We start from the raw sequence: 144,179 nt of genomic DNA on the forward strand, positions 1-144,179 counted from the left end.
ATAAATTGGTGCCAATCCGTGAAGTAACGTGCAATGTGTGCAGGTCCACTCCCGATAAATGATGCACTTACCAGACTCAGTGGACCCCTTAGCAATATTGCATGTGGGTCGATCAGGTTTGGACCTGGTAAGATTATGCACTGAATCTCCTGGTGGGTGCTCTGTCTCCACAAATTGTTCCCCCAGTGGCAGATGGACTTATTGGATGGAATGTAGGTGTCCCCAAGTCCCCAAGAGAAAATTATTGCAACTAATTATCTCTCCAGTTTTTCATCAGTTCACAGTGTTGCCATAGTTCAGCCTTGATGGGCACCTCAGAAGCATTTGTCGCTGCAGGGCCACAGAAGAGATTCCACGTTGCTTTGAGCCTGATTACTGCAGGAACAAGCACGTGCTTCCATGTGCTGGTCAAATAGAGCAAGTCCCAAATTCTCCCATTGAAGGTTTCATCTACGACCCTGAGGGCCCCGGCTGACTGCCCACTCCAGTGGGTAAATGAGGTAAAAAATTTGGGCTTAATCATATTACAGTCTGTACTAGATTTTATCCCATTAAATGTTACTCCAATATTACTTACCCTCACTGTACGCAAGCTTGGCGAAACCTGCCCCTCTCCCTGATCAGGAAAATTAATTTGGTAAAAATGAAATTTCTCCCCCTCTTATACATTTTTAGGAACTCATCTGTTTGGATCCCTAAGACTATTTTTCAGGCCATAGATAGAGTAGTATCAGATTTTCTTTACAGAGGTGGCACCTTAAATTAAATTACAAGTACTACAGCAGACCTGGAATTAAGGGGGGGTTAGCAGTACCAAATTTTGCTAGAGATTTTTTTTAGCAGGGCAGTTTTTGCACATAGATGGTTAACGAGGCCTGCCGTAACACTTGAGTCTGCAGTAACACTTGAGTCTGCAGTAGTAGGATCCTATGAGGAATTGTCACTTTTAGTGCTCCATGGAATCAGGGCCCCCTATCCCCTCACGGGGTCTATGTGTTCAGTTATTAAAGCATGGGATGGGACCAGTAGAGCTGAAATCCAAGATAATGTGGTGTTTCTGCATATGCCATTGAGGTATAATCCTCAGCTGACTCTTTTCCTATCCTGACCCTCTGGACGAGATATGGGATCAAGTTGGTGGGCTCAGTAGTCGGAAATGGGGTACTATTAACTTTTTAGATGCTTAAACGCAAGTACCAGCTCCCTAACTCGCACCTTTTTCGCTACCTGCAGTTCAGGCGTGCTTTTTTTCTCAATTTGGGTCCTCCAGCCTGGAGTTGCAGGTTGGTGATCTGGAATCATTGCCTAGGGATACAGACCTTCCTAAAGCCTTGTCCGCTATTTATAGACAAGTATTAATTGACACCACTAAGGTTTTGACCTCAAATCGTATGGTGGTCAGACTTCCTGCAGCTCGATGATGATGACTGGGACAATACATGGAACTCAAATTTTTCTAGACTGATGTCAGCACGGGACCACCAGATACAATTTAAATTCCTCCACAGAATTCATTATACCCCAGCTAAACTGGCAAGAATTTCTCCAACACACCCCTCGAACCGCTGCAGATGTGCTGCCCCTGGGGCGGATTTTATGCACATTTTTTGGCACTGCGCACCCATTCAACAGTTTTGGATTGTGTTAAGTTGCTCACGACAATAACCATTAGACCCTCTACAGCAGCTTGTTTGCTGGAAGTGGTATATCCGTTGGCATCCAAAAAGGTGACCCTTGCTTGCTACTTACCTTGTTACTGCATAGATCCCAACTGTCCCTGGTTTTGAAGGACTGTAACTGATTTGGAACAAGGTCCCTCTGTACCTCTTTCCTCATCATTCGTCCCTCATTTTGGTCTGATCTATATAGTTGTATATAAAATGCACTATTTATCTTTATGTTTCAATGATTTTTATTGAAAGTTTTCAGAGTACAAATATGTAAAAAAAGGCAACAATAGAAAACGTTACGTAACACAATCTCAGTGGCCGGCTAGTACAGCCTTAAGTAGACAAGCATAAGAAATACATCAGAAAACTTGTTACTTCCAACAAGAGAAACTGTGCGGTGTAAGGGCCCGAGGGCTCCCACACAAGTAGGTATATAGAGACATCTATCCGCAGTGCGCCAGAACTCTAATAACTAACAATGACATCAACTGCAAATTGGTAAGCATACAGGCTACTACTACAAAACTGGGCTGAAACCAAATCAAAAGATTGAGCCGCAACGGGTGACCACTGAGAAAACCTGAGAAAGATAGTCTGCTGAGAGACTAATATAACGAATAGAGAGAAAGGAGAAGATAGGGAGAGATGGAAAGAAAGGCAAGAGAAAGAAGAAGAACTGGACCCAACCCCGCTCACCGGACCCCACCCCCAGACTCAAGCGGACTCCTCACTCGTTCCCAGCAAGATAGTTGAGCCAAGGTTCCCACACTTTGTCAAATATGTGCATCTTATCATCCAGTTGACTCGACAGTCTCTCATTCATCATTATCCAGGATATCTTATGTCTAAGCTGCTCAAACCGCAGGACAGGAGACCTCCAAGATCTAGCAATCGTAATTTTGGCCGCGGTAAAAATAAATGTTATGAGCCTCCTCTGTGCCCTTGTCGCTGTGTCCACCTTTCTGCCCAGTAGGGCCTGCTGCGGTCACTATTTATCTTTAAAAAAAAAAAGTGCTTCCCAGTGCTAAACCTTTCCTCCAATTTCTAAATTGCTGCATTTGTAAGTTTCAGAAGCCAGTAAAAAGGAATAGTAGAGGTTTTTTGGTATTTTTTGGTATAATTTGCCCTTCAAGGGGCATGACGGGGGGAGGGTGTCCTATGCCTACATACTTTTGCTTATAGGTGTCCCCTTGTTCCCATCTCAAAAAGTTGGGGGGTATGTTACTGTACTATGCACATGAAATCATTATTTTGTCATAGAATAAACTGGTAGCTCCTACCATTATGGACTGGAAAGCATTAATAAATAATGCCTTGGTGAGCATTTCGCTCAGTTGCTAGGTTTATTCCTGAGGGGATGTGACTTGACTTGGTGCTCTATATATACTCTTCATTTATTGCTCTCTATGTATACAGTTTTGGTTTGGGAGCTGCATTGTTCACTGGTGCTGTTGTATTGTAGTGCTTAAAGTTGAATGTTCATGTTTGTAACTTTACTATGAAAATTTCAATAAAAAGATTTTTTTTTTTAAAAAAAAAGAGAAGTACAGCCAATGCTCATTTGGCTGTACTTCTCCTGTGGCCCGTTTTCAGCAGACAGCCCCCCTGTCAGCTGCCGTCACAGAGCCAGGCTGTGGAAAGATCGCAACCGTGTGGTCGGGATCCACCCACATGCCTGGACCGGTGCCCAGCTCAGCCTCTCAGTGATCTACAGAGAGCCTAAGTCAGCCGCTCCCTCCATAGCTCAGTGCTCCAGTGAGCTGACAGTCACCAGCTCTCTGCTCAGGGAGCACTGAGAACTTAGTGATTAGCCGTTCTTGATCACTCGGTTCTCAGTCTAAAACCAGCAGGGGTCAGATTCTGCATCGGACCAATGCTGCACCTACCTAGGTAAGTGTAATTCTTAAAAAAACACATTTTCCCATACTTCTCTTTTAATATTTAATGATGGACTGAGCAACTTTGTTTATTCATGGTTACATGATACTTCCAGCATCCTTTGCTGTACCCCAATTGTGGACCAGATGTCACTGCACCCCTCTTACCACTTACAAAGAGTTTGGAAAAATGAGCAGTTCCTATGGCATTTCAATAGGTCACTATTGAAAGGGAGCAACTCTCAGAGTTTGGGTCTGATGTATATATTCATTAAAGGAGAATTATAGCCAAAATGTTTAATGCATATACTTCTCCTATGTATCAAAGGAGTGCAGTTCATTCTGCACTCCTGTGATCTGTTTTCAGCCGACAACAGGCTGAAGCCTGCTGTCAGCTGACATCACAGATGGCAGTTCAGGCTCAGAAAAGGCCCCAACCATATGGTCAGGATCCACCTAGAACCCTGGAACAGCACCTGGCTCAGCCTCTCGATACAATGCGATACGCTGAGCAGCTGAGTCAGCCACTCCTGCCCCCTCCATAGCCCAGCGCTACAGTGAGCGCTGGAGGAGCAGAGAGCCAGAGATTGACAGTCCTGGTTCTCTGTTCACAGCGGAGGAGGAGAACTAAGTGATCAGCGGTGTTTGAATGCTCAGTTCTCCCTACAGAGCCAGTGGGGAACAGATGCAGCATCAAATCAATGCTGCGTCCACCTAAATGAGTATAAGGTTTTTTGGTTAGAACCTCTGTTTGTTTTTTGGCCATTTGTGCCACTGATGAGGAAAATTCCTGTGTGTTTACCAGGACAGGGAGTGGGATGAAATCTATCAAATAGGGACAATAAATCTACAGATAAGGACTTTACTCTACTCTACAAAAATACCTAGATCAAGGTTTAATCTAGGTCAGTGCCAGGGTTAGTGTTTGGGTCAGGGTCAAGTTCAGGGTCAGTATTTTTGGGACAGAATTTTTTTTTTTAATTAGTATAAGTGTCAGTTGGGGGTTTATTTACTAAAGCTAGGGAGGGCAAAATCAGTCACAATTCTGCAGAGAAACCAATCATCTTCCAGGTTTTATTGCTAAAGCTCAATTGAACGAGCTGAGGTTAGAAGCTGATTGGTTTCTCTGCAGATCTGTGACTAAAGGCCCGTACACACGTAGCAATTGTTGGCCGTATATATTCGAACGATCGGCCGATTATCGGCTTGTTAGTATGATGCTTCCGACAACCGACTGCGACTTTTCGGCCGAACAGAATCGGGTGTGCATGCTATAAAATTTTTGTTGGCCGTCACCAGAACGGCCGATTGTTCGCCAGTCAGTACAGAATTTGGCCGACTAACAGCAGATGAGCAAGACTGGGCATGCTCAGAGAAGAAAAAACACACGGAAAGTTAACCATCACATGACATCACTTCTGCAGTCGGCTGTTGTTGGCCGACAAAATTCGTGTGCAGTCTTTAGCACTTTTCAACCGACAGGACAGCACCGGACAAAAGACGGCCGATCGTTCGGCCGACATTCGGTACGTGTGTACGAGGCTTAACTTTGCCCTCTCTAGCTTTAGTAAATAAACCCCCAAGTGTCAGTGTGTTTTAGGTAGGATAAAAAGGCAAAGTGTGCACTGTTTTTGGCCTGTACTACTGGTACATACAACTAACTTACACGTATGTGGTATCACTGCGATCGTCAGGAGCAGGAGAATTTAATTTGGGTTGTTCTTTGGTGGAAGATTATGGTAGTACCAAGAAATATACAGCTAAATTTAAAAGAGAAATTGATTTTTCTTTACTATTTTGGGCCAGTTTACCTTTAATAAAAAAATAAAAAAAAATAAAAAATCAGGAGATATCACTTACCATATGAATACCAAATGAAACCCCAATTTGTCTTGAAAAAAAAAAATATGGTATAATCCACCTAGATGCACAAATTAGTTGTGATGATATGTACGGTTTTACTAACACATGTCAAAGTTGCAAAATTGTGCTTAGGCTTTTAGATTTGTCTTACCCTTAGGGGCAAAGGGGTTAAAGGATAAGTTCACCTTTTAGAACATGTTATAGGTTCCACCCTTATTTAGGGTGGAACATGTAACATGTTCCGGCTGCTGCAACTCCCTTCGATCCCCCCCCCTCCCCCCTCCGTATGACAGCAGGCGGGGGATCTTTTTCTTGCCCTCACTGTCACAATTCAAAAACACCACAATCCTACAGGGTTCTACCCACTTGGCCACATCATTCATTCAGTTTCCTGTGTTACAAGTACAGTCATCCACCACGGTAAATGGCTTCTAGTTCTAAATGAACAACAAGGGAGCTACTGAGCGGCCTTGTCGTTCATTCACAAGCCCTGCAGCTTTCTAAACTGAAAGCCCGTATGAAGATATGGGCTGAAAGATGTAGGACTTGTCTGCAGAAGCCTCCAATTGCACCCTTGATCCATTGATCATGGGTGCAATGCTTTCCAGGCTCATGCAGGAAAAAATAATAAATGCACATTACTTATTTATATATTTTGCCCAAGACTGAATTTTATATTCTAGGTGAGGTATTACTAATGATTTGTACAGGGGCAAAGTGAGGTATATAAAAACTGTGTTTTTATCTGCATTTCTTATTAACTCAGAATAATAACATTTTAAATAGGACTCATGGGGCTGCCATATGTTTTCTATTGAAGCGGCACTGGTGACAAGCCTCTCTCCTTTGGGAGTCAGCATACACCTTTGTCTAAAGTGGGTAAACATTTGTAATTATCATTAAGTACTGTAGATGATATTGTGGATGTTTGGAAGCCCTCGGGTTTATTTCCATAAATTACAGGTATAAATTTTGTATGCAGACAAAGGAGCAAGTAAAATGGCAGTACCAAAGATAATGTCAAATTATCCCACTCACTCGGCGCTTAGGAGCTAAAATTGTGTTACAACAAATAAGACCATAAATTGATATAAAATTAATAAAATAATACTAATAAACAGCAGCTGTTATAAAAATAAATAATGGGACAAGGTGCGCACATCTAATTCAACGTATCAAATCATATGTATACACTAACAGAGCTATCACATGTATAACAATACTTGTCATGTGTGTTAAAAATTATATATATATTAATCGTGTGAGTGAAAGTCCAACAGACACTTAGGCAATATAGTCCAAGTCAGTGTTCATCCACAGAGTCCTTGAGTTTGGCATGCACCACCACCTCACCGGCGTGCCCCCCAAGAAGTGCCCACGTACCTCAAAATGGGGAGAATTACGCCAAAAAAATACTTCTTGGGGGGCACGCCGGTGAGGTGGTGGTGCATGCCAAACTCAAGGACTCTGTGGATGAACACTGACTTGGACTATATTGCCTAATGTCTGTTGGACTTTCACTCACACGATTAATATATATATATATATATCATTTTTAACACACATGACAAGTATTGTTATACATGTGATAGCGCTGTTAGTGTATACATATGATTTGATACGTTGAATTAGATGTACGCACCTTGTCCCATTATAAATTTTGAATGACAGCTACATTAGGGCAGTGTTGCCAACCCCCCAGAGGGAAATTTACTGGCAGAACGTCCAAAATTTACGGACGGCACCAATTTTTTACTGGCATTGCAAAAATGTACATAAACAGGCTGTTTTCAGTGCTAAACCGTGCAAATGTTAATACTTAAACTATAAACATGTAGATAGTGCTATTAGCAATGTGTTTAGGTTAAACAAAAGTCAAAAAACATATTTCTCCATTAACATGAAGATCAGATTAATATAACCCAGCCAGCACAGAGTTCCCCTATATATCAGAGTGTGCAGGATTTCCATTACAGTGTAACTCTGACATAAAGAGGAATGCTGCAGATCTTGATTTAAGGGGGAACTCTGATTTAAGTGGGTGCTCTGGTGACCAGAAACCGCCTTATATCAGAGTCCACTAAATTGCCCTTTACATCAGAGTTCGCTTTTACATCAGGGTCCGCAGAGTTCCCCCTTCGCACTGTAAGGGGAGAATCCTGCAGACTCTGATGTAAAGGGGAACGCCAGGAACTCTGATGTGGGGGGCAATCTGGTGACCAGAGACCACCTTCCACAGAGTGAATACATTAAGATATGGGGGGGGTTACTAATATAGAGGGATCTTTATATCAGTGCCCCCTTACATCAGTGACTGCCCCATCAGACTGGTCTGGCGGCGCTGTCAATGACCTCCTCTCAGGTGCTCTGTGCAGGGCTCAGTCAGACGGCTCTGGTCTCGACTCCGCAGGCCCCACACATCTGACTTCTCCCGTGACCCCCATCCCGGCGGCGCTCTCACTCTTGACTCCTCTCCAGAGTCCCCTGCAGACATGATAAAAGACAAGAGATGGTTAGAGACTGCGGACATGGTATAGGAGGTGGTCAGAGACTGCGGACATGGTACAGGAGGTGGTCAGAGACTGCAGACATGGTACAGGAGGTGGTCAGAGACTGCAGACATGGTACAGGAGGTGGTCAGAGACTGCGGACATGGTACAGGAGGTGGTCAGAGACTGCGGACATGGTACAGGAGATGGTCAGAGACTGCGGACATGGTACAGGAGGTGGTCAGAGACTGCGGACATGGTACAGGGGGGTGGTCAGAGACTGCGGACATGGTAAAGGGGGTGGTCAGAGACTGCGGACATGGTAAAGGGGTTAGTCAGAGACTGCAGACATGGTATAGGGGGTGGTCAGAGACTGTGTACATAATACAGGAGATGGTCAGAGCCTGCAAGGACATGGAAGTGCCCTCCTCACCCCCTCACAGTAGTTTCTTCCTCTGTCCCCCTTCATATTAGCTCTCCACATCAGTGTCCTGCTCCTATGCCCCCTTCACCTCTCCATAGCCATATCAGTGACATTACTGCAGAGTGAAGCTGTGACACTGATGTGCCTGTGGAGAGGTGAAGGGGGCACAGGAGCAGGACACACACACACAACATGGCAAGTCCCCTACCTCACAGAAACACTGGGCTCCCCTCACACACAGAATGAAATGGGAAGTCTCCTACCTCACAGAGACTGCACTCTCCGAGTCCTCACACAGAATGAAATAGGAAGTCTCCTATCTCACAATGGCACTGGACTCTTCTGTCTTCTCACACAGAACAACTGGCAAGTCTCATGTGACAGATACTGTAACCATACTCAGGGTGGGTCACTCACAACTTGCCACAGCACAGCCAGCACAAGAAAGACAGTGTCACTATGTTTTAAAAATGGCGCCAACCGTCGCCAGTTCGTCACTGCGCATGCGTCCGCCCAGCCGGAACTAGGCAAGCTTTTCCGAGCCCGACAGGCTTCGGAACGGCGCATGCGCAGTTGCGTGGCGGCCGTTCCTCCATCTTTTTTACGGGCGCCGCTGCCCGTAACGGGCATTTACGGGCAGCCCGAAAATGGGCTAAAATTTACGGGCTGCCCGTAAATCTACGGGCGGTTGGCAACACTGCATTAGGGTCTACTTGGGGAGACTACTAACCTATTATTTAGACACATCATTCAATATATACTGTATATAATATATGATAAATATGAAGTGATATTTACAATATAATAAGTCTTTACAGTGGTCTGGAAACAAGGTTTGCGAGCTGCTTGTATAAGATTATACAGTATATTTAATTGTTTCCAGGTCAAGTAATCTCCTGTGCTATAAATGGGTGTTGTTGAGGTACAATTCAGTGGTAATGGAGGTAAAGAAAAGGATGAATATGTTGGCAGATTATACCTTCGGGTTAGATTTTGATTTTTTTTAATTGATTGATGCCTAGATTGCTAGCTTATTTATCTCTATTATACATATACATTTTAAAAATAGGATACAGTATCTAACAAAAGTGAGTACACCCCTCACATTTTTTTAAATATTTTAGGTGCTCAAACCATACTCTACACACTGCATCAAATTGGTCTGCATGGCTCTCATCCCAGAGAGTAAGCCCGCAAACCTTTGAAATTACACTGACATGCGAAAGCTTAACCACTTAAGCCCTGGAGGATTTGGCTGCTCAAAGACCAGGGCCTATTTTGCGATTCGGCACTACGTGACTTTAACGGACAATTGCGCGGTCGTGCGACGCTGTACCTAAACGAAATTGACGTCCTTTTTTTCCCACAGAGTTTTCTTTTGGTGGTATTTGATCACCTGTGCAATTTTTATTTTTTGCGCTATAAACAAAAAAATAGCGACAATTTTGAAAAAATAACAATATTTTTCACATTTTTTTATATGAAATTCTCAAAAAAAAAAAAGGTAAAAATCTAAAATTTTTTACATTTTAGGCCAATTTGTTTTCTGCTACGTATTTTTGGTAAAAGAAAAATCGCAATAAGCGTATTTTGATTGGTTTGCGCAAAAGTTATTGCGTTTAATAACTACGGGAAAGATTTATGTAATTTTTATTGTTTTTTTTTTTTAATGAGTAATGGCGGCAATCTGCGATTTTTTTTTTTTTGCGGGACTGCGACATTGCGGCGGACAGATCGGACCCCTGACTGACATTTTTGACACTTTTGGGAGTACCAGTGACATTACTACAGTAATCAGTGCTATACATATGCACTGTTACTGTAAAAATGACACTTGCAGGGAAGGGGTTAACTTTATTGGTGATCAGTGGCTTAAATGTATCCCTAGGGGCGTGATTCTAACTGTGGGGGGCGTGGCTAATGATGTAACAACAGAGACATACGATCCTACATAGCATAGCAGGATCGTATAGTCTCTGCCTTTACATCAGGGAGAATGACAGGCGGCTGTGTTTACATTAGCCGCCTGCCTTTCTCCCTCTCCAGCGGGAGATCGCGAGTGGCCGGCGGACATCGGAGCCGCCGGTCACTCGCGCGGGGATGCCAGGGAACAAGGGGGGGGCGGGAGTGCACCTCCGGCGGCATGCGCTTGCCCCCTACATGCTCCTGGGCGAGTGACGTAGTACTACATCACTTTGCCCAGGAGGGGCTGACCACCACAGTAAATGTACTTGCAGCGATCTGCAAGAGGTTAAATTAAATTTTATTCAGGGCCAAGGTTTGTGTGGGGGGGGGGGGGCATCTGCCTGGCGCCGCCTCTGGCAGAAGTAGTGAAAGCAGAATCACCACTGTCAGCTCAGCCCTGGGAGCGAGGAGGAAAGAGAGGGGAGGAAGTGCAGACTGTGCATAGCTCTCAACAGTCCTCCTTGTTTGCTGTTTGTCCCTGGATGTTTTCAGCTAGGGCTCCATTCAGGGAACAGAGTGCGCCCCCTAGGCCATTACAGCCGACAGCTTCTTTCCACTTTTTCTCTCTTTACAATGCTGTAAATGTGCATCTATATTGATTCATTGGTATTATGAACATGTAGATATTTATTTGGGTTTATTATTATAGTTTATAATAGCTATAATAATCTAATATATGCACATTCACATATGGTCACTATAGCAACTTTCCACATCTTCATACACATTTTTATTATATCTCCAACAGAAACCTAATGTCCTAATGACAATAAAATTAGATATGTGTAGTAGCATATCCTGAATTCCTGGTGGTTACCCCAGGTCCCTGGTGCTACAATCATGGACACCACACCAGCGTCTCAACCCGCCAATTACCACCTGTCTTGACAGTCCCCATCCACATGGGGTGTAATCTGCTTTGCTCAGCAGGGGATCTGTCCACTGATCTCCTGCTGATGGAAGCAGAGCAGGCAGATGACAGGTTCGTGTCAGTTCAATTTATGCAGAGTGGACACGGACACAGCCTGCTCTGCTCTATTAAACAATAATATTATGGCGTTCTGCTAGTGTGGACAGAACTGCAATATATATGCAATGTATAATTAGACAACTGTTGAGGATAAAGTGGGTAGTGGAGGAATCCTAGATAGTTTCCAAATCTCAATGATGGGAGTAGTCCAATGGCACTTTTCCACTGCAAGTACCGGCTCGGCTCTATTCGGCCCGTTTGCTTTTCCACTGCTGGTACCGCATGGTACGGTGTTGGAACGGTTCGGTACGGTTTGCTTTTCCATTAAAGTAGTACTAAAGTTAAGTGGGTGGAATAACAACGATTCTCTGACCAATCAGTGGCTAGTAGTGACTGCATGCAAAGGATTGTGGGATATGGTACCGGGTATGGTACCTCTTGGAACCACAATCGAGGTGGTACTGTTTTAGAGAGCCGTACCGTTCGGTTCCATGTAGTGGAAAAGCGCCGCCATACTGAACTGTTCCTTCCTACACTGTACCATGCGGTACCAGCAGTGGAAAAGCACAAAAGCGAGCCGAACCGTTCGGTTCCATGCAGTGGAAAAGCGCCATAAGTGAACAAGGCTGTACTCAGTCGCTGCCGGCTGGAGCAAGGAGATGCTCTACCTGGTAAGAAGAAACAAGAAAGCAGCACCTACTGAGTGTAGCATATAAAGTTTAATAGAAATTATGCACTCACAAAGGTAAATGGTATGCCAGCATGGTGAATGTAATGGGTCATCTGCAGAGTCTATGGTAACGGATGGATGCTGCTGAGACGTCTCATATCGTAAAGCTGCTTTTGCTCACAGTGCTGCACATAAACTCATTTGGTTGTTAATGACCTGACTGCTGTTCCTGATATACAGAATTCTATTGGCACATTGAAAGCCATCATCAAGTTTTTCCGTGAGAGTCCGAAAAGAAGCTCTCTTATTCTTAATGTGCCATTGCCGAGTGAAACACGGTGTACAGCCAAATACAAAAGCATTAGAATTTTTAGCTCAAACTTTGAAGAGGTTTTTAATCAATTAAGCTCACTGGTCACTACAGCATCAGGGGAAAACACGTCAGGATGCATATCAATTGCAATGTTCTTCAAGCACAGTGAGCTTCCTCTTTTGCTTGACTATCATTTCAAAATACTCATCAAGATTGGAATCAGTAAGCCAGGCTCTCCAAGCTGTTCAGTTTGATATCCTCAACGTGTGTAATCACGTGCAAGACCTTGTGACTGTGTTCCGCGATCAAAGAGAAAAAGCAGAACAATTTAAGGAAATATTTTATATGTTCAAACAATGGAGGAAAAATTGAACATTGAACTTTGTGTTCCCAGACAGTGTAGCAGGCAAGTATTTCATTCTAATTTTGGTTCCTCTTCTGTTGAAGAATACTATTGCCAGTCTATGTGCCATACATGGACTCAATCATTGCATCATTAGAAAGCCGGTTTGGCAAAGAAAACAAGAAATATTTCAGTTTATTCTCACTTTATCCAAAACAAAAATGGCAAAAATTACACTTGAGCAATACAAATGCCATATTGCAGACATCAAAGACATTTACGGCATTGAAAAGCTAGAAGCCATGTGGTTTGAGATCTGGTCAACGAAGGATAAGCAGTTTGACAATGGATTTCTGGATTTGCTAAACCAAACAGATTTATTTCCATCAGTCCAGCAAGCAATTCTCATTGTTCTGACCTTACCAGTGACCACTTGTACAGTAGAAAGGTCTTTCAGCACAATGAGAAGGGTGAAAACCTGGCTGAGGTCGACAATGATGATCCCTTATCAGATTTGTGCATGATGAGCAAACATAGAGAAAAATCTGCTGAATACAAAAAGCTGATTGACAAAGTAATTGATAAATTTGCACAGGACCACAGACATTTACAGTTTTTTTTTTCAAGATCACTAACCAATGAACAAAAATTGTATGAGACTACTCTTTGTAAAATGTGATTGTTGAAGTTGAGAAACAGTGTAAATGTTTTCAGTTCCAAGCCTGCAACAGTTATCCAGTTATTAAAGTTTATGTTTTTTTTTATTCCAAATTGGATAAAAAGAGTTATTTACTTTAAAAAAAAAAAAAAATATATATATATATATATATATATATATTATATATATAAAAAATACACGTAATTGTTTAAAATAGGTTAACCCGTACCCTGATAACAGATCCTCATCCCCGGTTCATGTATTAAAGAAAAAAAAATTCTGGTGACAGTGGTAGATTAGGCGATAGCTCATTCAAGAATTCAGAATATTTGTATGCTGTTATTATGTTATATGTCTTTTGTATTGATGATTTTACCAAAGAATAAAACTATGTCTGGTATTTTACCATGTTGTTGCTTGCCTCTATACTACAGATAACAGATCCATTATAGTCCCATATACTTTCTCCCTTCCCCTCTTTCACTGGGTTCTAGGACCAGTGGAACCTCCTTTTTTCCTTAATAGTTAATATACTTAATATTATTTATTTTAATACATTTCAAAATACAGTATCTCACAAAAGTGTGTACGCTCCTAACATTTTTGTAAATATTTTAATATATCTTTTCATGTGATAACACTGAAGAAACAGGCTGTCAGTGCTCAGACCATACGCCGCACACTGCATCAAATTGGTCTGCATGGCTGTCATCCCAGAAGGAAGCCTCTTATAAAGATGATGCACAAGAAGGCCCGAAAACAGTTTGCTGAAGATAAGCAGACTAAGGACATGGATTAAAGGAACCATGTCCTGTGGTTTGATGAGACCAAGATAAACTTATTTGGTTCAGATGGTGTCAAGCATGTGTGGCGACAACCAGATGAGGAGTACAAAGACAAGTGTGTCTTGCCTACAGTCAAGCATGGTGGTGGGAGTGTCATGGTCTGGGGCTGTATGAGTGCTGCCGGCACTGGGGAGCTACAGTTCATTGAGGGAACTATGAATGCCAACATGTACTGTGACATACTGAAGCAGAGCATGATCCCCTCCCTTCGGAGACTGGGCTGCAGGGCAATATTCCAACATGATAACGACCCCAAACACACCTCAAAGATGACCACTGCCTTATTAAAGAAGCTGAGGGTAAAGGTGATGGACTGGCCAAGCATGTTTTCAGACCTAAACCTTATAAAGCATCTGTGGGGCATCCTCAAATGAAAGGTGGAGGAGCGCAAGGTCTATAACCTCCTCCAGCTCCTTGATGTCATCATGGAGGTGTGGAAGAGGATTCCAGTGGCAACCTGTGAAGCTCTGGTGAACTCCATGCCCAAGAGGGTTAAGGTAGTGCTGGACAATAAGTGTGGTCACACAAAATATTGACGCTTTGGTCCCAATTTGTACATTTTGTGAGGGGTGTACTCATTTTTGTGAGATACTGAACATTTATCATATATTTTATTTGTCATTTGTTAACACCAAATACAGATTTTACATGTGTCTTTTTATAATTCAGTTGTAGTTCCTTGATTATGTGTGTATGTATAATGTGGTGCATTCAATAGTGTAAACATAAAAACAGATTAGAATTTGCTAATCAGACAATGGCAGCTTGATTCTTCTATTAAGCTTTTGCATCAGGTTTCTCAAACCTTTGGATGCCTCCGCTTTATGTGATAATGACTAAGCCCCTCCACTTCACAAAACTGTCACATGGGTGACCTTAAAATTTGGGGCGACAACTGTCTCCCAATCGTGCGCTTGCATTTTCACCCTGTCGCTGGCAGAGACTACAATCAGCAATGCCGACACACATCATTGCTCAGTCATAGTCAGGATGCAGGCAGTGAAGGATGCAGGGAGTGAAGGATGCAGTGTATCAGAAGTACCGAGACTAAAAAAAGGGCAGGATAAAAAAAGTCAAATCAAGCATTTTATGATAAAATGGCAGTATTTTATGATACACAATATTTAACAAATTAAATGTCATCCAGGTAGGGTTTATATCTCCATTAACCACTTAAGCCCCGGAAGATTTTACCCCCTTCCTGACCAGGCCCTATTTTGCGATTCGGCACTGCGTCACTTTAACGGACAATTGCGCGGTCGTGCGACGCTGTACCTAAACTAATTTGACGTCCTTTTTTTCCCACAAACAGAGCTTTCTTTTGGTGGTATTTGATCACCTGTGCGATTTTTTGATCATGCGCTATAAACAAAAAAAGAGCGACAATTTTGCAAAAATAACAATATTTTTCAAATTTTTTTTATATGAAATTCCCCCCCAAAAAAAAAAAAAAAACTTAAAAATCTAAATTTTTTAACATTTTAGGCCAATTTGTTTTCTGCTACATATGTTTGGTAGACAAAAATTGCAATAAGTGTATTGTGATTGGTTTGCGCAAAAGTTATTGCGTTTACTAAGGGAAAGATTTTTGTCATTTTTGGTGTTTTTTTTTTTTAACGAGTAATGGCGGCGATCTGCAATTTTTTTTGCGGGACTGCGACATTGCCGCAGACAGATCGGACCCTTGACTGACATTTTTGGGGTTACCCGTGACATTACTACAGTAATCAGTGCTATACATATGCACTGTTACTGTAAAAATGACATGCAGGGAAGGGGTTAACTTTATTAGAGAGCAAGGGGTTAAGTGTGTCCCTAGGGGCGTGCTTCTAACTGTAAAGGGGTGTGGCTAGTGGTGTAACAACAGAGACATACGATCCTACATAGCAGGACCGTATGATCTCTGTTCTTACAAAGGGGAGAATGGCAGACGGCTTTGTTTACATTAGCCGCCTGCCTTTCTCCCTCTCCACGGGGAGATCGCGAGTGACTGGCGGAAATCAGGTTCCCCCCCGGTCACTCGCGCGGACTGCTAATGGAACGGACGGGAGCGCGCCTCCGGCGGCGCGCGCTCGCCCCCTAGAGCCTCACAGGCGACCGACGTAGTACTACGTCACTTTGTCTGTGAGGGGCTGACCACCGCAGTAAAAAGTCGTGCGGCGGTCGGCAAGCGGTTAAAGAGACAGGTAAGGAAGAGAGTCGGTGTCCCTCAAGGAAAAATCAAACATTACGGATTTAAAAAGTGTAGAAAGCCTGAGATGGATACTTCTGACAAATATTATTGTCAGCCTGTTGGATGTACTAATCCCAGGTCACACCTGGAGAAAATCGCTATAAATCTTCTATGTACAATCCTTTTCCTTTATTCTCCAAAGGTTATCTGTTCTGCTTCCTTTTGTTGTCTGTGTAGTTCTTTAGCGTGGTTTTTCAAGGATTCTGCTTTGACGCCATCTTTACTGACCCCATCCCCCAGTTTATACATTCGGCTGGCATTTGCGCATGCCCATATGTGTCCCAGCTCGCAGGCTCTCTCAGAGTAGTGCAGGGCTTTGCTCATGTCCTTGGGTAGCTCAGGAGTTCCTTGCAAGTACATTGCACTCAGGTTAAAGCAGCTTGCAGAAAATTTGCTATCGCAGGCCTTGGTGTAATAGTCTCTGGCAGCAATGGGGTCAGGTTTCTTATCGTTCACATGACCGTCCTGTAATAGCAAGCCGACGTTATGGCAGGAGTCTAAGGATTTTCTCCCTCCCTTGTTGCAAGATTTTAGGAAGCAGCTATAAGCAGCTTGCAGATCCAATGGTACTCCCCCTGCAGGGTACAAATGCAATAGATTACACAAGATTCAATTTAACCACTTGAAGACCAGGCATTTTCTGGCACTGTTTACATGTGAAAATCTGTTTTTTTTTTTTTGCTTATAAACTAGTTGGAACCCCCAAACATTATATTTTTTTTTTTTAAAGCAAAGGCCCTAGAGAATGAATTGGTAGGTTTTGCATTTTTATGTCATAGTATTTGCACAGCGGTTTTTCAAACAGTTTTTGGGAGGAAAAAAAATAAAATAAAAATGTAAAAAAATACATTTTTAATTTTAATGCAAAAAAACACAATAGCTAACACAATCTTTTTGTAAAATATAAAAGAGGAAGTAACGCCGAGTAAATAGAAAACAAACATGTCACGCTTTAAAATTGTGCACGCTCGCACAAGCGTGAGAAACAACATAAATTTTACTAACCATAGGGGACGCTTTAAAAGCCTTTTACAGCAGGGGTCTCAAACCGGTGGCCCTCCAGCTGTTGCAGAACTAAAATTCCCATGAGGCATTGCAAGGCTGACCGTTACAAGCATGACTACTATAGGCAGAGGCATGATAGCACAGGGGCACTTTACCTTTATTTATTTATTTTTTTTAATTATTAATATTTATATTATTTTTTTTTTATTTGTGCACTGTTGCTTTAACCACTTCAGACCCAGAAGATTTTACCCCCTTAATGACCAGGCCATTGTTTGCGATATGCACTGGGTTAATATAACCGACAACTGCGCTGGCGAGCAACCCTGTGCCCAGATAATATTTATGTCCCCTTTTTCCCACAAATAGAGCTTTCTTTTGGTTTTGATCAGGTCTGCAGTTGTTATTTTCTGCGCTTTAGACAAAAAAAAAAAAAAAAAAAAAAAAAAAGACTGACAATTTTGGAAAAATATATATTTATTTTTACTTTATGCTATAAAACATACCTATTAGAAAAAAAAAGTAAAATCAAATGTATTCATTAAATTTAGGTCAATATGTATTCTGCTATATTTTTGTTAAATAATTCCAATAAGTATATATTGATTGGTTTGCACAAAAGTTATTATTTACAAACTATGGGATAGATTTAGGGAATTTTTTTTTTTTCTAATAATGGCGGCGATGAGCGATTTTTAATGGGACTGTGACATTGTGGCAGACAAATCTAACACTAAGTGACACTTTTCAGGGACCAGTGACACCAATACAGTGATCAGTGCTAAAAAAACAAAAAAAATGCACTGTCGCTGAAGGGGTTAACATCAGGGCAATCAAATGGTTAAGTGTGCTCCTAGGGAGTGCTTTCTAACTGTGTGTGGTTGGGGGGGGGCCTAACTGGAGGAAGCTGCTGATTGGCTCCGCTGTGTCCAATCACAGTGGGAGCAGATCACCGGTGGCAGGCACGTGTGCCCCAGACCTAGAGCATGAGCCCACATACATGTACATCAGTTCGCGCAGGAGGGCCGCCCTGCTGCATTATATCTGCGTGCAGCAGTCCTCAAGTGGTTACATTTTTTTTTTTTTTATTGCTGTTGCAAGGAATTTACGTATTCCTGTGACAGCAATAGGCACGTGACAGGTACCCTCTTTTGCACTTGAAAGCATTTAAAACGCCAAGATCTGCATTTATGAATACTTTCGATTTTTTCAAACTGACACCTTTAGGATGCCAGTAAACTGGAAGTGAGATCATGATGTCGCTTCCAGGTTACTACATCCGAGATCAGATCAAAGCCAATCTCGGCTTTCTTTGGGTCTCCAGCCTAGCGGCGGATGTGCCGGCCGGCCTCTTGGGTCTCCCATTGGACAGGAAAGCCCAGGCAAGCGGCGGAAGGTGGTGAGAGGGGACGCAGTGTTAAGACCACTCATATATACGAATACCCCATGGAAACTTCGCTGCCGGAGCCACTATTTCTCCTTTTTTTTGCCCACATTAAAATGCACATTTTAGGTCTGATGATTATTTAAAGCCCCCCCCCCAAAAAACATTATAAATTTCCTGCGGAATAAAATTTTTTAGGTCACATGATTTTTGGTATAAACTAAAAGAGGTGGTCAAATAAATACAGTATATACCAAATATGTTACTGGGTATGTGTAAGGCCCCTTTCACATGGGGTGGATCAGTTTTGAGTGGTCTTGAGCAGGCGCATGACAGATCCGTCTTCGCTCATTATGCAGACACGAACCTGTTAGAGTCCTGCTCTCCTCTATGGGGAGATCGGTTGAAAACAGACAGCCTGTCCGTTTTCATCCGACCTGCTAGACGGATGGCGAATATTTGGCCATAAGGGCTCTTTCACACTGTAGGCGGATCCGAGCTGCTCAGCAGGGGATCGTAAACACAGATCCCCACTGAGCAGGAAGGTGACAGCTCCCTCTCCGCTCTGTGTGCACTTTTTTCGATCCAACACTTGAAAAAAGAGCGCGCATGCCCATTGTGAGCTTGGCGTCGTGTCACCTTTTGCTCCAGTGACGTCACGTGGCGTACGCTATGTTCCAACCTGGTCCCCGGACATCAGCTGTACACGGAAGACGCCCGACCGGTCATTTCCGTCTACCGGTTCCATCTCATCGGCTGCCTACATCCATCTTTCCGGGACACCTGGACCTTACAGCCTTCCTCCACGGACCACCGGAGCCATTACAAGCCGTTGATACCTAACTTTCTATGTGAGTTACTACATTCTGTGCTTCCATTGTCATCAATAAATACTGCACTTAGAGGCGCTCTGTGTGTTCTTCTATTTGTTCCTATCCGCAGAATTGACTTCCCTGTGTCTCAGAGCCAGCCCTTTTTGCAGTTCACATGCATCACTCCTCATAGCACTGTAACTCTTTGGGACCCCATATCCCATATTATGGACTTGAATATCTTTTTACTGTTTATGGGCATTAATTGTATCTGCGTTCCATGATCCTTCGGTACTTCTTTAGACCCCTGTAAGTTTAATTGCTCAGAGCGCTTCTTTTCTCCTCTCAGCTCTGTGTGCAGAGAGGGAGGTGTCAGAGCCCCATGCATCTCTATGGGGGAATCGGATGAGAGTGGACCGCTTGTCCGCTCTCATCCGATCCCCTGGACGGATGGAAAATGGTTTCCATCTGTCCGGATTTCACAGACAGGATCGGATGCGGATGGCAGCGGGTGTCAGCGGACATGTCTCCACTGACATCCACTGCCCCATAGGGATGCATGGAGGATCAGATCAGATCCACCTGAAAAACTGACAGGGGGATCTGATCGGAATGCTCGTGGCAAAGGACCCTTATGGCTCGGTTCGGTGCGGTACGCAATTTTTGCCGTTTCCATTGTGAATGGTACCCTAATTCCGAACCGTACCGTACCACTTTTTTGGGACCCTTTCGTTGGGGTACCAAGCACATTAGTACCGTACCAACAAGGTGGAGCTACACTCTGCAGAACTTTGATTGGTTGACAGAGAATCGTTAATCACTGCTTTCAGGCTACACCACGCCTATCATGAAAGGGTACTATTGGCGGTGGAAACGCAAGGTGTACCGCTTCGAACCGTACCGTACCACTCAGTGGAAACGAGGCATTAGTCAGTTTTCAGAGGATCTTGTTGGATCAGATGCCAGGCGGATGTCAGCAGATTCATGTCTACTGACATCTGCCTCCCCATAGAGCAGAATGTGTGGCCCAATCGGGTTCGCCTGAAAAACCGGCAGGCAGACCCAATTGGTCCGTTTGTGTGAAAGGGTCCTAAGGGTTTACACTTTAAGCAGTGCTAACAGCAAGCATCATGAAGTGTTTTAGGAGAATAAAATGGAGTACATTGTTCATTATAGGGACATGTAATAAATATTCTGACCGTTGCAAAGACAAAAGAATGATGAAGAATTCCATCAAGTGTTTTTCCCGCTTTCCATAAGTGCTGCCCTGTGTTGAGGCAGGACAGACTCTTGGAATGAGTATCTTCAGGCACCTACCTTTTCCAGTTATGTGATAAGCCCCCAACTTGAAGCAGCTCTCGCTCTGCCCGTTCTCCTCACAGTTGTGTTTCAGCACTTTTGCCGTTGCTACAAAATCTTTCTTAATGTTTTCCAAGTATTCAGCTAAACGATGACAGCCTGGAAAAGAATGGTGACATGTGATTAACATTACATTCCTCAATATGCAGCACTAAAATCCCAGCTAATGACTTATTAAAGAGGTTGTAAACTCTTTTTTTTTTTTTTTTCCACCCTGCAAGAGAAAGACATAATGAACTAGTACTAGCTCATTATGCAATACTTACCTTAGAACGAGCCCCCACCGTGCCGCTCACTCACCTCTATGACGGGCGACATGTTCAGTCGCCCGTCTTCCGGGATCGCGGCATCAGGCCATCTGTTTGGCCGGAGCCGCGGTGACGTCACTCCCGCGCACGCACGTGGGAGCCGACAGTCACGCACGGGACTCTGAAGGAACGGCACCAGCGGCCGTTCCTTCAGAGCACATGCGCCAGTGATGTCACTGGCTGCATGTAAGGTAAATATCTCCTAAACGGTGCATGTTTAGGAGATATTTACAGTATCTATATGTAAGTCTTATCATAGGCTTACCTATAGGTACAAGTTGTAGAGGAGGGTTTACTTCCTCTTTAATGTACATCTATGCTGACTATGACTATATGATGAAATGTTATCTGTAAGAAAAATAGCAGGTTTGTTTGGCCACGCCTCCTCCTAGCCATCAGTAGTGTCACCACTTTCTACCAATAAACATTGCAGGTTTCTGTGGCCACGCCTCCTCCTAGCCATCAGTAGTGTCACCACTTTCTACCAATAAACACCTATGTATGTGACAGCACTGGACCCCCGACAGGCCAATCACCAAGCCCAGCGCTGTCACATGGAAGCAGGGAGAATGTCCTTAAAGTGACACTAAACTCTGGTTTGAAAAGAGAAAAAAAAAAAAACCTATTTAAGTATGCATTCTTAGCCACTTGCCGACCAGCTGCTGTAGTTTTACTGCGGCAGGTCGGCTCTGTTACGCAAAACGACGTACCTAGCCGATTGGCTAGAAGGGAGCCAATCAGAGGGACCGGCAGACGCAATGTCCGCCAGGCACTCGTGATTGCTCCCCCCCCCCCCCCTGGAGACAAGACAGCGGTCTGCCAAAGTAAACACGGCACACCGCTGTTCTGTCAGTGATGAACACAGGGATCCTGGGTTTCTCCTATTCCAGAAAACAAAGGTCTCTGTGTTCATCCAGTGAATACAACCCCCACACAGTTAGAAAGCACACCATATGCACACATTTAACCCATTGATCACCCCTGGAGTTAATCCCAGAGGTGAAATAGAGGGAAAATCTTCCAATGGAGACACTAGATCTGGTGATCTGGGGGGCCAAGAAATTCCCTTGGATTTACAGGAATTTCCTTTCACTTCCTGTTTGGCAATGGGACTGGAAGTGAAGGAAAATCTCCACAGTGGGACACAAATGGCAAAAGGGGTTATAACCCTCCCTTGCTCGATCCACAATGAAAACATGTTTGCCTATAGTTCTACTTTAAGTCTTCAGCATCAATAAAAATCGGAATCTAATTGCAGGTGGATCCATTCTTTCAGAAGAGGAGAAATAAAATAGTAAGGATCCCATAACACAGGCTTCTACCGCAGCACATGGCACGCCGTGATCCCCTCTCACCATCGGGCTGCTTCTCCTTGTAGCACGCATAGTGGTATTCCACCCCCAGATTATCCAGGTACTCCTTCACCTCCTCCTCATTCTTGAAGTCCACCAGTCCAGCCATGACAGCCACATGTACCGGTGTAACGTTAAAAAACCATACCCCGTGGAGAAACCATACCCTCGTCACTTCCGGGCTGAAACAGCTGAGCAGCGCAGCAGTGCGCATGCTCAGAGCCCCGGATACGTGATTGAACATTAAAGAATTAGACAAGTGCGCATGCTCGGTGGGCATGAAATTCTCACGGCACTGTGTCTAATGTAAAACTTGCGGCGCTTACATTAAAACAGCTCATCTGAAACGTAAATCATCTCCGCTCTTCGCCCTGTAACTGCCCTCATCTCCGGTAATAAATATAAAAGCGGCGGCGGGTGTATGAGATGTAAATGTGACGGCGATCGCGGCTCCGTGATCCGCTTTTATATTTATTACCGGAGATGAGGGCAGTTACAGGGCGAAGAGCGGAGATGATTTACGTTTCAGAGGAGCTGTTTTAATGTAAGCGCCGCATGTTTAACTACCGTGAGAAATCCATACCCTCCGTAGCGGAACCGGAAGTGACGAGGGTATGGTTTTCTCACGGGTATGGATTTTTCACGGAACACCGGTGTCACACTGACCTCTAAGCCCCGCCTCCCCTCCGTAAAGCGGACGTGACCAGTGCTATGGAAACAGCGAAAGCTTGGGGGCGGGTCTCCACGAGAGTTGCCCAATAAGGCTCTGATAGGACGAAACAAGCACATGGCGCGTGCGCAGTACCGTCACATGATGTCAAACTGCGAATCAGAACGAGTTAGGGAGGAGCGGAGACAGGAAGTGGGCGTGGTGCAGGTGGTTAGGGGCGTTCAAGAGTAGCACGTGATGATCGCTGTTTCTGGGTGATGGAGAGATCCCTTACTAGTTCCCTGTGTTATCATTACGTCACTGTATCGTTATAAGAAGAATGTGAAAATAAAGGAGATGGGAGTAGAGGATTCTCATTCTGTAAAGCTGAAAAGAAATGTGTCCCAATAGGTGATCGGTCTCCTAACCCTTTCACTGCCAGGGCCGTTTTTGCATTAAAAAATCATTTTGGGCCTGAAGATTGTATGATATATGATATATTAACTGAAAGCAGACACTCTAGAGCAGGGATTCCAAAACTACGGTCCTGCAGTTGTTCAGGAACTACAATTCCCATCATGCCTAGTCATGTATGTGAATGTCAGAGTTTTACAATGCCTCATGGGATGTGTAGTTCCGCAACAGATGCAGGGCCGTAGTTTGGGAATCCCTGCTCTAGAGCACATGTGTCCAACACAAAGCCCTCCAGACTATTTCATGTGGCCCTCACACCTCTCCTGCAGCTGCAGCACCCAGTCGTCTCGTCCTCCACCTTGTCTTAGCAGCTGGCAGAACAGAGGAGGACAGAACTCCTCCTCCAGATTCAGCGCTTCTCTATGAAGCAATGGAGAGGCTTGTTTCTGCCTACCCCCACCCCCCATCAGCAGTCAGCAGCAAAGAGGAAGACAGAACTCCTCCACCAGAAGCAGGGCTTCTCTATGCAGCAATAGACAGACTTGTCTCTGCCTGCCCCAGCCCCCCCCCCCCCCCCATCAGCAGTCGGCAGCAAAGAGGAAGACAGAACTCCTCCACTAGATTCAGCGCTTCTCTATGCAGCAATGGAGGGGCTTGTCTCTGCCTCCTGCCCCCCCCCCCCCCGCTCCCCCATCAGCAGTCGGCAGCAAAGAGGAAGACAGAACTCCTCCACCAGATCCAGCGCTTCTCTATGCAGCAGTGGAGAGATTTGTCTCTGCCTGCCCTCCTCCCCTCGGCAGTCAACAGCAAAGAGGAACTCCTGCTACAGATCCTCCGCTCTCTGTGCAGCCAAAGCAACCGCTTGTCTCCGCCTTCCCTGGTCTCAGCATTCATATGACTCCAACCCTCCTCTTGTCCTCCTCCAGACCCTGCTTTCCAGCTTTGCCCCCACTCCTTCCTGGGAGCAGCACAAGGAGTATAGTTATATAGTCTTGCAGATACAACTGGCCCTTTTAGGCCAACCATATCATACTTGCCAACTGTCCCTTTTTTCCTGGGACAGTCCCTGCAAATAGGAGCCTGTCCCAGGTAATTTATATTGTCCCTGGAAGCGCCTGTTAATCAGGCTGCCCATAAATGTTACACAGAAGTAGTGCAGCTGAATGGGAGAATTATTCCAACTCTGCTACTGTGACCTTAAGTTTGAAATTCCCTTTTTAATTTCCTGTAATGCTCTCTATATTGAGTAGACCCTATAATCTGATAAGTAGGCGGAGATTAATTAGGTAGAGTAGGTGGAGCTCCAGGGAAGTGGGTGTGGTAATTGATAGCTGTGCTGCAAAGTGTCCCTGGAATTTTTTTTTAAATGTTGGCAACTATGCCATATTGCTGATGTGGCCCTTGATGAAATTGAGTTTGACATTCCTGTCTTAGAGAATAAAATGGCGGTAGTCCCACCAGATTTCCCGCACCAATACTTTGGCAAGAGCAGGCAGCTGGCTGTCTGCTCAACCAATACCTATTACTCCGCCTTAGTTGTCAGGGGGACAAACCTTATTTGACTCACCTCTCTTCTAATATCTTGTTTATGTGTCCCCAATTACTTTCCATGGGATTTACCATCACCAAGTCTTTGTTATCTCTGATGGTTCCACTTCATTATCAGGCGCGATCAAACCTGAATTCTGTTTACCGCCTGTTATTGGCTAGACCTTACCCCCCCCGACATTGCAATCAAACCTTAGTGTACTCCTTCATCAGGCTTCACACCTCCCTCATAGGAACGTTCACACCTAGAATATCACCTCACATACTCCAAACACCATTTCGCACATGCGATTATCTTCAAGGGACCGATATTCGTCTTTATATGACACACCAGGCCTCCGAGCCGGCTAACTTAAGTTTTGAAATGGAAGGATTGGGAAACAAGGATTTCGGGCACATTGATTATGTAAAATCGCTTTTTATTAAAGAAAACAATTAAAATCATAGAAGATTACAGGAAGATAAATTAGTGTTGAACGTGAGACCCATAGCATGGTCTACATTGTAGGATACATGAGTTCGTAACACAATAAATCTTAGTTTATATACAATTGGGTGTACAGAGAAGTTGCAATTGAACAATAATCAGAAACAGTATACTTCGCTTCAGGAGGTTCCTGCCGACAGATACCCGGAAAATCAAGGTGCCGGTCAACAGGGTCAACTGAAATCGTAACTGGTATTCACCATACAGTACTTTGCGTTTTGCTCAACATGTTTCGCTTTGTTATGAAAAGCTTCATCCGGAGCATATCATTTACTTTATCTGTACATTGTATAATGAGACATGCATCTCAAACTCTTTGATACTTTAACGAGGAGGACTACTGTGCGTTTACAGACAGCTCATATATTGGTAGGTAGACATTCACATAAGTGTGAGGGTAATCACCTTATGTTTAATATCGATCATTCTATAGCAAGGAGCCTATTCTGATAATCGCAACTCCTAAAGACAGGTGTATTAAATACCCGCGATGAGCTTCTGTCTGCAAGCCTCGTGTTCTCCCCGGATGGCGAACCGCCGCCAACTTAACTTAAGGCTTCTTTCACACGGTCCGCCTCCGCAGGCGGATCCGTGTTGCTCAGCGGGGATCGATCCGCGATCCCCGCTGAGCCGGGCGGATGACAGCTCCGTCTCCGCTTGCAGTGTGGAGGGAGGTGTCTCAGCACCCGCTGCCCTCTATGGGGGATCGGAGGAGAGCGGACCGCTTGTCTGCTCTCATCAGATCCGCTCCGCTCCGATTACTGAACGGATGGAAAAATAGGGTTTCCATCCGTCCAGATTTCAGCACAGGATCGGATGCGGATGGCAGCTGGTGTCAGCGGAGGTGACCTCCGCTGACACCCGCTGCCCCATAGAGCTGCATGGGGGATCCGATCAGATCCGCCTAAAAAACTGACAGGCGGATCTGATCGGACCGCCCGTGTGAAAGAGTCCTAAGTTTTGGTTTGTTTCCGTTTGTATCATTTTGATACTCTCTGATCACAGTTTTGTTATATACTTGTTCATTATATAAACCATGCTGGAATAAAACCCAATAAAGTATTTTGGAACAATAAAAAAAAAAAAATGGCGGTAGTCCCAATTTTTTATATCACGCGATATTAGCACGACAGTTTAGGAAATGCAAAATTTCAGTATAAAAAGAAAAAAAACTCTTGTGAATTATATAGCACACAATATATTACCCAGCTGTGTTGTAAAATATATAAGATGAGGTTGCGCCAAGTAAATTGATACCCAATATGTGAAACCTTAAAATTGTGTACTTCGATTTCCAATATTTTATATAGGGGATGCTTTAAAAGTTCTTACAGATCATCAGTTAAGAGATGACCATGTTGCTCTCACTCCGGAATGCATAGCGATATGTTACAATGTGTAATGCAATCAACATTTTAGCGCATTGGCGCCCCCGACGGGTGCATTTACATTTGTACATTTGTGTATGTAGGGGTGGGGGGATTTTAAATGCTTGGTGTAACTTTAAAGCTGAATTCCAGGAATTCAGCTACTTTGTAAAAAGTAAAAGCACACTATGAGGTACATCCAAAGAGCTGCATGACATCTCTTGGGCTAATCTCTATCATTAACATCTGACAGGTTTATTGCTCTTCCAGAAAGACCTTCCAGGGATCTGAGAGGAGTGTAATGCACAGAGCAGCTATGCCCACTCCTCCTCTCTGCTGCCCAATCTCAGAAGCCTTTGTATTTTATGAATGTGTTCACAGAATATCAAGGCTTCTGTAGTTGGGCAGAAGGATGGGCGGGGCAGGCATAGCAGCTTCAGCTAGCTGTCTGTCAACAGATAGCTGTCTTCCAGAAGTACTATAAGGGCTCTTTCACACAGGCGATCCGATCAGATCCGCCTGTCAGTTTTTTAGGCGGATCTGATCGGATCCTCCATGCAGCTCTATGGGGCAGCGGATGTCAGCGGAGACATGTCCGCTGACACCCGCTGCCATCCGTATCCGATCCTGTCCATGAAATCTGGACGGATGGAAACCCTATTTTTCCATCCGTTCAGTAATCGGATCGGATGAGAGCGGACAGGCAGTCCGCTCTCATCCGATCCCCCATAGAGGGCAGCGGGGGCTGAGACACCTCCCTCTGCGCTCTGCAAGCGGAGACGGAGCTGTCATCCGCCGGCTCAGCAGGGATCGCGGATCGATCCCCGCTGAGCAACACGGATCCGCCTACGGAGGTGGACCGTGTGAAAGAGCCCTAAAGCTGTCAGATATAAATAACAAAGCTAAGCCCAGAAGAAGTCATGCACCTTACTGGACTTAACGCATAGTGTGCCTTTATTTTTTACAAAGGAGCTGAATTCCTTGAACTAAACTAAACTTTTTTTTTATTAAAAAAAAGTCCTCCATGTGATGCATTTTTTTTAAGACAGGTTCTCTTTATTTCTCACCTGTTGTCCAGTAAGGCTAAGGGAGTGAAGATCGCAGTCCATTCGTTTCCTTCCCAGCCAATACTAGGGTTAAGCCCCGTACACACGATAAGAAAATCTGTAGGGAAAATTAGTCCGGCGACCGATCTGCCGATTTTCGGATTGTTAGTATGGAGCTTTCGACAGCCAACTCCGACTTTTCGGCTGACAAAATCCTGATGTGCAGGCTATAAATTTTTTGTCATCCGTAATACAACGTCCGATTTTCGTCTCATTAGTACAGATTTCGATGGAAAAAAATCTTAAGAGCAAGACTAGGCATGCTCAGAGAGAAAGAACACATACAAAGCAATCCAATACATGACATCACTTCTGAAGTAGAATTCTGTCGTACGGGAAAATTCATATGAAAATAACCTCTTCACTTTCCACATCAGACTAGCATGCCACAAAAAACGGACGACAGATCGTTCGATAATCTGATCGTGTGTACGGGGCTTTAGGCTTAGGACACCAGGACACTGAGGGAAGGACCCGCAGATACCAGGGTGCGTGGAAGCGATCTGGTCATAGCTGTCTGACAGCCAACAGTCAGCTTGTCAGATTTACATGCACAGTAAGGAGTGTGAAACCTACTGAAGACACCGCTGTAGAAGCTAGCAGTAAAAGGGTTAAAGAAGAAGTAAGGGATAACTAGAAAACACTAAATTCTCACCCTGTCGCTGTCACATGGCTGTTCTAAGACCATGATCTGAGCGATCACATGGCCACTGATCACTGAGCTCTCCATCTGCTCAGAGTGAAGAACAGTGGCGGCTTGTGCATTGGGGGCGCAGGGGCGCCGCCCCCCTATCCATGCGTCCGGCCCCCTAATCTACATGCAGAGCATCGGACGCATGGATTCCAATGGATTTTTTTTTTTTTTTGAAGCACGTGATTAGAGCCAGAGACTCTAATAGGCTTCAAAAAAGGGTGGGCTCAGGGCGTAGAGCACTGCACCCCAAGCCCACCCAGTTGTGTGACAATGGCAAATGAATATTCGCTATTATCACACGGATCCTCCTCCCAGCCAATCAGGAAGCGGGTCTTGAGACCCGTTTCCCAATTGGCGTAAAGGAGAGGCCATGCTATTGGCCAAGGAGGAAAAGGAGGGAGGAGACGCAGGTGAAGCCGCCACCGCTGGGGAAAGCTGCCGCTGCCTGCTCTCCACTTCAGTCCAGGGTGAGTGAGCCGGCGAGGGGGGGGGGATGGTATGGTGTGCGAGCAAATTGGTGTGGTCCAGGGGGGGTGTATGCTGTGACCCATCTGCCGCCCCATTCCCCCCCCCCGCCCATGGAGCACCAGCCACCACTGGTGAAGAACAGTGACTGTCAGTAAGGGCACACTGGCTCTGCTCCTTCAGGACTCACTGGAGCACTGAAGGAGTAGTGGGTGCAGCTGGCTTCCATGCATTTTAATCGATTGTAAACCGCTGCACTTTTCTTTGCCTTACCTGCAAGGCGAAGGCATAATGTGCTAGTATACACTGCATACTAGCACATTATGTAAAACTTACCTGAAAATGAAGCCTTTCAACAATGCAATGTCATCACTGGAGACGGTGTCCATTAATACCCGGTCTTCCTTCCGGGTTCGAGGCTCAGATTCGGTGACTGGCCAGAGCCGCGATGACGCCACTCCTGCACATGTGCAGGGGAGCCGCCGGTCATGGCACACTGCCCTGAAGAAATGGCATGGGGGGCCATTCCTTCAGAGCCCAAAATGGCTTGTCCAAACTTCTCTTTTAAAGCAACCTGTTAGAGAAATGCCAGAAGCGGGATAGCAGGAGCACTGGGAAGAAAACAACTTCATTTCCATCAACAGGTTTGCAGACACTTCACTCCTGATGCCGATCTTAGTGAATACCCTAGGCTGCTCGAATAGTACTCCCCACCCCCACTGGCCACAGTGGTACCTGCTAATCCCTAGTCATTACAACAGGACACAATAGTGATATAGGGGTCAATGGGAGACATTACAGTAGCCAGGGAGGACACGTTTTCCCACATTGTAGAATAGGAACAGAGGTGGGATCTCTGCTACAGAAGGCCTTCGAGTTATTTAGAAAAAAATTCTCTGAATGGTGGAGGAGCAGAGTAAGTGACCCCCTATATACTCTTTTTGGGCTATTATTGAGGAAACACTATGGATTTTTTCAATCCTAAAACTATTTTAGGCATATGAGGTTCATTGATTCAATGCTGGCTAGGGGCTGTAGCAGAGCTTCTAAGGGCAAGATATCTACACTGCTCAGACCTCTGAACAGATCTACATCCTACATGGAAAGCAAAGAAGATTTGTGACCAGCGAAGATCCTGATGACTCCTCCCATCAGGTCAGCAACCTCCCTATTAGGATCCACCCCCAGCCCCATAGTAGCCACATGGCCTGCCATGGCTATTGTTTTGCCACCAATAGTCAGTGCTGTATCTTGGCCTACGCCAACAAGGCCCAGGCCTAGGGCAGCACTTTGCAGGGGGGCAGCAAAAAAGCTGCACCACGCACAAAAAAAAAAAACAGCCTCCTCCCGCCTCCCCCACTAAAAAGAGTCCCTAACGGCTTGCGCTACACACTTTTAGTATAGTGCCAGTCTTATAGGGCGAATTGGGCTGGAGGGCAGGGTCCAGGAGGAAAATCAGTCTGGCACCCCCATAAAGCGGTCACACTGCTACCTCCTGGTATGATAGGGTATGATATGATGGTATGATGATGGGCACTGCTGAGGCTGACCTTCTGAGAACTGATGAGGCTACACTGATGGGCACTGATAGACTGTGGTTGTGGTCTGTGGTGTACAGATGATAGGGCGGGTTATAAACAGGAAGAGGTGTGGCCTTTACAGGAAGGGGTGCGTCATATTTAAATTAGGGGATGCACAAGTTTAGTCAGGCCTAGGGCAGCACAAAACCTGAATACACCACTGCCAATAGTACTGTCACTATGATGCACAAGGATACCATTCTTCTTTACATGTGTTGTAGTTGTGGATGGAGTAGGGAAGGATTAGTACCTCTGTCTAGTTTGTACTGCTATCCAAGGCTGTGTTACATCTTATTTCCCCTGACTTACAGTTTTAAAAAAAGGGAAGTGAGGTGAAATCTCCAACAAGGACAGACAGAGATAAAATAGTTGTTTCTTTTTTTTTTTTTTTAAATAGAAGCCAATCAGCGTATTATTTCTGTCTGTATCCCTGTTGATTTTGTACCTGTCTGGTGAAACAGTTGTGGCAGACTGGCAGTTAGTGAGGGAAATCTCTAAACAGAGTCCTGGATAACAGCAAAAACCAGACTGGGGTTCTATTCCTCCCCCACTCCATCCAAAACTTTAAAGGGGAACTAAATCCTCCTATCCTTTACAAGCCAAGGAAGCTGCCATCTTAGCATCTGTTTGATCTACAACTGCCATGGTGCTGCACATGTGATCCGTTATAACACCGGGTTTGACAGTTTGGTTGGTAGCACAAGCAATGTGACAGTTAGCAATCCTGGCATTCCAGGAATGTAACTGCATTTTTTAAAACGTCAAATAGATGGGTTTAGTTCTGCTTTAAAGCCCAACAGAACTTTCAGTTAAAGCAATTAAACTCATTCTGTGTGCATCAAAAAAAGGTTTGCAAAGTCTTGCAGTTGATTTCCTTAAAGCAGCCACATCCTGAATAGAAAAGCTGCTCCCTGCCAGCACGCTGTAGAAAAGGACACTTGTTCTCTGTGTGAAAGCAGTGGTCAAAATGCCTTTGACAGATTCCTCCTATGGGGAATGCAGCCATATCTCCTTATCTTCCCATGCAGGGGTATACCTTCCACCTTTCCATCTTCACTCCTCAGTCATCAGCATGTAACATCATAAAACAAAGTACAAAACACCATAGTGCTCTCCGTTTTCCATCATTTATTGAAGAAAAACTGGATTAAAAACACTCACAAGAAATTTCAGGATAACGGCCATGTAAAAACCTTCAGCTCACCACGCTGACACTGGTGATTGTTGTGTGACGTCACTGGCTTTGACTCCTCCCACCTTTACGCGTTACGCCTTCTGATTGGGTTTCCTCACTAGGTCCCTCTGATTGGGCTTCCTCAGTAGGTCCCTTCGATTGGGCTTCCTCACTAGGTCCCTGTGATTGGGCTTCCTAAGTAGGTCCCTATGATTGGGCTTCCTCAATAGGTCCCTCTGATTGGGCTTCCTCAATAGGTCCCTCTTATTGGGCTTCCTCAGTAGGTCCCTTCGATTGGGCTTCCTCAGTAGGTCCCTTCGTTTGGGCTTCCTCAGTAGGTCCTCCTGATTGGGCTTCTTCAGTAGGTCCCTCTGATTGGGCATCTTCAGTAGGTCCCTCTGATTGGGCTTCCTCAGTAGGTCTCTCTGATTGAGCTTCCTCAGTAGGTCCCTCTGATTGGGCTTCCTCAGTAGGTCCCTCTGATTGGGCTTCCTCAGTAGGTCCCTCTGATTGGGCTTCCTCAGTAGGTCCCTCTGATTGGGCTTCCTCAGTAGGTCCCTTCGATTGGGCTTCCTCAGTAGGTCCCTTCGATTGGGCTTCCTCAGTAGGTCCTCCTGATTGGGCTTCCTCAGTAGGTCCTCCTGATTGGGCTTCCTCAGTAGGTCCTCCTGATTGGGCTTCCTCAGTAGGTCCCTCTGATTGGGCTTCCTCAGTAGGTCTCTCTGATTGAGCTTCCTCAGTAGGTCCCTCTGATTGGGCTTCCTCAGTAGGTCCCTTCGATTGGGCTTCCTCAGTAGATCTTCCTGATTGGGCTTCCTCAGTAGGTCCCTCTGATTGGGCTTCCTCAGTAGGTCTTCCTGATTGGGCTTCCTCAGTAGCGCTGCACTTATTTTTAATCTTTTAGTACCAATACATGGTGGTTGGAAGTGAACACACCTTCAAAAGTGTTAGCGGCAATTGAGTGATAAGGCACATGTGCCGATTGGCCAGAGGGGGAGCCAATCAGAGGGTCCAGGCGGACGCAATGTCTGCCGGCCACCTGCGATTGCTCCCCATGGAGACAGAACGGCGGTCTGTAAACAAGGCAGCTCGCTGTTCTGTCACAGATGAACACAGGAACCCTCACGTCTTGTTATGATGACACCTTCAGCGTTCCCTTCACTGGAACTAAGGGGCCAAGCCCAACCCCGTGAAAGACAACCCCACACCATAATCCCTCCTCCACCAAATGATTTGGACCGGTGCACAAAGCAAGGTCCATAAAGACATAGATGAGCGAGTTTGGGGTGGAGGGACTTGATTGGCCTGCACAGAATCCTGACCTCAACTCCATAGAACATCTTTGGGATGAATTAGAGCGGAGACTGAGAGCCAGGCCTTCTCAATCAACATCAGTTCCTGACCTCACAAATGCGCCTCTGGAAGAATGGTGAAACATTCCCATAGACACTCCTAAACCTTGTGGACAGCCTTCCCAGAGGAGTTGAAGCTGTTATAGCTGCAAAGGGTGGGCCAACTCAATATTGAACCCTACGGACTAAGACTGGGATGCCATTAAAGTTCATGTGTGTAAAGGCAGGCGTCCCAATACTTTCGGTAATATAATGTATACACAGTCTCTGCGGTGTGGAGTATATACAATAGATATATATAGAGATGGTGCAGAGCTCTATCAGGGGGGGAGGACAGTCCTCTCATGCCCTGTGTGTGTGTGTGCTGTGAAGGACAGACCTCAGAGAATTATGTAAGCAGGGATCTGTCCTGGCTCACCCCAGCCCTCTCTCATAACTTGCGGCCCCTTTAAGAGAGGTTGCATAGCAACGCGTTCATTTCCCGGCCTGCCGTGCCCGGGCCTCCCACTCCGGGCTGGAGGCTGCACCTTCACAGCGGGCCGAGCTCAGCTCCCCGGGCCCGAACCCCACTGCACACCTGACAGCTCAGCCCCGCTCCGGTCCAAGGACCGACACACCGGAAGCGCAACAGGGACACGGCTTGGGCACAACATGGTACGTAATGTGTGTATTACTGTACTGCCTAACCCCCCCAACAACAACATGGTACGTGCTGTGTGTATTACTGTACTGCCTGACCCCCCCCCCCCAACAACAACATGGTACGTGCTGTGTGTATTACTGTACTGCCTGACCCCCCCCCCCCAACAACAACATGGTACGTGCTGTGTGTATTACTGTACTGCCTGACCCCCCCCCCCCCAACAACAACAACAACATGGTACGTGCTGTGTGTATTACTGTACTGCCTGACCCCCCCCCCCCCCAACAACAACAACATGGTACGTGCTGTGTGTATTACTGTACTGCCTGACCCCCCCCCCCCAAAAAACAACATGGTACGTGCTGTATTACTGTACTGCCTGACCCCCCCCCCCCCAACCCCCTTCAACAACATGGCACGTGCTTTGTGTATTACTGTACTGCCTGACCCCCCCCCCGACCCCCTTCCTTCATGGTATGTTCTGTGTATATTGGTGGGGTAGGCTGTACAGCCTGACCTGACCTGACCCCCTCCTTACCGCTAACATGGTATGTGCTGTGTATATTACTTTACTGCCTGACTAGACCCCCAACATGGTATGTGCTTTGTATGTTACTGTACTGCCTGACTAGACCCCTCCTTACCGCAACATGGTATGTGCTGTGTATATTACTGTACTGCCTGACTAGACCCCTCCTTACCGCAACATGGTATGTGCTTTGTATGTTACTGTACTGCCTGACCTGACCCCCTCCTTACCGCAACAATGTATGTGCTGTGTATGTTACTGTACTGCCTCACCGGACTCCCTCCTTACCGCTAACATGGTATGTGCTGTGTACATTAATGTACTGCCTGACCAGACCCCTCCTTACCACAACATGGTATGAGCTGTGTATATTACTGTACTGCCTGACCTGATCTGACCACCACCCCCCTACTGAATGGTACATGCTGTGTATATTAGAGGTGGGATCTGTACTGCCTGACCTGACCCCCTCCTTATCACAGCATGGTATGTGCTGTGTATATTACTGTACTGCCTGACCGGACCCCTTCTTACCACAACATGGTATGTGCTGTGTATATTACTGTACTGCTTGACCTGACCCCCTCCTTATCACAACATGGTATGAGCTGTGTAAATTACTGTAATGCCTGACCTGATCTGACCACCACCCCCCTACTAAATGGTACATGCTGTGTATATTAGAGGTGGGATCTGTACTTCCTGACCGGACCCCCTCCTTATCACAGCATGGTATGAGCCGTGTATATTACTGTATTGCCTGACCGGACCCTCTCCTTACCACAACATGGTATGTGCTGTGTATATTACTGTACTGCCTGACCAGACCCCTCCTTACCACAACATGGTATGTGCTGTGTATATTGCTATGCTCCCTGAACCCCCCCCCCCCCTCCAACAGCATGCCTGTTCATGTTGTCCAGTTTCCCCATAGACTGGGAGTCATGCAGGGTCTTCTCTCTGCTGAATCAGCTCAGATTGCACATTTTGGGGTTTATTTATAGGAAAAAAAAATTGCAAAGCTGTTTGTCCAGTGACACTGCCGGAAACATCTCTTGTGTGTGAATGGGGCAAAAAGAAATGTTCTATTTTTCTACAGATTGAATGTTATTAATTAAAAAAAAAAATACAAATAAAATATAAAAAAGGGGTTTGTGAAAATACTGAATTATAGTCACTAGATGGCGCAGAGGATTATAGAAAATAAGTAGTTATTATTTATGATCCTCAGCGCCATCTAGTGGCCATAGTGGGGCATTTTGCCAAACCACCCTGTTTTTAACGAATAACATTCACCTGAAGAGGAAATTGGAAAAAGTTTGAATCTGCCTCTTTCGCACAGAACGAATGTATCGGCCGTTTCACTGGTCAAATAACTGCAATTTTCTTTTTCTATAAATACACCCCGAGCGTGCAGCGTAAGGAATCGGAGCTGATAACTGCAATTTTCTATTTAATTTTATTTATTTCACAAATCCATTGTTTGAACTCCTGGCACTCTGAGGACAGATGTTGGGATTATTTCTCCTATAGTTGTGCTGGAATAGTTTGTACAGCGGGCAGCACGGTGGCTCAGTGGTTGGCACTTGTAGTCCTAAATAGTGTTTAGCATTGGAGTCCTCCATTTACATTCTTGGCCAGGACACAAGCTGCATGGAGTTTACATGTTTTCCGTGTTCTTATTCCACATGACATGCTTCTAGGTTTAAATCAGCCCTAATATGTGTATGCATGTATAGGAGATGGGGAGATTAGATTGTAAGCTCCTAGGGGGCAAGGACTAATGTGAATGTACAATATACCCTCACCGGCTACTTTATTAGGTACGCTTTTTCAATTGCTTGAAACACAAATTGCTAATTAGCCAATCACATGGCAGCAATTCAATGCATTTAGACGTGGTGAAGACGACTTGCTGAAGTTCAAACTGAGCATCAGAATGGGGAAGAAAGGGGATTGAAGTGACTTTGAAAGTGTCATGGTTGTTGGTGCCAGATGGGCTGGTCTGAGTATTTCAAAGACTGCTGATCTACTGCGATTTTCACACACAACCATCTCTAGGGTTTACCGAGAATGGACTGAAAAAGAGAAAATATCCAGTGAGTGGCAGTTGTGTGGAGGAAAATGCCTTGTTGATATCCGAGGAGAATGGGCAGACTGGTTCGAGATAATAGAAAGGCAACAGAAACTCAAATAACCACTCGTTACAACCAAGGCATGCAGAATACCATCTCTGAATGCACAACACATCGAACCTTGAAGAAGATGGACTACAGCAGCAGAAAACCACCCTGGGTGCCACTCCTGTCAGCTGAGAACAGGAAACTGAGGCTACAATTTGCACAGGCTCACCAAAATTGGACAATAGAATATTGGAAAAACATTGCCTGGTCTGATGTGTCTCGATTTCAGCTGCGACATTCAGATGGTGGGGTCAGAATTTGGCATAAACAACATGAAAGCATGGATCCATCCTGCCTTGTATCACCGGCTGGTAGTGTAATGGTGTGGGGGATATTTTCTTGGCACACTTTGGTCCCCTTAGTGCCATCTAAGTATTGTTTAAACGTCACGGCCTACCTGAGTATTGTTGCTGACCATCCATTTATGACTACAGTGTAGGGCTGCACGATATTGGGGAAAAAAAATCACATTGCGATATTTTTTCCCCAACGATATACAGTAAAACCTTGGTTTGAGAGTAACTTGGTTTAAGAGCGCTTTGCAAGACAAGCAAAATTTTCAAATAAATTTTGACTTGGTTTACAAGCGATGTCTTGATATACAAGCGATGTCTTGATATACAAGTAGCTTCAAGTCACAGCTGAGTATAAAAGAGAAGAGAGGCGCCTCTAAGTGTAGCAATATGGTTACATTTAATGAAGGTACAACATTTAGCAACTCACATGGTTGATGATTGGAATAGGCACATCTAAGTATGCAGGCATCCGGGGTAAATCTGTCCACATAGACCATCTTCTGCACCGCCATCTACGTCATCCCTTCTATGCTGCCCCTCGCTTTTAGATCCCTTTACTGCAGGGTGGTCTTCCCGGTCAGGATTACAGACTGGCAGCCGGCGGTGCAGAAGATAGTCCATGTGGACAGCTTTACCCCGGATGCCTGCATACTTAGATGTGCCTGTTTTATTCATCAACCATGTGAGTTGCTAAATGTTGTACCTTCATTAAATGGAACCATATTACTACACTTAGAGGCGCCTTTCTTCTCTTTGATACTCTGTAGCTCCTACTGGATTTTGCTTCTTATCCCCTTGTGGAAGCGGCTATTTGTGGATGGACATTTTATGGTTATATAACCTATCGCAATGCTATAATCTTTTTATATGGACTATAAACTGAAGGACTTATGAATAAATGGTTGTGGAACGAATCATCTGAGTTTCCATTATTTCTTATGGGGAAATTCGCTTTGATATAAGAGTGCTTTGGATTACAAGCATGTTTCCAGAACGAATTATGCTCGCAATCCAAGGTTTTACTGTATATTGCGATATTACCCACCTCTTCCTGGTGTACATGGTACAGTCGCCTCCTCTCCGTATTTGGTACCTTCTTGGCAGCCTTGGCCCACGTGCGCTCCCTCCACCTCTTCTGTTTGTCCCTCATGATCAGGCTGTGAAGTCGGTTCTCCCGGAGGGAGGGGGAATCTCTCTGGCTGGGGGCAGGAGGAATCGCAGGAAGTGGGGGGTAACACTGGGAGTTGTAGTCCTCTCCACCAGGCAGCTCCTTCACACCGGAAGCACACTCCCAGTCCCCACAATACACCTCCGCCCCTTAGCACAGTGAACCAATCACGTCGTGAGTAGCGGCACAGCGAACCAATCAGGGGTGCAGGCATGCGTGATTGGTTCCCGGTGCCGCTGCTCACCACTCAGTCAGAAGAGCTGCAGGACGGACATAACATGCGGGACGGTCGGGCTGTATTCTTCTACCTTCCTTCACTGTGTGTCCCCAATATCGGCTGATCCGGCGATGTGAACATCGCCCACGCCCGCAGCACGATATTCGATGTTACATCGAATATCGTTCAGCCCTACTACAGTGTACCCATCTTCTGATGGCTCCTTCCAGCAGGATAATGCACCATGTCACAAAGATGACATCATCTCACCACTGGTTTCTTCACCATGACAATGAGGTCACTGCACTCCAATGGCCTCCACACTCACCAGATCTCATCCAATAGAGAACCTTTGGGATGTGGTGGAACGAGAGCTTCACATCATGGATGTACAACTGATAAATCTGCTGATGCCATCATGTCACTATGGAGCAAAATCTCTGAGGAATGTTTCCAACACCTTGTAGAATCTATGCCACGAAGAATGAAGGCACAAAGGGGGTCCAACCTGGTACTAACAAGGTGTACCTAATAAAGTGGCCAGTGAGTGGATATAAAGAGCTGTGTAAATTGTTGGCGCTATACAAATGCCTGTAATGCAATCATTTATTTCTGCATATAAAAGCTTTGAAGCTGAAGTCCAGCCTTGCACAGTTGTATTGGCTCCTCCCCTCTACTGACTTTGCTGACTTTCCCTGCACACTGTGAGCTTCTCTCAAAGTTCACCAGCTGCATCCTGTTAGATAGAGCCCCCCCCCCCTCATTTCCCTGCTGGAGGAACCCCAGCATCATACAGCTTGCTGTTCCTGGCCCACCCCCCTCTTTCCTTGGCTTACAGTTCTTTCAATCAAGGAGGCTCTCCATCGCATGTGGATGTTACCAAAGCATACCTTTTCAGGAAGCTATGTACAGCTCCGTTCTGGCCCCTCCCACTAGCTATGATCTGCCTTCACATTGCATAGAGAATCACAGCGGCCTAGTGATGATGTAACTGTGTGTAAAATAAATACGCAGGTATATTTTATTGATGTGAGCTCCAGAAGATTTTATCCCCTTCGTGACCAGGGCATTTTTAGCTTTTCAGCACTGCACTACTTGTAACTGTGCGGTCATACAACACTATACGCAAATTACATTTTATATAATTTTTTTTTTTTAACACAAATAGAGCCTTCTTTTGGTGGTATTTGATCACTACTGGGTTATTTATTTTTTGCGTTCTAAACTATAAAAAGATTAAGGCCCCTTTCACACGGGCGTTCCGTATGTCAGTATATCACCCCATCCGTTTGCGGGTGATCTATGGACATAATGTAAGTCAATGGGATTGCGGATGTCAGCGGATGACCATCCGCTGACATCCGATTTGCGTCCTTTCAGTTCTGTTCCATTTTTTGGAACGGAACAGAACCCTATTTTTTCTTCTGTTTAAAAAACGGAACGGATGCAAAATCGGATGTCAGCGGTGTCATCTGCTGACATCCCCAATCCCATAGACTTACATTATGTCCGCATATCATCCGCAAACGGATGGGATGATATGCGGACATACGGAGCGGATGACACAAGTGTCATCCGTGTCCGTAAAAAAAAAAAAAAGTAACTGAATGGAGGAAATAAACTGAGCGGCCATGTGAAAATAAGCCTGTAGAGCCGGTTCACACTACCACGACCAGAAAGTCGCCCCGTGACTTGAAGAGACTTGGAAGAGACTTGTTTAGAGACTTGGAAGAGACTTGTGCTCTACTTTGAAGAGACAGGCGACTTTGTCTGTGGGGAATGCCTGGCTAATCTCTTTCTTCTTCCTGGAAAGTCTGATAACAAGTCGCTTCAATTAAGATAAGGAGGCGACTCCCATTGAAGTCTATGGGACAGTCGGATCACAGGTCGCCTCAAAGTAGTACAGGACCCTTTTCTGAAGTCGGAGCGACTTCAGTAGTGCCAATTAAGACGGCACTGATTGATTAACATTGCTTTTGTTATGTCAAGCGACCTGGGGCTACAAAAGTCGCCTCACAAGTCGTGCTAGTGTGAATGGGCTCTAAAAGTATTGGGGGGGGGGGGGGGGAATATTTTGTTTTACTTTTTTTTACAAAAATATCCCCCAAAAAATTAAAAAGATCAAATTTCTTCATAAATTTTTGGTCTAAATGTATTCTGCTACATGTTTTAAGTGTATATTAAAGAGGTTGTAAACCCTCTTGTATAACTTTTACCTATAGGTAAGCCTATATTAAGGCTTACCTATAGGTGCTATAAATATCTCCCAAACTTGCACCGTTTAGGAGATATTTACAGCGCAAACTGCCGATGACGTCATCGGCGCAGGCGCTCTGAGGGAACGGCCACCCATGCCGTTCCTTCAGAGCTCAGTGCCGTGAACGGCGGCTCCCGCGCGCATGCGCGGGAGTGATGTAATCGCGCCTCCGGCCAATCAGATGGCCGGAGGACGCGAACCCGGAAGCGGGACGGCAGGACATGTCGCCGTCCTGTCGCTGAGGTGGCGGCACGGCGGGGGCTTCGTTTTAAGGTAAGTACTACATAATGAGCTAGTATGCGATGCATACTAGCTCATTATGCCTTTCTCTTTACAGGGCTTTTTTTTTTCTCGTTTTTTTTTTTTTTTTACTTTACTTCCTCTTTAATTGGTTTGTGTGAAAGTTATAGCATCTACAAACTATGGTATATACAGTGCCTTGAAAAAAATATTTATACCCCTTTTGAAATTTTACATGTTACAACCAAAAATATAAATGTTTTTTTTTTTTTGGTATTTTATGTGATAGACCAACACGAAACGGCAAATAATTGTGAAATGGAAAGAAAATGATAAATGGTCTCCAAAAGTTTTTACAAATATGTGAAAAGTGTGGCGTGCATTTGTATTCAGCCCCCCTGAGTCAATACTTTGTAGAACCACCTTTCCCTGCAATTACAGCTGCAAGTCTTTTTGGGGATGTCTCTACCAGCTTTGCACATCTAGAGAGTGACATTTTTGCCCATTCTACTTTGCAAAATAACTCAAGTTCTGTCAGATTGGATGGAGAGCGTCTGAACAGCAATTTTCAAGTCTTGCCAAAGATTCTCAATTGGATTTAGGTCTGGACTTTGGCTGGGCCATTCTAACACATAATTGTATGCTTTGATCTAAACCATTGCATTGTAGATCTGGCTGTATGTTTAGGGTCGTTGTTCTGCTGGAAGGTGAACCTCCGCCCCAGTCTCAAGTCCTTTGCAGACTCTTAACAGGTTTTCTTCTGAGATTGCCCTGTGTTTGTCTCCATACATTGTCTCATCAACTCTAATCAGCTTCCCTGTCCCTGCTGAAGAAAGGCATCTCTACAACATGAAGCTGCCACCACCATGTTTCACAGTGGGGATGGTGTGTTCAGGGTGATGTGCAGTGAGTTTTCCGCCTCACATGGCATTTTGCTTTTAGGCGAAAATGTTCAATTTTGGTCTCATCTGACAAAAGGGCCTTCTTTCACGTGTTTGCTGTGTCCCCCCACATGGCTTCTCCCAAACAGTACTTCTTATGGCTTTCTTTCAGCAATGGCTTTCTTCTTGCCACTCTTCCATAAAGGCCAGATTTATGGAGTCCAAAACTAATAGTTGCTCTGTGGACAGATTCTCCCACCTGAGCTGTGGATCTCTGCAGCTCCTCCACAGTTACCATGAGCCTCTTGGCTGCTTCTCTGATTAATGCTCTCCTTGCACGGCCTGTCAGTTTAGGTGGACTGCCATGTCTTGGTAGGTTTGCAGTTGTGCCATACTCTTTCCATTTTCGGATGATGGATTGAACAGCGCTCTGTGAAATGTTCAAAGCTTGGGATATTTTTTTTTTTTTTTTTTTTAATAACCAAACCCTGCTTTAAATTACTCCACAACTTTATCTCTGACCTGTCTGGAGTGTTCTTTTGCCTTCATTAGGCTGTTTGTTTACTAAGGTTCTCTAACAAACCTCTGAGGGCTTCACAGAACAGCTGTATTTATACAGAGATTAAATTACACACATGTGGACTATTTACTAATTGGGTGACTTCTGAAGGCAATTTATTCCACTAGATTTTAGTTAAGCTGGATACACACTATCCAACTTTTGTGATTAGATTTCCTTCAGATTTACCTTTTCTATGTAGTGCAAGGGCCTGCCAGATTGCATACGAATTGAAAGTGTTTAGGTTTGACCTCATATTATATGGTTTTGGTAAGTCTAAAGGAAAAAGTCTTCAGAAAATCTTATAGTCTGTATGGCCCATTAGGGGTATCAGAGTAAAGGGGGCTGAATACAAATGCATGCCACACTTTTCACATATTTATTTGTAAAAAAATTTGAAAACCATTCATCATTTTCCATCCACTTCACAATTATGTGCCACTTTGTGTTGGTCTATCACATTAAATTCAGGGTTTGAAACCATTTTCAGGGCTTTTATTCAAACCTGTTCACGGTCCCCAGGAAGGAAGGTAAGGTGCGTCCAATCCTGGGCCTGAAAGCACTGAATTGCTTTGTGCGAGTTCAAAAATTCAAGATGGAATCTGTTTGCACGGTGGTGGCTTCCCTACATCAGGGGGATTTCCTGGCCTCCATAGACATCAAAGATGCCTACCTTCACATCCCAATCTGTGCAGGACACCAACGGTTTCTCAGTTTTGCAGTGGGAGAGGATCACTATCAGTTTGTGGCGTTACCCTTTGGTCTCTCCTCTGCTCCTTGGGCCTTCACAAAGGTGTTGGCTCCGGTGCTGGCGCTGTTACAGCAGCGGGGGACATCGGTCCTGGGTTACCTGGATGATCTGCTTCTCTGTGCGGAGTCTCCTACATTGCTGGTGACAAATTTGGAGATCACCATGAGAACTCTGGAGGAGTATGGGTGGATTCTGAACCTTCAGAAATCGTCCCTGGTTCCTTCCATGAGACTGGACTATCTGGGCCTGACTTTGGACTCGTCCTCAGGCAGGGTGTTTCTTCCTCTGGAAAAACTCCAAAAAATCCAGGATGCTGTTCAGCTGTTGCTGTCCAGCAAATCACCGTCCCTTCGGACCTGTATGAGAGTTCTGGGACTGATGGTGTCGTCCTGCGAGGGGGTCCCCTTCGCTCAATTCCACACGAGGATCCTCCAGAAGGAAATCATTCTCATATGGAACAAGAATCCAAATTCCCTGGACAATCAGATCCAGCTGAGCTAGGTGACCAGGGAGTCCCTGATATGGTGGCTTCTGTCCCCGATGCTCAAGCAAGGAAAATCCTTCCTCCCTATAAATTGGAAGATTGTCACCACGGATGCGAGTCTGTCCGGGTGTGGAGGGGTTCTTGGTAGGTTGTCTGCTCAAGGAGTATGGTCCCTGGAAGACTCCAGGTTACCCATCAATGTTCTGGAGCTGAGAGCGATCAGTCTTTGCCTAGTCCACTGGACTGAGCACCTGCAGGGTTGTCCAGTGCACATTCAATTAGACAATGCCACGGCAGTAGCTTATGTCAATCTCCAAGGGGGCACCAAAAGTGTCCTTGCAGCCTTGGAAGGGGCTCTCTCCAGGAGTAGAAAATTGACAGGCGGATTACCCCAGTCGACAGGCCTTGGATGCAGGGGAATGGTCCCTTTATCCAGAGGTGTTCCAGCAGTTGTGCCTTCATTGGGGCACTCCAGATGTAGATCTGTTGGCGTCTCGGATCAACAGAAAAGTGCAGAGGTTTGTGGCCCGCTCCCGGGACCCTCTGGCAGAAGCCACAGATGCACTGGTGGCCCCATGGGGTCAGTATCAGCTGATGTATGCCTTTCCTCCTCTCAAGTTGCTGCCAAGACTGCTTCGCAGGATCAAGGTGGAAGGGATTCTGGTCATTCTTGGGGCTGCCTCAGGGGCCACTCTTCCATCCTGCTTTACAGTCGCTGGCTTTGACGGCTTGGCTGTTGAAAACCAGGTGCTGAAGGACAGTGGATTGTCTGCTTCAGTGATTCCCACTCTGCTTAAAGCGAGAAAAGCGACTTCTAGTAGGAAGATCTATCATCGTACATGGAAGTCTTATATTGCGTGGTGTGAGTCCCTTGGGGTTCCCCCTCGCTCTAACTCAGTGGCTAGGCTCTTGGCTTTCCTGCACGGGGAGTTGATCAGAAATTTGACCTTGAGTACTATGAAGGGTCAGGTCTTGGCCTTGGCAATTTTCTTCCAAATGCCATTAGCCTCCCATTCCCTGGTACATAATTTTATCCAGGGGGTGCGACACTTTTCACGTCCGGTGCGACCTCCGTTGCCACCTTGGGACCTTTTTAATTTTGGTGCTGTCGGTTCTCCAGAAACCTCCTTTTGAAAGTATTCGGGGGAGATTCCCCTGCTTTCCTTGTCCCAGAATGTGGCCTTTTTGGTACTAGTACTTCTGCGCTCAGAGTGTCGGAACTGGCGGCGTTGTCCTGTCGTTCTCCCTACCTGTGGTTCACAGGGATAAAGTAGTACTTCGTCGAGATCCGTCCTTCCTTCTGAAGGTGGTTTCCAGCTTTCACTTGAATGAGGACATCGTGTCAACTCTTTGTGTCCCAGGCCAAAACATCCGTGGGAAATTGCATTACATACTTTGGATGTGGTTCGGGCAATCAGGGTGTACTTGGCGACTACTGAGTTTTTTCGCAAGTCAGATTCGCTATTTGTGCTCAGGAATGGCCCAAAGAAAGGGCTGCCTGCGTCTGCTGCAACTATTTCTAGATGGATCAGACAGATAGTGGTGCAGGCTTATTCAATTAGGGGTCAGGTACAAATTGTGCATCCTTGCAACAGTGAATGGATTGACAAAAGCCCAGGCGCCAGGACGCAATTTCTAGTCACCATGGCGACCTGGTGCCTGGGTTTTGTCAAGCCCTGCTCTATAATTTGAGGGGAAATTTCAATGTTTGTTCATTTCTACTATATTTTCAATACTTATCGCCATCTAGTGGCCAAATGAAGTGTGGTGTGTTTGTTTTTTGTTGTTTTTTTGTTGTTGTGTTTTTTTTTTTTTCTAGTTTTAAATCAATGAAAAAGATTCAACCAGCACAGGAAATAGCCTAACATTGATTGATTGTTTGTTTTTGCTACAATTGCACACAGTGAATGTACATGCACTTTCACTGGGTGAATTTTATATGTACATTTTTTATGGAGACACCCCATAGTAGGGATGCACCGAAATGAAAATTTTGGGCCGAAACCGAAAATGCAGGATGCCCTTGGCCGAAAACCGAAACCGAAACCGAAAATGACTTTTTCCCCCAAAAAAATTTGAAATGGATAGAACAGGGACATAAACCAAAAACAGGCAGCGACGTACACCTAAACCTGTCGCTGCCACCCTGTCACAGTATATGTACTGTGATGGGTTGGCAAGAGGTTAATTTAATTACCAATGGTATTTGTATTATGAGGCATGAGGGGTTAATGTATTGTCACTGCTGGTCACTCATCTATTAGTGACTGACCAGTGGCAGGTAATTAACCCCTTTGTGCTGCATTAGTGCAACCAGTGTTAATTAACACTGACACTGGTTGCACTAATGCAGCACAAAAGGGGTTAATTAACTGCCACTGGTCAGTCACTAATAGATGAGTGACCAGCAGTGACAATACATTAACCCCTCATGCCTCATAATACTAATAGCATTGGTAAGCTGCCTCAGCTCCCCTCCCCCCTCCCCCACTGCCTCAGCGTCCTCCTCCTCGGGTGTCCTCTCCTGCATTCAAAAGTCCCGCCTCTGGCCGGCGGCACCGCCTCTCAATGATGTCCCTACTACTCTGTGCATTATGAATGGACATACTAGGCGGGGGGCGGGGCGAGCGGCCGCTATAGAGAGAACTATTGTGATCCTTCACTGTCAGCTCCTCACGTCTATGTATGAATGAGAACTGAACTGAGCTGACACCGGGCGGGGGGGCGGGCGGAGCGGCCGCTATTAGCTGTGACTATGTGAGAGCTTCTCTTCCTTGTCAGCGGAGATACGTGCCTGTCAGGGAAGTGAAGCTCTCACATAGTCACAGCTAATAGCGGCCGCTCCGCCCGCCCCCCCGCCCGGTGTCAGCTCAGTTCAGTTCTCATTCATACATAGACGTGAGGAGCTGACAGTGAAGGATCACAATAGTTCTCTCTATAGCGGCCGCTCGCCCCGCCCCCCGCCTAGTATGTCCATTCATAATGCACAGAGTAGTAGGGACATTATTAAGAGGCGGACGGCCGGCCAGAGGCGGGACTTTTGAAACCTGCCCTGCGCTGCGCTGCGCCCTCCTCCTTCCCCACGGCGGCCATTTTTATTTTCGGCACTGTTAACCCATTATCGGCCGAAATGAGAGAGGCTCATTTTCGGCCGATAATTTCGGTGGCCGAAATTTCGGTGCATCCCTACCCCATAGTGTCTCTTTTGCAATGAACAAAAACTGAATTCTGAACTGAATTAATCAACCGCTAACACAATGCAAAAAAAAAAAAATCACTACCCACTTGTCATCCGCCTAACTGTAACTATGTCGTTAATATTTTGTTACAAGGAATGTTTGCAGTCTTTGTAAGAGTCCATTCACACTGCTGCGACTTGTGAGGCGACTTGTGTGCCCTCAAGTCGCCCCAAGTCGCTTGACATAACAAAAGCAATGTTATTTAATGAGTGCCGTCTTAATTGGCACTACTGAAGTTGCTCCGACTTCTAAAAAGGGTCCTGTACTACTTTGAGGCAACTTGTATCCGACTTGTCCCGTAGACTTCAATGGGAGTCGCCTCCTTATCTTATTTGAAGCGACTTGTGATCAGACTTTCCATTAAAATGGTCCTGAACAAGAAAAAAATATCATTTTTCTTATAATATTTAGTAGCACAGACATATGGCTTCTCTCCACCTGGGCGTTTTTCTTGCAGGCATTTATCGGCATTTTTGGAGGCAGGCATGACTTTTTTTGTATTTAGTGTCTGGGGGGTCTAAAAAGTGTACCTGTGAAGTTTCATCTCTGTAGCATGTCCAGAACCAGAAAAAAAAAGATAATTTTTCTTATAATTATTAATAGAGCAGGGTAATGGCTCCTCTCCACATGGGCGTTTTTTTTTTTTTTTTCTGGCATTTATCGGGCATTTTTTGGGCGTCTTTGGAGGCAGCTCTTTTGTTCAATAGGAGGGCACAGCTCTGCATTAGATCACCAGTACCAGGTATATTGCCACCTACAGGAGTTGGACACTAGGCGCAATAAAAAAAAAAAGACAGCCCAGGGATAGCCTCTGCTAGTGGACAATACCCCCTCCACCTGTCCTCTAGTGGACAATACCCCCTCCACCTGTCCTCTAGTGGACAATACCCCCTCCACCTGTCCTCTCAGAGGTTGGGGAACTTACAGTATCTCACAAAAGTTAGTACACCCCCCACATTTTTGTAAATATTTTATTATATCTTTTCATGTGACAACACTGAAGAAATGACACTTTGCTACAATGTAAAGTAGTGAGTGTACAGCTTGTATAACAGTGTAAATTTGCTGTCCCCTCAAAATAACTCAACGCACAGCCATTAATGTCTAAATCACTGGCAACAAAAGTGAGTACACCCTTAAGTGACAATGTCCAAATTGGTACATGTTGGGTATCTATTTACTCAGCATAACATCATCTTTCACATTATACAAAAAAAAATTGGGCTAACTTTACTGTTTTTTCTCAATCATGTTTGGGGTTTCTAAGTAATTTTCTAGCAAAAAATACTGATTTAATTTGTTGGCAACAAATGTCAGAAAAAGGCTTAGGCATGAAAGGGTTAAACTAAAACTTTTATTTAAATGTGATCCCTGCCATACACTCTTCAGGGCAACCAGTTCATCTGATTGCCCAATGGATTGCTGGGTACCTAAGTAGCCGATCACATGGCTCTGTTACCTCTTGGCAGGGTTACAGTCTTTAGTCTTGTGTGATTCAAATCCGAGTGACTTGGAGCTTACCCAGAGCTTCTACTGTTTACTCCTGCAGGCAAACAGAGGCAGAGCAAAGAAAAGTTAAAGTAACACAAGAGGGAAGGCCAGCTTTTAACCACTTAGTGTCAGTTCACACTGATCCGACTCGAAGTCATCCCGACTTCATTAGTCGCCCGTGCAGCGCGACTTCAGCGCGGCTTGCAACAACTTCTCATAATAGAAGTCAATGCAAGTCGCTCCGACTTAGAAAAAGGTTCCTGCACTATTTTTTTGCAAAGTCGGAGCGACTTCAGTCGCTCGGATTAGAACGGTTCCATTGCACAGCACAGACAAGTCGGATCAGTGTGAACCAGCACTTAAGGACCAGGCCTATTTCAGGCACATGTTGTTTACAAGTTAAAATCAGTATTTTTTGCTAGAAAATTACTTACTGGAAAATTACTGGAGAATAAAATAGCGGTCGTTGCAATATTTTTTGTCACACGGTATTTTGCGCAGCGGTCTTTCAAACGCAACTTTAAAAAAAAAAAATAAAAATACAAAAAAACGAAAAGTTAGCCCAATTTTTTTTGTATATTGTGAAAGATGATGTCACACTGAGTAAATAGATTATCTAACATGTTACAGTTTAAAATTGCGCGCACACCTGGAATGGTGACAAACTACGGTACTTAAAAATCTTCATAGGAGACTCTTTAAAAATTATAACGGTTACCAGTTTAGAGTTAGAGGAGGTCTTTTGCTAGAATTATTGCTCTCGCTTTGACGATCCCGGTGGCGAGAGTGGGGGTGATGCCCCATCCCCCCTCCTTATTAAAATGGCCGAGTGGCTGCTTAAAAAAAAAAAAAAGAAATAAAGGATATATAGCGTATATAATTGGTACGCAAGTCAGTTTGTAATTGAATGTTATTAAAAATTACCTTTCCTCTACACTAAGATACAAGTCAGATTTTGGGCATCCCCTGCTTCAAAAATGTCATTTTTGGTGATAGGAACACGTCTAAAGGGATGCAGGCCCAGCAGCTTTCGTCATTTTAGCTCTGCAGCTACCACAGCTGAATGATAATTATGAAACCACTCCCATTTGACCCACTGAGCACAGAGGAACAAACAATGATTTCTTCAGAATAACAAAAGGTAGGAATTTGCAACAAAGTTTGTTAAAATCCCTGCAATGTACAAAGATCACACAAAGGGGAAATATATATATATATATATATATATATATATATTTTTTTTTTTTTACAAAAGTGGAGTTACGCTTTAATAAAAATACATCTAAGAATGTATTTATGAATACAGAGCTGCAATAAAGAGGTAGTATAAAAAAGAAATTTCCAAACTCAACTTATCGACCAGCCTGGGACCAACCGAATTGACCTGTCTTAACAGTATGCATTTTAAAAACCAGCATTTTAGTTGCACACATTTGAAAATGCATGCGTAATGCCCCGTACACACATACCGATCGTCGGCCGAACGATCGGCCGTCTTTTGTTCGAGGGCTGTCTTGTCTGTTGAAAAGTGCAAAAGACTGCACACGAATTTTGTCGGCCAACAACAGCCGACTGCAGAAGTGATGACATGTGATGGTTAACTTTCCTTGTCTTTTTTTCTTTTCTGAGCATGCCCAGTCTTGCAAATCTGCTGTCTGTCGGCCGAAATCTGTACTGACTGGCGAACAATCGGCCGTTCTAGTGTTGGCCAACAAAAATTTTAATGCTTGCACGACATATTCTGTTCGGCCGAAAATGCGCTGTCGGCTGTCGGAAGCATCATACTAACAAGCCTACAATCGGCCGATCGGACGTCGGCCGAATCTTTACGGCCGACAATCGGTACGGGCCTTAAAGCGGAGTTCCACCCAAAAGTGGAACTTCCGCTTTAGGGAGTCCTGACCCCCCGACATGCCACATTTGGCATGTCATTTTTTGGGGGGGGGGAGCGGGTACCTAGTTTTGACAGGTACCCGCTCCCACTTCCGCTCGGAGCGCCGCGGCGCCCTGAGCGGAAGTTCTCCTCTCCCCCTCCCTCCCTGCAATCTTCTGGGACACGTCGGAGGTCCCAGAAGATTGCCGGCCAATCACGGCGCGCAGCGCGACTCGCGCATGCGCAGTGGGTACCCGGCTGTGAAGCCGCAAACTGTAACAGCCGGGTGCCCACAGCAGTGATGCCGGCGCCGAGGGAGAGGATCGAGGCTTCCGGCGGCCGCATCGCTGGACCGTTGGACAGGTGAGTAAATGGCTGGAACTCCGCTTTAAGTCACGTTTTCTGTGGACCTAACTCTAAATTCTGTGAGTCTCCAACAATGGAAGCACATGCACCTAAATGGACATGTGTAGGGCAGATAAACCTGAAGGGAGCCCACCCCTTCTTAACCACTTAAGCCCCGGAGGATTTGGCTGCTCAAAGACCAGCGCCTATTTTGCGATTCGGCACTGCGTGACTTTAACAGACAATTGCACGGTCGTGCGACGCTGTACCCAAATGAAATTGACATCCTTTTTTTCCCACAAACAGGGCTTTCTTTTCGTAGTATTTGATCACCTGTGCGATTTTTTAACTTTTTGAGCTATAAACAAAAAAGAGCAACAATTTTGAAAAAAAAAAAAATTTTCACATTTTTTTTATATGAAATTCCCCCCCAAAAAAATGTAAAAATCAAAATTTTTTTAAAATTTTAGGCCAATTTGTTTTCTGCTACATATGTTTGGTAAAAAAATCGCAATAAGCGTACTTTGATTGATTGGTTTGCGCAAAAGTTATTGCGTTTACTAACTACGGGAAAGATTCATGTAATTTTTTTTTTTTTTTTTTTTTGCGGAACTGCGACATTGCGGCGGACAGATCGGACCCTTGACTGACACTTTTGGGGGTACCAGTGACATTACTACAGTAATCAGTGCTATAAATATGCACTGTTACTGTAAAAATGACACTGGCAGGAAAGGGGTTAACTTTATTGGTGATCAGTGGGTTAAATGTATCCCTAGGGGCGTGATTCTAACTGTGGGGGGGGGGCGTGGCTTGTGATGTAACCACAGAGACATACGATCCTACTAGGGATGCACCGAAATGAAATTCTTGGCCGAAGCCGAATAATAATGAAATGCTTGGCCGAATACCGAACGCGGTGTTTCGCATTTTTTCCATTTATTTTGCCAATTTTTTGTCCTCTCGTCTCTCTCTCTCTCTCTCTCTCTCTCTCTCTCTCTCTCTCTCTCTCTCTCTCTCTCTCTCTCTCTCTCGTCTCTCTCTCGTTCTCTCTCTCGTTCTCTCTCTCTCTCGTTCTCTCTCTCTCTCGTTCTCTCTCTCTCTCTCGTTCTCTCTCTCTCTCTCGTTCTCTCTCTCTCTCTCGTTCTCTCTCTCTCTCGTTCTCTCTCTCTCTCGTTCTCTCTCTCTCTCGTTCTCTCTCTCTCTCGTTCTCTCTCTCTCTCGTTCTCTCTCTCTCTCGTTCTCTCTCTCTCTCGTTCTCTCTCTCTCTCGTTCTCTCTCTCTCTCTCGTTCTCTCTCTCTCTCTCGTTCTCTCTCTCTCTCTCGTTCTCTCTCTCTCTCGTTCTCTCTCTCTCGTTCTCTCTCTCTCTCGTTCTCTCTCTCTCTCGTTCTCTCTCTCTCTCGTTCTCTCTCTCTCTCGTTCTCTCTCTCTCTCGTTCTCTCTCTCTCTCGTTCTCTCTCTCTCTCGTTCTCTCTCTCTCTCGTTCTCTCTCGTTCTCTCTCGTTCTCTTTCTCTCTCGTTCTCTCTCTCGTCCCCTCTCTCGTTCTCTCTCTCTCGTCCCCTCTCTCGTTCTCTCTCTCTCGTCCCCTCTCTCGTTCTCTCTCTCTCGTCCCCTCTCTCTCTCTCTCTCTCGTCCCTCTCTCTCTCTCTCTCTCGTCCCCTCTCTCTCTCTCTCTCTCTCGTCCCCTCTCTCTCTCTCTCTCTCTCGTCCCCTCTCTCTCTCTCTCTCTCTCGTCCCCTCTCTCTCTCTCTCTCTCGTCCCCTCTCTCTCTCTCTCTCTCGTCCCCTCTCTCTCTCTCTCTCTCGTCCCCTCTCTCTCTCTCTCTCTCGTCTCTCTCTCTCTCTCTCTCTCGTCTCTCTCTCTCTCTCGTCCTCTCTCTCTCTCTCTCTCTCTCTCTCTCGTCCTCTCTCTCTCTCTCTCTCTCTCTCTCGTCTCTCTCTCTCTCTCTCTCTCTCTCTCTCTCTCTCGTTCTCTCTCTCTCTCTCTCTCTCGTCTCTCTCTCTCTCTCTCTCTCTCTCTCGTCCTCTCTCTCTCTCTCTCTCGTCCTCTCTCTCTCTCTCTCGTTCTCTCTCTCTCTCTCTCTCGTCCTCTCTCTCTCTCTCTCGTCCTCTCTCTCTCTCTCTCTCTCTCTCTCTCTCTCTCGTCCTCTCTCTCTCTCTCTCTCCCTCTCTCTCTCGTCCTCTCCCTCTCTCTCTCGTCCTCTCTCTCTCTCTCTCGTCCTCTCATGTCTCTCTCTCGTCCTCTCATGTCTCTCTCTCTCTCCCTAAATGTTACTGTAGGGAATGGGATTCAGTGCACACTCCAGCCTTGTACCATAGGGTTAATGTTAGTGACACTGTAGGGATTGGGAAGGATGCTGGGAATGGAAATCAGGAAGCATGCAGGCAGCCTTGTAAATTTTAATTGCAGATACAGGGCACTGGGCAGGTCAGGGTTAATATGGTAACATCAATTACTCAGTGACAGTCAGTCAGTGTCAGTGTGGACTCGATCAGATTATACAGTGACAGACAGTCTCTCATAGTGGTGGTAGTAGGAGGCTGGAGGTGGACTAGTAGGAGCCTGGAAAGGAGCACAGCCGCATACATACATTACTCACTCGTGCACTGCAGCCCGCCCCACACATTCAGTGAGTCTTACTCTCCTCCCTAGTTTTTTCAATGGCACATTCAGGAAGCCAATCACGCCGTGAGTAGCGGCACAGCGGAACCAATCAGGTGTGCAGGCACGCGTGATTGGTTCGCTGTGCAGCTAATCACGGCGTGATTGGCTCCCTGAATGTGCCATTGAAAAAACTAGGGAGGAGAGTAAGACTCACTGAATGTGTGGGGCGGGCTGCAGTGCACGAGTGAGTAATGTATGTATGCTCACCGCTCAAGTGTCCCGGCTTCCCCTGCCTAACACGGAAGTCTGTGAGTCCTCCTGTCCTCCTCCAAGTCCCTTCCCCCTGCCTATGTAAATATCGTGACCTCGGCGATATGAATATCGCCTACGGCCACAGAACTATAGTCGATATCATATCGACTATCATTCAGCCCTATTGTTCGGCACAAATTTATTCCGCCTCTTTACTTATTCGGCCGAACACCGAAAGTGCTTTTTTTGCTATTTTCGGCCGAATAATGTTTGGTTGCCGAACATTCGGTGCATCCCTAGATCCTACATAGCAGGATCGTGTGATCTCTGCAGTTACACCAGGGAGAATGACAGGCGGCTTTGTTTACATCAGCCGCCTGCCTTTCTCCCTCTCCAGCGGGAGATCGCGAGTGACCGGCCCTAGAGGCTCATGGGCGAGCGACGTAGCCCTACGTCGTTTTGCCAGTAGGGGGCTGACTGCCGCAGTAAATAGTCGTGCGGCGGTCAGCAAGTGGTTAAAGGCACAGGGACACACTGAACCCCCAGCCAATAGCACTCAAGGCCAGTCCCTTCACTGGGTATATGTAAGGGTTTACAACTACTTTCATTTGAAACCATGTGGAGCTCAGCCTAAAGGGCTCATTCACTTGCTTTAGTCCCTGAAGAGTAATCCACATTCACACATTCTGTAACCCACATTCTGAGAACATTAGACAGGTCATGAGGAGGTGGTTTTGCCCCTCACTGCATGCATTAAACCCTTGAACCCTGCACTAGTGCGCTGCAACCCTTGGCATTTGTACATAGTTGTGGGGCGCTTGCAGCGTGTTCCCTTTCACTTGAATGGGTCACATTACAGGGGGTATAATTCCTGCCACGAAGCAAAGCAATGGTGGCTCACCTTTTTTCCAAAAGGTAACACACTTCAACTGCAAAACAGTCAATGGGCTTGCACATATAATAGGAAGAATACTCCTCATGGTGTAGTATAAAAAGCTAATTTTATTTTTAAAAAAAGTAGACTTACAGTTGAAATAACTGCTATGTGTACCAGCAGCACACAAGAAGAACACTATGGAATCCAAACTTCCGTTTTTTTTGCCGTGGCCGGAAGTGGCGTCACCCGGCTCCTCCCGACGTGGTGCGTCACTGACACATGACTTTCTCAAGGGTTCACCCATCTTCATTTCAATTACAAATATCATGGCATGTGTACACCCTAGGCCACTGCCTCTGCAGCTAAAGGGGGAGTGGTTGAAGGGTGGTAAAAAAACACAGCACAACTGCAGGGTTTTATCTCCCCTCAACCACTAGTGTGAACAAGGTCTAAGATAATCTATTGCTTTGCCCTGTGTATAAGATTATGTACATTAAAATGACCAGCAGGGTCTGGGGATCTGCAACACAGCAGAGTTTTAACACTCGGAAAGGTAAGTAAAGTACTGTATACAGAGGGGGGGCTTTGTTTTAGTTTCGGACTTATAGTGGGGGTCACTATAAGCTGGGTTTTAATACATTTATTGAGGAACAAAAACCTAAAGCTGAACTCCAGTAGTGGATGTGTCACCTCCAATCAGAGAATGCCTTTATGGAAAAAATAAAAGCCGTTCTCTGAATAGTGGAGGTGCTGAGCGAGTGACAGTATAATGGGGTTGATTTACTAAAACTGGAGAGTGCAAAATCTGGTGCAGCTGTGCATGGTAGCCAAACAGCTTCTAACTTCAGCTTGTTCAATTGTTCAAATAGCAGCCTATTGCCAGCAATCAGAGCGTCCCAATCGGTGCCACACCCATTTCCAAAAGTAGTTCCTTCAGTGCTGGTTCAGACTAATGCGGTCACAGGTATCGCATATGATTCGAAACGCACTGCTCCTAAAATCACATGCGATGTCTGTGCGGTACAAATTCAGCCATACAGTTTGTATGGCTGAATTTGCATCGCAATCGCAGTGAACTCACACAGGACCTTTTTTTTTTTTGGTCCGCAGCAGAATCGGATCGCATGGTGGTCACACCAGTGCGATCCAATTCATGTGCGAACTGTCAGATCGCACTGTGATATGCGATCTGATCTGGAGGTGTCGTTAACTTTGAATCGACACCCCCAGCGTATCGCATATGGCAGTGTTAACTGCCTGTTCTGCGGATGTGATGCAGGAACACGCAGTATATTCCCAGTGTTCCGGCATCGCAATAGTGTGAACCGGGACAAAGGGGCGATTTTCAATAGACCTCTGTGCATGAACCTGCACAGATGTCTTTCAAGTCGCCCCCAAAGTCGGACTGAAATGTGTCTTTGAAATCGTGCAAATTCAAACCCGTGTTCATTGTGAACTAAGGCTTAAACCTGGAAGCTGATTGGTTTCTTTGCAGAGCTGCACCAGATTTTCTACAACTTTAGTAAATGCATGAACAAGAGACAAAAGACAAACAAAAACAATACAATTTTAGTAAATTGACCCCGCTGAATGCAGGTCACTTAGGCTCCATTCACACCTGGGCGTTTTTGAGTGTTTTTCAGCTCCAAAAACGCTAAAAAAAAAGTTCCAAAACGCCCAACAAGTAAAACCCCATTCATTTAAATGACCCCTGTTCACATCTGAGCATTTTGCAAAACGCCTGTAGCTGAAAAAAGTACATGAGCTTCTTTTTGGGCTGATTACCAGCGTTTTTGATAGATGTCAATGCCTGCCTCCAAAAACGGCTGAAAAAAACGCCTGAAAATCGTGGTAAAAAAACGCAGTAAAACGCTACGCTTAAGTGTGAATGCAGCCTAAAGAAGCACCTGGAAATGACCAACACCAGCTGTATGTAGCACAGGCTGCTACGGTGAGCTTTAGGCCCCTTTCACACTATACGTCCGTCGGACGGATTCCGTTTTTCTCAGCGGGGGATCGAGCCGCCGATCCCCCGCTGAGCAGCAGGAGGACAGCTGTGTCTCTGCACTGTGTGCGAAGACACAGCTGTCAGTTCCCCATGCATCTCTATGGGGGAAATCAGATGGGAACGGACCGTCGGTCCGTTCCCATCCGATCCGATCCGCTGGACGGATGGAAAATAGGGTTTCCATCCGTCCAAATTTGACGGGTCGGATGTCAGCAGACATGTCTCCGCTGCCATCCGATGCCCCATAGGAAAGCATGAGGGGACCGTTCAGATCCATCAAAAAAACGAACAGGCGGATCTGAACGGTCCGCCTGTGTGAAAGGGGCCTTAGATGTGAAAGATAATTCCTGGAGTTCAGATGTAAAAACCCTGTAAGCCTAGTTTATTTGTTTAGAGGCTAGCTTCAGTTGTATTCGTTCCCCCATGCTCGACATTTTTAATGTGTTTTTTTTTTTTCTTTTCAAAGGTCGCGTTAGATTTCTATGGGAAAGCATTGTAATGTTTCTCTCCATTTATCCTTCTCCTAGGAGGAAGCCTCTCCTAATTCATTAGTTGATATAACTTTGCACTACTTGAGCTCCAACTTAGAGAAGTTTTGCAGGGAGAGACCCGATGGAACGTTTTGTTTACAAGATGCCGCAGTGTTTCCACAGGAAGTTGCGGATCGGCTTTTGCAAACGATGGCAATTCAAAGTAAGACATTTTTTTTTCTTATATATTATAAGTGATGCTGATATAATATTTAAAGAGAATCCCAGCTTTCTAACCATGTTTTTATATGTATTTAGGGTGTAACATATAACATGGTCAGTCTGCAGGACTCCCCTCCTCATTGGCTGACACAAGAAATTAGAATTGCTTGTGAATTATCAGCTAAAACACATTGGGGTTGATTTACTAAAGGCAAATATACTGTGCACTCAGAGGCGGGCTGGCCCGGGGGGCAAGGTGGCAATTTCCCCCCGGGCCGGTCTAATCCCCCTCAGAAAAGGCCGCTCAGTTTGGGGTCAGTCCCGCCGTCCGTCGGTATGGTATGTCGCTAGTCAGTGAGTCACAGTCACAGACACGCTGTCACTTCCTGCCATGGCCCTGCCCTGGAGACCTGGTTGCTAGATCACCGGCCGCTTAGCGTCTAGCAACCAGTGACGTAGCGGTCTCCAGAGCAGAGAGGAGAGGAGACCCATCATGCAAAGCCGTCGGCCGTCCTCCGCGCCGATCACTGGCCCCAGCCGCCCGGCCCCTCCCACCTTCGGCTCCTCCCTCCATCCCATCAACGTGGGGCCGATGCAGAAGAGGTGGCTGGCCTGGCCTAGGAAAATGCAAGTCTGCAACGGGCAACAGCGGGTCAGCGGCAATCCAGATTGAGATTCTAAGTGAAGTTACCTGCTGCGGTGCGGTGGACAGTGTCTGTGAGGTGGTCGGGACTCGGAGAAGAGCAGCGGCAGCCAGTGAGTGACAAAAAAAAAAAGTGACATGTGGACATTTTTTCCCTGTACTTTCCCCTGGCACTGTCACTCGGAGAAGAGCAGCCAGTGAGTGACCAAAAAAAAAAGTGACATGATGTGGACATTTTTTCCCTGTACTTTCCCCCTGGCACTGTATACAGCCTGTATATTGATGTAAAGCTGTTCCTGGTACTATATACCTGTCTCATACCTGTATTATACAGGTATGAGACAAGTATTTAGAGCCAGGAGCAGCTATACATCAATATACATGCTGTATACAGTCCAGTTAAAGAGGTTGTAAACCCTTTTTTTTTTTTTTTCTTTTTGACCCTGCAAGAGAGACATAATGAGCTAGTATGCATCGCATACTAGCTCATTATGAAATACTTACCTTAGAATGAGCCCCCGCCGTGCCGCCCGCTTAGCTGGATGACGGGCGACATGTCCAGTCGCCTGTCTTCCAGGATCGCGGCATCCGGCCATCTGATTGGCCGGAGCCGTGGTGACGTCACCGGACTCTGAAGAAATGGCACCAGCGGCCGGTCCTTCAGAGCGCATGCGCCAGTAACGTCACTGGCTGCATGTAAGGTAAATATCTCCTAAACAGTGCATTTTTAGGAGATATTTACACTACCTATAGGTAAGCCTTAATAAAGGCTTACCTATAGGAAAAAGTGTCAGAGGAGGGTTTACTTCCTCTTTAAAGAGATAATTACCTGACATGCAGCCAGTGACGTCACTGGCACATGCGCTCTGAAGGAACGGCCGCTGGTGCCATCTTTTCAGAGTCCGGTGCCGTTCCTTCAGAGTCCGGTGCCGTGACCGTCGGCTCCCGCGGCTCTGGCCAATCAGATGGCCGGATGCCGCAATCCCGGAAGACGGGTGACTGGACATGTCGCCCGTCATACAGGTAAGCGGGGGTTCGTTCTAAGGTAAGTATTTCATAATGAGGTAGTATGCGATGCATACTAGCTCATTATGGGTTTCTCTTTCAGGTTGCAGCAAAAAAAAAAAAAAAATAGTTTCATGGGTTTACAACCTCTTTAAAGGTATTGGGTCCCTGAGGTCCCCTAGGGCTCCCCCTTGTGTCATGGGAGCGTAAGCTGGCCGCAAAGGAGGAGGTCACATGTGTAGATCTCAGCCAGGGTTCATGCTGGGACTTGCAGTCCTTTGCTTTTGGGGATGTAATCCCCCCAAAAGTGAAGGACTACAGGTCCCAGCATAAGCCCCTTTAGAGCTCAGCATGTGTCACCCACCCCCGATCCCCCAACTAGTGCAGGACTACAGGACCCATTCATCCAGCTTAACCACTTCCAGACCGCCCACCGCATATATAGTGTGGCAGGGCGGCCTGGCTGTGCAAAATCACATACCGATGCGTGATTTTGTGCACGGGTTCTAGGGGACGCGACACAGCGGGAGCCAATCAGCAGGTCACCTGCGATCATGCAGGAGAATGACAGAACGGCGGTCTGCCTTTGTAAACAAGGCAGACGGCTGTTCTGTCACAGGAAGATGGAGATCTGTGTTTCAGCTGAGCTGAAACACAGATCTTTTTATTTTCTCTAGTACATCCATCCCCCACACAGTAAGAAAGCATTCCCTAGGAGCAAACTTAACCCCTTGATCACCCCTAGTGTTAACCCCTTTCCTGCCATTGTCATTTATACAGTAGCAGTGCATTTTTTAGCACTGATCACTGTATTAGTGTCACTGGTCCCCAAAAAGTGTCACTTTGTGTCAGATTTGTCTGTCGCAATGTCACAGTCCCACTAAAAAGCTGGGCATGGATGGTGAGTTGATTCGGTAGTTCAACGGGCCACTTGACCTGACTTGCCCCCCAGGCTTAAGGCTGCCAGCCCTCCCCTGTGTGCACTGCAAGTGCACTTTTACCAGAAGTTAGTAAATGAGGTAAAAATAATAATTTAAAAGTGGCCCCTGCGCTATCACTTAATAACAGAGATGTCTCTTGCAAAAATTAGGTGTAGAAGACAGGATCTGCTGCAGCTCTCAACTCAGCCTTTCAATTAAAACCGAATCTATCAAAGTAGGTATATAATATTAAAGCCACGCTTATCCTAACGTAATTAACATTAATAATCATAGGTGAATAAATAATATTGTGCTTAATCAACCATAAATAATTAATAAATCCAAGGTGCTCCTAGTGCCATCCAATGTGCAATAATAAAAAACATATAAATAAAGGCATAAATAATCAGTGAAGTGCAAACTGCTGTGACGGAGGTGCTAGGGGCAAAAAAAATGAAGAATGAGGTAAAGCTTCACTTCCAAAGAATACCCAATCGCATGCAAGAAAAAAAAAACAGCATTTTTGCTTGCACATGATTGAATGATAGAAATCAGCAGAGCTTCCCCTCATTTCGGAGCTTCCCCTCATTTCGGAGCTTCCCCTCATTTCGGAGCTTCCCCTCATTTCGGAGCTTCCCCTCATTTCGGAGCTTCCCCTCATTTCGGAGCTTCCCCTCATTTCGGAGCTTCCCCTCCGATCTGGAGAAATTGTACTTGCTGTGCACAGCATATTTACCTTTTTATTAAATCAACCTCCCCTAGTTTGTCTATTGTGACTTAGATGAGGATCAGAACACATTTTCTGGCACATTACTGCAGAAAACCAGTTTATTTCAAGGGGTTCACATACTTTTTATTGCCACTGTATAAAGATATGGAGTCCTAGGCAGAGGTTTTATTAGGGCTGGCCAATTACCAATTAGCCTCTTGAAACAAGACAGCGATTGGAGTCTCGTTTTATTGGAGTTTTGAAGGGGGCCTTTTAGCTAGCAAGTCAGTTTCCAGAAAAATTGACATCTGTCTAACATCTGTGGATAGTTTTCAAGCAATAAATTGTTCGTATGTAATGGGTATTCGAAAAAATCTCCTAAATCAATTCTCCCATGTACTAATTGAGTTGCATCACCTTGTTTGGAAGCTACTCTTTGGCTAAGTATTCTTATACGGGGGGTACACAACCCAGCAGGCTGAATGGGAAAAAAAAATCACTGTACTAACCCAACAGATGTTAGTGCAGCAATCTCCTCCGGTGAACTACTGTATTCTGATGGGCACTTCCCACCTCCCCCCCCCCCCCCCCCCCCCAGCAGCACACACTGATCAGCTGGTTTTCCAAGCATGCCCATTCAACAGAAGCTGGTTGTGAGACTGGCTTCTGTCGGGCATGGATCTGTATGCATGGGCCGAAGGTCGGCCGGTTTCTGCCGATCCGACCGTTTTCGGCCAATGTCCGGCCTGCGTGTACCCAGCTTTACACACTAGAGGTCCGTTAGTTCTGGTTATATCCAATGTGTAACTCTTGAGTGGAAAAACATGTATAAATAAATATACCCCTTAGTGTGCTGCATACTGGTTGCTCTTTCTGCCCCCTTCCTCAATGTAGGATCCTGGCTCTCTGTACACTCTACCTTTTTAGCAGGAAGCTTGCCTTTTACAGCTTTGTATTTAAAACCCAGCCCAGTATTTAAAACCCAGCCCATTTTAAACAGATGGGGTACAGAACTACGAGGGACTTGTTTATGTAAAAACTATTGTTTCCCTTTTATTTTATTTCCAGAATAATATGTAATAATTACTGGTGGTTTACAGCTTTTTGAACATGTTGCTGTTTTTCTCAATTTCAGGAAAACTAAATGAAGTATCTGTAGGAATTTTCCGTGGAAACCAGTTGAGGCTGAAGCATGCCTGCATCCGCAAGGCCAAAATTTCTGCTGTTGCCTTTCGTAGGGCATTCTGCCACCACAAATTGGTGGAGCTAGATGCTACCGGGGTCAATGCTGACATTACTATTACTGACATCATCAGTGGGCTCAGCGGTAGTAAATGGATCCGGGAAAACCTCCAGTGTCTAGTCCTGAACTCTCTTACTCTATCATTGGAGGATCCATATGAACAATGCTTTAGCCGCCTGTCTGGACTTCGGGCTCTGAGCATCACCAACGTTCGTTTTTATAATGAAGACCTGGCGGATGTTGCGTCACTTCCCAGGCTAGAAAGCCTAGATATCTCCAACACCTCAGTGACTGACATCACTGCCCTTCTAGGGTGCAAGGACAGACTGAAATCCCTCACTATGCACCACTTGAAGTGTTTAAAAATGACAACCACACAAATCTTGGAAGTGATCAAGGAGCTGAAGCATCTTAACCATTTAGATATATCTGATGACAAGCAGTTCACTTCGGACATAGCTTGCCGGCTGCTAGAGCAAAACGATATTCTGCTCAACCTGGTTTCATTGGACATCTCTGGAAGGAAGCATGTTGTGGATAAGGCAGTGGAGGCTTTTCTCACGCAGCGACCTCAAATCCAGTTTGTTGGTCTTTTGGCCACGGAGGCTGGGTACTCGGAACTTCTTTCTGGAGATGGAAATGTGAAGGTGCGAATGCCATGTCTGTCACTGATATTTCTGTATTTTGTTTTATTACACTTTTTGGTTATAGGCAGTAGAAGCATTTATTTCTGTGAACTTTTTGGCCAATTTTATTTTACTGACAGGGTTGCTTTATTCTTACAGCCATTAAAGAGGAAGTAAACCCTCCTCTGCAACTTTTACCTATAGGTAAGCCTATGATAAGGCTTACCTATAGGTACTGTAAATATCTCCTAAACATGTACCGTTTAGGAGATATTTACCTTACATGCGGCCAGTGACATCACTGGCGCATGTGCTCTGAAGGAACAGCCGCTGGTGCCGTTCCTTCAGAGCCCCGTGCCGTGATCGCCGGCTCCCGCGCGCGGGAGTGACGTCACCATGGCTCCGGCCAATCAGATGGCCGGATGCCGCGATCCCGGAAGATGGGCGACAGAACATGTCGCTCGTCATAGAGGTAAGTGGGCGGCACGGCGGGGGCTCGTTCTAAGGTAAGTACAGTATTTCATAATGAGCTAGTATGCATACTAGCTCATAATGCGTTTCTCTTTCAGGTTAAAAAAAAAAATGTTTGGGTTTACAACCTCCTTTAAAAAGTTTTTTTGTTCAACATCCTTAGACCCCAAACTCCAGGGAACCCATCACATGCCATGGCATACTGCATTAATTCTGGGTGTTTTTGACCCTCCTCTCACCTTCTGAGATCTTTCCAGGATCTGTTATGATGTAGGGCAAAGCATCAGGTTTAAGTGGCTGTAAACCTCAGACATGAAATATGAATAATGCAGGTAAATAAATCTGCATTTATTATTCTTTTTTACTTTGGAGCCTGTAAAGCAGATTGTTGGTGCAATGCAGGTCTTCTGCAGATCCGTCAGAGTATCTGTGTGCCTGTTCATCCATACGGGCAGGCAGATAGAATCCACAAGCTGACCGCCACAAATGGTGATTGGAGATCGGGCAGCGGCTGCAGCGTTGGGAACATGTTACATGTTCCACCCTAAAAACGCGTGGAACATGTGCCATGTTCCCAAAAGTGAACTTATCCTTTAAACTCCACTTTTGAACTTGTACCTACAGGTAAGCCTATAAGGTACAGTCGATATCTCCTAAACTTACACTGTTAAGGAGATATTCACACAACATGCATGGACACAGTGGCGGTGTCGATGCAGCCACTGCATCCCAATTGACATGAATAAGACTGCATGCACGGAGATGTGCAGAACTCTGCATGCTCGTGCGGGCTAGCACTGCCCTCACAGGGGAATACACGTATGCCTGTGTAACTAAGGCCTAATAGTGCTTATTCACATCTGTGCTGTACTATGATGCTTCTTGGCTGGAAATAGTTTGAGTCAGTGAGCATTAAAAAGGCCTAGTGACTGAAATAGTACACCCATCCACTGCAACAAAATATGCTGGAAAATGCAGACACGTAGAATGTAAAGCCTGCCTTGCTCTGATGGTTCCTCTTTATTATTTTCTGTTTGATTTTGAATGTTTCTTGTATAAAGGTGTCTGGAGAAGCAAATCAGACGCAGATTGCCGAGGCATTGCGCCGCTACAGTGAGCGCTCCTTCTTTGTGCGGGAAGCTCTTTTTCACCTGTTCAGTCTGACGCATGTGATGGATAAAGCCAACCCGGAGATGCTGAAGGTAATGAATGGCTCCTGACTCCTTGGACAAATCGGCTGTTTTTTCCTCTATGTAATATGTATGTGTATGGCATTTGTTTTTTCTTTTCCAGTTAGTTGTTGTAGGCATGAGAAACCACCCAACGAACCTTCCTGTACAACTAGCAGCCAGCGCCTGTGTTTTCAACCTGACCAAGCAGGACCTGGCCGCAGGGATGCCCGTAAAACTCTTGGCAGACGTGACCCACTTACTACTAGAAGCCATGAAACATTTTCCAAATCACCAGCAGGTAGGTTCTGTACACATACATCCTTCACAGGGCTGAGCATATTCCTGGAGGAACATAGTATGGACTACAAATTATAAGCGTATATAATTGGTATATAAAATCAAATTGATCATATTTTTTTTTATTTTTTCGAGGTACTTGTATAGCGTTGACAATTTACACAGCGCTTTACATGTATATGTTGTACATTCACTTTAGTCCCTGCCCCAGGGAGCTTATAATATGAGGTCCCTACTACCATTCATGCATACACATTGGGGTTGATTTACTAAAACTTGACAGTGCAAAATCTGGCGCAGCTATGCATGGTAGCCAATCCGCTTCTAACTTCAGCTTGTTCAATTAAGCTTTGCCAAAAAAAAAAAATTAAAACTGGAAGCTGATTGGATGCTATGCAGAGCTGAAGCAGATTTTGTGCTCTCCAGTTTTAGTAAATCAACACCATACTAGAGCTATTAATGCACCTACCAGCATGTCTTTAGAGTGTGGAAGGAATTCGGAGTACCTGGAGGAAACCCACGCAGGCAGTAGGAGAACATGCAAACTCCAGGTAGTGCCATAGTTGGGATTTGAACCGATGACCCTAGTGCTGACCACTTAGTCGCTGTGCAGCCCTAAGCTTCCCAAGCTTCTATATACTGTATTTATTTTTATCTGCCAGTAGTTAAAGAGGAAGTAAACTCTTCCCCCTTCTTTTTTTTTTTTTTTTTTTTCTTCCCTGGAAAGTAAATGCATAATGTGCGAGTATGCATCGCATACTCGCACATTATGTGACCCTTGCCTCCAAACGAAACCCTTGTCGTCCCAGCTGGCAGCTGCATCCATCTTCAGCCATCTTCCTCCCTAGTCTGTGGACTCCGGCTGTGCTACTGGCCAGGAGCCGCGTGAAGTCAATCCTGCGAATGCGTGCAGGAGCTGCCGGTCACGGCACAGGGCTCTGAAGAAACGACACAGGCAGCTGTTTGTTCAGAGCGCATGCACCGATGACCTCATCTGCTGCATGAAATGTAAATATCTCCTAAACAGTGCAAGTTTAGGAGATATTTACAGTACCTATAGGTAAGCTTTATTAAAAGTTATAAGAGTGGGTTTACAACCACTTCAAATTGAATGTGATTGAAATTTCTGTCCTGGTCTAAAAATAGAACTTGGAAAAGAGAGCCCATTCATACATGTGACACACGTATCTACCCAGAACCCCTGACTCGGCACCCCTGACTTGAACGGGCAACACATCTCTGCAATGCTGCAATAGTTAAAGATCTCTTGGCCATTGCATCTGCTTATCTTTTTTTTTTTTTTTGCAACTCTGGGATATTACTTCTCTGCTAACATTCAAGTTGCTTTAGCATTTGTTTGTAATGGGAATTTTACAAGATAAATTACACACAGTGTTTCCATTTAATCTGAGCAGACTGATCGCTTTGCAGAGAGAGGTAGAACAGTAAAGCGCTATTGTGCAGTGCTAACCAGCAGGAAGTACAGACTTCATATACAGGTACATTTCATAAAATTAGAATATCATCAAAAAGTTCATTCATTTCAGTAATTCAATTTAGGAAGTGAAACTCCTATATTTTTTATAGATTTGTTACACAGAGAGTGATATATTTCAAGCATTTCTCTTTTTTTAGTTTTGATGATTATGGCTTACAGCTAGTGAAAACCCAAAATTCAGTATCTCAGAAAATCAGAATATTGCATAAGACCAATAAAATAATACTGAAATGTTGGCTTACTAAAAAGTATGTCCATGTACATTATAGTATACACTCAATACTTGGTTGGGGCTCCTTTTGCATGAAATACTGCATCAATGTGGAGTGGCATGGAGGCGATCAGCCTGTGGCACTGCTGAGGTTAGATTCTCTATGGGGTTTTGGTCAGGCAGGTTTGCTGGCCAATCAAGCACAGTGATACCATGATGATTAAACCAGGTATTGGTACTTTTGGCAGTGTGGGCAGGTGCCAAGTCCTGCTGGAAAAATAAATCAGCGTCTCCATGAAGCTGGTCAGCAGAGGGAAGCATGAAATGCTCTAGATCTTCCTGGTAGAGGGCTGCACTGACTTTGGACTTGATAAAACACAGTGGATCAACACCAGCAGATGACATGGCTCCCCAGATCATACTGCCAAAAAAAAGTACCAATACTTGGTTTAATGATCATGGTATCCCTGTGCTTGATTGGCCAGAAAACTCGTTTGACCTAAATCCCATAGAGAAGATAAAAGACACCAGACCCAACAATGCAGACGATTTTGAGAGACAAGATCAAAGCATCCTGGGCTTCCATAACACCTCAGCAGTGCCACAGGGTGATCGCCTCCATGCCACGCCGCATTGGTGCAGTAATTCATGCAAAAGGAGCCCCGACCAAGTATTGAGTGCATACTATACTGTACATGGACATACTTTTCAGGAAGCCATCATTTCTGTATATAAAATCCTTTTTTTTTTTTTTTTTTTTTTATTGGTCTTATATAATATTCAAATTTTCTGAGATACTGAATTTTTGGTTTTCACTAGCTGTAAGCCATAATTATCAAAATTAAAAGAAAGAAATGCTTGAAATATATCACTCTGCGTGTAACGTTTCTATATAAAATATGTTTCACTTTTTGAATTGAATTCCTGAAATAAAATAACTTTTTGATATTCTAATTTAATGAGATGCACCTGTATAATGAACAAATGTAACCACCACTGTATGCTTGTGTATATACCCACACATTACCAACAAAGGGAATATACAGTATCTCACAAAAAAGTGAGAGAACCCTTCACATTTTTGTAAATATTTTATTATACCTTTTCATGTGACAACACTGAAGAAATGACAATTTTCTACAATATAAAGTAGTGAGTGTACAACTTGTATAACAGTGTACATTTTCTGTCCCTTCATAATAATATGAGGGTCTAATAATAAGTAAAAATGTCCAAATTTGGCCCAAACTGTCAATATTTTGTTTAACCACCATTATGTTCCAGGACTGCCTTAACCCTCTTGGACATGGAGTTCACCAGAGCTTCACAAGTTGCCACTGGAGTCCTCTTCCACTCCTCTATTATGACATCACAGAGCTGGTGGATGTTAGAGACCTTGCGCTCCTCCACCTTCTGTTTGAGACTGCCCCACAGATGCTCAATAGGGTTTGGGTTTGGAGACCTGCTTTGCCAGTCAATCACCTTTTTACCTTCAGTTTCTTTAGCAAGACCGTGGTCATCTTGGAGGTGTGTTTTGGGTCGTTATGTTGGAATAGTGCCCTGCAGCCCAGTCTCCGCTTCTGCTTCATTACATGTTGGCATTCATGGTTCCCTCAATGAACTGTAGCTCCTCATTGCCGGCAGCACTCATGCAGCCCCAGACCATGACATTCCCACCAACCATGCTTGACTGTAGGCAAGACACACTTGTCTTTGTACTCCTCACCTGGTTGCCGCCACACACGCTTGACACCGTCTGAACCAAATAGGTTTATCTTGGTCTCATCAGACCACAGGACATGGTTCCAGTAATCTCTGTTCTTAGTCTGCTTGTCTTCAGCAAACTGCGGGCTTTCTTGTCCATCCTCTTTAGAAGAGGCATCCTTCTGGGACAACATGGTCTGAACACTGACAGGTTGACCCCCCTCCCCCACCATTTCAACCTCTGCAGCAATGTTGGCAGCGCTCATACCTCTATATACAAAAGACAACCTCTGGATATGACGCTGAGCACGTGCACTCAACCTCTTTGGTCGACCATGACGAGGCCTGTTCTGAGTGGAACTTGTCCTGTTAAACCGCTGTATGGTCTTGGCCACCGTGCTGCAGCTCAGTTTCAGGGTCTTGGCAATCTTCTTATAGCTTAGGCCATCTTTTATGTAAAGCAACAATTCTTTTTTTCAGATCCTCAGAGAGTTCTTTGCCATGAGGTGCCATGTTGAACTTCCAGTGACCAGTATGAGAGAGTGAAAGCGCTAACACCAAATTTAACACACCTGCTCCCCATTCACACCTGAGACCTTGTAACACTAACGAGTCACATGACACCAGGGAGGGAAAATGGCTAATTGGGCCCAATTTGAACATTTTCACTTAGGGGTGTACTCCCTTTTGTTGCCAGGGGACAGCAAATATACACTGTTATACAAGCTGTACACTCACTACTTTACATTGTAGCAAAGTTTAATTTCTTCAGTGTTGTCACATGAAAAGATATAATAAAATATTTACAAAAATGTAAGGGGTGTACTCACTTTTGTGAGAAACTGTATATCTGGAGAGGTCACCCAAGTTGTTCAGACATAGGACTGTTTCTCAATATAGCCATAACTAGCTGGTTTGGGCTACTGTTATGTCTCTAGTCACCTTTACATTATCCCTGGTATCTGTTTATAAACTGCTCCCATGTTTAGGAATCTGCAGATCTAAAAGCCTGCTGCTATACTATCCACAAACTGTTAATTTCTCTTTCGTTCATTGACTGACACAGCTCCTGATCTTTTTGACCATTGGGTTATACTGCCCCCTGCAGGAGTATGATACTAGGCAGAAAAAGAACTTGACTACGCCTATGGGCAGTCCCAGGAGGTATACTCCACCCCCCCCCCCCCCCTCTGCTATAGGTATTCCATTTTTTTTCTTCTGCCTATTCAGGAGTAAGGACCTAGTTCCTTGCTGGAATCTCTGGTCCTGGCAATTTTTTTCCTTTTTAGATTGATTTTTTTTTTCTCCTGTTTTTTTTCCTGTGAGATCTACACTCAACTGCTGGACTAGACGATGGGCTGGATAATCTAGATCCAGTGGTCATCTCAGGCAGGGGCTGGCCTGCGAGTTAAACGCCTCGCGAGGTTGCATACGACCATGTCTCAGCCTGCGTCGCAGCGCTCCTCCTGGCCGGCAGCCCCCCATTTAGATGGCAAGGAGGTTCTGTCTGGAGCAGTGCCCACCTGGTTCATGTTATGGTCAGTAGCTGTCCACCGGGACGGTCAGACCCCTGGGTTCCCCTCCTTCCCGTTAGACCCCCCCCCATTGAGCTAATGGTTCTGTGCGTCATCTATCCCCCCCCCTCCACCTATACTGGGGTTGTATGGTGGTGTCTGGTTTGAATCCAATCGGACAATGCCACAGCTGGGTTATGCCAATCACCGGAGCGGAACAAGAAGTGTATTGGCAGCTCTAGAGGAAGCCGACGTTCTTCAGTGGGCAGAACATTCGTTCTGGCCCTCTGCGCCATTCACATTCCAGGGGTGGAAAATTGGCAGGTGGATTATCTCAGTCTGCAGGCGTTGGACCAAGGGGAGTGGTCCCTTCATCCGTAGGGGTCTTGGCTCAACAGGAGGGTGCACTGGTTTGTGGCACGGTCATGGGATCCGCTAGCAGACGCCACAAACGAGCTGGTGGCCTCTTGGGGCCAGTATCGTCTGATTTACGCCTTCCCTCCTCTCAAGCTTCTGCCGAGACTCTTGCGCAGGATTGAGGCAGAAGGAATTCCGGTTATTCTAGTGGCTCCGGATTGGCCTCGCCGATCTTGGTACGCCGACCTGGTATTGCTGGTTGCCGACACCCCTTGGTGTCTCAGGGAGGATCTGCTGTACCAAGGGCAAATTTTTCATCCTGCTTTATCAGTCACTGGCTTGACGGCTTGGCTGTTGAAAGCCAGGTGCTGAATGATTGAGGTTTGTCTGGGTCGGTGATTCCTACTCTACAGAAAGCTAGGAAGTCTACTTCTAGGAAGATCTACTATCGTACGTGGAAAGCGTACATTTCGTGGTTTGAGTCGCTTGGAGTTGACCCTCACTTTTTTTCGGTGGCTCAGGTCTTGACTTTCCTTCAACGTAGGGTTATGCAGAAATTGGCCTTGAGCATTAAGGGCCAGGTGTCAGCCTTGGTGGTCTTCTTTCAACGACCCTTGGCTATGCACTCCCTGGTGTGTACTTTTTTATTCAGGGGGTTTGACATTTGACTCCACCAGTGCGGTCCCCACTACCACCTTGGGATCTCAACTTGGTGCTTTCAGCTCTACAGAAGCCTCTCTTTGAAAATACTCAGGAGATTTCCCTGCTTACGCTGTCCTAGAAGGTGGTCTTTTTGGTGGCTATCCCCTCTGCGTGCAGGGTGTCGGATTTGGCAGAGTTGTCTTGTCGTTCCCCTCATTTGGTGATTCACAAAGATAAGGTAGTTTTTCGCCCCTGTCCATCATTCCTTCCGAAGGTTGTCTCTGATTTCCATCTGAATGAAGACATTGTGTTTCCTTCCCCTTTGTCCCAGGCCTAAACAGCCTAAGGAAATTGCTTTGCATTCCCTGGATGTGGTTCAGGCTATTTGGGTGTTGCTGGCAGCTATGGAGTCTTTTAGGATGTCAGACCTGCTGTATGCGCTTACGAATGGGCCTCGAAATGGGCGATCAGCTTCATCTGCAACCATTTCTTGAAGGATCAGACAGACAGTGATTCAGGCCTATTCCATTAAGGTTTAGGTTCCTTCTTTTCCTGTGAAGGCACACTGTAAGTGGCCCCTCAGTGCTTTTTGGGCCTTCTGTCATCAGGCGTCAGTAACTGCATCAGGTGTGCAAGACGGCTACTTGTTAGTCGGTGCACACTTTCACAAAGTTTTATAAAGTGCATGTGTTGGGATTTGCGGATGTTTGGCCGCAAGGTTTTCCAGACTGCTGCTTAGGGGAATTGTTCCCTCTTTGGGGGTGTACTGTTTTTCAGGTGGGCTCCAGTTGTTTTTGGTTGAGCTCCTGTTACCTGGTTGGCTATGGTTTAGCCTTGGGAATTTTTTCTTGCTGTTCCCACCTCTCATGTTTGACACTGCTTTAGGACGTCTCAATAGTCAAGAAGATCAGGAGCTGTGTCCGTCAATGAATGAAAGAGAATGTGATTTTTGACTTGCCATAAAATCCATTTCTCTGATGTTCATTGACGGACACAGCACCCACCCCTCTGTGGAGTTGTAATACTTCTGACACTGCTTGTAACAAAACTGAGTACCTATAGCAGAGAGGGGGAGTATACCCCCTGGGACTGCACATAGGCGTAGTCTAGTTCTTTTTCTGCCTAGTGCCCTACTCCTGTAGGGGGCAGAATAACCCAATGGTCAAGAAGATCAGGAGCTGTGTCTGTCAATGAACATCAGAGAAATAGTTTTTACGGTAAGTCAAAAATCCCATTTTTTGCAAAGTCTTGACAGCTTAAAATGGTGATCTCACATGATTACCCTTTTTGTATTTCAGTTGCAGAAAAACTGTCTGCTGTCCCTTTGCAGTGATAGAATCTTGCAAGATGTCCCATTTAACAGGTATTTCAGCACTTTCTTTTCTTTGTGGTTAAGTACTCCATACTGACTGACACGTCCCATCCCTTATCAAATAGATTTGATCAAAGTTGTATTCAGACCAGCAAAGCAGGCAGCTTTGCTATTTGTGTAAGCCATTGTGCTCTGGTGATACTTTATCATATATTTAAAGGGTAACTCCACTTTTGTGGGACTAAAATTGCAAATAATAAAAAAATAAGTATAGTAATATAATATAGCATTTATAATTGCGACATAAGTCCTATTGTAATTGTATGTTATTGAAGATTACCTTTTCCTTTTCAAACTGCAGCTCTGTAATTTTCTGTAACATGCAATATGCCAACCTGAAGGCGTTCTATACACAGTTGGTGTACAGAACGCCCCCTAGAAAACTGAATTTTTGTAAAATCTTACCTGTAAAATTCCTTTCTCTGAGTCCTCCGACAGTCGCCGCCTCTTCATATTCGTCACATATGGGGTATTAGACTTTGCTCCGAAGGAGTAGCTAGGCAACAGAATATGTTAACATTAAAGCTTTTAACATATCCCACCCTCAAGGGGTGGTCCCCTCAGTCAATACCCTCCTACTTCCTGCAACCATATCTCAGTTTTAGTGGAATAGCAGTAGAGTATACAACCAAACCCCAAAAGAGGGGCGGGGGCGACGACTGTCGGAGGACTCAGAGAAAGGAATTTTACAGGTAAGATTTTACAAAAATTCCGTTTTCTCTTACGTCCTCCGACAGTCGCCGCCTCTTCATATTCGTCACATATGGGGACGTCCCAAAGCAGTGCAAACATGAGGGGTGGGAAACGCATCCGCGCCGAAAAAGCAACGCAGTCTCCGCATCAAAGAAAGGAACCTTACCAAAGGAAGGAAACCAGCTGGGCAACAGGAAAAAACAGGTGCTCAACAGGAGCAACAACCCAGGAAAAGACAAATAACCATGGGATAAAACATTTTTCCCAACAGCCAGAGGTCCCCAATAAGGGACCCTAGGGAACCTTGCGGCCAAAGGAAGCATCCGCCGATGCCTGAACATCTACTTTGTAGAATTTTGTAAAAGTGTGTACGGTCGACAAAGTCGCCGCCTTACACACCTGGGCTACAGAAGCCCCATGACGACAGGCCCAAGACGTACTCAGAGATCTAGTAGAGTGCGCCTTCACAGGCACAGGGGGAACCTTCCCCTGCAAGGCATAGGCCTGTTCAATGGTCTGCCGGATCCATTTGGCGATGGTAGAAGCCGACGCCGCCATGCCCTTCCGAGGACCCTCTGGAAGAACAAACAAGGAATCCGTCTTTCGAAAAGACTCAGTCGATTTAAGGTATACCCTTATCGCCCGAACAACATCCAGAGAGTGTAATCTCACCTCCTTTGGATGTTTAGGCTTCGCGCACAGCGAAGGCAAGACAATATCCTCATTAAGATGGAATTCCGAAACTCTCTTCGGAAGAAAAGAAGGATTAGGTCGCAAGACCACCTTATCCAAATGGACAACCAGATACGGAGACTTGCAGGACAAAGCTGCCAGCTCCGACACTCTGCGAGCCGAAGTGATCGCCACCAAAAAAGGCGACCTTTTTGGACAACATAGACAACGAGATCTCACTGATCTGTTCAAAAGGAGCACGTTGCAACACAGACAGAACGAGGTTCAAGTCCCAAGGGGGCAAAGGATCCCTCCTAGGAGGAACCAGATGCCGCACACCCTGAACAAAAGTGCCAACCAAGGAGTTGGAAGCCACGGGACGTTGAAACAGAACGGCCAGCGCAGACACCTGACCCTTGATCGTAGCCAGCGCCAAACGCTGATCGACACCCGTTTGAAGGAAGGACAGCACTCGGGAAACCGAGTAAGTGCGGGGAGAAAATCCCCTGGACTCACACCAAGCAAAATAGGCCTTCCAAGTACGGTAATAAACCTTCCCCGAGGAAGACTTCCTCGCGTTGATCAAGGTATGAACGACCTCTTGGGAGAGACCCTTCTCCCTCAGGACCTCGGTCTCAACAGCCAGGCCGTCAAAGCCAGCGACTGTAAAGCAGGATGGTATATCGGGCCTTGAGACAGGAGATCGTCTCGAAGAGGCAGACGCCACGGGGCGTCGACCGCCAGATTCACGAGGTCTGCGTACCAGGACCGGCGAGGCCAGTCCGGTGCCACAAGGATCACCGTGCTGCGTTCCGAGTGTAACCTGCGAAGGAACCTGGACAGCAACTGAATCGGTGGAAACGCGTACATCAGCCTGTACTGATGCCACGGGGCCACTAACGCGTCCGACGCGTCTGCCCGAGGGTCGCGCGTCCTTGCCACGAACCTTCTCACCTTGTTGTTGAGACGAGACGCGAACAGGTCCACATCTGGAAGACCGCACTTCGCGCACAACATCTGGAAGACAGCCGGGTGGAGAGACCACTCCCCCTGATCCAGGGTCTGGCGACTCAGATAGTCTGCCTGCCAGTTCTCCACCCCCGGAATGTGAACCGCCGTTATCGCCGGGACATGAGTCTCGGCCCAAGTCAGAATGTCGGCCACTTCCCGAGCCGCTCGGGCACTCCTGGTGCCCCCTTGGTGGTTGATGTAGGCCACCGCCGTGGCATTGTCCGTCTGCACCCGAACCGGGCAGCCCCGCAGCCGGTCCGTCCAGCGATGAAGACAGAGATTGATCGCACGCAATTCCAGAATGTTGATCGGAAGGGAGGACTCCCCCCCCCTCCGACCAAGTCCCCTGGGCGGACAGAACGCCCAGAACACCACCCCAGCCCGACAGGCTGGCATCCGTGGTGACTACCGTCCACGAGATAGGACGAAACGACTTGCCCCCGGACACCATCGGGGACTGGAGCCACCACAGAAGGGCTCTTCTGGTGCAATGACTCAACGAGATTGGAAGATCCAGAGACTGAGGTCGCCCGTCCCATATGGACAGGATCTCCGCTTGGAGACCCCGCGTGTGAAACTGGGCGAAGGGAATCGCCTCGAAAGCCGAGACCATCAATCCCAGACATCTCATGCACGTCCTTAGAGACGAGTGCGGAACGTCCCTGAGGTACCTGACTTCCTCCTGGAGAGTCCTGAGTTTGTCTTCCGGCAGGAAGACCTTCGCCTGTACCGAGTCCAGAATCATTCCCAGGTAGGGAAGACGAACCGACGGACTCAGCGTCGACTTTGGATAATTTATCGTCCAACCAAACTCCTGCAGAGTTTGTATCGTGACAGACAGGTCCTCCTCCAGACCCTGGCTGGTCGCAGACCGAACCAGAATGTCGTCCAGATACCCCAGGACAGAAATGCCCTGGGCTCTCAACAATGCCAGAACCGGTGCAAGCACCTTGGTGAAGACCCGCGGAGCCGAGGCGAGACCAAAAGGCAACGCCACGAACTGGTAGTGATCCTCCGCAATGGCAAATCGAAGGTACCTCTGGTGACCCTCGAAAATGGGGATGTGAAGATACGCATCCTTCAAATCGATGGAGGCCATGAATTCCCCCGGAACCAGGGCAGCCACCACCGACCGCAGGGATTCCATGCGGAACTTGCGAACCCGCACAGAGCGGTTCAGAGCCTTCCAGTCCAGAATTGGACGAACCTTGCCCTCCTTTCTGGGCACGGTGAACAGATTGGAATAAAACCCCCGAAATCTGTCCCGATGAGGCACCGGAACCACCACTCCCTGAGCCCTCAGGTCCCGCACCGCCAGGTGCAGGTCCCGCAAACGCTCTGGAGACAGTTGAAGATTTGAGGGAAAAAATCTGCTCTCCGGCCGAGAGAGAAACTCGATCTTGTAACCAGATCGAACGATCTCCTGAACCCATCTGTCCCGCACACGGGCCAACCAGGGTTGAAGAAAACCGAGCAAGCGTCCCCCCACCCCAAAACTGGGTGAGGGCGCCCCTTCAGGCCGTACTGTTATGGGCTGCAGATCCGGATTGACCGAACTTCTGTTTCCCAGACCAGGGCTTCTTCTGAGAGCCTTGACCTTTGAACGGCTTGCCCTTGTAGTGCGGCCGAAAGGCACGAAAGGACCCCTGAGGGGGCCGAAAATTAGCATGCTTCTTCCCAGAAGCCCCCTTAGCCTTGGGGAAATGGGGCAAGAGAGTGCTCTTACCCCCGGTGATCCCCTTAATCAACACATCCAAGGACTCCCCAAAAAGGCGAGACCCATCATAAGGTAGATTGGCTAAGGTCTTACGTGAGGACTGGTCCACCGACCAACATTTTAACCAAACCAGGCGGCGAGACAACACCGCCACGCTGTGCACACGTGCCGCCAACGGAACCAGGTCCAGGTCCGCATCACACAGATACATGACACCCTGGTGGATTTGATCCACCATATCCAGGGTCGCCGGCGAGGCCGAATCGGCCACTAGGACGTGCCTAAGCATCTGCGTCCAACTTGCGATCACCTGGGCCGCCATGAGAGAAGCAAACGGAGCCTTAAGCATAGAACCCGTAACAGAATAAGTATGACGGGCAAGAGACTCCAATCTCCTATCCGTGGCATCACGGAACACAGGGGAATCCTCTGCAGGAATCGCAGTGGCTTTGTTTAAAACCGCAATAGCGTGATCCACTGGGGGAGGCACACACCACCTTTCATCAGTGGAAGGCGAGAAAGGATAACGCAGCTTGAATCTACTTGGTACAGCAAAAGGTTTGCGCAGATTGCGCCATTGTTCCTTAACAGCGCGCTGAAAATCATCATTGCAGGGAAAAACCTGCGGCGTCCTGCGTTTTCTCTGCGTCCCATAGGCCGCCAAGGCAGCGGGGGGACACACTTCATCCTGCAAACGCAGCGTTTGCTTTATGGAAGCAATCAATTCATCCATGATTGCAAGCTCTTCAGGCGAGCCAGGGGGAGAATTATCAACCCCCTCAACTTCAGCCTCCACCTCGGACCCCACTAGATCTAGGGAGGAGCGGGACCCCGATAAGGAGGCCCCCGCCATAACAGCCCCATCACCTTCACCCTCAGAATCAGAGGAAAGAGCAACTCTGGGTCTCTTAGTAGATTGAGCAGCCACCAGCATCTGCACCTGAGCAGCAAGGCCAGCCACAATAGTGGCTAAATCCCCCCCTGGGGGGGAAACAGCGGTCCCCTGGCTTTCCACCAAGGCGGTAGGAAATTTGCCCTCCTGAGAATCCATTGCCCCTATAATGCCGGACAATAAAGGGTTAACTGCCCCTTTAAGCAAGCGCAGCCCACCGCACCACACTCAAGCACAATGAGACCCCCACAGGGAATATGCAAACTGAACACAGGCAATGGATAGCAAGAACAGAAGGATAAAACCTGAGGAGACCCTCGCCGCTGCTGCTGCCTCGATCGGTGTTCCTGGAGAAGAGGAAGTGATGCTGCCAGGGCGCTCTATGAAAGCCTATGGAGGCTACAAGAAAATGGCCGCCATGCATGTAAAACATGCGGCCGGAGCGAGTGTAGGCAAAATGGCGCCGTTTGGCGCCGAAACCGCCGCTCCACAGTGCAGTAATGCACACATGTCATCCCTGTATAAGAACACATGTCAGATCGCCGCAGCGATCGCTGTATAATGCCCAAACATGCCAAAAAAACATGCCCCACAGCACACAGCTTCTCACACTGACCAGGCTGACACACACACAGCTCCCCCCCCCCCCCCCCCCTTGCAGCCCACAGCATGCAGCCGAGAGATAGGGAGACAAACAGTGTGAATAGAGGCAGGTTACACAGTCCCAGACTGACACCCCCCCAGACAGACAGGTCCCCACATAAATACACTTACCTCACATGGCGTGGGGGACCCGCACAGGCGAACAAGCCGCTGCACATGAGGCAGGGAGAGTCGCATTCAAGACGCACAGAATGGGGGTTAAGAAACCGCACAGCGTCCAGTGAGGTAGCCACCTCACCAATCATCCCTGCACCGAACAGGGATGGGTCGTTCACTGTGCCAGGAGCGTTACCTGGCTGAACGCGTTGGCAGGCTGGGAAGCCACTGACCCATGACCTGCGACCAGGGGGATCAGCCCGAGACCCAGCCCGCATGATCCTCTTCATCAGAAGAACTAACTAACGCTGACAAAAAGAACAGCTAAGCAAAGGTAGAGAGAAAACTCAAACAAAAATTCAAAAAAAAAAAGAAGAAAGAGTCTGGGGCAGAAAGCCCCAGCACAGAGAAAGCCAGCCACTCCTGACAAGCTAGTCATTAAAACTGAGATATGGTTGCAGGAAGTAGGAGGGTATTGACTGAGGGGACCACCCCTTGAGGGTGGGATATGTTAAAAGCTTTAATGTTAACATATTCTGTTGCCTAGCTACTCCTTCGGAGCAAAGTCTAATACCCCATATGTGACGAATATGAAGAGGCGGCGACTGTCGGAGGACGTAAGAGAAATGTAATTTACTGCAGTAAGATACAAATCAGATTTTAGGCATCCCCTGCAAAAAAAACAGACATTTTTATTTTTGGTAAGATATTTCCAAAGGAAAAATACATCTAAAGGTATTCAGACCCTGCCACTTCCCTCATTCGAATGTAAGTGTAACAGCTGATTGATAATTATGAAGTATAAATTTAAAGGTGGGTGGAGAGTTTTCTACCACATATTAGAACAACATAGGTGGTATCATCCCTTAATAATAACCACTTAAAGAACCCGATGGAATGAGACTATACTATATTTGTGTAAAAAACTGAGATTCGGATGCTGTCAGATCTGTAGACAATTCTCCTTACTGCAGCAGGAAATTGCATTTTTGAAATCGGAGATATTTAAATTATCTGTTAAACAAACTCCAGCTGGGACTGCTGCAATGCCACTGCCACAGAGGACCCCCAGAAATGGCAGATGGGTTACTGTAGGTTCAGGAAGACTTAGAGGGGTGGATAGAAGACATGTCCCACAGTCGGTGGTTCTCCAAAATTCATTTGCAGCACTCTCAGAATGTAAGGACAACATGGATATGGACTCAAGCACAGAGGGTGAGAAACCATCGACTCCTATGTCTAATGTATGCAAGACTGCAGCCAAGGACAAAAAAGATAAAGTGAAGTCTCAAAGGAAGCAGCTGTTGCTGGGTGATTCAATCATAAGAAGTGTGGAGCTTAAAGAAAATGGTTTTGTGAGATGTCTCCCTGGTGCTACTGCTAGACGAGATAGAAGACTTATTATTAATATTGTTAAGCAAGCAAAGCAGGAAGGGGACGTGGATGTTCTTGTCCATCTAGGGACAAATGACCTGGCTTGCAATGAAGTGTCAGAGGTGAAAAAATCTTTTATCACACTTGGAAATGACGTACAGGATTTTGCATCCACCATTTCATTTTCTGAAGTTCTGCCTGTGCATAATGTTCAGAATGATAGGCAGAGGCGCATAAAGGAGTTCAACATATGGCTTAGTAAATGGTGTCAAGAGCAAGGATTTGGCTTTGTTTCTCATGATAGCTCTACTTGGAATAGAAAGGAACTGTACAAAAAAGATGGTTTGCATCTTTCTCTCAAAGGAACAAATGTACTTAGTGAACAACTCCAAGAATTTGCGAAAGAGTATTTAAACTAGGAAGGGGGGGCAAAAGAGTGGAATTACAAGAGTCCTATTGCCCCCCGAAACAATGCCAGAACAGGTCAGAAGCACAGAAGTTAAGAAATGATAAGCTCAGAGTCCTGTCTACAAATGCTCGCAGTTTAGGTAAAAAAATCAATGAACTTGGGTCAATTGTGGCATCTGAGAATGTAGATTTAGTGGCTGTTACGGAGACATGGTTTAATGAAAGAAATGACTGGGACATAACCCTACCAGGGTACTCTTTATACAGAAGAGACAGAGAAGGCAAGAAAGGAGGAGGAGTGGCCCTGTATGTGAAAGATAGCATTAAATCTAACCTAATACAAGTTGGTGAAGCCAACATAGAGTCAGTTTGGGTTACGTTGCAGTTTGCTAATCATGCAGTAACTCGTGTAGGTGTGATATATAGACCACCTGGTCAAGTCAAAGAACTAGATGATCTACTAGTTGAAGAAATAGCTAAAATGACAATGAAAGGAGAAGTTATCATTATGGGAGATTTCAATCTTCCAGATATAAACTGGAAAACCAAAATAGCAAGTTCTACCAGGAGTACAGATATTCTAAACTCCCTACTGGGGTTGTCTCTGCAACAAGTGGTTGAGGAGCCAACCCGGAGGGAGGCCATTTTGGATCTGGTATTCACAAATGGGGATTCGGTATATGATGTCATTGTAGGCGAAACCTTGGGATCCAGTGATCACCAGTCAGTGTGGTTTAATATAAGAACTGTAAAAGAGTCACACCACACAAAAACAAAAGTTTTAGATTTTAGAAAAACAGACTTTTCAAAAATGAAATTAGTCATAAATGAGTCCTTATCAGACTGGTACGGATTACATGGAGTCCAGGAGAAATGGGACTACTTAAAAAGTGCATTATTGAAGGCAACAGAAAATTGCATTAGACTTGTCAGTAAAAGCAAAAAAAGGAAGAGACCACTGTGGTACTCAGCAGAAGTGGCCCAAATCATTAAAAATAAAAAGCTAGCATTTTGTAATTATAAAAAAACCCAGAGCAATGAAGATAAGGAAATCTACAAGATTAGGCAGAAAGAGGCCAAGCAAGTTATAAGAACTTCTAAAGCGCAGGCAGAAGAAAAACTAGCTCAGTCTATGAAAAAGGGGGATAAGACATTCTTCAGATATATAAATGAAAAAAGGAAATTAAAACAAGGAATAACTAAATTAAAAACAAAGGACGGAAGGTATGTAGAAGAGAATAAAGGGCTAGCCGACTGCCTTAATGAATACTTCTGTTCAGTTTTTACAGAAGAAAAAGGAGAAGGACCTCCACTTGAAAGGATGACTAATGAATCGTTTGATGCATGTGTCTTTACAGAGGAAGACGTTCTAAGATTGCTGTCTAAAGTGAAGACAAATAAGTCACAGGGTCCTGATGAGATACACCCAAAATTATTAAAAGAGCTTAGTGGTGAGCTGGCAAAACCATTAACAGATTTATTTAACCAATCATTAGTAACAGGAGTCGTCCCGGAAGATTGGAAATTGGCAAATGTCGTGCCCATTCACAAGAAAAGTAGTAGGGAGGAATCGAGCAACTATAGACCAGTGAGTCTGACATCAATAGTAGGCAAATTAATGGAAACCCTATTAAAGGATAGGATTGTGGAACATCTTAAATCCCATGGATTGCAAGATGAAAAACAACATGGGTTTACTTCAGGGAGATCATGTCAAACAAATCTTATAGATTTTTTTGACTGGGTGACTAAAATAATAGACGGTGGAGGTGCAGTAGACATTGCATATCTAGATTTTAGTAAGGCTTTTGACACTGTCCCACATAGAAGACTTATCAATAAACTGCAGTCATTGAGCATGGACTCCCATATTGTTGAGTGGATTAGGCAGTGGCTGAGTGACAGACAACAGAGGGTTGTAGTCAATGGAGAACATTCAGAACAAGGTCATGTTACCAGTGGGGTACCTCAGGGATCTGTACTGGGACCAATTTTGTTTAATATCTTCATAAGTGATATTGCAAAAGGCCTCGATGGTAAGGTTTGTCTTTTTGCTGATGACACAAAGATATGTAACAGGGTTGATGTTCCTGGAGGGAAACGCCAAATGGAAAAGGATTTAGGAAAACTAGAAGAATGGTCAGAACTCTGGCAACTGAAATTTAATGTGGATAAGTGCAAGATAATGCACCTAGGACGTAAAAACCCAAGGGCAGAATATAGAATATTTGACACAGCCCTGACCTCAGTATCTGAGGAAAGGGATTTAGGAGTAATTATTTCAGAAGACTTAAAGGTGGGAAGACAATGTAATAGAGCAGCACGAAATGCCAGCAGAAGGCTTGGATGTATAGGGAGAGGTATAAGCTGTAGAAAGAGAGAAGTGCTTATGCCGCTGTACAGAACACTGGTGAGACCTCACTTGGAGTATTGTGCGCAGTACTGGAGGCCATATCTCCAGAAGGATATAGATACTCTAGAGAGAGTTCAGAGAAGAGCTACTAAACTAGTACATGGATTGCAGGAAAAAACTTACCAGGAAAGGTTAAAGGACCTTAACATGTATAGCTTGGAAGAAAGAAGAGACAGAGGGGATATGATAGAAACTTTTAAATACATAAAGGGAATCAACTCTTAAAGGAGGAGAGCATATTTAAAAGAAGAAAAACTACCACAAGAGGACACAGTTTTAAATTAGAGGGGCAAAGGTTTAAAAGTAATATGAGGAAGTATTACTTTACTGAGAGAGTAGTGGATACATGGAATAACCTTCCTGCAGAAGTGGTAGCTGCAAATACAGTGAAGGAGTTTAAGCATGCATGGGATAGGCATAAGGCTATCCTTCATATAAGATAGGGCCAGGGACTATTCATAGGATTCAGATATATTGGGCAGACTAGATGGGCCAAATGGTTCTTATCTGCCGACACATTCTATGTTTCTATAGGCGCAATATCCGTGGATTATACTCCTATTTTATCTATGCATTGTGGTTCAAAAATCAAACTCTTGGTGGTGATGATTATTAAATATTAAATATATCCAAATATAGTAAAGAAAAAAAATATGTAGTGCTAGACTTTTATTCTGAAGTGATTATATGATAAAAAAAAATATTATCAAATCTCATGTGAAACCTTTTTTCGCTTTTTCCTTCTCTTTGTATTAAACTGATTAAGAAAATGCTAGTGCAAAAATGTGCTAAATTAGGGTGCAATTAATATGTAAGTATGGCAAGCAACTGTTGATTTTAAATTAATATTATTGTATATGTAAAATGTATATGCTGGTCCTCCTGTATTCAATTATTAATGTGCAACAAGTTTATAATCCAATTAATCCTCCAAGATCAAAGTGCAAGTGCAATCAAAAAAGGTGCTCATATGTGCAAATGAATTTTACATAGATGATATCAAAGCTGTCCACAATAAATGACAAAATATATCAATAAATACATTTGTGAAGAATTAGAAGTTCATTGGATAAAGTCCATATTGAAATCCTCCAGTGACAAAGTGCAAAAGTGCTAGTCATCAAACCACAAGGTGTTCGCAGTGTTCATAAGTGAGGATCCTTCCACCACAGTGCTCAAAGAATCTTGCCTAGGTAACACTCACCAGAGATTCTGCTGGTTAGATTATGAACCAGCAAACAAGCATAGCCACAATCAAATTCAGCCTGGAATCCTCTCTCCTTGTATGTTGCTCAATCAACCCAGAATGGATGTCCGCTCATGATTGGTCATATAAGGGAATATAAAAAGGGATTCCATAAATGGCGTAATACTGTATGATACTTCTTTATTAAAAAAAACAACAATAAAACATTCACATCTGATGGTGTCTACCAGACACTAGGAATCTGCACAGGTAGTAATCCATCCACTGCTCGGGCCGTCTAGCATTGACTCACAAGCAGGGATACAAAGTTGCAGTGTGTGTAATCTCAGCGTCCTATTGCCACTTCTTGTAATAAAGAAGTATCCTACTGTATTACGCTATTTGTGGCATCCCTTTCTATATTCCCTTATATGACCAATCATGAGCCGACATCCATTCTGGGTTGATTGATTCGGCATATAATTTTACATATACAATAATATTAATTTAAAATCAACAGTTGCTTGCAATACTTGCATATTAATTGCACCTTAATTTAGCACATTTTTGCACTAGCACTTTCTTAATCAGTTTAATACAAAGAGAAGGAAAAAGCGAAAAAGGTTTCACATGAGATTTGATTATATTGTTTTTTATTATATAATCACTTCAGAATACAAGTCTAGCACTATACAGTATATTTTTTTCTTTACTATGCTTTAATATATTTCATAATCATCACCACCAAGAGTTTGATTTTCGAACCACAATTCATAGATAAAATAGGAGTATAATCTACGGATATTGCGCCTATCTCAGTTTTTTACCAATTACCCACATAGCATTGCTATGGTTTATTGGCTGCATCTCTGATAGTATACCCCTATTGTTTAAAGGCTTGTAACACACCTGTCCCAAAAAACTCCTGGGCACTAGTTCCCTTTATTAGGTAAGTATACTGTATATGTACCTCACATAGTCAACAAACGAGAATTAAAATATGTATATACAGGTGACTTATTCCACAATACAACTTAAAACATGTCATTTGACATGAATAATGCATACAAGCAAGATTTTTTAAAAACATTAACATGTTCTTTCAAAGGTCATTGTTTAGGTTGGGTTCACACTGCTCCGACACGGAAGTCTCACCACTTCCGATTTAATTTGCCCTGCGACTTCATGTCCTTCCGTGCAACTTCAATGAACGGGATCTGACTTTGAGATGATTGCGACTTGTCCTTTGACCAATCAAACCAATTCCTTTGCTTCTGTTATGGAGGAAACCCCACGCCAAATTTATATAAAAAAAAATAAATAAAAAATAAAAAATGGACCACACCAAGCCACATGCCCTCAATATGGGGGGGGGCGGGTGCTCTGTGGAAGGGGAAAAAGGGCCTCTTCCCAACAGCCCTGGGCGATGGTTGTGGGGGTCTGCAGGCAGGGGGCTTATTGAAATATGGAAGCCCCCTTTAATGAGTCTCTGCTGATGGCTTCTCCCTCCGCTTATGTCTTCTCCCTCCGCTGATCCATTAAAAATAAAAACTATATTCCTCAGATGCTGGCTTCCGCCGTTGTCGGCTCCGTTGCCTGCCGATTCTTGTATAGCTATGGAGCGCAGCCATTCGATGACCTCATCCGTAGACCTTGGCCACTTGCGACATCACAGTGACCCCGCCCCAAAGCACCCACCCCCCCATGTTGAGGGCATGTGGTCTGGTATGGTCCAACGAGGGGAGGAATGCTCGCTCCCCCCACCCCCCTTTCCTGACCTGCCGGGCAGCATGCTCGGATAGGAGTCTGGGAAGGAAAATATATATATATATATATATATATATATATATATATATATATATATATATATATATATATATATATATATATATATAAATATATAAATTTTTTTTTTTTTTTTGGCGTGGGTTATTCCCTCATAATCCATACCACAAGTCGTATGCTACAAGTTGGATCAGTTAAGGCGGTGATCCGACTTGGATGTGACTTGCATTCAAATCAATGGGCTAAAATCGTGCCCAAGTTGGACCAAAGTAGTGCAGGAACCTTTTTCAAAGTAGAACCGACACAAGTCGCACCAGTTAAGGCTCACATTGATTTTGAAATGTCATGAGACTTGTGCTTTCGAAGTCGGAGCATATGTTGGATAAGTGTGAACTGGGCCTTAACCATCAGCCTGTCAATAAAGCCATACAATGATGGAATGTGAATACAGTTGATGTGTCGTGATCAGCACGTTTTGTAGGATCCCCAACTTCTTCAGGACCTTTGAGACCTCTAATATCTCCACACAAGTAAGATGCAAAATTTACTGAAAATAAACAAAAACAAAATACGTTGACCATGACACATCAACCGTCATTCACATTCCATTATATGATTTATGGACAGGTGGACAGGTTGATGGTTAAAGGATGACCTCTTTGATAAGAACATGTTTTTCAAGAAATTTCTTCTTGTATGTATTATTCATGTCAAATTACATATTTTTTTTAAAGTAATTGTAAAGTCTGTTTATTTTGGTTTTAAAAAAAACAACCATGTTATACTTGCCTGCACTGTGCAGTTGGTTTTGTACAGAGTAGCCCAGATCCTCCTCTTCTTGGGTTCCTCTTCGGCTTTTCTGACCCCTCCATCCTGTTAAATGCCCCCACAGCAAGCAGCTTGCTATAGAGGCACCCAAGCCAAGCCAAAGCTCCATGTGTCCATTGAGACACGGAGCTGCGTAGCTCTCTCCTCATTGGCTAACTGACTTTGACAGCAGTGGGAGCCAATGGCGCTGCTGCTGTTTCAGCCAATCAGGAGAGAGAGTCCCGGACAGCCGAGTCTCTCCTGCAACATTGCTGGATAGAGATGGGCTCAGGTAAGTATTAAGAGGGCTGCTGCACTCAGAAAAGGTTTTTTTTTGTTTTTTTTCATCCTAATGCATAGAATGCAATAAGATTAAAAAAAAAACCTTCTGACTTTATAACCGCTTTGTTGTATTGTGGAATAAGTTATATACTGTACATATTTGTACTCTTGGGAATTATGAAATCACTCCCATTCATCTGTATTTGGAATCTGCAAGAAAGTTTAAATCCCCTGCAATTTACATAGATCACATAGAGTAGAATGCTTTTGTGTGTGTGTGTGTGTGTGTGTGTGTGTGTGTGTGTTTTTACAGATTTCTAGGTAGTTGGAGAGAAGTCCTCTAAGTTGCGATGGCAGCAATGATGCACTTATCTTTCTGATCATTGTTGATAAGTGACAATGGAACCTGGTGTCATTTTGTACATTTTTTCTTTCAGATTTGATGCTGCAAAGCTCGTAATGCAGTGGTTGTGTAATCATGAAGACCAAAACATGCAAAGGATGGCAGTAGCCATTATCTCGATTCTTGCTGCAAAGGTTTGTTGTGTTTTTGGGGTTTTTATTGTAGTTCTGTTAACAATATAACCAGATATTATGATGCACATCGATGCACATTGTATGTGCATTTTGCTTTTGCATTTCACATTCCTGTTTAAAGTGGTTGTAAACGGTCAGGTTTTCTTTATTTTTTTTATAAAAATAACAAAAATGTTATACTTGCCTGCTTTGTACAATATTTTTGCACAGAGCAGACCCGATCCTTATCTTCTGGGGTCCCCCACCAGCGCTCCAAGCCTCTCCTCTTCATCGGGTGCCACCACAGAGTCCATTTTCCTGGAAACACCCATGCAGGCTCACTCCTGAATCCCGCTGCTGCGTCCATTGACACAGACAGTGGGACTCTGCTTGCACCCCCGCTCTGTTAAGGATTTAGAGCCACTTTAGGTGTCTGGGCGGGGAATGTTTTTTAACAGGCTAGAACACTGGCGCTGTATGATTTTACAAAAATAATATTTAATGTCTATTTCCCATATTTATGTAGCACCAAGACCTCACTTAACATTGTACACTGCTCAAAAAAATTAGAGGAACACTTTTTAATCCGAGCATAGCATCAAGTCACTTCTGGGATTTTGATCTGGTCAGTTAAGGATCAGAGGGAATCTATGGATGTAAACAGCGCTAAATCCTCCCACCTACTGTAAACATATCACTATGTATAAATACTAACTGTGCAAATATTCCAATATGTCATCTGTGCAAAATAGCTGTAAATCAAAAGTACTTCAAGTATATAATAAAGAATTGCTGTGCAATATAAAGTGCTTATAATAGTGCTAATGGACCAATAGATCGTGCCTGTTTTTGTGCATATTGGAATATTTGCACAGTAAGGCTCCATGTACACGGGATGCTGGAAATGGCCGTTTAGGAGCAGTTGGGCGTTTTTTTCAGAAGCCCCTGAACCCATCTACATTTTATCTTATCTGTCCATGTACACCAGGTCGTTTACAGTCATTTGCAGGCAGTTGCGTTCGAACGTGTGTTTCCCGGCGTTTCAAACGCACAAACGCGTCCGAACGCGATGACCCGCGTTTAGCGTTCGCGTTTTTCCATTTTTAAAGGGGAAAATTTTTTTTGACCTCTAGGAACGCTTCTAAACGCAAACGCCGCTAAATGCCCGCTAAACGCGGGTACAAACGCGACCGAACGGACGTTTCAAACGTCCTAAAAATTCCAGCATTCAAAGGGACTTTTAACAACGTCCCGTGTACATGGAGCCTTAGTATTTATACATAGTGATATGTTTACAGTAGGTGGGAGGATTTAGCGCTGTTTACATCCATACATTTCTTCATATTCACCTTTTTTAGGGTTTTTTTTGAAGCAGCTGCTTATCCCCCAGATCAGATTATTAAAAGGAAATCAAACTCCAGTGGTGTGAGTGGTACACTACAGCTATACTAAAGTAGCAGAGGGGGTCTGTTTATCAGTTAGCTGGTTTGGTGGTAATGAAAAAACAGGGGCACTAGATTGGCAACAATGAGACGACCTCCAAAACAGAATGGTTTTACAGGTGGAGGCTACTGAAATCTTTTTTCTCTGCTCATCTTTTCTGACTGTTTTTCACTAGTTTTGCATTTGGCTAGGGTCAGTGTCACTACTGTTAGCATGAGGCAATACCTGGACCCTATATAGGTTGCACAGGCATTCCAACTCCTCCAGGATGGCACATAAATACGTGCCATTGCCAAAAGGTTTGCTGTGTCTCCCACCACAGTCTCAAGGGCATGGAGGATATTCCAGGAGACAGGCAGTTACTTTAGGAGAGCTGGGCATGGCCAAAGAAGGTCCTTAACCCATCAGCAGGATCGGTATCTGTTCCTTTGTGCAAGGAGGAACAAAATGACCTCCGGCAGGTCACTGGTGGGAAATGTCTCTGACCAAATAATCCGAAACAAACTTCATGAGGGTGGCTTGAGAGCCCAATGTCCTCTGGTGGGCCCTGTGCTCACTGCCCAGCACCGTGGAGCTCGATTGGTATTTGCCATTGAACACCAGAATTGGCAGGTCCGCACCTGGCGCCCTGTGCTTTTTCGCAGATGAGAGCAGGTTCACCCTGAGCTCATGTGACAGACTTGAAAGGGTCTGGAGAAGCCGTGGAGAATGTTATGCAGTCTGTAACATTGTTCAGCACGACTTGTTTGGTGGTGGGTCATTGATGCACTGGGGAGGGATGTCCATGGAGGGACGCACAGATCTCTACAGGCTAGACATCTTTGGACCCATTGTCAGATCCTACGCTGGTGCAGTGGGTCCTGGGTTCCTCCTGGTGCATTACAATGCCCGGCGTCATGTGGCAAGAGTATGCAGCCAGTTCCTGGAGGATGAAGGAATTGATACCATTGAATGGCCCCATGGTCGCCTGACCTAAATCCAATAGAACACCTCTGGGACATTATGTTTTGGTCCATCTGACACCACCAGGTTGCACCTCAGTCTGTTCAGGAGCTCAGTGATGCCCTGGTCCAGATCTGGGAGGAAATACCCTAGGCCACCATCCGTCATCTCATTAAGAATATGCCGCCATGTTGTCAGGCATGCATATAAGCATGTGGGGGCCATACAAACTACTGAGTATCATTTTGAGTTGGTGCAATGAAATTTCAGTAAAATGGACTAACCTGCTGCATCATTTTTTCACTTTGATTTTCGGGGTGTCTTTGAATTAAGCCCTGAATAGACAGTGTCTATTAGAAGCTGCAGCAAGTTAGATCGAGCCCTGCTTATTTCCTTGCTGAAGGATGTCCTGCCCTTTCCACCCCAACCTGACCTGTACCCTTTAATTTATTAGATTTTAGTTCTTGCAGTCATTAAGGCTCTGCATCACATTTGAGTGTTGATCTAGAGCAGTCTGCATGCTAATTCAGCCTGTATAGAAACGCCTAATTCTCCAGGCTGACATACATTCATATAGGCATTTGATATTTACTTAACTTCTACTAAGAGAGCTCTTGAGAGGAGTACTAAGACAGGGTGCTGTGAGGTTTTCAGATGGCTCAGTTTGTATACCACCCTGCTGGACCCTCCCACCAGCCATGATTTACCTGCATTGCATAGAGAAGCACAGAGATTGAGTGATTCGAATAATGGAAGTAATCAAAACCAGGTTTTATTAAAAAGTTTAATTAGCAAGTAGATGGGGCACAAGGGGGGGGGGGGGCAGGGAACTGCACAACAGGGTGCCAAACTTTGAAAAATTTTAGCACAAATTTCAGCTTTGATAATCATTTTTTTTACTTTTTTTTTTTTTTACTTAAAATGAATAAGGTTTTTTGTTATGTGCTTAGAATCCAATGTGCTTTTTTGGCAGCTTTCAACAGAACAGACCGCTCAGCTAGGAGCAGAGCTTTTCATCGTAAGGGTATGTATTTCACTACAGAGAGGTTTTCATTCCTAAACAGTTTGTGTGTTATAACCTTTTAGTTTATAAACATTTTTGTGCCCTTTTGCATTCAGCAACTTTTGCAAATAGTGCGACAGAAGACCAGCCAGAGCTTGGTGGACACCACTTTAAAGTTCACCCTGAGTGCCTTGTGGAACCTGACAGATGAATCTCCAACCACATGCCGCCACTTTATAGAGAACCAGGGCCTGGAGCTCTTCATGAAGGTCCTAGAGGTAAAAAAAAAAAATCTTTACTTTTTAATAAACCTGCAAAAAGTATAGAAGAAAAATGACATCGATTTCTAGATGTCCAGGCCTAACATACTGTAATTGCGAGAACTTGTTTGGTAACTTAGAAATATGTTGAATTTTGCATGTGTAAATTTATTTTTGCGCAAAAAAGTATAAATAAAACATGTATTTTTTTTTTATTTTATTTTCTAATTGATTGTTACATTTACCTGTTGCTGTGTGTGTTTTTTTTTTTTTCCACCCTCCTGTGGAAGGGGGTAACACTGGAAGTGCTGATGTAGTCATATGGGTGGGATGTCACATGCACAGTCTGGGCTCTTTCATGCCGTACAGAGTCAAGGAAGCATCTTCCAACTGCTCCTGCTTGCAGGAGCTACATGGAACTCTGTTCCATTCCTGCTGCCTGTTTATAGTGACTTTGGTCATCTTCAGCCATCCTCTCCTGCAACGAGCTGTCTGAAAAAACTGGTAAATTCATGCTGTAATTTTCTCCCAGATCCTGACATCTGGGGGTCCTAAAGCACAGGGTACTCCTGGATCATGGTAATGATGTCCTCTGCATTTATTGGTCACCTGTATGCCATTTTTGGCTGTACTCTGCTCTCCACACACACCACATGCACAGAGCCAGGAAGTACTTGGGAAGGACAGGACATAGGAAGGAGGTAATTTTTAGTACAATTATTAAGGGGCGCAGCGCATTTGTTGCTCATGCCCTGCATTTGCGGTGCAGAAAAATGCAGCAGGCTCTACTTTTTTTTTTATTTTTATTAACTGCACTGCAATGATGTGAACTATGCCCATATGATTACTTTGATTTTGGGCTGTCTATGCAGCTGGAGTGCAATTCAAACGCAGCCAACTGCATCCAACTGCGTTCGGTGTACATTCAGGGGCCCTGAATGTGCTTTTATTAAATGAAAAATGCTTTACATACAAACTATTACATATCATTAAGAATACAATACAAGACTAGTAGATTTACATACAACAAATAAAATGCTGCCTATTTCCTAGCAAAACGATAGAAATACGCTTATTTAACTCAGGTTAAAGTGGGTTCACAATCTCCTTAGGTAACGAGGATTCCAGGCTTAAAGCATAAGTTCACTTAATATGGGTGTAACATGTTACGAAAGTTGAACTTATCCTTTAATCTATAAGCAGTTGCTGGAGATCAGGCAAAAGTGTCTTCAGGTATAGCTTCTTCTGGCTGTACAGACCTTTCTTGGTGTTAGGTCTTTAAGGAGTCCTCCTTTTATTTGGAAAATTTACCATCATGGGTGTGGCCCCTTTCACAGTACTGAGTGTCGATGGGAGAAACCTCCTCCAATTTGCCAAAGGTCATCCTATGTCAGAAGGCCAAGCTATTGTTTGACCACGGTTACAAAACAATAGACTGATCCAACTATCAACTGAAATACAACAAATAGTATCTCTGTTACCATTGTATTCAGCTGCATTTGTTTGAAAAGTATCTGCTCAAACACTCCAAGAAAACATGTATGTCTCCAAGACAAACTAATAAACTGATTCTTCCCTGTACAGTAAAGTCTAAATAAAAATAATAAAACAGACATATATATTTTTTTATAGTGCCTTACTGCCACATGGTCACAATTTAATTATGGGCTCAGGATTGGGGCGAGTGTGCGAAAAAAATTTGCTGAATCTGGTGCCCACGGCTCACTTTCCTGCTAATGGCTCTGGGGCTGCTTGCAGCATACCTACTGACTGTGCCAACATCTGCAGCCTGATATCATGTGGCCCTCTGCTCCTTAACACTCTAGTCCAGCCTCCGAGTCCTTTTCAGCTTCGTCAAAATGTTATGGCCTAGACCACCCAGTTATTTATGTGTTTGTGCGCCCTCTCTTGCAGTTTTTCTGTCTGATTCCTGCAACTTTAGCAGCATCTAAACCATTGGTCGCATAGACTCTGAGATGCTCCACTCCATGACTGATAAGCTTTCCTCTGAACAGCCACAGTCCTCTGCGTTTACACTCAAATTTATAAGTGACCATTTTGTCTCTTATTCATGCAGTGCACTCCAGTTTGAAACTAGAGAATCAACCTGTTGATTGTACCAGTGCTTTCTTCAGCCTCGAGTTGTCTATAAATCCGATGGCAGGAAAGACTTTCCCTTTGCACCCGCTTTTTCAGCTATTTCCCTATGGAGATTGATAGCGTGCTGATTTGCTCCACCTAAGGACTTGTACCCATTTGGTGATGATTTTGTACAGAAGTGGCTCGTTCCCACCATGGATATGGCCATTTCATGCCTTAACAAGATCTTTACTGTTCTGGTAGAGTATGTGCCTGCTTTCAAGGACCCTACTGATAAATCATTGGCAGACCTTGCTAGAGGTCAGTTCTGTCTGGCAGGTCCTGTCTGTCACCCAATCTTTGATGTAACTTTACTTTGTCAAACTTTTGTCCTGATTGGTCAAGATTCCTTAAGAGATGTGATTAATGCTGTGGCTGATCCTTTGCCTTTTGAACATGTACTGTAGAGCAGACGGCTGTAGTATGAAACTTCAGTTGTGAACATAAGCGTGAGGTTTACTCCGAAACTTGAACTTTATAGAACATGTTTATATATTCCGAGGAGGGGGGGGGGGGGAGTCTCTTCTTGCGGTGAGTTCTGCTGCCGGTAATTATATGACTGATTTTTCTTTTCTCTAAGATGGATACAAGTGTAGTCCCTCATGGTACCCCTTTCTCCTTCACCACCCCCTCCCCTCCGACTTTTTTTTTTTTTTTTTTTTAGTTTATTCTTTTCTTTGCCCTCCGCTCTTTCTCCAGCCTCTCCCATCTTCTATTCTCCTTCTTTCTCTTCTCTGATCACTTGTTCTCTACTTTTTATCTTCCCAGGCTGCTTCTTATTTGGTTTAGCCTTAGGGAAGAGTAAAAATATTCAGCAGTGTCCCACATCATTTGTTAAACTTAGGAGGTCCTGCCTCTGTTGATACTTCTTGACTGTCCAATCTCCAAAGTGACCCTATGTTACTAGAGTCATCATATGCGTTACTGATTATTCGCTATAACTGTCAAGAGGGTGCATTATGTACTTCATACTTGGGCATTGCTGTATTTGCCTTGTTCTCTTTTATGTAGATGGAACCTGCTGCTTTTTTGGAATAAAAAAAACTTCAATTGTGGCTGTTTGCTGGAAGCCGCTGGTCTCATTTCTCTATCGTTCATTGACAGACGTAGTCTTCTTGATTCTCAAGAGCTGGGGTTATGTTGTCTCCGCAGGAGTAGGACTAGGCAGAAAGACAAAACGTTCTGGCTCCACCTTAGGGGCAATCCCTGAGGGTATATCCTCCCTCTCTCTGCTACAGGGAATCAGTTTTTTTCTGTCTAGTCAGGAGTAAGGACCTAAGTTCCTTGCTGGGATCTTTTGGTCCTGGCAAGACTTTTTTCTTTAGAAAAAGACATTTTTTAGGTAGTTTTTCTCCAGTGTTTTTCCTGTGAGATCTTCAAGCAAAAATGCCGGACTGGGCGACACTTGTGGTCACCCCAGCCGGCCTACGAGCGCGCGCAGACCATGGCATTGCGCTTGGTCGGCCGCGACACATTCAAGTAAGTATGCGGGGCCGGGCGACGGGCTGGATGTTGAGATCCAGTGGTCACCCCGGTTTCTGCCTACGAGCGCGTGCAGACCAGAGCTCCGCGCTGGGTCGGCCGCGACGGAGTCCCAGTGGAGGGACTGACTTTGCGAGTTAAAAGTCTCGCTTGGACGCCAGGAACCAGAGAGTCGAGGCGTCCGGAGTGGTCCACAACCCCCCACCCCGGTGGAGAGGGTATTGTGAAGAGAGGGTGCCTGTCGGTTCGGTATGGTGAGTAAACGTTCCCTTTTTTTCTTTCCTCGTTATGAGGCAGTATGAATTATGGGCCCCTCCATATATGGTCAGTATATATCTGATACTTATAAGTCCCCCTTGTAATACAGCATGTGTTTGTGGGAAGTGGACTTGGTTTGAGAGCTAACACTCTACCCAGCAGACTGTAACATTACAGCAGACATAGGAGGTATAATCCTACCTTATTTGTAGTGTATCTCCTGTAGATCCATATATCGCCTCTTAGCAGAGATGCAGGTGGATGTGCTGGGAAAACGATTTCGGCGGTCCGCCGCCATTTTGCCGTAGACCAAGTGCATGTATGTCCTCAGGTCACGCCGGCCGCCATGTTTTTGGAGTCTTATGTCTCTTCTATGGGGGCGGCCATGTTTCGTGAGCCCAGCTACCTCGTGGAGAGCTGGGAACGCCGGAAGGCGTACACAGGGGGCGGAGCCACGTCCTTCTACCCGAGAAAAAGCAACAGCTCCTTCCAGTCTGTGTAAGACAGACGCTGACTGCAGTTGGTTGGAAACTTCACTGCATCGGTTGGTGAGCCTTGGGGGTCTCTCTCTCTCTCTGTGGGATCGAGAAGCAGGTACTCTGAGGGGCGCTATTGCGCTAGGGGGAGACACACAAAAAAAGAAAAAAAAAAAAGAAAAAGTTTTTTTGTTTTGCTGGCAAAGGTGTCCTGAATTAACATGGACCCTGCCACTCGTGTATCTCCTCCGGATCCCCTCGAGGGGTCTGCAGGATCCTCCAGCACCCCACTGACAATTGAATCATTGTCAGCTATTATGGAAACTTTTGTGTCCCGGGTGGAAGTGGCTTGTCAGGGACAGGTCGCAAGAAAGCGACCCCCGCCTAACCCCTTATTATCTGAAACCTCGGATTCAGACTCTGAGCCTATTTCTGCAGTTGCAGGTACTTCATCTGGGATTGGTGTCTCGGGTCCTGTCTCTTCAGACAGCGAGGAGGATGTTTCGGCATCAGCCATAGCCCGAGAGGAAGCGTTGGTAAACGCACTCATTGTATCTGTTCAAGAAACCTTAAGGTTACAGGGTATTCCATCGGAAATAGCTGAAACTGAAATCCCTTTTGGGACTAAAAAACGCATCAAAGTGGCGAAGGTTTTTCCATTTCCCAAATGTTTTGGCAATCCAATCGAAGAAGAATGGCGTCTGCCAAAACGCACTTTTACTATTTCTAAACGCATTAACAGGCGTTATCCGTTTGAGGAAACCCTCATTAAGAAATGGACAGAACCACCTGTGGTGGATTCACCAATTGCTAGATTGAATAAAGCCACGGTTATTCCTCTAGAAGACGCTCCGTCTTTTAAAGATCCAGTGGATCGCAAGATAGAAGCTATGTCTCGCACCATGTTTTCCTTGATTGGATCAGCTTTCAGACCTATAATAGCTATTGGTCTGGTTTCGCAGGCTGTAACTGAATGGACCAAGTGGTTACGCCGGGACTTAGAAGAGGTCCCTCAGGCGGTATCAGATTTGTTGGAACAAATGATACAGGGGTTACAGTTTGTGTGTGATGCGGCGTTAGACGCCACTCCATTATTGGCGCGAGCATCAGTCTCAGCAGTGGTTCTCAGGCGTACACTGTGGCTAAAAGGTTGGTTAGCCGACCAAGGTTCCAAAAAAGCATTGGCTAATATCCCCTTTTTAGGAGAGCGTCTATTTGGAGCCAACTTAGATGAGATCATTAAGGATCTCACGGGTGGAAAGAGCACCTTTTTACCGCAAAATTTTTAGGTAAAGGAACTCGTCAAAGACAAGGGCCTTCTTTTTCTGCTCACAAGAGGTTTTTTCGTCCCGCGGGTGAAAAAATTAAGTCCTCCAAAGCTCCTGCAGGAGGCGTCAGGGGTCGTTGGTCGGGCAAGCAAAAGCCCGCCCCCTCCAGACCTGAAGATAAACCGTCCAAAGCCTGAAGGTGCGCCCCCACCCATAACTGGGGTGGGGGGACGTCTTCGCCGGTTCCCGGATCCATGGCTTTCCAGAATCCCGGACAGATGGGTTTGCGAAGTCATAAGGTCAGGGTACAAGATCGAGTTTCGATCTCTCCCACCGGCGCGATTCTTCCCTTCCAATATCCGACTATCCCCGGATCGTTTAGAAGATCTGCGGAGAGCAGTCACAGATTTACTACAACAAGGAGTGGTAGTCCACGTTCCTTGGACAGAACGGTTTCAAGGGTTTTATTCAAACCTATTTACAATACCCAGGAAAGAGGGCAAAGTGCGTCCAATTCTGGACTTAAGGGCACTCAATTCTTTTGTCAACATAAGAAGATTCAGAATGGAGTCCATTCGCACAGTAGCAGCCTTCCTGCATCCAGGGGATGTCCTAGCGTCCATAGACATCAAGGACGCATATCTTCACATTCCCATTTTCGCAGGACATCAGCGGTTTCTACGCTTTTCCGTAGAAGAGAACCACTATCAGTTTGTGGCGTTACCTTTCGGTCTCGCCACGGCTCCGCGGGTCTTCACGAAGGTGTTGGCCCCAATGTTGGCACTTCTGCGCCAAAGAGGCATATCGATCCTTGGTTACCTAGACGATCTTCTGCTTCATGCAGAGTCTCCTCAGACCTTGCTACAAAACATAGAAATTACTATGATTTCTTTACAGGAATTCGGGTGGCTGGTGAACCAGCAAAAGTCATTTCTGGTTCCCACCCAGAGGCTCGAATATCTGGGTCTAATTCTAGACACAGTCAGGACAAGAGTTTTTCTTCCGGTAGGGAAACTCCGAAAGATTCAATCAGCAGTCCAGTTGTTACTGTCCAACAGCTGGTCTTCCCTTCGGACTTGCATGAGGGTTCTGGGGTTGATGGTGGCTTCGTTCGAAGCAGTCCCATTTGCCCAGTCCCATACCCGAATTCTTCAGCAAGAGATTCTTCTCAGATGGAATCGGAATCCGGAATCCCTGGACAATCAGATCCGATTGAGCAAACAGACCAGAGAGTCTCTGGTCTGGTGGCTTCGGTCTCCGATGCTCAGCCAGGGAAAGTCATTTCTACCAATATATTGGACGATAGTAACCACGGATGCCAGTCTATCCGGATGGGGAGGAATTCTCGGTCAGTTATCTGTCCAGGGACTTTGGTCCCCGGAAGAATCCAGGTTACCGATAAATGTATTGGAACTGAGAGCGATCAGACTTTGTCTGATTCACTGGACCGAGCAGCTCCAGGGCAGCCCGGTTCGGATCCAGTCGGACAATGCCACGGCCGTGGCTTATGTCAATCACCAGGGGGGCACCAAGAGTGTCCGAGCGGCCAAAGAAGTGGCTTACATTCTTCGCTGGGCGGAACGATTTGTTCCAGCAATCTCTGCGGTGTTCATTCCGGGGGTGGAGAATTGGCAGGCAGATTATCTCAGCCGTCAGACTCTGGATCAGGGGGAATGGTCCCTCCATCCAGACGTTTTCCACCAGTTGTGCCTACGGTGGGGCACCCCGGATGTGGATCTGTTGGCATCACGATTCAACAGGAAAGTTCAGAGATTCGTGGCTCGCTCCCGCAATCCTCTAGCAGAAACCGCAGACGCACTGATCGCCCCATGGGGGCAATACCAGCTAATGTATGCCTTCCCTCCTCTCACGTTACTGCCAAGACTTCTTCGCAGGATAGAGGAGGAAGGAATTCCAGTAATTCTGGTAGCTCCGGACTGGCCTCGTCGAGCTTGGTACGCCGACGTGGTCAGACTGGTGGCGGACGTCCCGTGGAGACTTCCTCTCAGGGAGGACCTACTGTCTCAGGGACCGATCTTCCATTCTGCTTTACGATCGCTGGCTTTAACGGCCTGGCTATTGAGACCCAGGTGCTGAAGGACAAAGGTTTGTCAGCTTCAGTTATTCCTACTCTAGTTGAAGCAAGGAAAGCGACTTCCAGAAAGATTTATCATCGCACATGGAAGTCCTACATTGCATGGTGTGAACCTTTGGGGTTCCGTCCTCGGTCTTATTCGATTAGTCGAATATTAGCTTTTCTGCAACAAGGGGTTGAGCAGAAACTGGCCTTGAGTACTATCAAGGGTCAGGTCTCAGCATTAGCTATCTTCTTTCAGAAGCCTTTGGCTACTCATTCCTTGGTGCGGAATTTCATCCAGGGGGTGCGACATCTGGCTCCGCCAGTGCACGCGCCGTTACCCCCCTGGGATCTTAATTTAGTGTTGTCGGTTCTTCAGAAACCTCCCTTTGAAGATATTAGGGAGATTCCTCTACCTACGTTGTCCCAGAAGGTGGCCTTCTTGGTGGCTATTACTTCTGCACGCAGGGTGTCAGAACTGGCCGCATTATCTTGTCGTTCACCATATCTGGTGGTTCATAGAGATAAGGTGGTTCTTCGTCCGAATCCATCCTTCCTACCAAAAGTGGTTTCAGAATTTCATCTGAATGAAGAAATTGTGTTACCTTCCCTGTGTCCTAAGCCCAGTCATCCTCGGGAGTTTGCTTTACACTCCTTGGATGTGGTCCGGGCGATCAGGGTATACTTGAAAACGACAGACTCGTTTCGCAAGACGGATTCACTTTTTGTGATCCCGGATGGACCCAAAAAGGGGTTGCCTGCATCTGCCGCGACCATTTCCAGATGGATCAGACAGACGGTAGTACAGGCTTATTCTATTAAGGGTCGGGAGCCCCCGTTCCCTGTTAAGGCGCACTCCACTCGGGCGCTTAGTGCGTCATGGACCTTCCGCCATCAGGCGTCAGTGGTTCAGGTTTTCAAGGCGACTGTTTAGTCGTCGGTTCATACCTTTACAATATTGTATAAGGTTCATGTGATGGCATCATCCGATGCCTCTTCTGGCCGCAAGGTTCCTGCAGGCCACTGTCTGAGGAGACTGTTGGTCTACCTCGAGGATTTGTGGGGTAGGTCTCATCTGTTTACTCGATGAGTCCTTTGATACTTCTGGTTGGCTCCGGTTGGGCCTTCTAGATTGGATTTTGATTTCTGTCAATCCCACCCCTCATTTGTGGCACTGCTTCTGGATGTCCCAGCTCTTGAGAATCAAGAAGACTACGTCTGTCAATGAGCGATAGAGAAAAATGGATTTTTGTAAGATCTTACCGTAAAATCCTTTTCTCTTAAGCTCATTGACAGACGTAGTACCCGCCCCTCTATCATTGAGTTGGGTTGGGTTAAATTCTCTGTTACTGCTTTAGAACAGAACTGATTCCCTGTAGCAGAGAGAGGGAGGATATACCCTCAGGGACTGCCCCTAAGGTGGAGCCAGAACGTTTTGTCTTTCTGCCTAGTCCTACTCCTGCGGAGACAACATAACCCCAGCTCTTGAGAATCAAGAAGACTACGTCTGTCAATGAGCTTAAGAGAAAAGGATTTTACAGTAAGATCTTACAAAAATCCATTTTTTCTACCTGTGTCTCGTGTCATCAAATTTGCATAGGAAAAAATAGTAAAATAAAGTCTGCACTCTTTCAGTGAATTTTAAACAGCCGCGTGCAATAAGTGTAGCTGTATAGTGCACCAATAACCAAATTATAACAAAAATGCAGCACTGAAATAAGTGTCAACAAAAATGTGACCATAAACCTAAAGTTTGTCAAAACAACAAAAATAAACAGTTTATGTTGTTATGGGTGCAAAACATATAAAGTTCTCCTTTTCAGCCTTCACCCAACGCTTGGAAACCCTCATTGTGCCAATTCTTCACCAATGGTAAAAATACGCACTCACCAGAGGGATATGCTGTCTATTACTAGAACAGCAATAGGTGCTTTGTGTAAATGGCATCCAGCATTAGCACTCTTGCTCCACAGATGGCAGGACCAGACTGCTCTATTCCACTGCACCAAGGGATAGTACCAGAGTTATCAGCATGGAGTCACCAACCAAAAACCATATTTTTGCTCATAGTGTAGTATAGTACAGCTCCTGATGATGCCCATTTGTGTGAAATGTACGTAGAACTGTGAAGGACTAGAGGTCGTGCCACCACTCTGCAGGTTTGGCAGCCCTTTATGGAAGTTTGAAAGCGGCATTGGTTTTTACTGGTTGTTTTTATACTGGGTTTTATGGTGAGTACAAAAACATTATCCACAACATGGGGCATCATTCTTTGCAATGTTTTAAAAACATATTGTGGGATTAAAGGACCATTTTATTCAAAAAAGTTTAAAAGGGAATTTCCACTTTTAAGCCGTTAAGTGCAATTATGAAGATGAGTATGGTCACCACTTAGGATCTGTACTGGTCTGACGCTGCTGACAAATGCTTAGGGGATTGTTTACTATCTTGCTACAGTTGTCTCCTTTGGTAGCATTATTTCAGTGGGTTTCCAGGCTAGAGTATGATACCAAGAAAATGAGCATCCTAGCAGGCTTAAAACTGCAGTGGTTAGAAAAGCAGCTGATGGGCAGGCTTCTAGGTGGGATGACCCCCCCCCCCCTTCAAGGAACTTCTTCATTGCCAAAAGTGGAAAACTACTTTGATGTGAACAAGTGATTTTCCCAAGCAGTATAAAGCTACATATTCAGATTGCCCTCTTTACCATAGCCGCAACTAGTCATCCCTTGACTAACCCATGGCACTTTTCTGCTGCCAGTACTGAAAGAAATAGTCTTTTCTAGAAATAGAGAGCATACGACTCTTTTTCACCTCATGTTGCAGTCATGGATACTTAAGCTGCCAATTGCCAGGCACCATTGTTGTCCTGTAGGGTTCAAGTCACTCTGTTTTTATTCTCTTTTGCTTATGTGGGCAAACATACCTGATACTTCCAGGTATAGGAGCAGGTGACTCCTCCCACTTCCTCCCAAATGCCAGTGCTGGTGCTATTTTCCCCTTTGGTCACAAAATAACAAAATTATTCCGACCTTCATGGCACATCTTAAAGGAATTGTAAAGACAGAAGTTTTTTTTTTTTTTATCTTATTGCATTCTATGCATAAAGATAAAAAAAAAAAACTATGTGCATCATCCCACCTAATAATCGCCTGAGCCCATCTTTATTCAGCATTGTTGCAGGAGTGTCTCAGCTGCCCCGGACTCCCCTCCTTATTGGCTGAGACAGCAGCGTGGCGCCATTGGCTTTCGCTGTTGTCAATCAAAGTCAGTCAGCCAAACAGGAGAGAGAGGGGGCAGGGCCAGGTCACGGCTCCGTGTCTGAATGTCTGAATGGACACCGGGATCTGTGACTTGGCTCGGGTGCCCCTATAGCAAGCTGCTTGCTGTGGGGGCACTCAACAGTAGGGAGGGGCCAGGAGCACTGAGAAAAGGAGGATCCGGGCCACTCTGTGCAAAACCAACTGCACAGAGGAGGTAAGTATAAAATTCTTTTGTTATTTAAAAAAAAAAAAAAAAAGAGACTTTACAATCACTTTTAAATTCAAATTATAGTCTTGAAAAAGGTCCCCCCCCCCCCCCCCGCCTGCAACCTATACTGCCTAACCTGTGAAAGATATGTATGCTTACAGTTTTTAGTCCGTTTGGTCTCATCACACGATCCCCTGTGTTAGTGGTGGATGCAGGGGAGAGGAGGGAGCGCTCGACTACAGCTGGGAATACCGGGACCTGGGATTTTGGCTCCCATAGCCCAGCCATTGTCTGCACTCCTTCCTCTCCCCTGACTGCTGACTGACACAGGGTAGCTGGAGCTGCAGGATCACATTACCAGACTGGACTTACAATCCATTAAATATGCTCATCTTTTTTTACTCAGGGTAGGCAGTATAGGTAGGAGTGGGGAGGGAACATTTAAGACTAGTTAGTGTTTAGCTGGAATCCTATTTTTCTAAGAACACAAAATGCAGTTATTTATGACGTGTTCATGAAATAACAAGTGCGTGGTCGAACGGATGTCTGGACCTGGCCCTGGGAGGGTACCCGTTATAAGAAGAAAGTATTGTTGTTGTATATAGAGTTTTTTCATTAATGTTCAGTTTTTATGATGCCCTAGATTTTAAGGGCTTTTACGTTTCCAACTTGGAAAGGCACTGTTCTCCTTCAAATCAGGGCCTTTCACATCATGGAACTGCAGTGAGTCGGCCCCCAATAACTACCTAGACCTTTAATCGAACTATTGAGCAGCCCAACTTTGTTCCTTGTTGCTCTACGGGTACCAATACTGCTGTGTATGTTACCTTAGCAGCGTACTGTTGTTGCTACATTTGGTATTTCTTTTATATCTTGGAAAGAAAAACTTAATAAAATCGATTGAAACAGAAATAACAAGTACAGTGTTTAAACATAACTAAAATGAAATAAATAGCATTATATAAAGTCCAAATATAAAACAAATGTCCATGCAACAGTGAAAGGTTCGTATCCACCAACGTGAGGAATCCTCTTTTACAAAAAAAGATGCTCTTCAAATGCTCTCATAAGTGAAACTCCCAATGCTACATCCACCAAGGCACATATACAGTGTGTGCTTAACAGAGTATATGAGACTCTCAGTGCCATGAAAAGCCGAAACATGGTCTGCTATAGACTACTTGCTTGATCCAAAACCCAAATAACTAGATGCTCAGCGCTCGTCAGGAAGTCATACGGTTGAACAGTAGACACTCCGAGAGAAAGAATAATGGAGCAACAACAAGCTCGAATAGTGTGAATCCCTATAACAATGTTTATTAATATGGTTAAAAGCACTTGCCAATTCTTTCCCTGGTGAAGAAAACACCCTTCACAACAGTTGGCCAGATCAAGAACACTCTCCAGGAGGTAGGTGTATGTGTGTCAAAGTCAAGAATCAAGAGAAGACTTCACCAGAGTGAATACAGAGGGTTCACCACAAGATGTAAACCATTGGTGAGCCTCAAAAACAGGAAGGCCAGATTAGAGTTTGCCAAACAAAATCTAAAAAAGCCTTTACAGTTCTGGAACAACATCCTATGGACAGATGAGACCAAGATCAACTTGTACCAGAGTGATGGGAAGAGAAGTGTATGGAGAAGGAAAGGAACTGCTCATGATCCAAAGCATACCACCTCATCAGTGAAGCATGGTGGTGGTAGTGTCATGGCGTGGGCATGTATGGCTGCCAATGGAACTGGTTCTCTTGTATTTATTGATGATGTGACTGCTGACAAAAGCAGCAGGATGAATTCTGAAGTGTTTCGGGCAATATTATCTGCTCATATTCAGCCAAATGCTTCAGAACTCATTGGACGGCGCTTCACAGTGCAGATGAATAATGACCCGAAGCATACTGCGAAAGCAACCAAAGAGTTTTTGAAGGGAAAGAAGTGGAATGTTATGCAATGGCCAAGTCAATCACCTGACCTGAATCCGATTGAGCATGCATTTCACTTGCTGAAGACAAAACTGAAGGGAAAATGCCCCAAGAACAAGCAGGAACTGAAGACAGTTGCAGTTGAGGCCTGGCAGAGCATCACCAGGGATGAAACCCAGCGTCTGGTGATGTCTATGTGTTCCACACTTCAGGCTGTAATTGATTGCAAAGGATATGCAACCAAGTATTAAAAAGTGAAAGTTTGATTTCTGATTGTTAATCTATCCCATTACTTTTGGTCCCTTAAAAAGTGGGCGGCACATATACAAACTGTTGTAATTCCTACACCGTTCACCTGATTTGGATGTAAATACCCTCAAATTAAAGCTGAAAGTCTGCAGTTAAAGCCCATCTTGTTTGTTTCATTTCAAATCCATTGTGGTGGTGTATAGAGCCACAAAGATTAGAATTGTGTCAATGACCCAATATTTATGGACCTGACTGTATACTCTAGTAAGCGCATATATGTACTTTGGAGGATGGAGCACTAGGTGAAGAGCGCCTTTCTTTGTAAAAGAGGATTCTCATGGTAGTGGATACAAACCTTTTTACTGTTGCATGAACATTTGTTTAATAATTAGACTTTATGTAATGCTATTCATCTCATTTTATTTTATTTATGTTTAAGTATTGCACTTATGTTTACATTCAAGATCTTTGTGGTATGTTCTGTACTTATTTGTGTGCTTCTGGTTCTCACTATTTTGTATTACGTTTTGCCTGGTAATTTCGTTTCTGTTTTTATAAAAAAAAAATGCGGTTGCAGCTGATCAATCCATAGATGTGGTAACTGCAATAGATTTTTTTTCTCAGGCTTTTTATCTATTTATTTTCACCCAGCAATCCTGCAGTGACTATGCTCCCTCATTGTATTTTCTCTATGGAGGAGCAGTGTTGTCACCCTAGGACAGTGGTTCTCAACTCCTGTCCTCAGGACCCACTAACAGGCCAGATTTTAGGTATTACCTTGGGAAGATACAGACTAGAATACTGCAATCACTGAGCAGCAAAATATATCACCTGTGATGCATTTCAGTTTTCTTGTAAACCTGGTCTGTTAGTGAGTCCTGAGGACAGGAGCTGAAAACCATTGCCCTAAGACATGAAGTGGTTTAAGACTACAGAACACCTCCCCTTGTCATATCTCCATAACATATGAGGGAGGTGTTCTATAGTCCACAGAGAAGAATGCCTGGAACACTCCTAACTGATAACTTTCTGCGCCCTCTACCTGTCCTGCACAGTTATCAGCTTACATGACTTCTGGCAGGATCAAACCGTGTTTTGTCAGATTAATTGAACAAACATAACAAAACCCTTTCAATGGTATATTTAACAGTTCCAAAGGAAACCAACACAATGAGATAATTGTTTGGGTTTACAAAATTTACACTCAACAATTATCATTAATTTCTCCTTTTTTTTTTCTCTTAAGACTTTTCCCTCTGAGTCGTCCATCCAACAGAAAGTTCTTGGTCTTCTGGTAAGAAAAAAAACAATGGCTTCATGTTGTTTTTGTGTCTTGGCAGCGTTCTGAGCTTTGCCACTGTGCAATACCCCTGTGCCATGTTTATACAAAGTCTAGGGAGTTGCTCTTCATATGGGTGCGGACACTCCTGGTAATCATGTTCGAACACTTCATGTGTGTAATCTTTGGCTTGTGTTCCCACTGATTTCAGTCTAATACATTCAAAGCCTGGGGCAATGAAGCATTACTTATCATATATTCTCCATTCTTTTGAAATAATTATTAAAGCAACAAAAACTGTAAATGAGCAGACACAGCCTGACTCTGCTGACTTCCGGTGCTGTTGAATTTTTTGTATGTAAACCCTTTAGTCAGGATGTGTTGGAATCTCCATTCAGGGAGATTTATCCACTGTTGTCTTGGTCACTATTCTCAGAACGTGATAGGAAATCCAAAAATCTTCAAATGTTACAACTGTTTAAGAGATTTGGGGAGATTTCCTCTGACTGTGTCCCAGGGACAGGAAGTGAGGTTGCTAAACTAAAAATCATTCATGCATACATAATTACACTATATTGTCAAAAATATTGGGACACCTTCCTTTACACACACATGAACTTTAATGACATCCAGTGGCGGCCCGTGCATAGGGGGCGCCAGGGCGCCGCCCCCCCTAAAGAAAAAAGGAAAAAAAAAAAAAAAGACAAAAAAAAAACAATAAAGTTAGGAAAAAAAAAAAATTGGGTTCGCCGGCCTGACCGGCTTATGTGGTGGCTAAAGGGGGGGTGGGGTTTACGACCCAGAAGAGGCGCCGATTGGCTGCCTTCTGGGGCGTAACCTGGGCGCAGAAAAGAGCGCTTGGCCACCCCCACCTGGCTGTGATTGGTCCAGACTCCAGCCTGGACCAATCACAGAAGGACATCATCTGGTCACGTGACGCGTGGGGCGGTGCACTGCTCCGGCGTCACAATCACCGCTTCCGCCTTCCGCGTTCCATTCCTTCCCGGGCCGCGGCTGAGAGAAGATAGAAGACTCCCGAGTCCCGTCCGCTCAGAGCACTCGCCGACGCTGGACCAGTGCAGGACCAGGAGGAGACCAGGAGTCGGATCGGGCGGCGGCGGCGGGCCTTCTTCGTGGACGTACGGCAGACCGCATTCGGATCCAGGCCTCAGGTCGGAAGAGAGAGAAGAGTCCAGCCCTGTGCAGCAGCAGCCCGGTAAGTCCTCAGTCCTCCTCCTCCTCAGGCCTCTGTCCACTCACAAAAAAATGCATGCCTGCCATTGCCATCCATGCCATTGCCATCCATCCATGCCATTGCCATCCATCCATGCCATTGCCATTCATGCCATTGCCATCCATCCATGCCATTGCCATCCATCCATCCATGCCATTGCCATCCATGCCATTGCCATCCATCCATCCATGCCATTACCATCCATCCATGCCATTGCCATCCATGCCATTGCCATCCATCCATCCATGCCATTGCCATCCATCCATCCATGCCATTGCCATCCATCCATGCCATCCATCCATCCATGCCGATGCCATCCATCCATCCATCCATCCATCCATCCATCCATGCCATTGCCATCCATGCCATTGCCATCCATGCCATTGCCATCCATTGCCTGCCATCCGTGCCATGCCATTGCCTGCCATCCATGCCATGCCATTGCCATACATTGCCTGCCATCCATGTCATTGCCATCCATGCCATTGCCTGCCATCCATGCCATGCCATTGCCATCCATTGCCTGCCATCCATGCCATGCCATTGCCATCCATTGCCTGCCATCCATGCCATGCCATTGCCATCCATGCCATCCATTGCCTGCCATCCATGCCATTGCCATCCATTGCCTGCCATCCATGCCATTGCCATCTATTGCCTGCCATCCATGCCATTGCCATCCATTGCCTGCCATCCATGCCATTGCCATCCATTGCCTGCCATGCCATCCATGATGATAATGATATCTGCTGCAGATATCATCATCATGGATGGATGGATGGATGGATGGATGGATGGACGGACCCAGGCAAGAACAGGTAGGTACAGGCAGGTCACGGTGCAAGATTTATCAAGTTACCCAGGCCGGGCCCAGACCAGAGTGTGCAGATATCATTATATATATCATCATGGATGGATGGATGGATGATCCATCCATCCATGATGATATATATAATTATATCTGCACACTCTGGTCTGGGCCTGGCTTGGGATATTATTCTTGCACCGTGACCTGCCTGTACCTACCTGTTCTGGCCTGGCTTGGGTCCATTCATCCATGATGGATGGATAGACCCATGCCAGAACAGGTAGGTACAGGCAGGACATGTATGCTGGTCACTACATTGAAAGGGACATGTACGCTGGTCACTGCATTGAAGGGGGCATGTACGCTGGTCACTACATTGAAGGGGGCATGTGCGCTGGTCACTACATTGAAAGGGGCATGTACGCTGGTCACTGCATTGAAAGGGACATGTATGCTGGTCACTACATTGAAAGGGGCCTGTACCCTGGTCACTACATTGAAAGGGGGCATGTACGCTGGTCACTACATTGAAAGGGACATGTACGCTGGTGACTACATTGAAAGGGGCATGTATGCTGGTCACTACATTGAAAGGGGCATGTACGCTGGTCACTGCATTGAAAGGGACATGTACGCTGGTCACTGCATTGAAAGGGACATGTATGCTGGTCACTACATTGAAAGGGACATGTATGCTGGTCACTACATTGAAAGGGGGCATGCACACTGGTCACTACATTGAAAGGGGGCATGTACGCTGGTCACTACATTGAAAGGTGGCATGTACTGTGGGATTAGTGCTAGGGGGCCTGTACTGTGGGGTTAGTGCTAGGGGGCCTGTACTGTGGGGTTAGTGCTAGGGGGCCTGTACTGTGGGGTTAGTGCTAGGGGGCCTGTACTGTGGGATTAGTGCTAGGGGGCCTGTACTGTGGGATTAGTGCTAGGGTGTCTGTACTGTGGGGTTTGTGCTAGGGGGCCTGTACTGTGGGGTTTGTGCTAGGGGGCCTGTACTGTGGGGTTTGTGCTAGGGGGCCTGTACTGTGGGGTTTGTGCTAGGGGGCCTTTACTGTGGGGTTTGTGCTAGGGGGCCTGTACTGTGGGGTTTGTGCTAGGAGGCCTGTACTGTGGGATTAGTGCCAAGGGCTCTGTACTGTGGGGTTTGTGCTGGCGGGGTCTGTACTGTGGGGTTTGTGCCACTCTGTCAGTGTATCCCATAATAGGGTGTCTCTCACAGTATATCCCATAATAGGGCCCCTGCTCCCTATTATGGGATATACTAGTACTGAGAGACCCCTTAATATGTGATATATTGGGAGAATTTGTTCACGCAAGCAAAATATAGGGGACAAAATGGGTGAAGTCTATAAGGGGTGGGGCTTCTGATAAATGGGAGGGGTCAAAATAGAAGGGCGGGGTCTTGCGCCCCCCCATCTTAAAACTTCACCAGCCGCCACTGATGACATCTCAAACTTAGTCAGTCAGTAGGGTTCAGTATTGAATTGGCCCTTCCTTTGCAGCTTTACCAGCTTCCACTGTTCTGGGAAGGCTGTCCACAAGGTTTAGGAGTGTGTCTATGGGAAGGTTTGACCATTCTTCCAGAAGTGCATTTGTGAGGTCAGGCACTCATGTGGTCAAGAAGGCCTGGATCGCAGTCTCCACTCTAATTCATCCCAAAGGTGTTCTATCAGGTTGAGGTCAGGACTGTGCACTGGTCCAAATGATTGTTTTTTTAGGGGTTGGGCTTGGCCCCTTAGTTCCAGTGAAGGGAACTTTTAAGGTGTCAGCATACCAAGACATTTTGGACAATTTCATGCTCCCAACTTTGTGTGAACAGTTGGGGGATGGACCCTTCCTATTCCAACATGACTGCGCACCAGTGCACAAAGCAAGGTCCATAAAGATGGATGGATGAGCGAGTTTGATGTGGAGGAATCTGATTGTCCTGAACTCAACCCGATAGAACACCTTTGGGATGAATTAGAGCAAAGACTGAGAGCCAGGCCTTTCGTCTACATCAGTGCCTGACCTCACAAATGCGCTTCTGGAAGAATGGTCAAACATTCCCATAGACCCACTCCTAAACCTTGTGGACAGTCTTCCCAGAAGAGTTGAAGCTGTTATAGCTGCAAAGGGTGGGCCGACTCAATATTGAACCCTACGGACTAAGACTGGGATGCCATTAAAGTTCATGTGCGTGTAAAGGCAGGTGTCCCAATACTTTTGGTAATATAATGTACATACGCATACATACAGTATATTGCCCTGTACACAGTCTCTGTGGTCTGGAGTATGTATGTGTTTGTGTGTGTGTATATGTGAATGTAAAATAAAAGCAGTAACTGAATAAGTTTAGAGCTTTCAACAGCTCTGCCCTTGGAATTTAGACTTTTTTTTTTTTTAATTAAAGTGTGTGTTTTTTTTTTTTTCCCCGCAACTTACAAATCTTCCATGCACCTTCTAGAACAACATAGCGGAAGTGAAGGAGCTGCACTCGGAGCTCATGTGGAAGGACTTCATTGATCAAATCAGCAAGCTCCTGCACAGTGTAGAGGTGGAGGTCAGTTATTTTGCAGCAGGAATCATTGCACATCTAGTGTCCCGGACAGAGGAAACCTGGACCCTCAGCACAGGTTTGAGGGAAACCCTGTTAGAGCAGCTGGTAAGTAGAATGGAGACCTGGGCTCTGCCATCACACATAATTTATCACTTTACCTCCTTGCTTTACATTACAGTGGGTCAAGAAGGCTTTAAGCTCAGTTTATAAAGCACCATCATGGCCCTACTACAGCTTTCAAAATATAAATAAATAAAAGCCACATTTTTAAAGCGGGTTATATAAAATGTCAATCATGTGATTGGCCTCTCCTACAATTACAAAGTTCTCTCTACAGCATTTTGTGAATGGGTCCTAAAATGCAGACCATGGTAGGGAGTAACTTTGTGGTGTATAGCGGATAGCAGTATCTGCTCCCCATTTCAAATTGGTCCCTCATTCTTCCCAAAAGTGATCTACCTGCTCTCTCCTCAGACATATTCGTTAAAGCGGAGTTCTGGGCACAAAATCAATATTTTTTTTTTTTTGTGCCCGTCCGCTTGTTTCCCTTCACCTGAAAAGGCATTGGATAGTTAGGTTTTTTTATTTTATTTACTCACCTTGTAATTGAAGATCGAATATACTCACCTAGTCTTCACTTCCTCCCTCTGTGCCGCGGCTCCGCCGTCACTTCCGGGCTTGCACTGATTCCTGGGAGCTGAACGTCATCGCTCCCAGGAATCAATGCGACGGCACCGGCCCCGCTCGTCACTTCCGGGCGACGCCGCATTCCCCTGCTAAACAGCTTCTGGGCATGCCCAGAAGCTGTGGAGGAATGCGGCGCTGCACCGGAAGTGACGAGAGGGGCCGGTGCAGGCGCATTCTGGGAGAAGAAGACGCGGAAGAAGACGCCGAAGAGGACCGCACCGGCTTCAGCTGCCCACAAGAGAGATGGAAACGCTGTGGAAGAAATTTTATAAGTGAGTATTTCTTCTAAAAGGTAAGTGCGAACCCGGGACAGATCAGAGGCTAGCCATTGTGGAATGTACTAGCCCTGACTGTCCCAGGGGTATGTTTGTTGAAAAATGATTTCTGTGCCCGGAACTCCGCTTTAATACAGGTGTAGTTAAGGGTCATTTGTAATGAGAAATATACAGTACCTGGTTTCCTTAACTGATTTTCTCCAGAACAAGCTGGATAATCATTTTCCTTGGGCCTCGTTCACATGAGGCGTTTTAATCCGTGCAGAGATGTGTTTTACTAGCACAAGGATACACTGGTGTGGTGTGCATCCCCATGCCAGCAGTTCCATATCTGGTAATTGAGACACAGGCGCTGCTCCTAATGAAAAACACAATATTCCTGTGCCTATTCAATAAATACTTGATGTGCACATACAGATGCTGTATTAAAACAACCCTATAGTGTCATAATAAAAAACATAAACCAAAAACAGCACTTGCACTTTGTCAAATAAGTCCAGCAAAATCAATTTTCAATTTTTCTTGTGTGCAGGGTCCTTCTTCACCCACATGAACAGTGTATATGTGTGTGTGTGTGTGTGTATATATATATATATATATATATATATATATATATATAATATAAAATATATTATGTTTCCCCTCTCCACTGTGCTTTTGTGCAAAAACTCTGCACTTATCGGAACAAATTGACTCTTATTAAAAAACAAAACGGTCAAATTGTGCTTGCTGATGTATCCATACACCCATATATTAAAGATAAAAGGGAACCTGGAGTTGTCCAAAAGTCCACAATGCTTGGGGTTATTGCTTCCGGGACTTTGGTACGTAATTTCAGGCCCTTGTGGAACACACGCTGGATGAGCCAGATACCTTTCCTGGTTACATGGAAATGGACAGTATCTCACAAAAGTGAGTACACCCCTCACATTTTTGTAAATATTTTATTATATCTTTTCATGTGACAACACTGACGAAATGACACTTTACAATGTAAAGTAGTGAGAGTCCAGCTTGTATAACAGTGTCAATTTGCTGTCCCCTCAAAATAATTAGTGAAAATTGGGCCCAAAGTGTCAATATTTTGTGTGGCCACCATTATTTTCCAGCAGTGCCTTAACCCTCTTGGGCATGAAGTTCACCAGAGCTTTATAGGTTGCCACTAGAGTCATCCTCCATGACGACATCACGGAGCGGGTGGGTGTTAGAGACCTTGCGCTCCTCCACCTTCCGTTTTGAAGATGTCCCGCAGATGCTCAATAGGGTTTAGGTCTGGAGAAATGCTTGGCCAGCCAATCACCTTTACCCTCAGCTTCTTTAGCAAGGCAGTGGTCGTCTTGGAGGTGTGTTTGGGGTTGTTATCATGTTGCAATACTGCCCTGCAGCCCAGTCTCCGAAGGGAGGGGATCATGCTCTGCTTCACAGTACATGTTGGCATTCATGGTTTCCTCAATGAACTGTAGCTCCCTAGTGCCGGCAGCACTCATGCAGCCCCAGACCATGACACTTCCACCACCATGCTTGACTGTAGGCAAGACACACTTTTCTTTGTACTCCTCACCTGGTTGCCGCCACACACGCTTGACACCATCTAAACCAAATGGGTTTATCTTGGTCTCATCAGACCACAGGACATGGTTCCAGTAATCCATGTCCTTAATCTGCCTGTCTTCAGCAAGCAGTTTGCGGTGCTTTCTTGCGCATCATCTTTAGAAGAGGCTTCTTTCTGGGACGACAGCCATGCAGACCAATTTGATGCATTGTGCAGCATATAGTCTGAGCACTGACAGGCTGACCCCCCCACCCCTTCAACCTCTGCAGCAATGCTGGCAGCACTCATACGTCTATTTCCCAAAGACAACCTCTGAATATACGCTGAGCACGTGCAATCCGCTTCTTTGGTCGACCATGGTGAAGCCTGTTCTGAGTGGAATCTATCCTGTTAAACCTCTGTATGGTCTTGACCACCGTGCTGCAGCTCAGTTTCAGGGTTTTGGCAATCGTCTTATAGCCTAGGCTATCTTTATGTAGAGCAACAATTCTTTCTTTTTTTAAATCCTCAGAGAGTTGTTTGCCATGAGGTGCCATGTTGAACTTCCAGTGACCAGTATAAGAGAGTGAGAGCGATAACACAAATTTAAGCACATCTGCTCCCCATTCACACCTGAGAACTTGTAACACATGACACCAGGGAGGGAAAATGGCTAATGTTGCGGTTTAGACATAAATGGCTGTGTGTTGAGTTATTTTGAGGGGACAGTACACTGTTATACAAGCTGTACACTCACTACTTTATATTGTAGCAAAGTGTCATTTCTTCATTGTTGTCACATGAAAAGATAGAATAAAATATTTACAAAAATGTGAGGGGTGTACTCACTTTTGTTAGATGCTGTATGTTTATCTTCCCTAAGTTCCCTTAAAGCTGTAATTGTAAAGCTAGCAATTTTAATATTTATTGGTACAAATTAAGGTTTTATTCTATGGGAGGCTTCTCCTTTTCCTTTTTAATACCACTGCCATGAGGTTTGATATTCTGAGCGGAGGCATAAGTGAGATCATCAGAAGTGGCTATTTAAGCGAAATCTTCAAGCATTGGGGATTAATATATCGGTGTATGGATACATCAGCAAGCACAATTTGACTTTTCTTTGTTTTACAATAGGAATCAATTTGTTCCGATGAGTGCGGAGTGTTTGCACAAGAACACGGTGGAGAGGAACACATAGTTTTATTTGTTTACGTGGATAAATAAGGACACTGCACACAAAAAAATTTGGTTTAGTTGGACTTTTTATTTGACAAAGTTCAAGCGCTGCTTCCAATGTGACCTCAGTAAAGGTAAACGGCCCCAAATGCACCTAAAGTACCACCATGCACGGATGTCATATAGGGAACATTGTCACTGCATCCCAATTGATGGCTATGGGACTGCCAGCACAGGGGTACATGGGGGCATCCCTACATGGAGCACAGATTAAAATGCCTTGTGTGAACGAGACCTTAATTGCTTTTAGATTCACTAATCTGGAACTACTATGTAGCAAGTCGAGTCATAACTCCTTCTGATCTTGTTTAGGTTATTGACTCAATGCAATAAACTTAAAGGCTTTGACTAACAGACAGGCAATTAGCATTTTTAGAAAAAAGTGGGCAATAGGGTTCATTTTATTAAAAGCGGAACTCCAGACCGATCTAAAGGACACAAATTAATGTAGCTCTGCATTCATAATTACTCATAATTACTCATAAAAAATACAAAAAAAGATTAATTCATAATTACTCTTTTATTTCACTTGCATTTAACAACATGGAAGTATATGAATTTAACTTTCAGTTAAATTCACCTCCTGCAGTCCCTGTACAGCAGAGCTCAGACTAGGGTAAGAAGTATACTGATTGAAGGGGAGGGCAGAGTTAGGAGCTCATTAGTCCGTAGCTTTCCCTTTCAATGTCAAGTCGGGGCTAAGACAACCATTCTAAACTCTTCTTTTGAAATTGCTAGTTCTCTGTCTGTCATTCTGATGCTTTGAATTCAGTTCTGAGTTGCTGATCCTGGAACAAGCATAGAAAAAAGTCACTCTTTTTCTGAAACTCCTTGTTCTGGATCTGTGACAGAAACCTACTTAAATCAGAAACAACCAGGCTTCTAGCATTTTCAAGAGGAGACCTGTAATGGCAGCCCCCATACTGCTCTCAAGACTGAGTAACTTTATGATGGAAGTCAACAGTGGCCGTCTATACACTAGAAATCAAAATTGGAGAACAACCTACAATTTCCTAAATTTCAAGTTCACTGCTTAAGTCCTATTTGAACCACTTTAGCCCCAGAAGATTTGGCTGCTCAAAGACCTGGCCCTATTTTGCGATTCGGCACTACGTGACTTTAACGGACAATTGCGCGGTCGTGCGACGCTGTACCTAAACGAAATTGACGTCCTTTTTTTCCCACAAACAGAGCTTTCTTTTGGTGGTTTTTGATCACCTGTGCTATTTTTTTTTTTTTTTTTGCGCTATAAACAAAAAAAGAGCGACATGTTTGAAAAAATAACAATATTTTTCAATTTTTTTTATATGAAATTCTCAACAAAAAAAATGTAAAAATCTAAAATTTTTTAACATTTTAGGCCAGTTTGTTTTCTGCTGCATATTGTTGGTAAAAAAATCGCAATAAGCGTATTTTGATTGGTTTGCACGAAAGTTATTGTGTTTACTAACTACGGAAATATTTATGCCATTTTTAATTTTTATTTTTTTAACTAACAATGGCGGTGATTTTTTTTTTTTTTTTTGTTTTGCGGAACAGATCGGACCCCTAACTGACATTGTTGACACTTTTGGGGGTACCAGTGACATTACTACAGTAATCAGTGCTATAATTATGCGCTGTTACTGTCAAAATTACACTGACAAGGAAGGGGTTAACTTTATTGGTGATCAAGGGGTTAAGTGTGACCCTAGGGGCGTGGTTCTAGATTCTAACTGTCAGGGGGCGTGGCTTGTTGGATCATCCCAGAGACATGCAATCCTATATAGCAGGATCGCATAGCCTCTGTGATGATCTAAGGGAGAATGACAGACGGCTGTGTTTACATCAGCCGTCTGTCTTTCTCCCTCTGCTGCGGGAGATAGCGAGTGACCGGCGGCCATCAGAGCCGCCGGTCACTCGCGCTAGCTCCCCAGGGAACAAGCGGGGGCGGGTGAGCGAGTGACGTACGCATACATCACTTTGCCCAGCAGCGGCAGAGTGCCGCAGTATATGTGTGGTGGGCAGGGGCAAAAGAGGTTAAATTATCTAAACGGGAGTAAAAGAGCAGTTTTGTTAAACATATTTCATGAGTTACATATATTTTGAAGCACAGAATAAAAAACGTCAATGAGATTTGAAAAAGAACATTGATCAAAATTAGAAAACACTTTCAGATACCTCCCAGTTATTGGTGTTTAAGCTGGTACCTTATTCTAATTTCTTTAATTATCTGACACCCTATTTAACTGGCAGCCTAACTTTGTAAGATGGTGAGCCGTTCTAAAGTGACTGACACCCTCCGGCAGCAGGTTGTCCAGATGAAGGCCAAGGGGGTGACCCTTTTAGCCATGGCAAGAGAAGTTTGTCGTTCCAAATCTGTGATTTCTAGAATATTGCATCTTTACAATGTCACAAACTCATTCAAGTCCCCCAAGAAGGCTGTTCAAAAAGACAAATGCAAGAGAAGAGAGGATAATGTGGAGAATCTCAATGGGCAATCGGATCAACACTACAGCTGCGATTGTCTGCCAGTTCAAACAGAGGAAGGATCTGTCTCGTCATACAGTGTCTCGCCGCTTAACCTCTTCCTGCCTGCACGTGGTTACTTCCATCACCCAATTAGCCAGCAATTTTCATGAACGACAATGACCCCTGTCACACAGCAGAATGGGTAAAGCAATTCCTTGAAGCTGAAAATTTTTAAATAATAAATTGGCCAGCCCAAAGTCCTCATCTAAACCCAATAGAAAACATCTTAAAAATCCTTGGCAACAAAGTTATGGCCAAGAAACCCACTACAGTTGCGAACTGTGAAAGAGACTGCAAGAAGAGTGGATTAAAATCACACCAGAGCAGTGTGTGAGACTAGTGATGTCCGGTGGCCTCAGATGTGCTGAAGTCATTTAAAGCGAAGGCCTGTGCACTTCCTAATTGTTGATTGTTGCAATCTTCAAAAATTTTTGTTGTAATCTTTCTCCGCGATCTAGTCATTGCTGTTCTCTAATTTTGATCATTGTGTCTTCTACAAAATAAAGCTGTTTTTTTTTTGTTTTTTGTTGAAGTGCCGTTGTTATTTAAAAAACACTGTTCTATTAGCATGGTATCGCCACAACACAAATTCCATCAAATGTCAAAAATCAAGTGTTCATAAATTGTTCTCTAATTTCGATCGCCAGTGTATATCTATCATACCTAGATTTGTCAATTCTAGCCGTTATAGCTATGTTCCTAAATGTTCCTTTCTGCTGTGGTGCATGCCTTGTCTGCTCTTCAGATTCCGAATGTGTAACTTACTTCAGGCTTCTTAGTTACTTCCTTTTTGACTTTCTTCTTTACTTGATATCTTTGCAGCATTCTGCCATACTAGGTTGGCCAACGCCAGAATGTGAGATGGTTGCATATAGGTAAGAGCCAATACATTACTCCTGTCCAATTCATTTCGTTTTATGTATACGACTTCTAAATCTCTTGCATTTAGCCAGTTTGTGCAACTGTGCCATGTATGTGCTTTTTATTTTGATGTAGCAATATTGTGGATGTGAGATGACGATTTCATAATATGAATTACCAGTTTTAAAGGGAAGCTGCAAGGAAATTTTAGACTAACATATTTAAAGTTTCAAAACCACTTTTACTGGAAAGCTTTTTCAATTATTTGATTTTGCATCACAATTTAACCACTTCCCTACCGGCCTATTGTGGAATGACGTCTGCAAGGTGGCTCTGTTATCATATGACGTCCAGCAGCATAAGCCACTCGTGCGTGCCCCCAGGGGCGTGCAGAGTGGCGATCGGTGGAGCGGCATATCACTCTGACACACCGCATCTCTGATCTTGGTAAAGAGCCTATGACGTAAACTTTTTACCACGGGTTCAGCTGTGACCAATCACAGCTGATCACAGCCGTAACTAGGAAGTGCTGGTAATTGGCTTTCCTCAGTTTGCGCTGGCAAGACGCAAACAAAGGAGAGCCGATCGGTGGCTTTCCTGACGAGGGGTCTGCGCTGATAATCAGCGCATTGATCTTCAGTGCAGCGCCTATGAGAGGTTCCCATCACGCATATCAATCAGTGCCCATCAGTAATGCCAATCTGTGCCAAACAGTAGTGCCTACTCATCAGTACCATCTATTAGTGCCCATCAGTGCTGCAAATTAGTGCCACCTCATCAGTGCTGCCTCAGCAGTGCCAGTCAGTTTAGCAAAAAATAAAAAAAACCAGCGGTGATTAAATACCACCAAAAGAAAACTTTATTTGTGGGGAAAAAAATGATAAAAATGTAATTTGGGTACAGCGTTGCATGACCGCGTAATGTCATTCAAAGTGTGACAGCGCTGAAAGCTGAAAATCGGTCTGGGCAGGAAGTGACTAGTATTGAAGTGACTAAAAGCCAACGCCACCCATTTTTCAGAGTCTTCAGTGGTGATGTACAGTATTCTCTATACTGTACAAAAGTACAGTACATGGAAACAAGGCTAAGCAACTCAACTATGCATTAAAACATAGCAACTGGGGTTCAGGAAAATTGCAGCAGGTGATCTGGACTGATGAGTTCAAATTTGGAATATATGGCTGTAGCAGGAGGCAGTTTGTTCACCAAAGGGCTAAGGAGCTGTACAAAAATGAGGGTCTGCAGGGCACAGTGAAGCTTGGTGGAGATCCTTGCAAGTTTGGGACTGCATTTCTGCAAATGGAGTTGGAGATTTGGTCTGGATCAATGGTGTTGTCAATGCTGAGAATTACAGACAAATTGTTCTCCATCAAGTCATACCATCAAGGAGGCGATTGGTTTGCCCCAAATTTATTCTGCAGCAGAACAACAACCCCAAATACACAGCCAATGTCATTAAGAACAATATTTATCAGCATAAAGAAGAACAAGGAGTCCTGGAAGTGATGGTTTGGCCCCCACAGAGCCCTGAGCTCATCATCATCTAGTATGTCTGGGATTATATGAAGAGACAGAAGGATCTGAGGCAGCCTACATCCACAGATCTGTAGTTAGTTCTCCATGATGTTAGGAACAACCTACCTGCCGAGTTCCTTCAAAATCTGTTAGCAAATGCACCTAGAAGAATTGATGCTGGTTTGAAAGCAAGGGGCGGTCACACCAAATATTGGTTTTTAGTTTGGATTTCTCTTCTGTTCATTTACTTTCCATATTGATAAAAAAAAAAAAATATTAACACTTCTATTTCTGAAAGCATTCTTAATTTACAGCATCTTACACGCTTAAAACCTTTGCTCAGTACTGTACATAAGTAGGGAATCCAGCTGTGAGAGAGACCCCATCACCATGGCTTTGTAAGTGGACTATAGAGGCACAAACTGCTGCAAGTAAGAAATATAGAAAGACCGTAGATTTGGCAAACTGGTTAACACCAGAAAATGAATACAGGTTTTGGGTGGAGTTGGTTTTTATGGCTTTTTGTGGGCATAGTACATTAGACTGACCACCTTTTCTCATTGCAGGTCATTTAACCCTTTCTTCCCACTGCTGGCATGTTTCAGCACACCCGGTGTGCAGCTCTGGGCTGTTTGGGCCATGCAGCACGTCTGCAGCAAAAACCGTATGTATTTCTTTGTTCTGTGAAATATTTGTTTATGCAGCATGTGTATGTATAGAAATTTCTGCAGCTTGATTTGAGAAAAAGACCATACCTGGAAAACATTGGTGATCCTGATCTGTACTTGCTTTTCATGGACTGTATGTGATATCCAAGGTTTACTTTGTCACACTTTTATGCTTGTGACTGCATTATTCCAATATTCCTTTGCACAGTATGGGTACTATATGTCATTTAACCAGTTTACGACCGCCCGCCGCACATGTACTGCGTCAGGCAGCTGCTCCCAGGCAAATCGCCGTACATGTACGGCACTCGCTCTCGGGAGGCTAGGGGGCAAGCGCCCGCCGCCACGCTCCTGCCCCCTGCTCGTCAGCGGGGAAGCCAATGCAGCAGGAAGGCGGCTCCGATTGCCGCCTGACACGCGCGATCGTTCCCCGCTGAGAGACAGGAACGGTCAACTGTTGCTGGTATTCATCTTCCTGCAATGATCATAGAGCCCCTGTGATCCTTCTATATAGGATCACAGGTCTTTAGGGTCATTTCAGAAACAATGCCCCCCCACAGTTAGAATTATTCCCCTAGGCTCACATTTAACCCCTTGATCACACATAATGTTAACCCCTTCCCTGCCAGTGTCATTATTACAGTAACAGTGCATATTTTTAGCACTGATTACTGTAGTAATGTCACTGGTCCCCCCAAAAGTGTAAAAAAATGTCATTCAGGGGTCCGATCTGTCCGCCGAAATGTCGCAGTCCCGCAAAAAAATCGCAGATTGCCGCCATTACTAGTAAAAAATAAATAAATAATAAAAATGACTTAAATCTTTACCGTAGTTAGTAGACGCAATATTTTTTGCGCAAACCAATCAAAATACGCTTATTTAAATTTTGATTTTAACATTTTTTTTTTTTTTTTTTTTTTTTTTTAGAATGTCATATAGCAGAATGTGAAAAATATATTAATTTTTTTCAAAATTGTCGCTCTTTTTTTGTTTATAGCGCAAAAAATAAAAATCCCACAGGTGATCAAATACCACCAAAAGAAAGCTCTATTTGTGGGGAAAAAAGGACGTCAATTTCGTTTAGGTACAGCGTCGCACGACCGCACAATTGTCCGCTAAAATAACGCAGGAGGTAAAACCTTCCAGGGCTGAAGTGGTTAATATACAACTCTGCAGAAAATGTAACCTTTTGGATATAGCAGAAGTATATCTAAATCCCAGAATAAAAATGTAATATATTGAAGCTTACCAGCCCTAAGATGTGGTGGCTGCATTAGTTCTCTTTTTCAAGCTAAGAACATTTTGTAAGAGTAAAGAAAAAATCCTGTTCTTTCCAGATTTCTAGCGTCCTTGTAAAGCAGGCCATACACTGAGGTACATACAGGTTCATCAGAAAGCAGCCAAAATTCGCTCAGCGGGTGGCATTGCCAACTCTGCTCCATTTGACAAAAGTCATTTGTTCAACATCACAGCTGGGGGATTTATCAATCTGCGCTGTATAGTGTGGATGATAGTGTGGATCTGTTAGATTTCTTTTTGTTCAGCTCACATGATGAAAAGCAATCTATTAGTGCAGTTTAAATTTGTTTCTAACCCTCAAACTAAAATTGCAGTGTAATGCAGCTTATTAGTCCTTGGTGTGATGGCTGCATTCATTTTCATCTGGTAATCCTGCAAATAACACACTTTCTGTCCCTGGGTGGCTATCTCTTTCCTCCACTGTATCAAGGTAGGGAGCCATGGTGGTCACCCTAATTCAGTGATGGCGAACCTTGGCACCCCAGAGGTTTTGGAACTACATTTCCAATGATGCTCAACTACACTGCAGAGTGGATGAGCATCATGGGAAATGTAGTTCCAAAACATCTGGGGTGCCAAGATTCGCCATCACTGCCCTAGGTGCTGCTATCCTCATATGGACTAAAGACCTGTCGGTATTGTTTCATCTCTATTAGCATAGGGAGGGTAGGGCAATTCGTAGATTATATAAGATAACTAGGACTGTTATCTCACAGGAAGTGACATGGACACCACATTCCTGGCAAGATCACCGGGTATTTTCTGTATTTATTAAAGTGTTGTTAGAAATGTATTGAATTTTTTTGTTCTTGAGTTTTGTTATCTTTATCTTTTTTGTGCACTAAATTGTTTGAGTTTCCTCCGCTATCTTCTGTAAAGCCCTCAACCCTTCATAATGCCTGGTTCCCACTGATGCATCTCTGTGAGCCGCGTTTTGCGTAGGAACGTTTGCTCATTTGTTTAAATGGGCTAACCTGCCTCCTGAAATGCAGAGAAAAGGTCCCTGCTCCATTTTTGGAATCACAACCCTCACGAGAACCACAAGGGCAGCGCGGTTCCCTGTGCAGGAGTGATTTCCATTGCGTGCGGCGTGCTATTAGTAGTAATGGCATTCGCACACACATTTTTTTTATGTGCAGGTGGTTCCTGTTGCGAGAACAGGTACGGACTCACAGCGGGAACCACTCGCACAGATGTGAACCTAGCCTTATGATAATGAGGAGGGGGGTATATCTAGACCAGGAGCAGAAGATGCAGTACTTTGAGGCCGTTGCCTTCGGACATGGTGTGTTACCTGAAAAGTGAAGTCTAATGTAGCCACCACATCTAAAGCCAGCCATGGATGGATTGAATCTTGGCAGGTTCAGCAGGGACAGGCCAAAATTGAATCCATCTATGGGCAGGCTGATTGTAGCCAAATCGATCCTGGATTTTTAGCATGCGATTACTGCCCGTGAGTATAGCAGCTAGCGGTAATCATTGTATTTTGCCCTCTGGGAAGGCTCCTTGTCCGCAGAACACAATAGCGCTGTGGGAGGCATTCCCTCATCAACACTGACTGTGTAGAGGATGAGCCGCTGCGGGACAGAGATGACAATGACTCTTTAAAAATTACGATTTAAATCAAGCCTTTTTACTAATGATTTAAATCAACTTAATTTAAATCAAATCCACCCTGCTTGCTGCCTAATATATCCCACCCTTTTTCAGATGCCATTGAAACAAGATAATTTAATGTTCTTTACTTTACCTGTCAGTGGTCAAAATGTTATGGCTGATCAATGTATGCGTTCGTTGAACAAAATTCCTAGTTCTTTATAACCTCATTGCTTCTCTCTTTACAGCTGTTCGCTACTGCTGCATGTTAATCGAAGAGGGTGGTTTGACGAAACTCCACAATATCAGAGACCACGCAGGTGCCAACGTGGATGTTCTGCGTATTACCATTTCCATCCTGGATAACCTTGAAAGGCACCTTACACGGCACGGCAACTCTTTATTTCCAAGTCCACCACCCTGCAAGTGATCATGGCGCCATCCTGTGAGAATCCGCCTAGTATATGTTGAGGTCTGTGTGTTGTAGCTAGAAAAAACACTCTAGAACTGAGTAGATAACGCTTTTGAATTAGGTGACGAGGCTTGTATAGGATGAGGATGTCAGTATTATCATACACCTGGTTGCTACAATACACCATGTGAGCATGAATCCATTTTAGGACCTCACTTTTAAAAGGCCACAAGCCAATCATTTCCCTTTTATCTTCCTCTTTTGGTACAGCCGCCGCTGTTCTCTAGTTTTATTTTAGAACTCTTTCTAAAGCGAATCTCTCAAAATATGGACATTTATGTGTTTTGACTGCACCTTCCATTTGCACAGCTCAGCTTGGACTTGTATAGGACACACGATACAAACAAATGAATATCCTGGACAGAATGGATAGTTGACATTTGTCCTTAAGGAGCTGCTTGGCTCATAAAATGCTCTGAAAGAGGTTGAAACCATCGAGGGAGACTAAATACTGTAAATATGTGATATTGGGAGACTACGCCGTAAGAAAATATAGTTGATTTTTTTTGTTAACTAACTGTGCATCACAATTGGAAACAACAGAAAGGAATACAGGCAGCCCTCTGCGGAAAGTTGCAGTCAGCGAAAGACTTTATTCTGCATTCCCATGTGTATGCCAAGTTCTACAGAGTTTATAAGCCATTGTGCAATAAGCAAACGTTTGGCAGCAAATATACAACTGGTTGTAACCCTCGGATATCAGAGAGTTAAGTTTCTGCCCTGCATGGACCCTGGCTGGGAATGGTCTTAATATGAATTGCATCACCTTTTGCAGATGTGTGGGAATCCTAATTGCTTTTCTCCGTATGTCTATTAATTGGGGTTTTGTGCCTCCTTCATCCGCATGATATGACGTGGAAGCATCAAAGACTGCAGAAACTGTAGTGCCCATGAGTGGTCATCTGGGAAGTTGTGCCTAATTGTCCGTAAACAAATTGTGTTCCTTGATTAAAGCCCAATTCCAGGCACAGAGTTCTTTTCTACATTTTACATTTTTATTTTTTTTTCTTTATATTTGCAATGTTTCTTTTAATCCATAGCTGTTCTTTTTGTTAACATGACATCACTTTCTCTAAGCTCCCCTGTGCTGCTGCCAGAAAGTACAGGGAGCTGTACTTGGTGGCTCCCCGCTGTATTGGTTTGGTTTCTACGATAGATGCTGGTTCCGGTGATGTGCCTCCATGCCTTTTACCGCTTTGATCATTCACACAGAGCATGGTTGCATCTTCATCATAGGCTGTGTTTTGTCATTGACAAAGAGGGAGGAGGTTGAGGCACAACACCAGAAAAGGTGTTATTCATAGACACCTTTCTGATGTAGTGTAGAGTCCGAACCACATCCTGTACTTTCAATTACCAGTTATGGGGAGCTTAAGTTGGCCATATATGGATGGAAATTCAGCCGGTTCAGCCAAATTTCGATCCAGGTATGGGCACCCTGGCTGTATACAAGTTATTCCATTGACTTGTGTAGAACCAGCCTGTGCCGCTGGCTGTAAGCCGGCAACGCCAGTCATTGTGCTCTGCCGGTAGGGAAGGCTCCCTGTCGGCAAAACATAATAGCCGTGGGAGGGATTCCCCCATCAACACTGAGTGTGTTAATGGGGGAATCCAGCAATTTTCTTGCTTTCCACCCATAGTGGAAGGAAAGAAAATTGCATAATCTATGGCCTGCTTTAGAAACTGCTATTTAAGTAAAAAATCAGCTATAGATTAAAGTGCGTCATAGTAAATATTTAAAAGGTTAAAAAAAAGTAAAAATTGTGCATGGATCTGGGCTTTAAAGGATGACAGTAGTTTTAATAAAATGTATTGTAATATAGGCATTATGTTTCCATGCAAAAAATATAGAGGTGTACATTGTATATTGCAGAAAGCTTTATTTCAAGTGCCCAGCCTATACTGAGCTAGTGCAGTACAATGTCTAAAGGCACAGAAAGCTGCTTGCAAGAAGTGAGGGAGCCTTTTGATCCTGGCCATTATATGGCAGCATGAGGTACTGCTCACCTCTGCTGACCTTGCAAGGAGCAACGAAGGATGTAGATTGTGCTCCAGCTCTATACAGGCCGAGTAATTGGGATTAAACTTCTGCTTGATGCAGCTACACAAATTTTATATTTTGGTCCATCCAAACAGATATCCCAGTTTTCCTGGATGCTGGAAAGTGGAATGGCCCATAGACACCTCTCACCTCCCAGAGTGTCTGGTGGATAACAGGGGTTCCCAGCTTTGCCATTACAAAAGGAGTCACGCTCAGCCCTTTGAATTTTTCATGTATTTTCATTATTGATCATGCAGTAGGCAGTGAATTTCCATTTGCTGCAGCAAAACTGAAATGCCAAGAATGACAGATTGCAGGAATTTCCTCCACATCCCTGAGATGAAAGAAGCTGGTGACTAACCTATCAGGGACAGAAATATCAGTTTTGGATGGACACGCCCTTTAAAGCAATCCTGTAGCCACGGTGCAAAAAATAGATCATTTAAAAGTCTGTAAATGGAGAGATAGGATATGTGTCTTACTGGTGGGCTGGTAAAACCTGGTCACTGTTACTATCCCACTCTTTTGTTATGTTGGATGCATGGTCCTCCACTGAATGATGTGGTTCCTCCTGCTGGCTCCTATATCACTGCAGAACAGAAGGCAAAGTCCCTCTACCCGCCAGAAAGATACGTTTGCAGGTCTCTATTTAATAGGCTTCCAGTGATCTAACTTTTGTACAGAGGTGACTGGATCACTTTAAATAAAATCCTACTGGCCCTAAAATAATGAAAGCTGTGCACAGAAAGTTGAGGTGGATTCAATGGCAGCCATTTGGAGTCTAACTGGTGTGTGTGTGTGTATATATATATATATATATATATATATATATATATATATATAATAAGCCCCAGTCTATTGTAACCTGTCTGCTGTTTTAAGACTGTACAAGGTTCATCTTTTTAATCTCTGTGGCAGGGCGATCAGAACTGAAATAGGGGCTACATCTATGGAGCTGTAGTCAACTTTCATAAAGCAGTTCTGGGCTTTTTGTATGAAGATTTCTAAAGGAAAAACTGCATTCTGAAGTGATCAAATTCCCTCTCCTCTTTCGCAGTTTTGAATCCATTTACTATGGGCAACATACCCAGGCTTTCCTTTAGGCCTCGTGCATACTGGTGGTTTGGCCCCCACAGCGTAAAAAAATGGGCATATTTCAGTGCCCAGGAGGCAGAGGTGCAGAATAAAGCCTGTTGCCAGAAGCAAGTCAAAATCAGTGACAGGTTGCAATGTGCCGCTTCTGTACACTGTTCCAAATGCTACTTGCATAGAGGCCTGTAGGTCCTGAATGTGGACTTTCTGCATTCAGGCAATTGTCCCTGTATGCCTCCTGTAAGCAAAGGAGATGGAGACAAGGAGCCTGGCATGCTTGTGAGAATGTATTTTGAGGATAACCAAGCTAACAAGGTAAGAGGGCATTAAAAAAAAAAAAAAAAAAAAAGAAGAAAAGTAACATGGAGGGGGACTGACATCCTCAAAGTTCCTTCAAGAAGATATTTTCAAAGAAGCAGAATTTTTAATTTACTTCTGTGAAGCAATCTGGAAAATGTAACCAGTTTAAATAGCATTACATTAAAGCCAGTCGTACATGGATCGAAATTGGACTGGATCAGCAAGAACCAGCCAAATTGCAATCCATGTATGAGCACCCTGGTTGTACACAAGTCAATCTATCAATCGACTTGTGTACAACCAGCCTGTCAGGTTTTTCCTGAATGATTAGTGCCGCCGGCTATAGCCACTAGCAGTGATCATTTTGTTCTGGCTGTAGGGAACACAATCGTCCTGCAGGAGGGAGTCCCCCCATTAACACGGACTGTTTTTTATGGGGGAAATCAAGCAATTTTCTTTCCACCTGTAGTGAAAGGAAAGAAAATGGCATAATTTATGGCCTGCCTAAGTCTAAGGGATTTTCCTGTGCTGTAGTGTATTTTAGTTGTGCACACAGAGGTCAAGGAGTAGAACTGAGAACTCCTAGCTGCTGTCGCTAGGTTAGTATAACAAGCTAATTGGGGGTTAGGTAAACTGAAATTCATTTACCCAAAACTGTAATGCCGGCGCATCTAAAATGATGCATTGGATCCCATAAAAAAGATTAGTGCTAACTAAGTTTAGCAGTTTCCTTAAAAGAATTAGCAGTAAACCTGGCTTCAAAGAAATACCCTTCTGCAATTCTAGTTGCCTGGCAGTTACGGTGACCCAGAACAAGAGGCAGTTAATAAAAAGTCAGAAATCCAGATCAGTGACTCAGTGTACTCTAGATAGCTAAAAGTTTGTGGACACCTATTAAACATGCAGTACATGATCTTGCTGGACAACCCATCACACACACACACGTGGCTTTAACAACCTACACCTTTCCAGGAAGACTTTCCACCAGATTTTGGAGTGTGTCTGTGGGAATTTGTACCCATTCTACCAAAAAAGGCAATTGTGGGGTCAGGCACCTATGTTCAACAAGACGACCTGATTTGTAATTGGTGTACAGTTTGTACAAAAGATGTTCAGTAGGGTTGATGACAGGGCTCTGTGCAGGCCACTTGAGTTCCTTCTGCCAAACGCCTCAAACCATGTCTTTATAGAGCTGGCTTGATGTACAGTAATGCAAAAACAGAAACCCAATTGCTGCCAAAAGGTTGGAAGCACAAATATCTTCATTATTTTGAGGGGAGTCCACATACTTTTGGAAACATAGGTAGGGTTGATGGTCAGATTTAGTGTATTCAAAGCAAGAGGGTCAGTATGACAGCCATGCAACCAGCTTTTCTAGGATAGGTTGGCAATGACCACATACAAGATCCTCTCATTACAAGGGCATGTATCTGGTCTCTGACCTCTGGTCTCTGGCAGCAAGAGCTACTTTGAGAATCAACACCGCTATTCACAAAAGATTGCACAGCTTGAGGCACTGTGTGATCTCTCTGCAGCTTCTTATAAAAACACTGCCCCAGCCGATGGATCGCACAGCATCCAAACAAGTGATCTTTTACTATTCTGAATGAACAGGCAATGTTGTTGGGCAGTGTCGCTAGTTCTGACAGCACTGAACCTTCATTCATAAAAAAGGTCACTCGGAGCTGTTGATCCATCTGCCGGGGCTGTGTATTTACAAGCAGCAGCAGATAGCTTACTAGCTGAGCAGCACTGCCTGTACATTCGCCATAGCAAAAGATTATTCAGCGATGCAGTTCTGTGTGATTTTTCTGCAGCGGCCTGTAAACATACAAAGCCCTGTTTACTATTATGAATGAACAAGCAGTGCTGCCTGTTTTTTCACAATAGTAAAAGATCTTGGATGATCTGTCTGCAGCTGCTTGTAAACCTACACAACCCTGCATGATTGAACTGTTATGACTGAACCAGCAGCACTAATTGATCATTGCTAAGAGTGAACAGTCAACTTAGAAAGAGACAGAGGCTCAATGCTTACTGTATCTCTCCCCACAGGAATGCCCATAAATTGGGCTTCAGAATGGGGTGGAGCTACAGCCACAAAAGAGGTGAAGGGGGGGGGGGGGTTGGGGGGTTAAATGCTTTATGAGCATGAGTTCACCACAAGCTAAAGATTTACTATGTTATAAGAAACCTTTTTAAAATGTTAATTGTGCCTGAGCAAAATATGAAAAGAATGTACCTTTTTGTTGTCTTGAATTTCTCCTGAAAACAGCAGTGCACTTTCTAGTATGTGAGGGTGCCTAGGCATTCCTGTGTCTACAGCCTCATAACTGTATATCTGCAGTGTGAGATCTAAGGCACTGCTGCTTCTGATGACTATTCTCAGATTAGGAGTGACATTTGGTGGTGTTACTACTTTGCTGCTGGTTGTTCTTGCTGGAGGCTGACAGGTGGAAGCATTGCTCTGCCTCTAGCAAGATGGCCACCTCCCAGTAATGAAGGAAAGATTAGCTGCAGGGAAACCACAGACAATACTGGTGACTAGTCAGATAAAAAGCCGGCTACTCGATGCTTGAGAGTCCATATGTGCTAACACGTTTCAGCTGTAGACTTACTCATAGCATACGAAGGCTGCAGCCGAAACGCGTTATCACATATTGACTCTGTTATTGCTGCTGTGCTTCAATAAAGTTTAAGAAGGAAGAGGCATCAAGTGGCCTGCTTTTTATTTTCCTTTAAACCTGCAGTGGACATTTGCAACCAGAGCACCGACGCTCTGCTCACATATGGGAGATACGGCAGTAGAGTTTAGGTGAGTGTTTCTTGTGAATACTGGTGACTAGACCTTTGCCCTCTGCCTGCCTTTTTGGGCACAGCTTCCAGAGTTCAGCACACCTTTAAACATGCTGCCAGGGGTGCTCTGCGACAGTTTTGGGATTATCTTGTTTGTTCTAACCAGCTAGTTGTTAAATTCATATGCAGTGATAATTTTGTAGCCAGACATGCATGTAAATGTTTATTTTGCATAGATCACTATGTCTGTACATCATTATGTTAGCGTTCTCAAAGAGAATACACATTAACATGTAAAACGAAAAGAAAAGTTGAAATTTGTATATATGTGGATTACTCAAAATTTTAATTATTTTGAATATTAACTGGCAAGTTATAGCAGGAGTGAAGATTAGTTTCCTATTTAACAATGTAAGTTATATGCATTTGGGTTTGCTAGTATGTTAATGAGAAGGAAACTAAATTTATGTTTTAAAAAAAAAAAAAAAAAATCAATTTTACCTACAAGATGAAGTTAGTACTGTGAGTTGTGTTGTCAGCCCACTACAATGTGCCCATTGCTGACTTTAGGGCAAGCTTAAACAAGCACCTTCAACACTGTCAGTTTATTTTTCTTAATGCTTGTCCAGCCAAAACTTTTTTATTTTTTTTTATTTTTTTGGATAGATAAAATAATAATTTAGACCTCCTTTCTCACTTTTACTGCTATCTAGTGATGCCTCTATCCAAAACTAAACAAAACATTTTTTTTGACTTGAAAGCTGAAGTTTAGGTATGAATTTTATTGTCTAGTTACAATGGACTAGCTTGGACCAATATAAATATGCATATCTCATAGCTGAATGATTCCTAAAGAAGCTGCAAAACACTGCAGTACTGTTTAAAGTGAATAAATCTGCACAAACGACAATTGAAAATATAAAAGCTGCTATACCAAAACTTTTTTCACTAAAAACTTAATAATAAAACAAACAATGAGGGTACAGCGCTAAAGTGAAACAGCAAAAACTATTGTGTAAAAAGTGACTGCTGGTAAAGTGCCTGCAATTATATATATATATATATATATATATATATATATATATATATATATATATATATATATATATATATATACATATACATACATACATATATATATATATATATATATATATATATATATATATATATATATATATATATATATATATATATATACACATGCCAACAATATCAAATTCAAGTGGCATGTGCTAAGGAAGTGCCGGTCATTAAACAACAATAACTGCAATAATAAGTAATGAAGCAAATATCAAATCAATCTGAAATTAATATAATATAAATCACTCAGTGCAAGTGGATAGGAGAGACAGTGCTATATTTGTAAGTGTATACAGTATTGTCTTGTTTTGTATATATTTTAAAAAGGAGTATATCACTTACATTCCTAGGAGGATCACCATGTGAATTATATACGGCTTAATGAACCAGTGGTAAGGTGAGAGGCTATCCATAAGTGTTGGTGGTGGTCACTTGAGCACTGAAGGTGGAAGCATTTGACAAGCACTTTTAGGGCTCTTTCACACGGTCCGCTCCGTAGGCGGATCCGTGTTGCTCAGCGATCCCCGCTGAGCCGGGCGGGTGACAGCTCCGTCTCCGCTTGCAGAGCGGAGAGGGAGGTGTCTCAGCCCCCGCTGCCCTCTATGGGGGATCGGATGAGAGCGGACCGCTTGTCCGCTCTCATCAGATCCGATCCGCTCCGATTACTGAACGGATGGAAAAATAGGGTTTCCATCCGTCCAGATTTCAAGCACAGGATCGGATACGGATGGCAGCGGACATGTCTCCGCTGACACCCGCTGCCCCATAGAGCTGCATGGAGGATCCGATCAGATCCGCCTAAAAAACTGACAGGCGGATCTGATCGGATCGCCGTGTGAAAGAGCCCTTACTTAGCAGATTTTGCACACTGGAATATTTGAATGGACTTTTCTTATGTGATTGATTTTTTTTTTATGCCTATCCACTTGCACTGAGTGATTTATATTCTATTAATTTCAGATTGATTTGATATTTGCTTCATTACTTATTATTGCGGTTATTGTTGTTTAATGACCGGCACTTCCTTAGCACATATCACTTGAATTTGATATTGTTGGCATGTATGCATATACATAAATTGCAGGCACTTTACTAGCACTGTCACTTTTTACACTTTAGTTTTTGCTGCACTGTTTCACTTTAGCGTTGTACCCTTATTGTTTGTTTTAAAACACTGCAGTAGTCGCTTTTACTACAGCGATTGCAGTCTTCTGGGTCCAGTGCCAAGCGCCTGCCCTTCTACATAGTAACTACAGGGGGTCGCTAACTCAGCACTGCCACCATTCACAAGAGCACCTTGTATTTTTTTTTTTTTTTAACAAATGCAAGCCATTCTCTAAAAGGATGAGGTGAAGAGGTGGATGATGACGACACCTCGTCCAATAAAATTCATAAACTTCAGCTTTAATTCTGCATCTGATGACAAGTTCTATTTTTTGTATTTTAATGAGTAGTTCTCCTGACCCTGTTATGGTGCAGTGTTGGGGAATATTCTATGCTCTAATGTTACAGGGCCAATGAAATAACAGTTGACATTGTACACTGTGTATTAAAAAAATATGGGAGATCTAATGTTCAATGGTCTATTGTAAAAAAAGGAAAAAAGTGTGTATGTATGTCCTTATAAACCTCTCAAGGGCAAAACATGGAGGCTACCCTTGCTCTTGCCTCCTTCTGAAAATGCAGGTTACTGGCTAATGTGCTGTCCCTCCTGTTTTTAATGCCAGTGCCCACGAATGCAGCCTCCTCATCAGAGCAGTGCCCACAAATGCAACCTTGCCAGCGCAGTGTCCATCATTGCAGCCTCGCCAGCGCAGTATCCATCATTGCAGCCTCGCCAGCGCAGTATCCATCATTGCAGCCTCGCCAGGGCAGTATCCATCATTGCAGGCTCGCCATCGCTGTGCCCATACTTGCAGCCTCGCCAGCGCTGTGCCTATACTTGCAGCCTCGCCAGCGCTGTGCCCGTACTTGCACCCTCACCAGCGCTGTGCCCGTAGTTGCAGCCTCGCCAGCGCTATGCCCGTAGTTGCAGCCTCGCCAGCGCTATGCCCGTAATTGCAGCCTCGCCAGCGCCAATTACACTATGTGAATCACTTTTTTGAAAGTCCAGGAAGCAGCGCCGTGAGGTAGAAGGGGGCGGGCGGGGCCGAGGAGACGGAAGGACCCATGCGCGGTCATCGGAAGTCCCGGCGCCTATGATAAACGTCGGCATAGGAGGCGGGACTTCCAATGACAGTGCATCCTTCCTTCTCCTCGGCCCCGCCCGCCCCCTTGTACCTCACGGCGCTGCTTCCTGTACTTTTTTCTTTTCATATCGGCATATAACACGCACTGCTGCTTTTTCCTCCATTTTTAGGAGGAAAAAGTGTGTGTTATACACCGATAAATACGGTAATGAAGACTGTTGGGTAGTATTAACAGCAAGTCAACTGGCCTTTTTCAAAAGGATTCAGCAACACAAACACCTTATTTGTGTCATTATGGGTTGATGTCAAGCCGGTTACTCAAAAGTAAGAGTAAAATGAAGTCTGGTGAGGTAGAGGTTCAGCATAATACCCCATACACACAGACTTCAAATTTCTGTGAAATCGCTAAATACACAAGGGCACTTGGAATCAGTTGTCCTCTTCTTTGTTTCTGCAGCCAAGGTATACGTTGAACGTGTATTTCCTAATATTTCAATCATGGACACTAATTTGGGGTTTCTATTAATGAGATTGCCCTCTTATATAAAATAATGTTCTGTGTGGCCACCATTATTGCCCTCTGCTCTGACATTTTGAAAGGCTTACTGCGGTTACAAGTGGTTCAAGTGATATTAAAGGCTTTTTTTTAAATTATTTTAAAAATAACAAATATGTTAACACAGTGCAGCTGTTTTGTACTGAGCAGCCCCGATCCTCCTCTTCTTGGGTCCTTCCTTGGCACTCCTGGCTTCTCCCTCCTGCCCACAGACAAAGCTTGCAATGGGAGGAAGAGAGGAAAGATCCCTGGTGCCACACATCCACTGAGTCCTATGGTGGTAAGAGAGAAACAACCTCAGCCTGGGCTCTCTCCATGCCACGTTCTATCAGGTTGAGGTCAGGACAGTCAAGTTCCTCCACCCCAAACTGGCTCATCTGTGTCTTTATTGTATCTTGCTTTGTGCGCTGGTCCAAATCATTTGGTGGAGGGGGGGGGGGGGATTATGGTGTAGGGTTGTTTTTCTGGGGTTGGGCTTGGCCCCTTAGTTCCATAGAAGATAACTCTTAAGGTGTCAGCATACCAAATCATTTCAGACAATATTATGCTCCCGACTTTGTGGTAACAGTTTGGGGATGGCCCCTTCCTGTTTCAACATGACTGCGCACCAGTGCACAAAGCAAGGTCCATAAAGACATGGATGACCGATTTTGGGATGCAGGAACTTGACTGGGCTGCACAGAGTCCTGACCTCTAGTCTGCTAGAGCACCTTTGAGATTAATTAGAGCGCAGACTCTGAGCCAGGCTTTCTCATCCAACATCCGTGCCTGACCTCACAAATGCGCTTCTGGAAGAATGGTCAAAAATTCCCATAGACACACTCCTAAACCTTGTGGACACCCTTCCCAAAAGAGTTGAAGCTCTTATAGCTGCAAAGTGTGGGCCAACTCAACTTTGAACCCTATGGACTAAGACTAGGATGCCATTAAAAATTATTAGTGTATATCGACAAATACCTAAAAGACAAATAGTAGAATGATCGTGCGGTACGTTTAATAAAAACTCCTCCAGTTTATTGCACTTACATCTTACAGTGCCCAGACCGGCACCAGCTCAATTGGCTCATGTATGTGTAAAAACTGCCCCACTGTCCTCTCCAGAGACTCGGCGTGCATTCCATCTCACCCAGCCGTGACATCACCAGAAAACTGGAGTGGCCAGCAGTGACTCTACCTCAATGCATTTTACCAATGGCGTCCTCAGGATGTCTGGAAGTGGAGAGTGGTGCCAGCAGGGCCATACATGTTTGGACTTCAGCCGAGGCAGCAGGACTTGTATGAAATTTGAGCAGTGTATGGCCAGCTTTATTCTCCCCAGTGGAAGAGACAGCTATAACCGCAATAAAAATGGACATGGTTTCTAACCTTTCCCTACACCATCCAAAATGGGGGGAAAGAAATTGGCTTTAGGCCCTTTTCGCACTTGTGCAACCTAAAAGTCACGTGATTTTGCAGTGATTTTGACTGGACATGAAGCAATGCCTGTGTAATCTTGAGGTCTATGGACCTGAAAACGCTTCAAAGTCAGACCAAAGTAGTGCAGGGACTACTTTGAAGTCATTGCCACTTGAAGGAGCACAGATATGAACGGTATTCATTGGAAATCATGGACGACTTGTCATACGACATTGCAGTCCCAAGTCACACAAGTGTTAAAGGGGCCTTCGATATGCTTTAAAGCGGAGTTCCGGGCACAAAAACAATATTTTTTTTTTGTGCCCCTCCGCTGGGTAGACCTGACCTGAAAAGGAATTGGATAGTTATTTTTTTTTTTTTTGTTCACTCACCTTTTAATTGAAGATCGTAAATACTCACCTCAGAGTACTTCCTCCCTCGGAGCCGCGGCTCACCCCGTCACTTCCTGTCTCGCTATGATTCCTGGGAGCTGAACGTCATAGCTCCCAGGAATCAATGCAACGTCACCGACCCCGCTCGTCATTTCCGGGCGACGCCGCATTCCCCTGCTAAACAGCTTCTGGGCATGCCCAGAAGCTGTTTAGGAATGCGGCGCCGCACCGGAAGTGACGAGAGGGGCCGGTGCGGGCGCATTCTGGGACAAGAAGACGCGGAAGAAGACACAGAAGAGGACCGCGCCGGCTTCAGCTGCCCACAAGAGAGATGGAAACGCTCTGGAAGAAATTTTATAAGTAAGTATTTCTTCTAAAAGGTAAGTGCGAACCGGGACAGATCAGAGGCTAGCCATTGTGGAATGTGCTAGCCCTGACTGTCCCGGGGGTATGCTTATTGAAAATTGACTTCTGTGCCCGGAACTCCGCTTTAACTAACAAGTACAACATAACAAATGTTCTGGGCACCAATGTGATTTTTAATGGCGGAATGGCCAGTTTGAAGAAGAAATCCAGGGCAGATAAATCACATAAATGTAATTTTCAGTTGACTGCAGTTTCCTTTTTTAAAGAGTATGTAAACCCAACATTTAATTTTCCTGATCCGTGCCTGCTGTACCATGTACTTGTTTGAAAATATTTCCTGTTCCCTTTGTATTGCTTCCTTTGTGTGAAATCCCCAGTGTTCATTTTTCTAGCTGTGCTGAGAACTCAGCCTGCTCTCCTCCATTGATCAGGGTTGTGCTGACATCCCTCCATGCACAGCCATTCACTGGAAAGATTAGTGTTCTGCTGTTTCTCCTTCCCGAGCTCCTTATGCAGCTGAGAACAAAGGGTATGTGATCACTTCTAAAAAGGGGAAAAAATTTACTTAGTTGTATTGTACTAGTATTTTAATGTTTATTTTAATTTGTATATATAAATGTTTTGCCTTTCATTTCAATTTTAAACTGAATGGGTTGTTCTACAAGGGGAGGGTTTACATTAGTGATCGACCGATATCGGTTTTTCGTTGCCGATACTGATATTTTGGCCAATGCATATCAGTATCGGCCGATATTTTTGTACATTTAGAAAAATATATTTTTTTTTTCATTTTTTTTACAGGTACTTTTGTGGGGGGATCTGGGGTCTAAAAGACCCCAAACCCCTCCTCTGCACTTAAAAGCATTCAAAATGCCAAGTTTGGCTGTTTTGAATGCTGTCATTTTTTTAATCTGGCGCCAGACAGTACCTGGAAGTGATGTCGGTCATAACATCACTTCCAGGTTTTTGCATGGAGACCCGATCGGAGCCCAATGTGGCTTTGATTGGGTCTTCGGCGGCCGTGCAGGCTGGTTGCCAGGTCTCCCGGTGGGATGGGAGACCCAGGGATAGCTGCAGAAGGTGGCAGGAGGGGGACGTCCCCTCCCGCTCCTTGTAATGACAGTCGAGCGGCTCCTCAGCCGCATAGGTTATCATTACAAGACAACCGACTGTCGGCAATGGACGCCATTATCAGGGTGATACCTCTAGCTGTAGGCATCACTCCGGTACAAGCACTTTCCCCAAATATCGGCAATATCGGTAACCTCAGGGACCGATTCCGATATATTGGAAAAAGTGCATATCTGCCCTCAATATTTCAGCTTAGCCGATAATTAGTCGATCCCTAGTTTACATATACTTTACTGTCAGAACTGAGTATTTTATACAGGTCAGAGGTAGCATGGCAGAAGTAGCGTATTAAATGACCACACATTTACATTGGAGTTTAAAAAATTTCGGAAGAGCTTATAAAAAGTAAGTTAAAGAACGTAAACGTGAACCACAAACTACTCCTATTTGGCTCCATTAAGTGTTTGGTTTAGTTTGTTCAAAAAGTGCAAAAAAATAGATGATTCTGAGATTTCCTGTGTTTTCTCTTGAATTCTTTTTTATTACATTGTTCCCAGCTTTTACTGTGTACTAGAAAGAGCGAGGTGTTTTGGAGTCCTGTCTTAGGGTAAAAACACTGTTACTCCCTAAATACAATACGAAGCATTATCACCATAGGGCCAGAAATGTCACACTGGCAGGATCACCAAGTGAAAATAAAGGAACAAAACCCTGAAAAAAGAAAATGAATGCAGTCCCCATATCTAAGGACTGGTAAGCTGTAATAGATTACAATTTGGTTTTTGGGTTTAGATAAACTTAAAAAATTCTCACAAACAAAGCAATTTTTTAATAGGTTTTAATGCAGTTGCAGAATGACTTTTTAATACTGAAGTTCAGAAAGGAGGCAATGATTTCCAGTCCATTCCACGTCACATCAAATTTGGTGCTGTGATAACAGCATGCTCATTATACTGATCAGATAAAAGAGAATCCTAGGAGAGGAACACTAGACTGACACTTGAGGCTGAGGCTTGTTTTGCTGGGTAATCACTCCGTCAGCTTCTGTTGTGGTCGGTCATATGGTTACTACTACCATTGTAATGATTATTTTTATTTAAAAAAAAAAGTCGTCCTCAACAAAAGTTTATCAGCTATAAATTGTATAAAAAATATATAAACATGAACTTCTAAAACGAGGCTTGCTGATAGTAGGATCCTTACTCCCCTTTATAGTGTGGTGGGCGCTTCTCCTGAAATGCCGCCATGCCTTCTATACGATCCTTGGTAGGAATAACCTAAGGGACATGACATTGTTATGACAAATTAAACCACTTTTTTTTTACTAATCTATTTGTTCAGGACTTCACAGATTCCAATTCAATCACATAACTAATAAAGATTTAAAGTGTTTTTAAACCTGACATGAACTATGAACAAAGCATATTCCTCTATAGTATGTAGTTGTCTCAATTAAGCGCACTAATGGCGCTTTTCCACTGCATGGAATGGATCGGTTTGGCGCTTTTCCACTGCATGGTACCGCATGGTACGTGTTAGAACGGTTTGGTACAGCGCCGCTTTTCCACTACATGGTACGGCTCGCTTAAACAGTACCACCTCGGTTGTGGTTCCAAGTGTTCCGTACCTATACCATATCCCGCAATCCTTCGCATGCAGCCTTGATTGTTTGTCACTACTAGCCACTGATTGGTCAGAGAATCGTTGTAATCCCACCCACTTACTACTTTAGTGGAAAAGCAAACTGAGCCGAGTAGAGCCTATACAGTGCCAAAAGGTGCTGACTCGTACCACGCAGTGGAAAAGCAAATTGAGCCGAGCAGGGCCAAGCAGTGCCGAGTGGAGCCGAGGCGGTACTTGCAGTGGAAAAGTGCCATAAGTGTTACTTTCTTCTGCTGCTTCAATCATTTGCTATCCGCATGAGTCACTTCTGACAAGGTTTCCTGACACCAAGAGAAAAATGGTGACGGGAGGAAACTTAAGCTGATTGACAGCCTCAGTGTTCCTGTGTGCTGTGTGAAGGGGGTGTGTTCCTTCCCTCCGAACACCTCCATGAGCTCTGCAGAGTGTGACTTTACCTCTCCGCTCCCTTTTTTTTACTGAAATCTCACACAAGGTTTTTATGTACTGGACTTTAAATGAATGTAGAGAAGAGAAAACTGCAGATAAACAGGGACAACTTACAACCACTTTAAACCTCTTTTTCTCCTGCATTATAATTCTGGCCTGTCGTCTTGGTGGTACAGATAACCTTCTTGACCTGTGGTAAATATCTGAAAGTACTGTGCATATTCCTTTAGTATTACCAACACTTACCTGTCCATAGCACATTCCCTCAATGGCCATTCCAGATGCAATATCCACCTGCCAAAACATGAAACTCCATCAAGCCCACCAGTAGTCACCACTCAAACTCTCTTTACTACAGATCACAGCACCTGCACATAACAATTATTGGTCATTACAGAGAAAGCCACCTATTTCATTACATTTCAAAGTTCCCTCCTTCCATGGGATCCTAATTAAAACAAAAAGTTGTGCATGCTTGTTTGTTACAGACCTATGCTTTTTACGCCCTTATTTTATTTTTCACATATTTTGTCTAAAGACACCCATAGACAATTTGAATCTTGGCTGATCCTTGCTGAACTGGCAAGAACCGGAAGTATGGGCAGGCTGATTGTACCCAAGTTGATTGATCAATCAACTTGGGTACAACCAGCATGTTGGTTTTTCATGCGATTATTGCAGCTGTAGCCACTAGCAATAATCACTGTGTGTTCTCCAAGCTGGGTCCCTCCTCCAACGGGAGAACACAATGGCTCCAACGCGGATTGCGTTGATGGGGAATCAAGTGATTTTCTTTCCCATGGTTGCAGGTACGAAAATAACTCCAGCTATGGCCTGCTTTAATCTTGGCTCTCGTCAGTCACCTGAGATGGGATAGCTGCCTAACCTGCTAATCGTGTATTGTCAGCATTGGGCAACTGTGAGACCTCAAGTGACTTCTTACCCCCCTCGACTCAGAGTTAGAAGTCAGTACAAAAGGACACATGTACATTTTTTTATAGGTAGGTCAGCACTGGTATAATTTTAAACTGAATATTACGATTCCTGGTTCTCTTAAATATATAGTATATTTACAATCTTGGCAGACCTTAAAGTGGAAATTTATTCAGAAAATTAAGTCCTTTTGCAGATATACAGTAGGTGTAAGAAAAAACCTTAAAAACAAAACTACACTGATTAAAATCCAGTAATACACTGTCTCTCCCTGCTCTGTGCATGCCCATTTGCTCTCTGTTATTATGAACTGTGCTGAATTTATAGAAGCAGAACTACCCTAAATAGTAAAGCCTCGTACACACGCAACGATTGTTGGCCGACCGATGGCCGTCTTTTGTCCAGTGTTGTTGTATTGGTTGGAATGTGCCTAGAGTGCACACAAATTTTTTGGGCCAACAACAACCAACTTCAGAAGTGATGTCATGTGCTGGTTTACTTTCCGTGTGTTTTTTCTTCTCTGAGCATGCCCAGTCTTGCTCATCTAATTTTTGTCTGCCGAAATCTGTACTGACTGACGAACAATCGGCCATTCTGTTGATGGCCAACAAAAATTATATAGCACGCACACCAGATTTTTTTCGGCCGAAAAGTCGCAGTTGGTTGTCAGAAGCATCATACTAACAAACCGACAATCGGCCGATCGGACGTTGGCCGAAAATTCACGGCCAACAATCGTTGCATGTGTACGAGGCTTTACTGCTCCTAGGGGCTCTGGGCTTCAGCAAAATGGCAGCCTCTGGCAAGAAGAAACGGGAGCAATGCTGGAGCCAATTTACAGCAGACACTCATTTTGGTAGCATAATTATTAATGAGGAATGTATGTTCCTTGCCAAAGAACATTAATTTTATCACGTCGTTATGGGTAAACTTACACTTTTAAAGAAAAAGTCTCATAATAAAAAGGAAACAAAGTACATGGAGTACTTTTTCTCATCTTCCTACATGCTATGGAAGGATAGCTACATGGTTAGACAGAATGCCCCTGCCAGCTGTCCAACAACGCAGTTAACAAGGAGACAGCTGAATTGATAGCTGGTGCTTATCTCCAGCTTTAAGCACTGACACAACCACCACCTTCTTACCAGCAAGTGTATGGGGCAAGAGCCAGGAGCCAAAGAAAGGTTTCAGCTATCAATGCAGAGGTCTCCTTGCTAACTGTGTTTTCAGATGTCTGGAGGCATAGCTAGCCTTTCAGGGCATGTCAACCCCCTCACGCCTAAAAGGTAAACCAAATCTTAATGCCATCTCCTACTTTGTCCACTTTCAGATGATCCCTGAAAACTCATCTCTTCAGAGAAGCCTATCTGGCCCCCACCTAACAACTGTACATTTATTTTCTCAATCTGCACATCCCCCTCAGTTATTACCTCTTGTATTTCTTGACCCTCCCTCTTAGATTGTAAGCTCTAATGAGAAGGCCTCTCATTCCTACTGTATTAAAATGTATTGAAGTTGTACTGTCTACCCTCAAGTAGTAAATCGCTGCATAAACTGTCAGCGCTATATAAATCCTATATAATAATAATGCCTAACCGCAAGTTTGCAACTTTGACATGTGTTAGTAAAACTGTACATATTAGTGATCGACCCAATATCGGTTTTTCGTTGCCGATACCGATACCGATATTTTGGCCAATGCAAATTGGTATCGGCCGATATGGGCAGATATTTTCGATATTTTTTTTATTTGACAGGTACTCTTGTGGAGGGATCTGGGGGTCTAAAAGATTCCAAACCCCTCCTCTGCTCTTTAAAGCATTCAAAACGCCAAGTCTGGCAATATCAGTCGGTGGCCAATTCCGATATATCAGGGAAAATGCATAATGGCCCTCGATATATCGGCTTTGCCAATAATCGGTCGATCTCTAGTACATATCACGACTACTTTGTGCATCCAGGTGGATTATAACTTTTTTTTCAGGACAAATTGGGATTTTATTTAGTAGTAAATGGTTATGGATAATTCCAGATTTTTTTTTTTTTATTATCAAAGGAAAACTGGCCCAAAATAGAAAAAACAAAATATGTACAGTATATTTCTGGTTAATACCATAGCCTACCACCTAAAAACAATCCAAAATAAATTCTCCTGCTCCTGACGATTGCAGCTATACTACATATGTGTATGTTATTTGCTGTCTGTACCCATAGTACAGCCCAGAAACAATAGTGTGCATTTTTTTTTTGTCCTATCTAAAACATGCTGATGCTAACTTTAAAAAAAATCCTGACCAAAATATTTTGACCCTGACTTGACCCAAACACTAACCCTGGCACTGTACTAGATCATACCTTGATCTAGGTATTTTTTCTTTATTTTTTTATTTATTTTTTTAATACTCAAGAGGCAGCACCGGTGGAAAGTCTCTACAGCACAATAAAACAGTCCATATAGTGAGTGAACCAGAAGAATCCCCGCACACCAGTGGCTAACAGATGGAAATATTCGTGTCGCACAACACCATGTGAGTATAAGGTAATCTGCTTACCAGATGGTGTTGACTTTCACATTCTAGAGAAGTCAACACCAGTTTGAAAATGCAAGAAAAGGTGGTATTCACATGTTATCACTAAGTTGTTTGTCATGACCAGTGAAGACATAATAAAAACTTTTTTACATCCGCTTAAGTGCAGAATCACTTCAGAAAATTCAAACAAACCACAATGGTGCAGTACGTCTCAACAAATTAGGTTATGAATTTATTTTAAAAATAATGCACTAACAAGTAGTGACATAAAAAAGAAGCATTTATATATCAATATGAATAGGCCATGGCTCAAAGCATGCTTACGTCCCAATGGTCCAACCTAGCTTACGCGTTTCGTCATCAAATGACGTCTTCAGATGCGCGTTGGGACATAAGCACGCTATTGAGCCACGGTCTATTTGTATTGATGCATACATCCTTTTTTTTTTATATCGCTGCTTGTGAGTGCATTGTTTTTAAAATAAATTCATAAATGTGAGAGTCGACACCATCTGGTAAGCAGATTACTTTATACTCACATGGTATTCTGCGACACAATTATTTCCATCGGTTAGCCACTGATTTGCGGTGATTCTTATGGTTCACTTAATATTATGGACTGTGTTTTGTGCTGTAGAGACTTTCCACTGGTGCTGGATACAAATTTGTCCAAATTGTTGTTGAACCTGGATCCTAACAGATCTACGTCCGAAAACCCCCCAGCATCGACAAATCAATGCAAGGATCTCGGGATGTAAAGACCATTCCCCTGGAAACATCTGCTGGCGACTCAAAGTCTGCCTGCCAGTTCTCTATTCCCGGAATAAGAACTGCCGCCAGGCATGGAACAAATTTCTCCACCCAGGTTAGGACGTTACCCACCTCCTTCTGGGTTGACTGACTTTTGGTTCCCCCCTGATGGTTGATGTAGGCCAAAGCCTTGGCAATGTCAGCTTGGACCCTGATGGGGCAACCCCATAGTCTGGCAATCCAGAACCTTAAAGCCAGACAGACTGCTCGAATTTCCAGGATATTGATGGGCAAGCTCTTTTCTAACTAGGACCATTTCACTTGGACAGTGGCTTCCTCCAGAACTGCTCCCCAGCCAGAGAGATTGGCAACTGCTCCCCAGCCGCAGAGATTGGCATCTGTGGTCCCAACTTCCCATTTCCCGCTCTCCAAAATCCTAGCTACCAACCACCAACCAAGACTCTGATGCACCCTTGATGACAGAGACAGGCGACAATCTAGGGCCTGGATCTTTTTGCTCCAGGCTGACAGAATGTTGTTCTGTAATGGTCTGGCATGGAATTGGGCATAAGGAACTGCTTCGAACGAAGACCCTATCTTCCTTAGAAACTTGATGCAAAGACGTACAGAAGGATACATTTTCCCTCTTATGATCCGGACAAGATCCTTCATGGCTATGACCTTTCTTGGCGGCAAAAACACTTTTGCCTGTACTGTGTCCACAAGGAGACGCAGACATTCTAGATTCTAAACCTGCAACGCTGACTTTGCCAAATTTAGAGTCCAACCCAGACATTCTAAGAACTGAACTGACCAGAACACATTCTGGCTTAGAGTAAAAGCCGACTGATCTTTGAGCAATAGATCATTCAGATATCCTACCACTGCTATCCCTTGAGATCTTAGAATTGCCAATACTGGAGCTAGGGTTTTTGTGAACACTCGTGGTGCCGTAGCTAGCCTGACGGGCAAAGCCACAAACTGAAGATGGCAGTCTTCCACCACAAACCGCAGAATCCTTTGATGGGCCTGGAAAATTGGCATGTGTAGGTATGCATCTTTGATGTCTATGGATGCCAGAAAATCTCCTCCTTGCAGAGAAGCCAGGACTGAGCGAATTGACTCCATACAAAACGTGCGAATGCTTAGAAACTGGTTCAGGGCTTTAAGATCCATAAAAGGTCTCACATCTCCATTTGGTTTGGGGACTACAAAAAGGTTTGAGTAGAAGCCCCTGAATTTCTTGTCGTCTGGAACCTCTGTAATCACTGCTTAAGATGGTCTAGAGCCAGAAAAAAAGATTTTCTCTTTAATGGATCTGCCGGTATGTTTGACCTAAAAACCAAGGATGGGAAAACACCTGCAATTCTAGTTTGTACCCCTGCGAGACTGTGGAAACAACCCAGGCGTACTGAATCACTTCTACCCAGGCATCCTAGAACTGTAGTGGCCTTCCCCCCCACCCGTCTTAGTGGGGGGGCGCCCAATCATAAGGTAGGTTTAGAGCTAGGCTGGGTAGACCTCTGGACCCAGGGTTCCTTCTGCCCTTACCCTGAAGGTTTGGCTCTAGATCCAGACAGCTGAGGCAGTCGAAACTGCCTAGGATTAGAAGTACTGAGTACTTGAGCGTTAGACACCTTAAAAGAAGGAGGTTTACTTCTCCTCTTAACTGGTAGCGCACTCTTACCCGCTGAAATCTTTTGGATATATTTATACAGATCGTCACCAACTAGGCGTTTCCCATGAAATGGAAAACCAGCTAGTATGTTTTTACAAGGTAATTCTGCAGACCAATTCTTTAACCACAGTACAGCATATACAGTGCATTGCGAAAGTATTCGGCTCCCTTGAACTTTTCGACCTTTTGCCACATTTCAGGCTTCAAACATAAAGATACAAAACTGTAATTTTTTGTGAAGAATCAACAACAAGTGGGACTCAATCATGAAGTGGAATGAAATTTATTGGATATTTCAAACTTTTTTAACAAATAAAAAACTGAAAAATTGGGCGTGCAAAATTATATAGCCCCCTTAAGTTAATACTTTGTAGCGCCACCTTTTGCTGCGATTACAGCTGTAAGTCGCTTGGGGTATGTCTCTATCAGTTTTGCACATCGAGAGACTGAAATTTTTGCCCATTCCTCCTTGCAAAACAGCTCGAGCTCAGTTAGGTTGGAAGGGGAGCGTTTGTGAACAGCAGTTTTCAGTTCTTTCCACAGATTCTCGATTGGATTCAGGTCTGGACTTTGACTTGGCCATTCTAACACCTGGATATGTTTATTTGTGAACCATTCCATTGTAGATTTTGCTTTATGTTTTGGATCATTGTCTTGTTGGAAGACAAATCTCTGTCCCAGTCTCAGGTCTTTTGCAGCCTCCATCAGGTTTTCTTCCAGAATGGTCCTGTATTTGGCTCCATCCATCTTCCCATTAATTTTAACCATCTTCCCTGTCCCTGCTGAAGAAAAGCAGGCCCAAACCATGATGCTGCCACCACCATGTTTGACAGTGGGGATGGTGTGTTCAGGGTGATGAGCTGTGCTGCTTTTACGCCAAACATAATGTTTTGCATTGTTGCCAAAAAGTTTGATTTTGGTTTTATCTGACCAGAGCACCTTCTTCCACATGTTTGGTGTGTCTCCCAGGTGGCTTTTGGCAAACTTTAAACGACACTTTTTATGGATATCTTTAAGAAATGGCTTTCTTCTTGCCACTCTTCCATAAAGGCCAGATTTGTGCAGTATACGACTGATTGTTGTCCTATGGACAGAGTCTCCCACCTCAGCTGTAGATCTCTGCAGTTAATCCAGAGTGATCATGGGCCTCTTGGCTGCATCTCTGATCAGTCTTCTCCTTGTATGAGCTGAAAGTTTAGAGGGACGGCCAGGTCTTCGTAGATTTGCAGTGGTCTGATGCTCCTTACATTTCAATATTATCGCTTGCACAGTGCTCCTTGGGATGTTTAAAGCTTGGGAAATCTTTTTGTATCCAAAACCAGCTTTAAACTTCTCCACAACAGTATCTTGGACCTGCCTGGTGTGCTCCTTGTTCTTTATGATGCTCTCTGCGCTTTAAACAGACCTCTGAGACTATCACAGTGCAGGTGCATTTATACGGAGACTTGATTACACACAGGTGGATTCTATTTATCATCATTAGTCATTTAGGTCAACATTGGATCATTCAGAGATCCTCACTGAACTTCTGGAGAGAGTTTGCTGCACTGAAAGTAAA

The 144,179-nt window shown here is 44.6% G+C and overlaps 3 protein-coding genes across 3 annotated transcripts in view; 1 reads left to right on the forward strand and 2 right to left on the reverse strand.

Moving 5' to 3' along the window:
* Nucleotides 1-16,418: 16,418 nt before the first annotated feature.
* On the reverse strand, nt 16,419-22,667 carry COA7 (cytochrome c oxidase assembly factor 7). The gene is made up of 3 exons (XM_082265936.1): nt 22,544-22,667; nt 20,839-20,979; nt 16,419-16,895 (listed from the first exon to the last, which is right to left on the reverse strand). Exons 1-3 carry the CDS (start codon nt 22,647-22,649, stop codon nt 16,450-16,452), a joined length of 693 nt encoding a protein of 230 aa, XP_082122062.1. The 5' UTR covers nt 22,650-22,667; the 3' UTR covers nt 16,419-16,449.
* An 11,184-nt stretch (nt 22,668-33,851) lies between these two features.
* On the forward strand, nt 33,852-121,542 carry ZYG11B (zyg-11 family member B, cell cycle regulator). Its single transcript, XM_082266026.1, has 14 exons — nt 33,852-34,030; nt 56,803-56,968; nt 61,380-62,134; nt 63,646-63,786; nt 63,878-64,054; nt 71,278-71,342; nt 85,788-85,887; nt 89,225-89,275; nt 89,371-89,532; nt 104,099-104,146; nt 108,635-108,832; nt 115,790-115,842; nt 117,910-118,007; nt 121,155-121,542. Exons 1-14 carry the CDS (start codon nt 34,028-34,030, stop codon nt 121,334-121,336), a joined length of 2,199 nt encoding a protein of 732 aa, XP_082122152.1. The 5' UTR covers nt 33,852-34,027; the 3' UTR covers nt 121,337-121,542.
* A 14,260-nt stretch (nt 121,543-135,802) lies between these two features.
* Nucleotides 135,803-144,179, reverse strand: part of ECHDC2 (enoyl-CoA hydratase domain containing 2) — a gene marked incomplete at its 5' end in the record, with an annotated part of 33,826 nt that continues 25,449 nt past the window's right edge. The window contains 2 exons of the mRNA XM_082266030.1: nt 135,803-135,936; nt 136,976-137,023. Coding sequence (XP_082122156.1) covers nt 135,859-135,936; nt 136,976-137,023 — 126 coding nt within the window. The 3' untranslated portion in view covers nt 135,803-135,858. The remainder of the gene's footprint in view (nt 135,937-136,975; nt 137,024-144,179) is intronic.

The sequence above is a fragment of the Pelophylax lessonae genome, assembly GCF_965119305.1.
Source record: "Pelophylax lessonae genome assembly, chromosome: 8".
NCBI lineage: Eukaryota > Metazoa > Chordata > Amphibia > Anura > Ranidae > Pelophylax > Pelophylax lessonae.

Coding starts and splice junctions, on each gene's coding strand:
- COA7 (XM_082265936.1), bottom strand. CDS start 22,649: ATGGCTGGACTGGTGGACTTCAAGAATGAGGAGGAGGTGAAGGAGTAC. Junction 20,980..22,543: donor CAAGGAGAAGCAGCCCGATG/GTGAGAGGGGAT, acceptor ATTCTTTTCCAG/GCTGTCATCGTTTAGCTGAA. Junction 16,896..20,838: donor TTATCACATAACTGGAAAAG/GTAGGTGCCTGA, acceptor TGTACCCTGCAG/GGGGAGTACCATTGGATCTG.
- ZYG11B (XM_082266026.1), top strand. Junction 104,147..108,634: donor AGAAAGTTCTTGGTCTTCTG/GTAAGAAAAAAA, acceptor TGCACCTTCTAG/AACAACATAGCGGAAGTGAA. Junction 108,833..115,789: donor AAACCCTGTTAGAGCAGCTG/GTAAGTAGAATG, acceptor ATATCTTTGCAG/CATTCTGCCATACTAGGTTG.